A 121,896-nucleotide genomic window follows, 5' to 3' on the forward strand; every position below is an offset into this window, starting at 1 on the left:
GAGTTTAATTTTAAGCGACATTACAAAACCAAACATGAGAAAAGAAAATACCACGATATTTCACGAGAAGCAATTTTAAAATAACCAAAGGCTTTATATAGTTTCCTTGGAAAACTGGGGCATCCTCAAAAGTTTTTGCGGCCCCCAACCTCGCACCATCCTGTTATGAACAATTTCACATTTCGTTTTGAAAACACCAGTCTGTTTGAAATAATTGCAAAGCGTTTCCTTCAACATTTGGGTGAAATTATCGAATATATAAGATGTCGCGGTTTAGCAAGTTAGCATATTATATAGGTGGGAATAGGGAACAATCAATTTTACAATTAAGCGACATTATTTTCAGTAATAATGCTACAAAGTATACTATTTTCAGGCCAAACAAACAAGCGTATATAGCGTAAGCGTACAAGCGGACTGAGTGAACATTACGTTGTCGAGGGAAAATGGTTCTGGATGGACGGATCGGCAGTAGACGATACCTTCCAAAACTGGTAAGTCCTATTTCGCTATACGTATAAATAACCCACAATATCCACGTAAATTAAATGAGATATAGATCAACAATAAGTGAAAAAAAATCCTAAAAATGATTATCTTTACTTTCTTTGAATATCAAAGTTTTTTTCAATTTTATCAAGGAACACTGGTGAACCCAACAATAAACTGGGGGAGGACTGTGGCGTAATAAAAACTAGAATGACGAAGGCTGTAATAACAACTTCAGATAAATTTGACAAAATGGTAATGATGTTGTACAGATTCAATAGTACCAAGCGTGTCCACGTATAAAAGCTTATTTCATTTATAATGTAATTTTGAAAAAAAAAGAAGATATCTTATATAAATTATTATATAAAGGACGAATCCGGCCTGTGGAACTTTTAAACATATTCGGAAGAAAAATTTAGTTATTTTACAAGATATATTGTTCAGAAGCAATTCAAAAATTAAGCAAAAATTTTAATGTGGTTCCTATTTTATTGTTGCCCTTTTAGATTGAATGTCTGAATTAAATTCCATGTGTTTAGAATAAGGTTTAAAAAACGTGGCACATAAATATAATTTTTATTATTTATTTGAAGAATTGAATTTGTTCCGAGTTTCGGACAATATTCAGCTGATATTCAGTGACACAAGGGCAACATCTGCAATGGCAGAACAAAAATGTGCTGAATTTGGGTATCAATTAGCTCGTGTAACATCAGATGAGTATATAAAATGGCAGCTGAAAACAACAAAAAGTACGTGAATTAGGAGCAACGAGTGATGATTATATTACTAGAACACCATTCTAATATTCTATTCAGTGACAACGAAATAAAAATCTTGAAATGACGATTTTGCTCTATCTGTTATATGAAACCGGGAATAACATGTTAACATAAAACAATAAAATGTTGGGTTCCATAAATACAGGATGCAAATTTGGTGTAGAGCGCACAGAGCAAATCAATAATGCGCCTCCTAGTCGCACTTTCAGACAGACTGTACATTGGTTACTGGCGGTTTGTAAAAATGAATAGCTCCAAAGTCTATAGGGAATATAACATTTATGCAAAATTGCTGGCTCACAAGGTAGATACATAATTTTCCACAGTCATGTCAACCAGTGTTTTCCAACCTATGGGTCGCTTTTTTTTCAACAAAAACTTTCTATTAAATTTATTGTTTATATCATATTTGGTATTGATTTAGTCAATAGTAATTGTCAATGTGGGGAGTATCACAATTCACAACATATAAACTTTATTTAAAAATCTATTTATTAAGTAAGTATTCGTCTTCTTGATGTGGTTCACAGATCGCTTTTCATTTCAACTAATGCTGGACCAATTTCTGGTTAAAGATTGTTGTTGTTGCTAGAAGACTATTACTTTTATTTGTTTCAAAAAATTCTGTTGGTTTCTTGGGTTTAGTTTTTAACTTCGAAGTTTATTGTGATGACGTCAGCGAACTTAAAAATTTCGCACAGTGGCGTGGTTTTAAATTTGTGTGTAAATCGAGATTTATGTCAATTGACATTATGTTAATCGAGCCCATTAGGGCACCACGGAAACCCAGCATTATCAAAAAACAATTAAAGGAGGCTCATACGTTGTCAGAGTTCTGGGGACAAACATTAGGTTTTCTCGGAATTTGAACATGGAGTCGAACTGTTGTCCACTAGGAGTCGTTTTATAATTTTTTCATGTTAGTTGGCGTTTGGCGCGCAGTCCTTATAAACAAAAACACTCGATGATATATTTACTGAATATATTTACACTTTGTTTTCCAGTGGACATCGTCTGAAATGGTGAAGATGAGCATGATACATTGGTGCAATTTCGTAACATGCTATGTCTTGTGTTATTTGATCATACCGATTTTAAATGCGAAATGTTTGATATTTGTTTTAAGATTCGTGTTTGTTATATTTAAATCGCGAATATACTCTGAATAAACTGGTCTAAACAACGCTTCATTTCATATATTCAAATATATTTATCCATCCACGACTGTATATCATCCTTTGATAGTGTGCTTTGTAACTCTTGCATAAGTATGAATAACATTCGAAGTGAGTATCCTGGGAAAATAAATTTATATCAAAAAGAAAAGTTTTTGAAAGTCATTTTGTGATATTGAAAGCCATTTATTGGAAATAATAAATTCGCCTATATCTTTTCATTCTTAGTCAATCGATGTGAAAATACTCCTTATTTATTCTCCTTTGTGGAAAGTATACCTATTTTTTTAGCGGATAGTTTTCTCAGCGCTGCGGATAACTTCAAATGTCAGAAGAGTTACGCAAGCTGAATAACAATCGTGCGTAGTCTGAACAGCATGTTTACTCAACGTTATGTAACTGATAACCGAAATAAGTACAAGGACGATTCTTGTAATAATGATATTTATCTAAGAGCATCTGTAAACATTTCTTCATTTTTCAGCGTCTACTTGAAATATTTTCATACGCGTTTCTGATAAATGCTGCGACAAGACTTTAAGATAGAGAAACTTCTATCAGCAAATAAGGCGTACTTCCTCGCCGTGAGGCCTCACCAATTTCTGCAACCAATTAACGCTCTGCAAACCATGATGCAATGGATGCGTAAACGTGAATTGATGCAGTAACACAAAACAATTTCAGATGAACTCATCGCACAAGTTTAGGACAAGCAGGTTAAGTGCAACTGCGCACGCCAATGGCAGCAATGCTAACCGAAACAATATATCCTTACATGGGTCAACATTTAGCATCCAAGTATGTTGATTTGGACATTTCAAATTGAAACTAATGTTGCAATCGCAATAAAAATGTCGGAAAAAGCCCTATTTAATTCAACATTATTTTTGAATCGCCTCATCATATATACTATATAAATATATAGTTATATAGTATATATATATATAAGTTATATCTCGTCCATTCATAAAAAAGCTTCCATGAGCATCATATCATTTTATTGTACTAGATATATATATATTTGGCAAGAATGTATGCCTTGTATAAATTAAATGTACAAATAATGATGCAGCCTTGATTTTCGCTTTTCAGGTACGATATAAGTTTTATCGAAGCGTCAGCAAAATATGGCGGCAATGATGTGCTGCTTTGCAGAAATGTATTTAAATAAATTAAACCGCCAAGGGAAGTACATAAAGAGAGAAAAGAGCAAAGTTTATTCCGGAATAGAAGTTCTGCAAACAGAAGCTTTTTCTATGGGGGAATGAATTTTTCAGCCAAGATACCTTATACCTATATACCTTATACCTTATACCTATATACCTTATACCTATATACCTTATACCTATATACCTTATACCTATATACCTTATACCTATATACCTTATACCTATATACCTTATACCTATATACCTATATACCTTATACCTAAATACCTTGGTTTATCGATTGACAATGATTTTAATTAAATGTATTTTGCTGTTCCGGTTAGCGAGGAAAGGATGGATATTGCGCAGCGCATGAACAGCGGGTTTCATTCCAAGGCATCTGCAAAATATGTAAACGCCAATCAAGTACAATGTTTCTTGTAGCCCAAATGAAAAATTGTGATAAGTATGCCAAATTCTGTGGCAATTTTGAATGAAAAGCGGAGTAATTTTGACAGTGTCAAACGAATAATAAAACGGATAAAGGTGAGATAAGGTAAATATAAAGGAGCGAGGCAGATGAAGTAGAATAACAGAGTCTCTCTATATAAAGGGCGATTGAGCCGCTGTTGAAGTCAGAAGCAGATACTCGCCGTCACTAGCTATCTCTACCACTATTAATAAATAGTCAAATGAACGAGTTATGTATGTACATTGAAAATGCTTGTTATTCAAGTCAACTGTTACATACGATCCAATTAATAGCTAGACATCTTTGGAGTTGAACGTATGCTTTTATACTCGGGTTCACAAGACTTACAAAAATACAGGTTGAGGACAGCTTGCTGAATGCGACAAACTAGAAATAATTCAGAACTAGCATTAGCGTTTGACGGTTTGAACAACTACATTATTAATAAAATCAGAACGATCAAGGCTTCATATTACACCTGAGTTTTTCATACGCGTTTCTGATAAATGCTGCGACAAGTCGGTAAAACCCGAAACTCGACAGACTAGTCTTAATATAAGATGATTAGCCAAGTTTGTACACGTATTACAGCAAGTTGCGCCATAAGTATTAAAAAATATTCATCTTTTTCTTCTAAGTTTAAACTGAGAACATAGTATACATACGTATAGAAGTAACAGAAAAATGAAGAATTTTGCTTCGCTACTCTTGCTATTATGCGTTGTATCACTTGGACAAGCAGGTATGATATAAATTTCAAAATTATTATAGTAAAACTTTGTGTGATATTTATATCTGTGCCATATTTAAATACCAAAACAGTTTTATATTTCCTAAATGACAATTTCATCATGCCATGAGGTGATGATAGGATGAAGGTCTTAAAAAGTCAGTGACATCCATTTCAATTGCACTAATCCATCAATTTCAATTTTTTTAGTTCAGGTTATACAATCCAGTGATGGACAGTACCTGTATACTTATTACAGTGACGGTGGTGATCTCGTAAAATTTACAGAAGCAGATTTCAAATGTGCTACATACAACAAAGGACACGGGGTTTACATTAAAAGTTCTGCTATGCAGGAAGAATGCTTCGAACTAGTGGATAAATGGTATGATCCAAGTTTTTGATCAGAGGTCACACGATGGATCAATGTGCTTGGCTGCCTCCATGGCAGGGATATATGGATCCATTTGTCGTTTGTCCCAACCTCGAGTTTGGTGATAAATTTTAAACCTAACTGTGGGCGAAAAGTGTCCAATCTGAACATCCGCATTCCGGTTACAAGAATTTCGTTGAACTATATTACCGTGAAATTGAAATTATCATCATTAATGGCTAACTTTAGTTAAAAAATTGAAATATGTGGTGACTTGTGACGAAAATTTTCATACAAGAGTCATCTGAATATGAGTATTAATCATAATTACATTGTTCAGGGGAGGTCGCCAGGTTTGGCTTGGAATGTGGGACTACTACACCGAAAACTATTGGTACTACCTTGATGGAACAAAAGTAGATGACTACTATACGAATTGGTAAGTTCAAATTTAACATAGTGAACAAACCCCTATTAATTAAAAAAATGCTGTTACCATTAGTTGTCGAACAAAAACTTTACTCCCTCTTAACAAGGAATTCTGGCGAACCGAACAATCAGATGCATGAGGATTGTGGGACAATGTATACTAATGATGGAAAATGGAATGACGAAGATTGCGGTAATAAACTCGGATTCATTTGCCAAATGGGTGATCTTGCTTTTTTATACAATATGTTGTATAAAGTTTCGTAGGTTCATATTTTATAGATATGAGTTTATAATCCCGATGCCTAATTCAACAGTTCAAGGTAACTAACGTTTCACAGTTACGACACATTTCTGCAACGAAATGATAGACTTGGCGAATAGAGACTAATGAATATATTTTAATGTAAAATGCGTAAGAAATAGCTTGAAAAAATTTCCCGTTTTAACCCTGCTGAAACGCTTAAACTGAAAAAAAAACTTTTACTTTAGATGCATTGTGAACGATCAGCAACGATAAATGTAGCATGGATGTATCAACTTATGTATTCACTTTATTGTAGATAATTTTGCAATACGTAAATACAATTTTATCGTGTTTAGATGCGAATTTATTCCGAGTTTCGGACAATACTCAGTTGATATTCAGTGATGCACGAGCAACATCTGCGATAGCAGAACAAAACTGTGCTGAACTTGGATATCAACTAGTTCGTCTAACATCAGATGCGTTGTACGAAATGCTAGATGAAAACGAGAAAAGGTATATGAAGTATATGAATTAAGATTTTAATATTTTATCCAATGTTAAAAAATTGAAAAGTTTGGATTTTGAAATGATGCATTTTCCTTACCTGTTTTGTTACTCTTGTGACAAGTATGCCAAATAATTCAATTTTTAACGCGATTATATTTTCCAATACAGAAACAAAGCCATAAAATACTGGATCGGAGGCGCAAAAAAATGGTAACGTTAATCCTTATTTTGAGCACAACTGCGGATAGATTTTTTTGTTTTAACAGTTATTATGCATTTAAGAGACTCGAGTGGAGATTATCACATTGAAATGTTTATTATTTATTTCAAATTCCATGTGTTTTATTATTTGTGTATGTTAGTCCAACATTAAAATGCCATAAACCAGGGTGGTCCAAACTGCGGCACGCAGACATATTCCGTGCGGCACGCAGAACAATTTTAGCGTACACTACTGAAACAATGGCAGATATTGTATTATTGGCAGAACAATTTTGATTTATTTTTAAGCTATACCAACTGGGAATAGTTCGTTTCCTAATCCCAATGTCGGGATTGATATTTGTTGAATTCACGAAATTTCAATCTTGTATCTATAAACGTCAAGATGGTGCCTATATGGGAATGCCGTCCTGTGATCGTTAAAAGGAGAATGAATTGTCTTGTGCAGACAGAACCAAGCCGATGAGATGAGCTCGCGTCAAGTAACTCCTCATTTAAAGAGACGTGCCTTTATTTGTGCCTTTATTATATTCCAAACACACCTCTATTTTCAAGCGTTGGCCATGTGACAGCAGTGACGATGATGAACGGCAGAGCTGACTTAGTGCCGCGCATTCCATTTTTTCAGTAAACTGAGAGAAAACGTATTTCCTTACCCACAACAACGCTAAACCACAGTGTCTAGTGTGTTTTCAAGTAATATCCGTCAAGAAAGAAAATAATTTTAAGCCACATTATCACATCGAACACGGGTAAAGATACCGAAAATACCACGAAAAACTGATTAGAACGATAAACTCTCATACTTAAATATATTTAAAGTGAGTAAACTTGCGATGTTTTGATCAATTTGGGGTTTATCCCGACTGCGGATCGCGAGACCCTCTCAAAAGTTTTTGCGATTCTTCAATCTTGCAACTTTGGACCCCCCTGCTATTAAACTATTGTATTTAAGAAAAATTATTGCGATTTATCGTTATAGAGATTTTATAAATATGTCATTGTTGATAGAGCGGTTCGATTTAGATTTCATTCAAAAAAACGCAACACAGTAATTATGATTAGGGGTCAGAATTGGCTATCTAATTGACTCTCTGAATTATGTCACGAATAACAATTTAGAAATTAGGATTTATTTGTGAATGAAGTAAGATATGATGTTTTGCTTTCAGGACTTCAGGAAGAGTAGGCCCGAACGGTAACACATGTGCCTCTATGGGGTCTCGTGGCTTGGAAGCAGAAGACTGTAATGAGGAATTGTTTTACATTTGCGAAGGAGGTACGAAAAATCATTTAAAAATTTAGGAAGTGAAATTATGCAACGCAATTATATTTTCAAATACAGAAAAAAGCCACAAAATACTGGATCGGAGGCGCAAGAGAATGTCTTCGCAGTCTTATCACTTTTATAATATTCATGAAATTTAAAGCCATTATTTTACCGAACACAAAACACTTCAAACAAATTGCTATATGAAAAGAAACTTTAGTGACACCTATATTACTCCATTTGAGATTGGGATATATATATATTGTAATTTGTTTCAGTCCATTCCTACGGCGTAAAAATGAGTACGGATCAAAACGATTACATGGAATCAGACGAAATCATTATCGACTGCACAGCATCGGGAATTCCCCTCCCCAATGTCACGTGGCACAAAGGTCACCAACCTGTTGATGAAACCTCCGATCGGGAAGTATATCAGACTTCTGTCAAAGGCAAATCTACTTTGATCATCAAAAGTGCAAAATTGAGTGATACTGATCGATATAGATGTTTTGCTGAGAATGACGTTGACGGTTCCGTATTAAAGACAAAGAGAAAAATCGATATCCGAGGTAACGACCACACACTTAAATTATATACGATGACAGACAGATTTTAGGCTATGGTGTAATATTCTGTGTAGTCATTTCGTATTGTCATCACTAGAATTATTTATAAACTTGTCATAAAAGTAGAATGAACTTTTATTTGGATTCACTACTGAAACTTTTCATTGTGTTTCTCATTCAAAAAAGCTCAGTTCGTGTAGCCATTAAATTTCGTTACCAAGAATATAGAACATCGATATACGAATAAAAAATATTCCCTGTCGTAACTAAGCTAGGAATGTGTTACAATGTAATAACTTTATCTGTTATTTTTAGTTCATCCAGCGATCTTGACTAAAAGAATTGACAGCTTGCCAAGTAAAGAACGATCCAGCTTACATGCCCAAACACGGTAATGATTCTATTTGAGTATCTCAATACAAAACTGCAACAAATATCCTCGAATGTTGATAGACTAGCTAAACACACATGGTTACACTAACTGAATAGAGATAGAAGATCTTAGTGATCACATTCATTGGTGCTGCATGCCCAATTAGGTACTGCAGTAGTGTGTGTACTACGTTATAGAGATAGGCCATAATTTCATTCCAATTTTCCTTATTTTAGTTATATTACGAGTTCGGGGACTGTCTGTGTTAAACAAGTGAGTATACCCCTGCCCATATGTTACAGTCCCTTTACACAACTTGATGTAAGTAGGCGAACGAAATTAAATTAGTTGTCTCCATACACACACTTCTCGAGCGCCCCCAATTAAATACCGTTCGTGCAATATTACATATATTTGAAAACACAGGCTAGAACCGATGTCAGATACCACAATAAGTCAGTAAATTAGAAGAGCGTCTTCGAATAATTACGGGGATATAATGTTAAATTTCATGACAACAAAATCAATTAAATTTCAAAATAATTATTCTTTGTTCGCAGGAGCGAAGAAAACATCGGAGGTTTTCCTGCCAATTGTCCAGGTAAAAGCCGTTAATGATTAACTCATTCTTTGAATGACTCATTCTTTACTTTAAGGTATTATTGACACAGTGCAATCAATTTTTTGTTAGGCAAAATAACATTGCAAGATCCGGCTAATGCCGATTTTTAGCATTGTATACTTTAAGAACTGATTAGGCAGATAATCTCAAATGCATCATCATATTATTTTTTTACAGAATCTCAAAGCAATCCTCACTGGATGCTTCCAGCAATATTCGGCCTCAGCATCACTATAGTGCTTTTCATTTTTGTCCTAATCTTTCTGAGGTCTGTATATGAATAATCTCTTACGTAAATGTTGGTTCTTAGTTGGAATATTGGATTCTGCTACAGAAATTGGTTGGCTTCAGTCTTTTTACACAACATGATGTAAAGTAGACGAACAAAATTAGTTACCTCCATATTGGGACACATGCTTCTGCAGCGCCCAGAAATTTTCTGCAACAGGAATAGAAATTTTGATTATTTGAGAAATGTGTTTTGATATGCTATGAATAATATGGTATCTCAAATCGACATTATCCAACACGATAAGTTTAGTTAAGCAACTCCAACCTAAAATAAGCCATCTCAGCAATCGCTATTTACGAGCCTCATACACGTAATAAAGAGAGCGCTAATTCTTTGCATCAAAACGATTCTTAAATTTTTTTTTGGCTCGAGTCTTCATCAAATTGGATCAGTTTAACAAATAACGTGGTGGACTACAAGTGCAAGCAATACTATTATAGTCACTCTCCTAATTCTATTTGCACTTTTTTACAGCGGACAACGTCGTCAGAAATAGGAAGGACGATAATATGAGCATATTTAATAAATACCAAAATGCTTTATGTTAATTTCTTTGACTGATTTTAAATGCAGCAATGCTTGGTTTTTGTTCTGAGATTATAGTTCCATTATTTTAAATAGAAAATGAGTAATCGATAAAGAGGTGTGAAACAATGTCTAATATTTTATTTTTATCAAATTTATTTCTATATACATTTGAACTCGACCGTGCATGATATAATGGTAAGATGTGTGAAATTTCCCCAATACTAAGAATATATATTCGAAGTGAAAATATTATCGAAGTCTAAAATGAGTAGTAACATGTGATTATATTAGGAATTGTGTATTCAAAATCATATCTTGTAACTTGTGTTATTCAAATCATATGAACGTGCATCGACTGAATCAAATTAATTTTTGGTTACAAAGAAATAAAGATTCCAATCGAGGTTTTTTTTCATGCAGATATGCCTATAATAGGGATTAGTATTGAATTATCATTTATAAACATGATATGCGTCTACATGCTTGGTTTGTAAAATTACGTTGGACATGCGACATATATATATATATCACACATTATTCTAATCCGGATGTGGATATACTGTATTAATGGGTATCAGTCTACAGTGACTCTACACAATATAAGTTGATTTGTTACTGTGGATTGCGTAAGATGCTCAGCCCAAACTGACCAAGGTTTTACCCCAAAGTCTTGAATCTATTCTGTACTCAGATTCGCTTCCCGTGGACTTTCTGTCATGAAATTGACTTTGAAGACACCTTTATTGATTTTATAGTAGATTTCGAATGATATCTACAGTCTCGAAACAGCGTTTTACTAACTTGATAAAATGTAACAAAAAAAAACTATTCAATTTAGAAGCAACGATAGGAGCGTACATTAATTATATTTCTATCTGTTGGATTTGAGAAAGAAATTTATATTTGATAAAGTCTGGAAAAAAATATATTTCTAACAATGGGGTATGAAATAACTCTACCTCTGCGATATACTTAAGGTATAGTGCGAGGGTTGATCTGCTAGTTTGCATGTATCTGTTTCCCCTATCGGTTTGATAAACTGGCATATCTATCATACGCGTACATCTTTCGTGACAGCCCTTTGTCTTTTGACGTATGTATGGTACGCAAATACTTAGTTGGATCTTACTGTCATAATCACCGCGCGTGGTGCGCACATTGCCCTTACTCAAATTACCCTACGTGGATCACAGAAAGTATTTGCACATAATAACACTGGCAGTAGGTGAATAACACAATGATCAGTATTGCGGAAACTTTCCTGCTCATATGCCCTAAGAAATTAACACATGTACATGTAAGAAATCGTATAATCAGCTGGGCCAAGTTTTCGACTAAATCTCACACATGCGCCTGACAGCGGAAGGAGTCGGTAACGCGAACAAACTTTCGAGGTCTCAACAGTCTTTAGCGCATAATCATCTTTCGTTCGGGCCAACAAGTACGGAGATGACAACGTTGTCACTAAAATATATCGTGGCAACACGCACACCTTGTTGAACTTCAGCGACACCCAGACAAAAGTAAGAGTATACCAACCGCATATATCAGGGGTGGCCAACCGGTTAGAGGCCAAGGGCCTCATTTCGTACTTCATTACTTTATATCATAAGATAGGATTTACATATTTATCCCGGGGGAGAGGAAAACTGATAAGACGGCTTAACCATTTGTCGAACCACGGCCTCTCACCAGGTTACCATTCCATGTCGGGCATGGAATTAGTTAGTGATTAGTTTTCGGAAGCATGGACTTGATGGTGGAGGAAGCCGTAATCGACCAGCAGTTACTTGAACCACCCTACGGCGTCGAGAAGTCCAGCAATCCTCTTGCACATGACCATCCCCGCGTGAGATTCGAACCTGCGAACCCACGTATTCCAAAAAGGCTATGCCGATTTTGAAATAATTACGCCAGTTCATAAATGACTATGCATCGTATAAAAATTAAGGCTACGTCTCTTATAAATTTATAATTTATTGGCAGTGCCAACGAAAACAATAAATGCCATCATTACCTGGGTCAAGTTTTAGCATTCAATTTTTTGCTGATTTGAACCTTCCAAATTGAAACTAATGTTGCAATCGCAATAAAAAATGTCAGAAAAAGCTCTATTTAGTTCAACATTATTTTTGAATCGACTCACCATTTTAAATAAATATACCATGAAAAGTTATATCGCGCTCATTCATAAGAGAGCTTCATAAACATAAAGTTATTTTATTGTGATATTCGGCTAGAATGTCTGCCATATGTGAATCAAATGTACAAATTAATGATGCAACCTTGCATTTGAGACGGATGCCTACTTCAAATGTGCGAACAAAACGTCGCTATTCGTTCGAGTCGTACAACGTTCATTGTAAAAATAACCCCGAAGGGATGGCACGGTCACCTGTAACCTTGGAAACATTATAAATCAATTGAAATGTGAAAATTTTAAGTTGTTTTTGCAATACAATGAGATCGGTTATTGGTGAATGTTTGTTTCTTATGAAACACTTTCTAACACATTCAAAAGTAACCTTGAACAATCACAACTCGAAACTTTTTATTCTTTTCATGTGTGGTCGTTTTTATTCTTAGTTAATCAAATTTGCTCAAATAACAGTACCTGTTCGCACTTTTATATTTTTGCCAACATTTCTGTGGTCTTTTGTGAAAATGCATTCCTACGTTAACGCATTATTGCGTGGATTTAATTTATGCCAATTTTTTCTGTAGTTTACAAAGAATAGGATTTTGCAAAAATGTAATTTTGTGGAGAAAGACTTTTGTCATACTAAACTTTGAAGAATTCGTTTTTAAGAGGAATGTATTACCTACGGCTACGCAATACCAATTTAAACTTTCTAACATTAATAATGCTTTCGCTTATCAGTACTTAATCCATTTATTGAATTCAATACAACGCCTTATTGTGCAAAAAAAAATTGACTATATAGAATATAAGTATTTCTAAAATATGCGGACATTTATAAAATGTTGCACGATCATTTGCAACTTATTTCTATTAAAAATTAATTTGAACGGAATTTATCTCTCTTACTGACCGTTGGACTAAGGACGACCCCGGGCTGTCTGTTTGACTTATGTGTACTAATATTTGATGTATTCTTATCTCTTATTTATGTAATATTTTAGGTATGACATAAATATTATCGAAGCGTCAGCAAAATATAGCGGCAATAATGTCCTGCCTTGCAGAAATGCATTTAAATAAATAAATCGCCAAGGGAAGAACATAAAAAGAAAAAAGAGCAAGGGTTATTCCGGAATAGAAGTTATGCGAACAGCAGCTTTTTCTTGAGAGGAAAGTTTTTTTCAGCGAAGATAACTATAAACCTTGGTTTATCGAGTTACAATGATTCCAAATATTTATTAAACGTCTTTTGCTGTTCCGGCTAGTGAGGAGAGGATGAATATTGCGCTGCCGTATGAACAGCGGGTGTCATTCTGCGACATCTGCAAAAGATGTAAACACTAAGCAAGTACAATGTTTCTTGTAGCCCAAATGAAAAATGGTGATGATAAGTGTGTCAAGAAATGTGGCAATTTTGAATGGAATAAAGAGCAATTTTGACAGTCTCAAACAAATAATAAAACGGATAAAGGTGAGATAAGGTAAATATAAAGGAGCGAGGCAGATGAAGTAGAATAACAGAGTCTTTCTATATAAAAGGGCGATTGAGCCGCTGTTGAAGTCAGAAGCAGTAACTCGCCGTAACAAGATATCCCTGCGCTATTATAAATGATCAAATGAACGAGTGTTGTGTGTACATTGGAAATTCTTGTTGCTCAAGTTAACTGTTACATACGTTACAATTAATAAATAGTAATCTTTGGAGTTAAACATATGCTTTTATAATCGGGTTCACAAGACTCACAAAAATAGAAGTTTGCTGAATGCGACAAACTAGAAACAATCCAGAACTAGCATTAGAGTTTGTTCCAGACAAATGCCAGATGTATCCTCGCCATATATTAATATACTAGCGTTTGACGGTTTGAACAACTTCACCATTAATAAAATCAGGACGATCAGGACGCCAAGTTTGTCAATGTATGACAGTAAGATGCGCTATAAGTATATAAAAATATTCATCTTTTTCTGCCTCTAAGTTAACTGAGAACATAGAAATACATACGTATAGAAGTAACAAAAAAATGAAGAATTTTACTTCTCTACTCTTTCTCTTATGCGTTGTATCACTCGGACAAGCAGGTATGATATAAATTTTAAAATTATTAGTAAAACTTTGTGTAATATTCATATCTGTGCCGTATTTAAATAGCAAAATTGTTAACACTTTTTTTTTCCCCAGTAGTTCAATTTCGTCATGCGACGAGATGATGATAAGCCTGAAAGTTCTTAAGAGTCAGTGACATTCATTTTCAATTGCACTAAACCATCAATTTCAATTTTTTTAGTTCAGGTAATACAATCCAGTGATGGACAGTACCTGTATACTTACTACAGTGACGGTGGTGATCTTGTAAAGTTTACAGAAGCAGATTTCAAATGTGCTACATACAACAAAGGACACGGGGTTTACATTAAAAGTTCTGCTATGCAAGAAGAATGCTTCGAACTAGTGGATCAATGGTATGATCCAAGTTTTTGATCAAACGCCACACGATGGATCAATGAGCTTGGCTGTCTCTATGGCGGGGAGTATGGGCCCATTGGTCGTTTGTACCAACCTCGAGATAGGAGTTAGGTGATAAATTTGAAACCTAACTGTGAGCGAAAAGTTTCTTGAAATCTGACATTTGTATTTCCAGTCCATATCGTAAAATTGAAAGTAGAATATGCATAGCCAATTCAACTTTATTGACACTTAATAAAGCCATTCCCAACCTAACTGGGAGAGCGATCTTTGATAGAATGTAGAAATCTTCTATTGATTTACTCCTACGATTATTGCAATCTTGCATGCGAAAGGCCAGTGATACTGAACTGTGTTCTGAACTTTCTATTAAAAATACGCAAAGAGAAATATATATATAAATATAACAGATTTTTAAGCAAATGTAATTTAGCACTGTTCCAAAAATATTATTTTACAGTTCGCGTTAGTGTTATATTGTAAAAACTTATATTCTAGTCACGTTTTTTGTACAATAAGGCGTCGTATTATAATCAGTGAATTGATTGAGTAATGATAAGCAAAAGCATTATTAAGGTTCTAATATTTAAAATGGTATTGCGATGGTATACATTCCTCTTGGCAGTGGTTTTGACTTTCCCACACAATTATATTGTTGCAAAAACTTATTCCTCGAAAACTACAGAAAACAAATCGTCAAGGCAAAATCAAATATATACAATAATGCGTTTACGTTGAAATGCATTTTCGCAAAAGTTCATTTCTAGAATACTTCATGTTCGCAAAGCTACTATGGCACAGAACTGCACTTTTGCGAGCGAACGCAGAATTTTTACACAAAAGTCATCAGAACATGAATAATAAATATAATTAAATTTTTCAGGGGAGGTCGCCAGATTTGGCTTGGAATGTGGGACTACTACACCGAAAACTATTGGTACTACCTTGATGGAACAAAAGTAGATGACTACTATACGAATTGGTAAGTTCAAATTTAACATAGTGAACAAACCTTATTAATTAAAAGAATGATGTAACCATTAGTTATCGAACAAAAACTTTACTCTATTTTAACAAGGAATTCTGGCGAACCAAACGATAAATTGCAGGAGGATTGTGGGACAATGTATTCTTCTAGTGGAAAATGGAATGACGAAGATTGCGGTAACAAATATGGATTCATTTGCCAAAAAGGTAATCTTGCTTTTTTATACAATATGTTGTATAAAGTCTCGTAGGTTCATATTTTATAGATTATACTCCCGATGCTCAATTCCACAGTTCACGTTAACTAACTTTTCACAGTTACGACACATTTTTGCAACAAAATGATAGACTTGGCGAATAGAGACTTATGAATATATTTTAATGTAAAATGCGTAAGAAATAGCTTGAAAAATCTTCCCGTTTCGAACCGAAAAAAAACCTTTACTTCAGGTGCATTGTGAACGATCAGCAAAGATGAAGAATATAAACTAATAAATATGCTCGATATTATTGATAATTTTGCAACACGTAAATACAATTTTATCATGTTTAGATGCGAATTTATTCCGAGTTTCCGACAATACTCAGTTGATATTCAGTGATGCACGAGCAACATATGCGAAAGCAGAACAAAACTGTGCTGAACTTGGGTATCAGCTAGTTCGTCTAACATCAGATGCGTTGTACGAAATGCTAGATGAAAACGAGAAAAGGTATATGAAGTATATGAATTAAGATTCTAATATTTCATCCAATGCCAAAAAATTGAAAAGTTTGGATTTTGAAATGATGCATTTCCCTTACCTGTTTTGTTACTCTTGTGACAAGGATGCCAAATAATTCAATTTTTAACGCGATTATTTTTTCCAATACAGAAACAAAGCCACAAAATACTGGATCGGAGGCGCAAGAGAATGGTAACGTTAATCCTTATTTTGAGCACAACTGCGGATAGATTTTTTTTTAGGGGCTCGACAGGAGATTATCACATTGAAATGTTTCTTGAATATTTCAAATTCCATGTGTTATTAATTGTGTATATTAGTCCAACTTTGAAATGCTATAAACTATTGTATTTGAAGAAAATTATTGTGATTTATTGTCATAGAGATTTTATAAATATGTCATTGTTGACACCGGGGTTCGATTTAGATTCGAAATTGATTTCATTCAAAAAAACGCAACACAGTAATTATGATTAGGGGTCAGAATTGGCTATCTAATTGACTCTCTGAATTATGTCACGAATAACAATTTAGAAATTAGGATTTATTTGTGAATGAAGTAAAGTATGATGTTTTGCTTCTAGGACTTCAGGAAGAGTAGGCCCGAACGGTAACACATGTGCCTCTATGGGATCTCGTGGCTTGGAAGCAGAAGACTGTAATCAGGAATTGTTTTACATTTGCGAAGGAGGTACGAAAAATCATATACAAATTTAGGAAGTGAAATTATGCAACGCAATTATATTTTCAAATACGGAAAAAAAGCCACAAAATACTGGATCGGAGGCGCAAGAGAATGAAATGAAATTTAAACCCATTATTTTACCTAACTCAAAACACTTCAAACAAATTGCTATATAAAAAGGAACTTTAATGACACCTATATTACTTACTCCACTTGGGATTGGGATATATATATTTTGTTATTTGTTTCAGTCCATTCCTACGGCGTGAAAATCAGTACTGATCAAAACGATTACATGGAATCAGACGAAATCATTATCGACTGCACAGCATCGGGAATTCCCCTCCCCAATGTCACGTGGCACAAAGGTCACCAACCTGTTGATGAAACCTCCGATCGGGAAGTATATCAGACTTCAGTCAAAGGCAAATCTACTTTGATAATCAAAAGTGCAAAATTGAGTGATACTGATCGCTATAGATGTTTTGCTGAGAATGACGTTGACGGTTCCGTATTGAAGACAAAAAGAAAAGTCGATATCCGAGGTAACGACCACACACCTAAATTATATACGATGCCCCTATTGACAGACAGATTTTAGGCTACGGTGTATAATTCTGTGTAGTCATTTTGTATTGTCATCACTAGAGTTATTTATAAACTTGTCATAAAAGTAGAATGAAATTTTATTTGGCTTCATTACTGATACTTTTTATTGTGTTTCTCATTCAAAAAAGCTCAAATAATGAGCGCTTCGATATAATATGAGTTATCTTTTATAGGATTATGTATTTGTTATCATAAAATATAATATTGTCTCGTTGGTCTGTACCAAAGCTAAAATGCCAATATCGAATGATGTAGTCAACGACACACATGGCATCTTATTAAGGCTACCGTCCCTGAAGTTATATGTACAGTATCTTCGTGGACAGAGAGATGTTATAGGGTTCGATAAACTCCTGACGAACCTGCAAAGAATTTCACAAAGCAAAAGCTCTTGAACCGCTAGTTCTGAATACCGTGTAGCCATCGTTAACAAGCAAATAGAACATCGATATACGAATAAAAAAAATTCCCCGCCGGAACTAAGCTAGGAATGTGTTACCATGTAATAACTTTATCTGTTATTTTTAGTTCATCCAGCGATCTTGACTAAAAGAATTGACAGCTTGCCAAGTAAAGAACGATCCAGCTTACATGCCCAAACACGGTAATGATTCTATTTGAGTATCTCATTACAAAACTGCAACAAATATCCTCGAGTGTTGATAGATTAGCTAAACACACATGGTAACACTAACTACATAGAGATAAAAGATCTTAATGATCACATTCATTGGTGCTGCATTCCCAATAAGGTACTGCAGTAGTGTGTGTACTACGTTAGATAGGCCATAATTTCATTCCAATTTCCCCTATTTTATTTCCATTACGAGTTCGGGGACTGTCTGCGTTAAACAAGTGAGTGTACCCCTGCCCATATGTTACAGTCCCTTTACGCAACTTGATGTAAAGTAGGCGAACGAAATTAAATTAGTTATCTCCATACACACACTTCTCGAGCGCCCCCAATTATATACCGTTTGTGCAATATTACATACATTTGAAAACGCAGGCTAGAACCGAAGTCAGATACCACAATAAGTCAGTAAATTAGAAGAGCGTCTTCGAATAATTATGGGGATACAATTTCATAACAACAATATCAATTAAATTTCAAAATAATTATTCTTTGTTCGCAGGAGCGAAGATAACATCGGAGGTTTTCCTGTCAATTGTCCAGGTAAAAGCCGTTAAGGTTAACTCATTCTTTGAATGACTCATTCTTTACTTTAAGGTATTATTGACACGGTACAATCATTTTTTTATTAGGCAAAATAACATTGCAAGATTCGGCTAATGCCGATTTTTAGCATTGTATACTTTAAGAACTGATTAGGCAGGTAATCTCAAATGCATCATCATATTATTTTTTTACAGAATCTCAAAGCAATCCTCACTGGATGCTTCCAGCAATATTCGGCCTCAGCATCACTATAGTGCTTTTCATTTTTGTCCTAATCTTTCTGAGGTCTGTATATGAATAATCTCTTACGTAAATGTTGGTTCTTAGTTAGAATATTGGAGTCTGCTCAGAAATTGGTACTCCCCTAGTATGTGTATCAGGTTAGGGTTAGGCCATAACTTTATCCCAATTTTCTATATTTCAGTTATATTACGAGTTCGGAGACTGTCTGTGTTAGCCAAGTGTATATACCCCCTGTCCGTAGGTTTTAGCCCCTTTACACAACTTGATGTAAAGTAGACGAACAAAATTAGTTACCTCCATATTGGTACACATACTTCTGGAGCGCCCAGAAATTATCTTCGACAGGAATGAAAATTTTGATTATTTAAGAAATGTGTTTTAAGATGATATGATTAATATGGTATCTCAAATTTACATTAGCGAACGCGATAAGTTTAGTTACCTAACTCTAACTTAAAATAAGCCATCTCAGCAATCGCTATTTACAAGCCTTATTTACGTAATAAAAAGAGGGCTAATCCAGATTGTTCGCATCAAAACGATTCTTAAATTCTATTTTGGATTGAGTCTTCATCAAATTGGATCATTTTAATGACGTGGTGGACTACAAGTGCAAGCAATATCTATAAAACAACTACTGTCATAATGACTTCCCAAATCCTATATAATTTTTTTTACAGCGGACAACGTCGTCAGAAATAAGAAGGACGACAATATGAGCATTTTTAATAAATAGCAAAATGCTTTATGTTAATTTTTTCTACTGATTTTAAATGCAGCAATGTTTGGTTTTTGTTCTGAGATTATAGTTCCATTATTTTAATAAATGGAAAATAAGTGATCTATAATCTGGTGTGAAACAATGCCCAATATTGTATTTCTTCAAATTTATTTCCATACACATTTGGACTCGACCGTGCATGATATAATGGTAAGATGTGTAAAATTTCCTCAATATATACTGTAATATATTCGAAGTGAAAATATTATCGAAGTCTGAAATGAGTAATAACATGTGATGATTTTAGGAATTGTGTACTCAAAATCATATCTTGTAATTTGTGTTATTTAAAACATATGAAAATGCATCAACTGAATCAAATGAATTTTTGATTACAAAGAAATAAATATTCCAATCGAAGTTTCTTTTCCATGCAGAAATGCCTATGATAGGGATTAGTATTGAATTATCATTTATAAACATGGTATGCGGTAAGTCTGCATGCTTGGTTTGTAAAACTACGTTGGACATCCGACATAGATATATATATCACACATTATTCTAATCCGGATGTGAATATACTGTAGTAATGAGTATCAGTCTACACAATATTAGTTGATTTGTTGCTGTGGATTGCATAAGATGCCCAGCCTTAAGTGACAAAGGTTTTATCCCAAATTTTTTTTATTCCAAACCGGCTGAATCCCACCACTATGCCTTCACCTACTGTCAGATATGTCCGACGGTAGTAACACGCTTGCCATCGCCAGCGCAGGATTGACCATTAAACAATATAAGCACGTGCTTAGGGCACCAAGCAAAGAGGGGGCACCACAGAAATTTTAGAGCGGAATTTTATATAGTTTATCGGTGTTTATTAAAATATTACAAGTTCACCAGACAACTCAAACTTCAAAATGTTCGCTTATTTTTTGTCTTCAAGTATCATATTAAGCTTCTTTATTAAAAATGAAAACTAAAACTTTTTTTGAACACAAAATGGGCCTATGAGTCGTTTTCTTGAATTGTTTTATTTTCTTTCTAGTATTCTCCTTGTTGTTGCATTTTTTTTTTTCCACAATTAGACCAATGAACTATTTACACTATGTGGTAGTTCCACGATCGCATTTCGACGATCTAGTGGTCAGCGAAGACGGGAGTTTTTTGATAAGGTAGACCAGGGTGGTTCAAACCTTGTCATGCTGATACATTCTGTGTGGCTCACAGAACAATTTTAGCGTATATTTGTATCTTGAGTTTGAGTTTTTTTTAGCTATTCCAACTAGGGTTGCGATCCCGATATTCGAACCCTTTTTCTAACGCTTTGTGCCTTCATTTTAGTAAAAACAGTACTCGGTTTTTAAGCGTCGGCCATGTGACAGTAGTGACGAAACGCAGAGCCGACTCAACGTAACGCCGCGCAATCCAGTTTTTTAGCTGGGTCCCGAAATACCAACTTAGACGGACTTGGTTGGTATTTAACGATGTAACTAAGCTTGCTCACGCTGCAAGTTTTTAAATTACTCAATATAACAATACGTAATAAAATGAATTTCGCAATAAAAGTGACATAAGGAAAAACACGACGGAAACGTATTTCCTTGCTCATCACACATCACACAGTGTCTGGTTTGATTTCAAATAATATCTGTCACGAAGGAATATAATTTGAATCGACATTAAACGCAAGATGCGCAAAATACAACGCTAATTCTCGGGAATTAACTTTAAAATAACTGAAGGCTTTATATATCTTCTTTAAAAGAACGGCACCCATGCAACATAATAATAGTCTGATTAAAACGGTAAACCCTCGTTGTTTTTTGAATTTAAAGTAACTAAACTCGCGATATTTTGATCACTTTTGGGTTTTCTCCGACTTGCGGCCCGCGAAACCTCCTCAAAACTTTTTTCGGTTCTTCAACCTAGCAACCTTGAACCACCCTGAGGTAGACTACTAGGTACCGGTAAAATTTCAAAACTACAGTTGTGACTTGTATGCTTTGGTATTTCGATTCACGTTGAGACTGGAGGTATTAATCTTTATTTGTCACACTCCCTCAGGATTAGAGCTCAACCGATATATCGGCCCGATATTGCGTGTTTGCCGATATATCATATCGGCAATAAACGACCGAAATATGAATATATCGGCTGTAAATAACCGTTAAAAAAACTGAAAATGTTCGTAAAAGTTGTTTTATTTACTGTTGGTTGTGATTATTTTTGATGGATAATACACTTATGTGGTTTATTGTTTTTATAATTAAATTACACATGAGAGGGCACTAAAGTCTTCAGTGCTTAGGGCACCAAAAGAGCTTAATCCGCCCCTTGCCATCGCACTTATGATTATCGTACATGGGATATTTTACGTGTGAAAGGATTATGGACTACTCTCCGTCGCAGCGGGGTTCACGTTACTGCTGGTAGGCTACGTCTACTATCAAGTCCATGCATCGTCAACATATAACTGGCTAACTATTCCCTTTCACGACATGGGCTAGTAACCATGCAACTTTTACTAGTTAATTTGCTTTTACACACCAACATATTTTAGATATTATTCCCTAATCATATCCTTCGTTTCCTCTCCTTTCATGTAATAGAAGCGGAAATATGCACCATTGTAAATCGATTCTAGGAACGAATCTCCCAGTAATTGCATTTCGTTATTTGACAGTTTGTCTATTAAGCGAAAACGCAAATGAAACATCGGCAGTAAACAATTGCTGGATTGAGTTTTTTTGCTAGAAGATTATTTACTTTCGTTTATCTCAAAATCTCGAAGATTTCTGTGGGGTTATTGGGATTCGTTTTTTTGTTTGTTTGTGTGTGATGACGCCATCGAAAATTTCGCACCCTGTGGCGGTTACGTATACTAATGCTTGGCTTTAGCATTAGTGTCCATATATTTGAGCATTGCTATCTTGTTTGAATCATCATCCTGTCTCTGATCAAGAAGACAAATAACTTTACTCAAAGATGTATAGAAGAAAAAGATCCAACTCTGTATGAAAACAATATCCCCGTAGCATAATAAAATGGAGGCTTAAATTCATGTTATGTTTCAGATATTCGCGATATTTGATATGTTGTAGATATCAGATATGCAAAGCTGATCGAGTATGGGTGATCGGTATTCGGGTTCATACGGTTCATCAATTTATCAGAAATATATTAAGCAATAATTGGAATGTAGTATACATGAGTCACAGCAGTTTCCCATGGTCGGATTTGATATATTCCGGTTTATTTCATCTGATGATACTTTTATATATAGGATATTTCATGCAAACTGAATGCATTTTGTTTACTCTGTCATTGGTGCCGAGAACCTGTTCAAAACTTATTGTAATACGTGGAGTGAAAGAAAGAATGAATGAACAAGAAAGTCGAGTCGTTACAGTGATTTTCCTACTACTATACATTGATGCATGCCGAAGCTTCACTAGTTAGTCAATTTTATATTAAATTCGAATCGATAGCCAATATATATTGACTTTTCTAATATGAATATATTTAATTGATTTCATATTAGTTGATGGCAAGAGTCACATGGGATGTATCGAGTATATTTCCATTTTTATTTTGCTCCGCAGTTTTGATACAAAAAACTGACTATTACCCTCCAGGATTGTATCATAACTGAAGGAGTTCCCACATCTGGAGGGCGTTGATACAAATAAAAATTAAGGCGGTAATTTGTCACAATTGATCCCTTGTGAATGTGAATCCAAACAGAAATTGATACAACATGAAATATTGGTCGCCATTTTCGATCTCAAGATTTGCAATGCATCCGCAATGCATACCCGATTATATTTACGAAATTACTTTTCTCTGTGCAGGTAATGTAGCGGAACTGTCTCTCCAAAGAATTACGAACACGGAAGTCACTGCTATCACAAGTATAAACAGCAACCCTGTCACGTACACAATCTCGGGGAGTAGCATAGAATCGACTTCTGCAACCATTACCACGGTAATCTAGCTGACTTTGCGGCAAAATAAATATTCAAATATTTGAAACACGAATATAATGGAAATCCCGTGAACTGATAGGGGTTGAAACGAGTATTACAATGCAAATAAGATTTTCAGTACCATTATGGCGCGTCATCCTTTTTTTTCGATGAACAGTTGCTCACATATGTAAAATATTATTTCATTTTTTTCATTTCGGCCATCATGAAATCACAATATATATAAGATTTTTGAATGGATATAGACTTCTCAAAAGCTTTTCACTTTTTTCTCATATTTTACCATATTACTAAATACTGGAAAATACTTCAATAAATACAATAATATATGCTATGTTTAGGAATTTGGATACGATAGACAGGTTTACCGCCCAGAATCATACGGACCAAACGAGCAAGGAAGGTTTGTTGTCCATTGAATGCAGTAGAAATAAGTCGATAACTTTTTAGAATATGTTGTAATGACAAAATATTCCATTTATATTTTATTGTTTAGCGCATAATTTACTTGTAGTTTACATTAATTATTATCTATAAAAAAAAACGCTAATTGCTAAAAATGGTTGCAATATTGTCGGATTTGGCATGCCTCAAGTTTGTTCAATAATTTTCACATACATATTACTCCTATTCACGTTAAATAGTACATATTTTGCAGCGTGGGTGATTCTGAGTGGGCACAGCACGGGGAATTTCCATTTGTTGAAGTTGTATGGTTGCCTAATGAAAATAGATACCACGTAGAAGGATTCCACAAGGTGAGAAAAGTTGCATAAATATATCATTAAAAAGTAGTTTATATGTATACTTATTACACATCATATTTCTCCCTAATAGGTCTTCACAAGTTACAATTCAGTAACGGAGACTGGAAGCGTTGAAGTTATACCCTCCACTAACTTTGGAACGGGTACGAATGTATTGACCAATAATCAATGCACTTATTCGTATGTGGCGACTCAAACAAAATTTACAAGTCACGAAACAATCATCGTTATTCATTTTGCAGTTCAACCTTATGGCCTGGTATTTTTTTATTATAGTTTATTGCTGTTGAAAAGTTTATCAATTGCTATAGATTGCTGCAAGAACACTTTACGCACTATCTCTACGAGTAGCATATTAACATTCTTCCGTTTGGAAGATAGATATCCAAGTGCAGTTTTAAGCACCTTGTGGCGTCTGAAGCTGCCGCAAAACCATGGAAGGATTTCCAAATCATGGCCGCTATGGTAAAACCGTGGCGAATGACTTTTTAAAGAGGTGGGGTATCACGGCACCAAATTGAAAACCATGGCGGGTAGAATTGTGCTGCCACAAACCAAGGCATGTAGGCTGTAATGGCATGACTGCCCCTGATGGTGATGATGATACGATTTGTGTAAATTAGAACATTTTCCTTATGGATACAGTTTTGATTGATGTGGGGTTAAGTTTGAGGTTTGAGTAGATGTAATTTCGAATGATAAACTAAAACCTGGTACATGATTTTGCGCCGTTCGTTCGTGACAGGAGCCGCAATGAAGTGGTAATAACTGCGCCTCCAGACATCATTGAAATGCGATTATGATGTATGAAGAAGTTTCAGAACCATTGGTCTATCACCTTCTAAAATAATAGACTGTGCATTAAATAACCTTAGTGTTTTTGTTCAATTTCATTTTTAGACTGTTAGAGATATACCTTTGTTGACACAATCTACCAGAACTCAATCTGAGGTACGCGTTTTATCCGGGCAAAGATACACTTTATTTGGATCTGCGCTGTTTATGAAGTAAGTTTTCCCAACTTGTCGCACAGTACGCAATTTTATGTCGAGACGCCACAAAATGAAGCAGACCTTATGTACAACAGTTTTTTATCGACAATCCATCAACTACATAGGTTAATTAGTTAATTACAAGGTAAAACTAATCGAGGATGACAAACATTTTGTACTGTATGGTAATTTTACGAAGTGGTTATAAATGAATTAATTTTAATTGAATGAAAATAGCAAACATTTATTTTTTTAATATTGTTATGCGATATCTATTTTGAATATTTCAGAACACAGACTAATGAAATGACTCTACAAAATGTTGGCGACATCACAGATATACTTACGGAAAAATTTTGTGGTGAAATAGTCAGTAAGTTTCGTTTTAATTTATGTTCGACGACCTAATTATTTTGCATAATTTTTTTGTGGTTTGAATTTGAAAATTTCAGTCTGAATCAGAAAATCATCCTTCATATTGAATTTGTACAGTATGATTCTACGCTATTAAAACACAAGGCCAAAAGGCATGAAGTCAATTATCTGAAAATAAGAACATTTTTGCTTCACCACCAAATCTTTACTGTCACAAACAACAGAATAAATATGTAAACGTTAATTTGTATTAACTCCAAGGCTGTGTGATTACCAGTATTCTGGACAATCAATAAATAGCAAATAATTGCTCTTAGATTCGCTCAACCGCCTTCAGTTTAGAAAAATGGGAATAAACTTTAAACGTAAAAGCCAAAACCGTGGCAAATCAGTATAGCGTCATTGATTATTTTCACTTTCCTACATATCCTAAAAATCATATTTCAATGATAATCTAGATTCTAGAACCCGAATTTGACAAAAATATGCCGCGAAAATAACCATAAAAAGTGCGCCGAAGTGCATATGTAAAACCGTCCAAAGTAATAACTCGTGCTTAGAATTTCATCTCCTTTTGTCAAATGGCTGAGTGGATATATGAGCGGTCTCTAAAGATATATCTCTGAATATGCATACAATAAATGCATGGTTCCAATAAAAATTGAGTGTTTACAGTAAAATAAGGACATCAGCATGGGCCGAGTAGCCTGTCCCTGTTTATCCGGTTTCGTCCGACCCTGCATATCAAGTCTAAATGGATAAATCATAAACTGCTATTTTTTTCATATTTAGATAATTTCTGTTGCGATTCAGGGACAGAAGGTGTCAACTCTGACGGAGAACCGATTTGTACCTGTGCACCAGGTTTTTTTGGTGATTGTTGTGATATGAGTAAGAAAATTTTATGTCTTTGTTGTTATATTGATAAATAGGGTTCTTGGAACACTACTGATTACGTTAGTTGCTACGCATTCTGATACCATGTAATTGCCTCGCATTCTCTTGTGCTCATTTCCGAGTGAATCGAATCTATTTTATGAATGCTAACAAAAATTTCATTCGAAAATCACGAACAAAATATGATTTCTAATAAAATTTTGTATTTTTGTCGACAATGTATTTACAAAATGAAGACTGGACTGAACTGTATTTGAAAAATGAGACTGAAATGACATATGACGTATACGCTACAATTAGAGTGGAATAGATACGTTGAGTGTTTTTATCTATTTTTAGCATGTCAGCAAGGCAATATAATCACCTTGCAGCCAAATGGAGGAGAGATCTGCGACTGTGCATTGGGATGGGGTGAAGAACAATGCCGAATTGGTAAATAAATTATACTCGAACAATTGAGATGGCAATATCCTTTGTGAAAAAATAAGATATCAGCGAGGCTAAATAAGAAATTGCACTCGATTGTAGACCGTTAAAAATCCTTTCCGCTCCTTGTGCTGAATTTTTGGACACGAAAGCCTCTTTGGACCGTTTTGTTAAATTGTTGTTGTTATTATTTTTTTTACTTCTGCTTCTTGTGAAAAATCACTTTTATTTTTAACGGCTGGACCAATTGTTTAGATATCTCATTGCATGAAGATAGTTGTTTTCGCTAGACGGCTATTACTTTTATTTGTTTCAAAAAATTTTGTGGGCTTCATGGGATTCGTTTTTGTGTGATTACATCATCAAAATTAAAAATTGCCCGCACTTTGACGGTTCTGCGGTCGGTTTTCAGCGATCTGGTGTTCAGTCGGAGTGGGGAATTTTTTGGTATGGAAGACTAGGTGTACTGTAAAAGATTGATGAATTCAATGAACAAATTAATATTTACAAAATAAGAATTATTTATTTAATATTTATTTGCACTTGCAGAAAGTCATGCCGCGCATTTCATTTCTAAAATGAAATACAAGAAAGAATGCCAGGCTAAAGTCGCGGATCACTACGACTATCTATATTTAAATCTTGATTCTGGTCTGCACATAGCAAAAGTTGACAATGTGGCTGATAAATTTGTTACGGTAATGTATTGTAGCAAGTACATAAGGATAGTTACTGTGTATTTTAATATTTTCACCACTTATTGTTAGTAGTGCATGTTATTTGCCTGAAACAAGGTCGTTGTCCCAATTCATTTCCTTTATGATATATTTCTCTCACTCAGTGTAGCTTGTCTTTGCCGTTCTTTGTTAGTTAGAAATTTGGTTTCATCACATATACTTGCTTTAAGGTTTAAAGTGTAATTCGTTTTTGGATCAATTCGATTGTGCAACTTTACAATATAACAATTGGCATTCAATACATTGTGTGCTTATTGACCTCTGAAGGAGTCAAGATCGGAGTTACACTCTGTTAACGTGTGTTCAATAACACGGGAGTGTGGACACGCTGATAGGGTCGAATCTTAGTTGCCCTATATTTTGGTGATACCCGTTCGTGATCAATAAGCAATCAACTTCAATTCAGCAACTGGAATTTCGTCAATCAAAATGGAAAAGAAATTCATCACTAACCGAGTCAATGGACAATACGTCAGCATTTCAGGAATCAAGCAACCAACCAAACTGCAGTCTTTGGCGGTATGTCAATTTATTAAGCAGTCAAGAAGGCCAGAACAAGGTAGATTTTTGACTCAAAACGAGGAATCTGGACCAGGACCTCCTACGATCAGACAGCACTAACTCAACTTCAACTCTTCAAGTTTAACGCCCGAGTTCACGCTCGTGTATTTTTATTTTCCAAGCATCAACGCCCAAATTCTTTGAATTTGTGTCTCATTATCAACCTATATATTACAACTATATGTTTTGTGTGTCAACCGGATCAGGAGATATGGACTTCAGCAGATTAATCCGCCTCATTACAATTTAAAGTTACCAGGACAACTTCATATTATTACTGGACTTTCAAATGTGTTTATCGACAAAACAAGCTACGCCGGAAAATACATTGATATTATACGCAAGCCCATTTTTTACACCAAGAAGCAGCATTTAGCGACCTATTCTTTGACGAACGTACGAACGAACATCTACTTTATTCTTTCAAGTCGATCATCATCTATTTCAGCATCATTGGAAACCAAGTCGAAATCGAATACTCGTGGCCCGCGTTAAGGGGTCCTTTTTACTCCAATCACATCACACGAAAACTGCATTCACCTCTAGCTCATCTAAGTCAATGTGAACCGAACACGAGTTTCCGTCGCAAAGGCGCTTTCACAATTGTTTGGAATGTTGGAGATACGAAAGTTCGCAGGGCCCGCGACTTTCCGAAATTCAGCGCTACCGAACTCTTGCTACATTACAATTCATCGGACAATCTTTCCAGATTGAAAAATCCGAGAGTTGGACAAGTTTTCAAAGCTTAGAGGAATGTTTTCAACGAACGAAATTTTAACGTCAACATTATTCTTCAAATCAACTATTACGCTCATTATTTTACAAAACAGAAAGAAGTCGATTGTCCAAACGCAATGGCTTAGTTCTGGGTGTTATCGAAGATTTCGTGAAAATCTGTAGATTTCACCGCAAAAGATCCTTCAACCGGAGGTATCTCAATCAAATTGGTTTTCCTGTGTCGTTGCATTAGTTGGTCATCAGCGACTTTGATGCAGAATTAAATACACCAATACATGGCAAATTTTACGACATATTATTCAATCAGAAATCGTTATTAGCTAGTCTTACAAAATTTAAAAATTAGCAAACTAATTTTTTTCATTGTCGGGGGGAATTGTGTAGCAAGTACATAAGGATAGTTACTGTGTATTTTAATATTTTCACCACTTATTGTTAGTAGTGCATGTTATTTGCCTGAAACAAGGTCGTTGTCCCAATTCATTTCCTTTATGATATATTTCTCTCACTCAGTGTAGCTTGTCTTTGCCGTTCTTTGTTAGTTAGAAATTTGGTTTCATCACATATACTTGCTTTAAGGTTTAAAGTGTAATTCGTTTTTGGATCAATTCGATTGTGCAACTTTACAATATAACAATTGGCATTCAATACATTGTGTGCTTATTGACCTCTGAAGGAGTCAAGATCGGAGTTACACTCTGTTAACGTGTGTTCAATAACACGGGAGTGTGGACACGCTGATAGGGTCGAATCTCTGTTGCCCTATAGTATCAAATATGTTAATAAACCGCACAGTAGTATAGAACAAAGGTATAAAAATGTTAAAAGATCCAGATACAATTTCTGGCCTAAGGTTTGCTAAATAGAATTGTTGCAACTGAATTACCAACACGGTTAATTTATATTCAGGAAATCGACTATACTATTGGAAGTAGATCAACATTCGTTAATATTGGACAACTTATTAGGTGTGTATTAACTAAATAAAAACGGCTTACTTAAGAAAATGATCTTAAAATTTATTTAAAAATTCGAATAAAGCTTTTAAGTAACTCTAAAATTTCGATCTACAGTATTTTGTTTTATTTTTCAATGCATCGGCTATCGTCTCAAATGACACTCAGTACTGAAACTAGCATCTCATAAAAGCTTAATTTTAAATACAAATAAAACAGTAGGGCAAGACACAAACTTTTTATTTCAATACCAAGAATAAAACTTTCAGTTTCAAATTGACCGGGAAGTTTTCAGGCCTAATTTTATACATACCAGAACCGTAATTTTATGTATCATTCGATATGAACAGACTTATATTTTTATCAAGTCATGCATGCAAGTATAGTATAGTCTTTTCAAATACGTGATTATTGTTTTTGGCGTTGGATTGTTATTTGCAGTAATCCAGCTACACCTTATGAATCAATTGGGTCAATATATACAAATGATTTTCTTTTCGCATTGGAACTTCCGGAGAGAACAACACACGTTGGAACATGGACAGTATGGGTGAGTGCCTATATTATATAGATAATAGTTCCCTGACGCGTGGGTTGCGACGAAAAGTTGGGTCGTCTGAAAATTCTCTTCGGTCGCTGTTTTTTAACGAAAACATAAAAGTTATTGATACTATTAAGAGGAAATTTTATTTTTTATCATGGTTTGGTGAACGATGATAAAGGCGAAGTGGCTTGTAAGCTGCGTAATTCGGCATTTTTCGATATTGGTTATTCAATAATTTCTTTACTGAGTAAATAAAAACGAGAATATCGGTCGGAGACCTAAGACTTATCGATCGAAATTTAGGGGATGCTCCAAAACAGAAACTGCGGTCCGATTCATCCGCTCCTACTCCATAGAGACACCGTGTGTCCCATCACTAATTAATCAATACTTCGCTAATTATACGACATAATTCATTCAAAATCAATAGACTTCTGGTCCGAGATATGATGAGTGCACATCCAATTTGGAGCAGATTCAACCTCGCTTTTGTGAGATATCGCGCGCATCCAACAGACAAAAAAAACAGACAGACAAACAGACAAATTCCCTATAAACATACTTACCGATCTTAAGATCGATAAGTAATAACCGTCAAAAGATGAGGAGTTCCATTCGCTAAACTACACTAGAATCTGACGTGTTAATGGAGCACCTCATAGAAAGCGAGAATGACATTCACTGAATATCCTAATATATATGCATGCGATTTCTTTCGCGCCAACTCAGGGAACGAGTAAAACTCCTTCTTTTCGCATTTTCTCGAGAAATTGACATTCGCCGACTTTTTTTAACACACTGGAGCAAATTACACCCAAAAACTGTTTTGGATAGTGATAACCGAAAACTGAAGCTTAATGTGTCGCACTAAACCATTCCGCGATCGCTGTTTTGATATCTCGAATACAGGGTCATGTCTTTAGTATTTGCGTATGTTCGAGTAATAATTGAATTGATGTTTAACTCTGTGTAATGATGAGTCATAATCAAATGAGTTCGAATACGTAAATTCAATTTTATCTTGAATGTGATAAGCATTTTCATTTGTCATTTCCCAATGCAGTAGCCGTGGAATACAAATTTTGGTTTTACTCCATTGACTTTTACTTGACATACAGTTTGTAACTTTCTTAAGATACTTCATGAAGGAATTGATGCGAGTCTCACTGAATCAGAAATGTCCGGTAATTTCATAAGTGGGACCTGTGGCATTTGGTATCACGTCCTTCAAAGGTACAATGCAGCTAATTCGAATTCGGCGGCAACAGCTGATGTCTTCTTTGTTGTCGGACAAGCAGGGGTGAGTTTATATAATAATTATTTAGATATGACACAATGGGATTTCTTGAAAGTGGGAGTTTTAGTAATTGCATTGAAGCCATTCGATGAAGCAATTTAAAAAAAAAACGACATAGTTCTGAATAGAAAAGTAATAATCTATAAAGATCAACAAACAGCACAACGCAGATACAGCTGTCTTCACCCCCAATGTTTGGATAGTTAAAATGATGAAGGCCTACGGTAGGATGAGTGATTCATTATGTGTATCTTCTTTCCATTAGCGACGAAATTGTTTCAACACAATAAGAGAGCTTGGTTCATGGTTGCTAGGTTCTCTCATCCCATTACAAACAATGATATATACTCAAAGCTTTGGCACGGCAATCGAGTAACGAAATAACGCAAAACGATGTCGAATGGCGTTGGTTAAGAAAGAAATACTGCTATATCAGACAAGCAGGGAGAGTCCATGAAACAAGAAAAAGTTGTATGCCGCACTAAAAACAATCAAACCTGCGTCAGTTGAGGCTGAGCGTGCATTTTCAGATCTTGAATTTTTGCCAACAAAATTAGAAATCGTCTAAATGATGACAATCTGCATGATCTGAAGATTTTGTGTCAGTTGCATAAGAAATAAAAATGACCACTTATAATATTTTGTGTGTTAATATTATTAATCCATGGTGAAAATCCCGCCCCCGGGATTTCAAATCTGGTCCCGAAATAGAAACTCTAATCGGAACCATTACATTTGCACCCATGTGCCCTTTCGCCAACCTGTGTTTGAGGAGCGGATATTCGCACCGAAAATGGCATTTTGATTCGTGAAATATAATTTCTTCTAAAGTATTCGAAATTTCCGACAAGCCTGTCTCTGGTTGCCGAACTAGTACCAACCACAACTGATGACTATAAAAGTAAATGCACTGTTACCGGTGAACTTTCTGGATTGATCTTAGGATATACTCTTATTATAACGTAAGTTTTTGTTAGAAAATTTCATACCAGATTTCGACTTTATTATTCTTTTATCGTATTTTAAATAAGTAACAACAGGTGAGTATCAGATATGTAGTCCGATATTACTTTAGGCAGCTATCGTGAATGGGAACTGAGGCGTTTTCAATATTTTGAAAAAAATATTCTATGATTCATTTTGGTTAATTCAAATGTAATATTTCAGGGATGCCGGAGGCCAAATTGCAGAGGCTGAACTCCTCGATCTTGTTACTTGTTACGCTGATTATGCTTGTGACTCGCTACCAAAGGCTTTTGGTAAGTCTTATGATTCCACCATCAATTATGGAATCGATTGAGTAACATACGATTTTTCATGAATCGTAAAAATTAAGTCCATCACCAAAACGCTGGTCCCATTGTAAGGAAAGCTGATTTGATTGTTAAACCATACACGACTGCTTGTGAGCTCAAGTCATTGATTTAATGTTAGAAATTCAAGTGACTGTCAATAATTGTCAAGTAGAGCATTTCATTTTGCGAAGCGAAGTAAAGCCATTGCGAGCATACACTAAATATTAATAGTCTATTAACTTCATGATGGTGAAAATCATCATGCAAAACTTTGTTGTATAAATAGTTGTTGAGGCAAACAATCAACCAAGAAAAGCACAAGTTAACGACGCACAGTGAATAATCAAATCTTTCAAAAGTCGTAATGAGTGTAATTTATTACCAGTTTTAGTAAATATATATATAATTAATCTTTTAGAATGTCAAAATGGAGTGGTAACACTGGAAGGAAATACTCCTTCATGTACCTGCAACGAAGGATGGGTCGGGCCGACTTGTAAATATCGTAAGAGAAACATTTAATTTGAATATTTTTTATTTATTCTAATTTTGTTATTCAACAAATCCCGTAACAATTACATTATATTGGTTTTTGTTACGTGACTGTTGAAAATGTCTGCGAGCAATTTACACTCTGAATCGAAATCACAAGTTTAACGAGGTTAAATGATGACACCCGACTTAATACAACACTCCAATAAATCCTCCCGATACTCATCTCTTAATCTTCGATTTTGGCCTTATGTTTAAATAAATCTATATTTGAACATTGGATGTCGTTGCTTGATAACCAGTTTTAGTTCCTAGCGACTTCCTTTCCCCAAAATTGTGTGTTCAATTTTATTATTTTAAGTTTTTCATTCTACTTTTTTCGGGTTGAAAAAAATAAACATTGACTAATAAATTTTTTCATCAGCGCTTTACCAATAAAAACGTTCTAATTTTTCTCATTAACATTTTAGCAGCTTGCTGAAGTTCATGAAAGAAGCTCCAGATGGGAAGATTTGATTTATTAAATAGTCCATTAGTAGTGTGTTATTTTCTCGTCCTAATATGTAATGTGAATCTCATATTCTTTAGTAACAGCTCGGTAGTTCATGCAGGCAAACTCGGTTCCTACCAGAATTCCATCACAATGTACTGTGGTTGCTGTAGTCTTAGTTTTGTATGTAATGGGATGGTTTTTGTTGTTGCTGTAAACGTTTCGATACAAGGTTTAACTTTTTTCCGTTTCCTGATTACTGTTACACCCAATCACGGGTGTCGGTGCTTGATAAGCAGTATTGTTTTTTTTGCCACCGCCTCCCCCTGTAATGCTATTTTACATATTGTTTGTACAAATTGTATTCACATGATTGTGATAAAAAAAATACTGATAAAAATACTACCCAAAACAAACCAACCCAGTCCGATCAGTACCAGATCTCAGAGATATTCTGGTGAATACTGACAATTGTGAACACTTTATGTGTCCTTATTTCAATAAACTACTGACAAATTGGGATACAAAGTTATGAATGTTGTTTTAAGTTCATGGGAAACATTAACTGTAACAATATTTAACATATTGATATCGTGTTTTACATTAGTCGTTATGTACAGCAGTTCAACCGTAAACTACCTATAGTCTTGTGATAAGTATAAATTATTTGTATACATATTCAGAAATATAATAAAAGTTATAAAGTTTGCTTGTCATATCCTAACTAATTTGATTAGGGTTACCATATTTTTTGGACTTCAAAGCGAGACGCCTCCAAAGACACGACCCCTTAGCTGTGATCCTGTAACTTGACAGTTTCCGATTTTACTACATAGGCCCACATTTAAAGCCATCCCGGCTGTCTTCATTGACCATATTGTCATCGAGAGTTCATGCGCATAGTGTAGCGTTACACAGCAACAACAGCAACGAGAACATGATCGTGTATTATGCTGGATGGCCGAACGCAAAAGCGGTACTTTTAGCTGACTTGGCGGGACAAGACGCTAAAAAGCGGGACGTATGGTAAGCCTAAATTTGATGGAAAGGCCCCAACTTTTTTCCACATGAAGAAACCGTCTTATTGACTTTAATCTGGATTAAATAAGAAATTCCTACCTTTTATGACATCCATCTATTTGCCAGTTTTTGTATAAAATTGGAATTTAGAGTCTGAATATATAACAAACCTGTGATTTTTTGGAATTAGAAAATTGTGAAAAACTTCTGGTGCGTAAATAAGATTGCTTCAAGGTTGATATCGTTGAGGCATTTTAGCTGAAGTACCGAGATGCTTTATAGATGTGAGTGACTCAAAGAAGTTTTCTAGCCTCTGATAATTTTGCACGATTCGTATAGCGGTATTTCTCGAAAGCGGTATAACAGAAAGCTCAACACAGACGTCTCGCCTGCCCAACAAAATGAATTTCCGACGATAAACTTAGAATACCTGCTAAAGGGTTCGTGATGGAATGACATGGGTTATATCGAGTGGTACAATACAAAATATGGGAACGCCACCTGGAGAAGTGCGACAATACGACATGATCTGTGGTGGAATTTAGGGAGTTCGCTCAAAAACGTCATTATTTTAGACGTCAGACAACCGATGCAAATGGGTAAAGAGCAACGCAATTGGAAGTTATGTGTATAATATTTATGTAAAGCTTGTCATGTTAATGTAGCTTGCGTAGTAGGCTAACGAATAGACTTACATATATTTTATAAAACGAAGAAACCTTATGTCAATGAGTTCGATACGAAAGAGAATCTGTTTCTAAATGTTGAAAGTAAAAACACCAGAAAGGGAGATTTTGCAGTTAAAAAGTTATCCCGAGGATTTTCAAAAATATACAAATCCAGATTTTCAGAGAAGTAATTCTAACGACTCCGCTATCTTCTGGATCGCATTGCAGGTAGGCTAACGCGAACCGTTTACGTTAGCGTAGAACAGGGGTCACCAAACTACGGCCCGCGGGCCGGATCCGGCCCGCGACGTCATTTTATCCGGCCCGCGGCGTCATTTTATCCGGTCCGCAATAACACGCAAAAATGGCTAAATTTTTTTCCAAGGAAGATTTTCACGAGCATCGTCGTCCTTGTTTATTTCGTAACATTGGCCAATCGGCAAGATGCAGAAAAGTGACGTAATAACACTTTTGTCACCCTGACAGATTTTCAGTCGTGGTTGTAAACAAAACTTCGTTTTTGCGACTTTGAATGCTACCAGTACGTAACGTTTTCTGCGATACACTTGTACACTCGTGGCGCTTGCTTTCGACGAAACTGTTTGTTTTTCGTGCTAAAATAAACGTCGAATGTGCATTTTGTGCTAACAGTACTGTAATCCCTCGCGTACTGCTCCAATTTCAAAAGCCACACTAACTTTTGTACTGCTTTAATGCGGATATTCATGTAGGTATGCTACAAAAAAATTGAAGTTCATCCGATTTAAATAAAAACTAACGGAGATATCGGAATTTTGGTACCGCCCGACAGCCAATTTTTTCCATAATGATTGTATTACTTTTTTGATAAGAACTGTACTAAATATGGAAAAATAACACATATCAATCACTAATCTTTCGATGTGCGTCACATCTATGGTATATTGAGATAATTTCAGGATTTTATTCTGGCAACGGTCATTGACACCGCCGAAAGATCGTCGCAAATAAACGCTGGAGTTGTGCATGATAGTTTGACAGTGGTTCATTGTGGGTAATAATTAACGATGTTCTGATTGTACGAACTTCATAAAAATTGGTACGTATCAAGTTAGACAAGAAATACACACGTCCATATAAATTTTATTGGTGTCCATAGACAATATCAATAATTTGCACTACGTATAACTGGAGCGTAATTTTTAAAAGCGTCGAATGTTGGGAAATTTATGCGCTAATGAAAAAATTCAAATACCAGATAATAGTTGTTTATTTTATCTAAATTATGTCAAAATTTCATAGAATTTCAAGCTACAGCAGGCAGTCGTTTTTATGAGCGGTATTTCAACACGGCGTAACGGTACTTAGCAGACGTGATGCGTACATTTTTTACCGCGGATTTTGTAACATTTCTAATTCATGACAGCAACGTTTTGATAACAGCTAAACTCAGGATAGTTGTCTAGATATAGAAATCTTGTTAATTTTTTTCCTAGGATGTTCTCGATCTATATTCTGCGATATTCCCAACATTTGTGAATTTATTGTATTGCATTGACAAAAATATTCATCCGGCCCGTTTCAACACAATTTGAGTCATACCCGGCCCGCGGTCAAAAAAGTTTGGTGACCCCTGGCGTAGAACATCAAAAATCCAGGGCTTTTCCCCGTTAATATGTCATATCCGATATTTGTTTTTGATCCTAATTTTTCAAATATATGTATATATATATATATCATCTCGCTTAAACTTGCTTGTTATGATGTTCATGTTAGGCGTCCGTCCTCGACAGCTCACAGCTTTACTCTGTGTCTCGGATTACTGGACCGTGAATCATTCACCGACAACGGTTACGAAACAATTAGAATTTTAGCGTCGACTTTGACAGTTTTTACGTTCCGACAATTTTCAGGCATGCGGTTGTAAACATTGACTCACTTTTTCGTTTTTTGGTATTTTTCAAAATTTCATGCATCCAACAATAAATAACATACGAATATTTATGTTTCTTAATTTTTTAGCTAGCGACGCACTGAACTAACTAGGTAAATCGCGACACGCTTTTCATAAAACGTTTTCATTCATTATGCAAACTTTAATGCGATAGTGCTTGTTTTTAGAATCGATAAGATTGAAATGAAGAATCGCTGATCCACAACATACCCGCATTCCAACTTTGGACTCGTTATTGGACATAGCGACCGTTTTGTTATTATGTTGTTGTTGTTTTTGTTCTTCTTTGTAACGCTTTATCTTTGATTACTGGACCAATCGCATCAAAATTTTCAGTGCTCAAAGATTAAATTTTTTCGCTAGAAGGCTATTACTTTTATTTATGGAGTCGGACCTGCGAGTTTGCTTGTCACAAATTGCTTCGAGAATTGAGAAATTGTGCAGTGAAAAGCACAATCTCATTCAACTCAATGATGTCGTTTGTGTTGTTCTGTTGTAAATAAAACATTATTTATATTATTTGTTTCTTCATTCATTTTTCTCTTTTTTGCTCATCTAAAGGTGTTGTAGATCCGATGACGGAGCAATCCGTGCTTCACACCTCCTGTCATTTTGATATTATTAAAAAATGAGGTTGAAACTTTTTGATTTAACTGACAAATAAAATAACTCTTCCGGGTTGGTTAGGCACAGAAACTGATACGGCATAGCATGGGGGTCTGTCAAAAGTAAGATTCATAAATAGGGGTCTGCGGCCCAAAAAATTTGGAAACCCTGCCTTAGGACTAGGAGCAGAGGTGGGCAACTTCTCTAGTCGGCGGACCAGATGTGGGAAAATGAAGTCCTCGGTGACGCGGATTAGACTTTTTTTTACAAATACTAATTATTTATTTAGGCTAAAACCTACTAATATGCTAATTAGCAATGTTTCTCAATAGGATTACCATTTAGTCACTTCAAGATTTCGTTTGCGAATTCTTCTTCAAAAAAAAAACAATCATTTTCAGCTTAAACAGATTAAGCGATGGATACGGTTAAATAATTATGGCATAACGAGCTCACAAATATCGCAGTAAATTTTGGGATATGGGAATGTAATGTAACTTTAGACCAGTGGTACCCAACTATTTAGGGCTCGTGGACCACTTCCGGGGGCTTTTAGCACTCATGGCCTCCCTGTTTATCATTTCAGTAGTATTTATCGTGTTATTTTGATTGCTAGATTCTTAACCTCATTATGTTCAAACAATTCATGCTCAGCAAAGTGAAAACACCCTGTGAAATAACTTTATGAAGCTATGAAACTAGGGAGAACTAAGAGTTTTCTTGTAAAGGAAAAGGAAAATCAGTTCTGCGCCTATCTATCATTGTGACCCGCGTCCAACTGCTCCGTGTCCTCCTTGGAATGCCACGGGCCGCCGGTTGGGAACCACTGCTATAGACCTTCATTCAACACCAGTTGTGTTCGTGATATATGCTTGTTTATATGAATTGGACGCAGCCAAGGGAGTTGAGGGTCCCCCACTCTTTTGACATTTAAAAATAATCTGTATCATACATACCGCTTGCTTTTTAGCTCTTCAGGACCCACTTAAAACCCACGTTTCCAATTCGCTAGGTGATATGGTCTAACTTGACAATTAGAATTTCCAGAATCTCCCCCCCATTTGAAATTGTCTGGCTACGCCTCTTGTATGAATACCACTTGTACAGTATCTTCGCCAACAGGCATTTTAACGATGTCATCACTTGTTCTGAGAAGAAAATAGGCACGCGAAGGTACTATTTTCGGTTTGTCTTGACTGTAATTAATTCTAATATTTTTGAAGCTAATTTCTAATATAAGAGTATAGGAGTTGTATGAAAAAAAAATTCTGCGGCGATCATAATGGCCAATTTTATTCTGCATTTCGAAGGCATGATATATTAAAGAATCGCTCTATAGACGTACTTTGCTGTCGAAGTTATCAAAAGCATATAAGGAGCTCATTTTCATTCATCTCGTTTGGTACATTTGGTAAAAGGATTATAGATAGCAATCCAGGAAACTTCCAATTTTCTGTAAATCGTTCAAGAATAGAGCAAAATGGTATTGAAAAAGGCGTAGGAATTTACGTCTTACTGCAAATGCCGCAAAATTGCATTAAAAAAATGTTAAAAAGTAATCTATACCACATGTGAGAAATAGATTAAAAAGATCCCTTATTTTAAATGTTGTGTATATGAATCAATAAATTCATTTTACCATTCTATATCGTTTACCGTACTTTCCGTTATGTAGGAATGGAGTATGCCTATATTATTACGTAACAATAGAGTTACTTGCTGTGATTTTGTGAGCTGCAGTTGATTCATCTGCCGAGCCATCAATCACACTGAGTAAATTTACTGTTTTTAATAAATCGTTTACCTGTATTGGAGTCAAAGAGTACTAACATTAAAAATACATGTTTTCAATGCTGGGGATTTGGTCGCGAGTATTCATAAAACTCAGATTTGGGTAGCGTTCAAAAAAGTTTAAGAACCACTGATAGGATTTACCTACTTATCCCGGGGGAGAGAAAAGGCGTCGTAATCATATGTCGAACCACGGCCTTTCGTCGAGTTACCAGTCCGTGTCGGGTATGGGATTAGTTAGCCAGGTATTCCTTTTATGATACATGGACTTGATAGTAGAGGAAGCCGTAACCGCCTAACGGTTACGGGAACCAAACTACGGCGGCGAGTAGTCCAGCAATCCTCTCGCACATGATTAACCCTGCATGGAACTCGAGCCTGCGATGCTGCGAACCCACGGATGGTAATCTGAGGACTGCCAACGTTGTGTTAAATCATTCCGGGACACTTTAATTTCTAGAATTTGAAAATTGATGCAACAGAAGCTTGTGAAACACGGAGCACGCCAAAAGCAACAGTGCGCGTCGTGCATAGGGTTGAGATTTCGGAGCCAGTTTTTGAAATCCCGGTATAGGGACATCCGGGGCATAAGCCGTATAATCCCAGGATTTTTCGGGATTAAGAAAAGATTGAAACAACTTGCATGACAATAAAATCACGTATTTATTTCATGTAATATCGACGCAGAAATATTAGAGCATCTAGGGCAGTGGCTCCCAACCTTTTTTGTCTAGAATATGTGTGTAAGTAGTGATGAAATGAATATTTAATTGTTGATCATACTTTAATATTCCAGTCTTTTTCAAGTAATAACCTTTTTAATATTGTTAAAGCCATTGTGTAACCAGTGAACTGTATATTTAATTGTGGATCATACTTTAATATTCCAGTCTTTTTCAAGTAATAACCTTTTTAATATTGTTAAAGCCATTGTGTAACCAGTGAACTGTATATTTAATTGTGGATCATACTTTAATATTCCAGTCTTTTTCAAGTAATAACCTTTTTAATATTTCTAAAGCCATTGTGTAACAAGTGAACTGTATATTTATTTGTGAATCATATATTAATATTCCAGTCCTTTTTTAAGTATATATAAATACTTATGAATGTTGGTAGCATTTATACAATATTCAATGATTGTTACTATTTTATGGTCATATATTACTGGTATACTATGGTAATGGTACTATATTATGTCATGATGAGCTTATATATAGCATAAGATATACACAAGGGTCGGGAGCCTAGATGACATTAATCGGTCCTGCACACCGACCCGCACAAAACAATATTCAATCACTGTTATTACTGCTGAAATGTTTTCTTTATTGTATTATGTTTGTATATATTAGTTTTGTTTTTGTGGCAATAAATTTCTCTCTCTCGCGGCACACAATTTGGCTCTTAAAATATTCGAGGCACACCTATCACAAAACACGAACATTTTCTACCATAAAGAGTGCGATAGTAGAACGCGAACAACTGGTTAATAGTTACCGATATTACAACTGTTTTTTTACATTGATGTAAACGAGAGCGTCTTCGGAGCACCCCACATTATTTTAAAAGTTGCGCGGCCGCACGGGTAATACGTGGTCTTCAAACGCGCCGGCGACCACGCGCCTCGGTGTTGCTCGCACTTCTCCGTTCCACGTTACGCCCTTATTATTATCACATGTACTCTCACTTTTTCACAATCTAATATGTTTCTCACATTGCCAAAATCCTTCAATAGTGTTATTTTCAGCACTCGCGAGAGAAATGAAAGGGGCAAACAAACTGCATATATTTCATTACAACAAATAATTATTACCGCTAAAAACAATAAATAGATTTAAAGTTGTCATAAACAAATTTCACCGTTGGACGTAAATTCTCACGTTATGAATTTTGTGCGAGGCCAGAGCAGAATTTGAAGGCAAAGTTCATAGCATTTACTAGGTAGAAACGCTTATTCGACTTTTCAGACCACAGAAACTATCTGAAAAAGATAACCGTTTTTGTGTTCAAGATATGAAATAATCGTCAATTCCACCACGCTTCCGTGAAGTAATACAATTTACTAAATTTATGAAGGTTTTTTTAAGTTTCATTGTATCAGTGTTTGGTCTACCACGCGCCTTGCCAGATTATTGGCGTGATTACAGATCGCAGGGGAAGGGCAAATTACTATATTTTTATCGAATCGAATAATTTTAACGAATTGTCGAATATCGGGTTGAATTCGGGTTTTTATTCCGATTTTTATCTTTTGGATCGGCTTTGATCTTTCTTGTTACCGTTTGTAAATTGACTGTCCCAATTTTAAGCTAAAATATTACCATTTCTGACGCCGGAATGCGGATATTTATGAAGACTATAGTTGAACTACTTGATTTTATTTTTCTTACGTGGTTGTTTTATTTTCGCATTAAATGTGAAAACCCTGCAAAGTCATTGCGTGAATTCTGAATGCTATTTTGAGTTCAAATGATGATCAAATAAGTCGGCAATACTAGGATAGGATTTACATATTTACTTAGGAAAGCCGATAAGACGGCTTATCCATATGGCGAACCACGGCCTCTCGTCCGGTTACCATTCCAAGTCGGGTATGGGATTAGTTTTACTGTATTGTTTGTTTTCGGAAGCATGGACTTGGTGGTGGAGAAAGTGGTGGCGCCGCGCTAGTCTAATAATAATTCCTTGGTAACACTAATTCCAATTAGTCTGACTTACTCAAACTGTGAGCGTGGATGGCTTTTTTCAAAATAAAACAGTATAACCGGCCATTTGTGAGAATATCTATATGTGGATAACAAAGCCTCAAAATCCCGGAATTTTTAAGAAATAATTGCGGGATCGGGATGTCGTTCAATTCTATGATAATCGTAGCCCAGCCCGGGACACAGGACGCTTCACGTCAATTCCGGGACGGTTGGTAGCCCATTTGAGGTGTCGTGGAAAGCATATTGCCAGACCGCCAAGACACCGCTGATCTAATAGGACGCCAAAAAAAATCTTTGCGCAAAATTGAAACAGCCTTGGGTACCTTTTCATAGAAGGTGTTCACATCAGAGTTTTCGTTTTACGTAGGGCTGGGCATTTTCGAATACCTTGTGATTTCAGAATCGAATCGAATAATATATTTCGAATCGAATCGAATCTCGAATACTTGAAAATATATAATTGTAAGCGATTTTATTATAGTAATTGGTCCTCTCAACAAATGAATTACCGAAGACATAGAATAAATCACCCAAATAGATTACTGAGCGCTCACACAGAATAACAAACACGTTTTATCAATAACTCACTACAGAAAATAGTCATATGTCAGAATTTCGTTGAAAAAATACGACTTCAATGAAAAAAAAATTGAGGAATTCACCTCGACCATTAGCGGAAGGATAAAAACAAGATGGCGGCGATTCGAAATTTAGCTTTGAACCGATTCGAATAATTTACTATTCGATTCGATTCGAATATTCGATTCGAAATGCCCAGCCCTAGTTTTACGACACCTAAAGGGTAAAAGTGATAAGCCGAACACATCAAATTTATATACTAATTCATATAATGTTTGACACCACAATAAAATAGATCACAAAATTTTTGTGGCTACTAGACGAAGTTTTAAATGGCTAGCAATCTAGCATGGTACCTTATTGATCTAAAGATCAACATATGAGACTAAACAATGTTACAATTCGGAAATGAAAAACAATGTTTTGCATTTTAATTTAGAGGGGCAATTTGGTTTTCTGTTTTGTACATAAACCCCCAATACAACTTTAACCTTAGAAAATACAAGTTGAACAAAATGTATACCAGATTATATAATTCCACTAAAAAAAAAAGATCTCAATAAGTTTATGCATCCTTTGCGCCATGGAATATAATATACCATAAAAGAAATTAAAATAACCAATAAACTTAAATTTTTGCCATAGATCAGGGGCTTAATATCACCCAACAAAAAAACTAAAGCACTCTTTAAAACACTAAGAAAAATATAATTAATTGCACAAATAAGTTCACAGTGTTATGAATCCTATTTATCATCAAGGCCGTATATTTTGTGTCATTGCTGAAGGAGGGTGAATTTGCATTAAAACAAATAACGCCACATCTTGACTATTCCAATATGATGTGTGAGAAGTTATTGAGGCATATCCTAATCTACTTTCAGTAAATCCTTCCTGAAGTTCATAATCAAGACGAAGCTCTAATCCCAGGGAGCTGTTTGAAACAGTATCAGACTGAATATCTGGCTCAGTGATTCTAGTTTTCACATGACTATTCATTTTTTTTTCTTTTTGCAGTTCAGTAGAACAAGCAATGCTTACAGACTCCTCACAATCTGTTACTGGTACTGAATCTTTGATTTCGGACAAGTCTTCTTCACCTGGGGGAGACGAATTTAGCGAAAGGCCGTCAACACTTTTCAAGTTGGGAGATGATGAACCACGAGCCCTACCTAATATTGCTTTTCCAACTCGAAAAGCACCTCCAGAAATGGCTTTTAAATATGATGACCTTCTTTCTATGTCTGGAGAGGACACAGGTCCGTTCCCAGAGTTCAAAGACTCGTTATCATCTATTTCTGTGTCCTTTTCGAAAAATTCATTTTTTGAATCCTCTGGGTCTTCTGTATCTGACATATCTATTGAAGTACCATCAGTGTCAATGCTTGGTTCTCTCTCGGATAATTTCACCAATTCCTTGTTTGCTTCTGAACTGTATGGCTTAGCACGCATTTCAATATAAGGTGTTTTGTGTACTGCATTGTGCCAATGTACTTGTAATGGTGATATACTTGAATAGTGGCTGACAATAAGAGGCTCAAATCGATAAGCTACCGGATCTGAAGGATGATATATGTTAAATATACGGCGACACACATTTCTTGGAATAATATCGTCCTGTGTGCCTGATGCATTAGATGGCCTCTGTCCACGAAGAGAGAGGAAAACTGCAAGAGGTGAACCCACACAGAAGAAATTTTCAACGACGAATCCTAATCCCTTCTTAGGCTCTTTTTCACACAGAACATGAGATTCAATGTTTGCAATTTTTTCCTTGGCCTTCTTAAATTGAGTCAACTCGTTTTCGAAACTCTCCGTTGAGGAAAAATACATTAAATCAGGTTCGGACTTTTCAATATTAAAATTATTTTCATTTTGTTTTTTCAAATATTCTTCAAAAAGTGACTCCGGGGACCAACATGTCATAATATCGTGCATTATGACTGAGCCTAGTGAATGAGCAAATATTGAAATTTTTCCAGCAAAATCTGGATTACGCTCCATGAACATTCTGTGGAGACGAAGTAATTCCCTATGCAAACCATTGACAATTTCAGCCCTGTACAGTGGACTTGTATAATACAATATATCCATTGCATTATTGTTTAAAAATTGACGTAATCCTTGGCCTTTCTTTGGTGTTAAAATATCAACAATACCATCATCCAAAACAAGCTTCGATCTCCACTCAACAGGTAAAAATTCTACTCTACCAGTATAATGTGCAAAATGTTTTGCCGCTACTCTATCACAAGTCACTCGAAATGCATTTGTATTCCGAACAATTTTATGCCTATCTGATTTAGCCCCAATACCATGAACAACAAAAACCAAATGTTCAACTGGAGGTGTACAATCTTCATGTGCTGCCTCCTCACAATATCCCCTTTGTAATTTATTTCCACTAGTTGATGTTTTTGACGCTCCGAATTTTTGAACAATATTCCGCAATGCTCGATATGACACAGCATCACTGTGTATGTATATATCATTTACACTATACCAATCAACATGACAATTCTCAAGCTTAACACTATGCATTGCTGTGCTTCCCACTGCTTTTTTTACTTCATCTAATGAGCAATCTTTCCAACGTTCAATGTGATTTGCTTCAATTTTATCTGCCAGTATCTCATCCAAAGGGATATAACTTCCTCCATAGAACCATGTACCACGAAGAATATCAACAGCTTCTTCCACACCCTTCAAATTAAATGAAGACCAATAAACAGGATAGCATTTTCTATCAAGAACATCAACTTCATACATTCCCCCTCGAACACAAACTCGTTTGATTTCACTGTCAGATCTTGACACGCATCTCCATTCTGATTCAATGCTGATAGAATCATTCCCATTGAAAGGTTTCCACTTTTTTTTCTTCACACTTTGGTAAAACCACCTTACTTCTTCAATATTCAATCCTTCCACTTTTTCTACATATCTTGAACTACTCCGTTGAAGTTCTTTGAAGTCCTGTTTCGCATTAGGCAGCAATGCATTTGTGGAAGAAACTGCAGCATTGTCTAGTTCCACAATATCTTCAAATTCTTCATCAACAATTGTGGGTATTTTTACTCCAGGTAACTCATCATTGTTTATGCTCATGTTTATTTATTTTTATAACATATTTTCCTATATATTGTACCCTATATTATCCAAACTCTTGGGTGAGCAGGGCTAATTCTAAAAAAAAGTCACAAGATACAGAGATAGGATAGATTTACATATTTATTCCGGAAGGCACGGAAGCCAATGAGATGACTTTAAAATCATATGATATGGGGAACCACGGCCTCACATACGGTTACATTTGTCGGGTATGGGATTAGTTGGTACGACTACGGACCTATGGTAATGTAGGTTAGGGGGGTCTAGCGAAGTAAACGGCGTAACTGGGTAAATCAAGCCAAACAAAAATATGATGTGAAATGAACACTGTACGGCAACTGCTTGAATAACACATAACCCAAAAATGGGGAGTAAATTTCTATGTTTTAAGAAAAGTCTTTGTTGGGAAGTAATTCTTGACAGATGCGTTTTATCAGTAACAGTTACGAGTACTCCATACTCGCTTTTAGTAATATGTGTTAAAACAAGTAAAAAAGGCGCATGTTCACTAAACATTGCAAGTAGTCTAGTTCTATTTGACCTGGTACAACCATTTTTGCATATGTTATTCCAAACCCCAGAACCCCCACCAGGCTTGCCATCTAAAGATTACGTCACTACGACCTCCAATCACATCAAATTCAAAGAGCTTATCGAAATTGCATCTTCGCCAATACAAACAATAATAACATTTAGCAAATAGATTTTAAGAAATTACGGTCTGACGGTCATTCTAGGGGGTGGAGGCTAACTCGCCATGAGGGCTAACTCGCCATGGACCACTCGCCATGCGACGGCAGTTAACGGGTTAGCCTGCAACTGTGCGGAGGCTCTTCTTGTAATGGGAGATGAAAAGGTGGCTGTTTATAATAACAACTTCAATAATAAGGTTAAATATATTAAATTAAACGTGTTTGGTTACAATACCTACCGTACTGTGCAAATGGTAACAAAGTGACAAGAAAACGTGCTTATATGTCGGAAGGCATACCGGTACCGTACGCTACTCGACGCGCAAAGGACGTCTCAACTTATCATTTTCATCTAAGCATGCTAAATATATCATCATATTAATTGATTGTATGAGCACTAAATCAACAACGCTAAATATATCAAAAGTTCTATTTTGCTACCGGCAGTCTCATTTTAATCCAACAGCCGTTGATTGGGAGCAGAGAGGGAGAGAGAGAGCTAACTCGCAATGTCTATTTTCTTTATAATTGACGATCGACATCGCGAGAGAGAGAGAGGGCTAACTCGCCATGACTATTTTCTTTATAATTGACGATCGACATCGCGATACTAGGTACTGTACGGTACCGGTACCGTACTATAATGACTATGAGTCATACATACTTATACACATACTGCTGTACTGTCATATGCCATTCTGCCATTATAAAAATCTTATTTCCCGTACCGGTACGCAGTATTGACACCGCGCCGCTATCTTCAACAGATTACAAGAATACGGTACCGCTATGCCCACGAATAGCACTGTAACCTGACCCTACAAAGATTGGGCCGTGAATTCTAAAGTTGAGTGCTTTCCACAGTTCTACATCATCGCAATCAGTAAGTACAGAAGTTAGTAAACATCTGTTTCAACCAAAGTGACTATAAACAAAGGACATCACCACTTGGTGTCGATGAAGAACTGAAAATATGCAATTTTTCTGAACACCTATCACGTGTCCTTCGATATTCCCAATGTGAAGTGGGACAGCTACTTCAAAAATTCGTTTTCATCAACAATTAAAACAAAATTAAGGTCCTTCCAAATCAAACTTTTTTTAAAAATCTATAGTTCTCAACTATACATTACATGGTTTTGGATTGGTGGATACAAATATGTGTGAGTTTTGTAAACAAAATATTGAAACCTTATGGACCTTTCCCCGACCTTTGACCCCAGAAAAATTCTTCCTATACTTTACCATTGCAAAATTTTCGGGGCTATTTTAAGAGTGCTTTTGCGAGTTGGCGCCTGTAAAATGGGGTATGTGTTTCAAACCATCATTATGATTCATCACATACAACAATCTGTTATTTAAAAGTACCGGTAAAGAATTTTAGCCTAGTCTATCACAGCAATGACATTAAACAACATTTTTAATGTCATTGATCACAGCTATTTCTACACTAATTTTTTATTACTGAAATTAAATTAAAAATCCTAGGAAGACAGGGTGATTATTGAATTATCTTATTTATATTTAAGTTTCCGAAACACAACTGAAAACTAACGAATAGGCTTAAAAAACGCGAAAACGAGGTAATGTCTACAACCACGCTTGAAAATCTGTCTGAGTGAGAAAAGTGTCTGAGCGGATGCGAAAAGGGAACATTGTTACGTCACATTTTGCATCTTGCTGATTGGCCAATGTCACAATGTAAACAAGGAAGTCGAAGCTCGGAGAAAGGTCCATTGGACACGTTTAGTGGACATAACGATCGTTTCAAAATTTTGTTGTTATTGTTATTTGTCTCCATAATTTTAAAAAAATCGCCTTTTTCTTCGAATACTGGACCAATTGCCTTGAAATTTTCAGTGGTTAAAGATAAAATTTTTCTCCAGAAGGCTATAACTTTTTTTTTCGCTATGACGTCATCAAAATTATTGCCATTGGCTGGCGCTACGTGTCCATATATTTGAGCATAGCTCTCTTGTTACATTTGTTTTATTATTGTCCCATAACAAGTCAATTTTGGTCTGAGGTAGACCAATGGAACAGAGGATATAAATTTTTGCCTTAGTATAAAAGAATGTTTCATAGGGTTTGATGATATACCTAATTTGCAATTTGTCAACTGTGTATTATTGGCCCGGTTTTATACTATATATATATATGCCGAATTCAGAAGAACATACCGAGTTTTTATGTGTTTTTCAAATTTCTATGTGATATTCGTGATAGTGAAAAATATGCAGCATCGAAAAATGGCAAACTTCACATAGGCTACATGGAAAAAAATAGAATTTATTCAACGATTGCAATAATGTTATTATTCTAAACAGATAATTGTCATTATATTATTATACCTATTATATTAACTAATATTTAAGTATATGTATAGATTAGTCTAAGATGACATTGTGATTGAATTATAGATAGGATAAAATAGTATTTATTAATATTGTTTACTGCAATAATATTTTTTTATAAAAGTACAAATGAAGGGCAATCAAAAAATGATTTTGCATGATATTGTCATGTATTACTGTGAAGTATTATTTGTTGATTGATATTGCTTATTGCAATTTTATTGCAATATTGTTTTATTTTATAAAATGCAATAAAAAAAATAAATTAAAAAAACACCTATCACGTGTGTCCTATTTCCTAAAGACCTAAACATTGCATAATCATGCTCCCATACCACTTTATTGGACACTAGGCGGACCTATGAAGTATAGATCATTTTGTTATTTTGTTGTTGTTCTTTATGTTAGAATTTTTCCATCTACTGTTATGAAAAATATCGCCTTTCTCTTTAATTAACGTGTTTCCCCCACAATAAGACCTACCCGTAGTATGTGTACCACGTCAGGGTTAGGCCATAATTTTATTCCGATTTTTCTTATTCTAGTTCCATTACGAGGTCGGGGACTGTATGTGTTAGCCAAGTAAATATCTCCCTGCCCATAGCTAGTCACCTTCAGTCCCCTTAAAGTTTACACAACTTGATGTAAAATAGAAGAACAAAATTAGTTACCGCCGTATTGGTTTCACATACTTCTGGAGCGCAAAATTAGGACCTAGCCTGAATTTTAAAAAATTATTTTAATATAAACCCTCCCCTTAAAATAAGACCTAGTCAATAACGCGAATTTTTTTTCGACCTAGTCGATAACAAAACATTTCTATTACACGTTTCGAATGATTGGATAATCTATGTTTTGCAGTTATGTTGTTTCAGAAGCATGGACTTTATGGTGGGGGAAGCTGTAACCAAACAACGGTTAAGAGAACCATTTTGTGGCGACGCGGAGTCCAGCAATTGTTTCACACATAAATGCCCCTACATAGAGCAACGGAGGCCAGTGGAAAGGTTGCAAAACTCTAAATGCAGATCTAATATGTGACATAAAGAGACCATCTTGTGTGAGAAAAAGGGAGAAAGATTTAATATTTTTTTCAACCAAAAAATACAGTCATCAATGCGGTAAAAATGTTTGACAAGCATTTATAATTCTGTAATGGGCTTTTTGATAACGCAGTCCTCGTGGATGTTTCCCCAAGCATCGATTACCTTGTTTATTGCCGTAACTATGACCAATCATGTTGTTATTTGTCAGTTTTCAGTTGTGTTTCTAAAAAATAGTTGTCTCTCTCAGAGACCTTCAGTTTAGTTGCAATATTCAAAAATTGATGCCGCAAAAGCTGCGATAGACTAGCCTAAAATAGCTATCAGCGCGACGGTATGGATCATCGTGTTAAGCGTTAAGAATACGCTCGCCACCGCACCTCTGATTACTCTTCGTGGGTTCGCAGGTTCGAATCCCATGCGGGGATGGTCCTGTGCGAGAAGATTGCTGAACTCCTCGTCGCCGTAGGGTGGTTCACGTAACGGCTGGTCGGTTACGGCTTCATCCACCATCAAGTCCATGCTTCCGAAAAAATAAATATAACTAACTATTCCCATACCCGACATGAAATGGTAACCGGACGAGAGGCCGTGGTTCGCCATATGGATAAGCCGTCTTATCGGCTTTCCTCTCCCCCGGGATAAATATGTAAGTCCTATCCAGTACCTATAACTTGGTGAACATCATGTATGGGGATATCCAGATATTTTTTTGTGGTACATGAATGTACAAATTACACGGTACTTTTAGAACATTTGAAATGGAATTGTATAAATTGCTCGCTCTCTCGGCCGACAGAAAAAAATGAACTGTTTAGTCTTTTAAAAAAAACAGAGGTTAATTATAAACAGAACAATACCAGTGTCCTGTGAAGGCGAATTCACGGTACTGGCACCGCCACAATCGGTGGGTAAGAAACCTGGACAAAACAATCGAAAGAAAGCAAGAAAAAATAATATTGTCAAAATATAATTTTACTATTTTACTGCATTCAACTTGATTATATGTTATACAGTGTTTTCCATGCTTGTCTGGTTTAAATTATGCATTATGCATGCATTATCTGATGTTGGGTGTGTTAGTCGTTGGTATCACTAAACTTTTTCACGTTTTTATCTTTATATGCCATCGCGATTATATCGCTTTTCATAGTAGTTTTTTCCAAAGTTTCAGATAACTATTTGCGTTGTAATTGGTTGATATAGATATTTAGATAAGTGTTCTTCAACTTTTTATTGCGTGGTTTAGCCAGCCACCTTGAGATTTTTGGTTTCTTTGTATACCCCACAAATACCAAAGGTTAATTAATAACGTGAGGTAGGAAAAAAATTGTGAAGGTAAAGGTAAAGTGATAACTGAATGTTCAAATATATGGCCAAAAGATATTATGTGCCCTAATTTGACAAATAACGTAGGAATTGACGTTAATTTCGGAATTTGCGAATAACCTTGTCAAGCGTTTTCTGTGTTCCTCTCCGTCATTTTTTCCCGAATGTAAACTGCGTCTGTTTCAAAAACACAAAACCATGCTTTGCATTTTTATTAAAGTTGCGTCATTTTTAGTTATCTACTACTCATACGGTACCTACCTCTTTAGGAGGGTCCGCTTGAAAGCGCCAACTCTCCAAAACACTTTCAAAATAGGCATACGCAATCAAAATTTTGCAATGATAAAGTAGTTATTTCAAGCCTGTCTGTAAGCTACTATATCCCTTTATTTTTGTACTTTATTTTTGTGATAAATTATTGGTGATTTTTTTATGTATTTGAAAGCAAGATGTTTCCTACAGCTATTTACTTATTTAGCAATACACAATCTAGAATTCCAGACGCAGAGTTTGCTGCATTCAAATATTTAAAATCAACTTCATTTATGCTTATGATATGTGGGGTAAATTCTGGTGATTACCATAATTGGACGGAAGAGGTCGTCAGAAGTCTAATACATTTAATTTATCTACCTTAATTTTGTGTAAGTTGTCCACAGACCCCCCTAAAGCATTGCCCGATTTTGAATCGTGTTTTTTGTATTCTTGTATTAATATGTTCATTTTTATTTTGGTGGGTGGACGCGTACTTTTACGTTTTTTAACTTTATTTTAAGTTATGATCGCCTTCCAGGTATCTCTGCATTTTGTTTGTTTGTCCAGTTTTTGTGTTGTTTTGTTTTTATGTCAGACTACCGAAATAAATGATTGATTGAAGCATAGCCATTGAATCTCCAAGCCCTGTGATCAGAGTGAGTGTGTTAACTCTAAGCAAATTATGAGTGCAAAAGTGCTTCGCAGTCGAAAAAAAAAGTGCGAAAGTGCTTTTGCCGATTTTAACAAGTTAGGTGCCCTAGCCTTTCATATAACCCATTTAAAACGGCATAGATACTCGAAAAAGCGCTCCTCCGTTTACTATTATGATCTAAAGAGAAGCCTTTTCGTTAACCGAGTTCCCTTTAAGCGAATTCATGTTTAAATAAAACAAGCGAATTCATCGGCAACGACATGACATCTGCTAACACCTGCCGCGGACAAAACTTTCATGCAATGTATCACGGTGTCAGTTGCTTACTCGCGTAAACAGCAAAGACTTTCACATTTGTTACTCCTTCCATCTAACAGACACGAGGCAGGCTGGAAACCATATTAGTTGCAGGGTGGATCGTTTGTACAAATCCCGTGCAAAATAATCCCCCCCTCCCCAAATATAAATAGCAATCAACTAATTAGGTGCGCTGGAAATTCAACTTTTCGATTTATCCCTAAACCTAATCTGATAATTATTAATTTGTGATTTTGAACCACTTTGAAAGTCGCCACCCGCTGTTTTAAAAGATAGGTTGACCTACTTTCCTTTCAAACTTTTTTCTCCGAAATATTACACAAGATCACTTTGAAAATCCTCCCGTTTCGTGAACTAGCGTGACCTAATTTCTCATTTACATTTATATTATACTATTTCAGAGCTTACCCAAAGACAAGTAATTTTTAAATGTCGACATGCCATGGTTTGCGTGCGAGTTAGTTTAAATCGGGCAGAAAACATCATATATTGGCAAAATGTTCAGTAATGTCATGTACTTTCAGCATTCATAAATAGCACTCTTTGTAATGCTGCTGACCTAGTATCAAATACTCGCATCACAACGCCACTTGCGAGGTTCCCATATATTTCAATTACACTAATAGGAACGATGACACCAAAGAGTTTTCTTTTGCGAAGGTACACTAAATATAACGAGGGTGATTCTTGAGAAAAACATGATATAAAAAATAAACGAATGATATGATAGTGGATCCCAAATAATTTTGAGAGTGTCTCGAAATACCAATCCATTTGATAAATAATTTTTATTCGACCACATGAACGCCGATATCCTGAAAATTAATGTTGAAAGAGTATTACGCATTCTCAGATATCGGACATCCAGTCGCGATATTCAATCGTTCATATGCACAAATCTCACATTAATAGTAATTGCTACCCAAGTTTGTAAAGTTTAGAAACCAACAAACAGAAAAAAACTTATCCTAAAACACAATTAAAATTCAGTCGGCAATAAATTCGTCGCCAGGACGATGCCATACAAAACAAAAAAGATTTGGTCGCGAGATGACTGCCGTTGTTTTTGAAGCAGAATGTAAAAAAAATTATAATTAATAAACGGGAGTTACGACGCCCTTTACACATCGTGTGTATTAAACTTCCCTGGTAAGTACTTTAGTAAGTACTATTATTATTGTACCTATACACCTGTTGGAGTATTTCGGACAATTTCGAATTTAAAATAAATGAAAACCCGACATATAATAAAGACGCAAAAGTAAAATGAACATTTATTGAAAAATTTATTATTTAAGAAAGACAACATGATCGTACAATTCCGCCAAAACCTCGATGTTCGCAAGTCAGATGATAAATAAATACTTACCTGTATTCGATCAATTAACTTTAGCGTATCGTTGTTTTGCCATCAAACAGCCGGGTCCGTCCTGTGATATGCTCACAAATATTCTCGATATTAATATCATACCCTCGCGTATGTACTTTCTATTAGCTCTTTAGTGATCCCTTCCATCCTTGGCCAAGTCATGTTTCGAATATGTGAACATTTTATTCGACCATACAGAGCCGGCGGGATGTTAAAATTGTAAACAAGAGAGAGGTAAAATCAATCGCGAATTTCGTTATAACGGCTCGTTTACGAATTGTTGCGCCTGTTATCGTCGAAAATGATTACATTTGTTGTATTTTGAGGCATATTAAAGCAGTAATAATTAGGGCATGACATCATCAAAATCGTCAAGTGAGATCTTGAATTGCAAATTCCGTAAATAAAATTGTGAATTATTCGGAACGATTTCAGCTTTAATGACCGTCGGGGTATTGTTTTGTTGAAAATTATTATTAATGTGAGAGCGCCAAAAACATACAGTTCATACCGATGCGACTGCAATTTATATGGTCGCAATTGGTGTGGCGCGTTTATTAATAGTGTAAAATAAATTAAACGAATATCAATTATAACCAAGCCTGTCAGAGTGTTTATTTTCTGTGGGCAGGAATCGTAAAATACCATCTTGAGACAAATTCATTTCTATTATAAAATCTTAATTTTCAGTTATTATCGTTATACAAATAACGTGTGGCAACTTTTTAATTTATCGTCGACCAAAAAACCGCCCCACACTCGTCTAAACGTGTGTCGAGCTGGAACGACAGGAACAGATTCATCGACGACCTTAATTAGGGAAAATATGTATTTTATTGGGAATGCAAAATAAATGTAACAAAACGCATTTTTTTGTGATATAACTTTGTATTTTCGGAAACGGGTTGCCGTGAAAGGTAAAATTTGATCTAAATTAATCGCAAAAATGTTTTATTTTAAATGTAACAAAACACATTTTGCGATATAACCTTGTATTTTCGAAAACGGGTGTCCTGAAAAGTAAAATATGATCTAAATTAATCGCAAAAATGTTTTATTTCAAATGTAACAAAACACATTTTCGCGATATAACCTTGTATTTTCGGAAACGGGTATCGTGAAAAGTAAAATATGATCTAAATCAATTGCAAAAATGTTTTATTTTAACTGTAACAAAACACATTTTTCGAGATACAACTGTATTTTCGGAAACCGGGTGTCATGGAGAGTAATATATGATCTGAATTAACCGTAAATAATGTTTCATTCCAAATGTATCATAACGCATTTTTTGCGATATAACTTTGTATTTTCGAAAACGGGGCGTCACGAAAATTATTAATCTAATGTTTTATCTATCGTCTAACTCTAACTAACGTCAGGAACACATCATTTTCGGAGAGAACTCTAGCCCGCGAAACGTCATTTAATTTAAAATAGAGAATGTTTCACGCATTTCAAAACGGAAAATCACCAGTTAGATTCAGATTCAGATATTTTATTACCGTCGTGCATGAAATATTGTAGCGACACAAGTAATAAGAAAAAAAAATGCTAACAAAAAGATCAATTGAAATAGAAAGGCACACAATATTTCCGCAATTGACGCGGGGCCGCGAAAGACTACCAGAGTCATCGCGTCAGCGACACCGTGTTTGCTGAGTTCAACAGCAGATGACGTCAAATAAAATCAACTAATTATTCTTTAACAAAAATGGGAATACAATTTGGCAAAATAATATCGAGAGAGTCAAGAGATTACTGATTATAGTAACTAACTGTAGTAATTACTGATTATATAGTTAAAGTCAGTTTAGCTTATTAACGTAATGCTCAGATGAGCACAGAGAAAACAACATGACATTGCAAATTTCAGATAACAGAAGGGGAATTCCCAACAACTGCCAAGGGGAAAATATATTAGCAGTTCTGGGTACATCAATAATATTCGGGCGAGAGAGAAAACCATTTCGAAGTTATAGTAATAAAGAATAATTGATAATTATTAATACATAATGGAGGAAATTAATCATCAAATATGCTTTTGTTTTAGGTATAAGATTTATATATACCGGTACCGAGTTGCAGTGCTACAGCAAGAAATAACCGAATGCTCAGGATATTCAAAATTATACATCAACGAATAGTGATATTGACAATGCCGTTCGCATTGCAGCATTGTTTTTATATTTTGGAAACAGTGCAAAAAGAAACAAATGAAGACAATATAGGTGTTTTGCAGTATTCATCTTTTCACGAATCTGAAGCAGATAGTCCAAACCAAGGCCAAATTACTGAGAGATATAAGCATCAAGGTAAAGATTTTTTAATGCTTGTTTAAATGGATAATAATTTTTAGAACGAATAGAATCAGGAAGCGTATTCCATAGTTTCACACCCACAAATTTTATAGTGTTTTGTGTAAGATTAGAAGAATAACGGGTTACATAATAAGAGCTGTTGGTAGCGGATCGAGTTGCATATGAATGTATAGCACTTTGTTTAAAAAAATAATTAGTGAATGCAATAGGCAGTTCATTATTCTGATGCTGATGCATAAATTTTAGTACTTCAATTTTATAGATATCTGCCATTTTAATTATTTGCATTTTATGATAATGGGAGTCTAATTTTGATCGAGGTCCGGCATTAGTAAGTGCACGAATTGCCCTGTTTTGCATTATTTCGATGCGATGTAATGAAGTTTTGTTAGCTGATCCCCAAGCTACGATGCCATATTGAATATGGGACTGACACAAGGCATAATAAACTAAGCGTAATGTTGACATTGAAGCATACCGTCTAAGTCTATAAAGCATCCCTATAGACTTGGATAATTTAACAACAATGTTGGATATTTGAATATCCCATTGCATTTTACTGTCAAGGTGGATGCCTAAATATTTGTAAGAATTGACATTCTCAAGAACAGTGCCCCCAATTTCAAGTTTTAAAGTAACCTTGGTTTTTCGTTTTATTGGTGATATTAGCATGGTCTTTGATTTGTCAACATTAAGAGTTAGTTTGTTAAGTTTCATCCAATTAGCTACTTTATTTATTTCAGTGTTTACTCTCGATTGAAGAATATCAGAAGACTTGTCACTATCAAGAAGATTTGTGTCGTCAGCGAAGAGTTTGGAAAAAAGTGTGGTGCTTCGAGAAAGGTCATTGATGAAGATAAGAAACAAAGTCGGTCCTAAGCAAGATCCCTGTGGGACGCCGTGGGTCACAGGTAACGCCGGAGAACAATATTTACCCATTTGAACATATTGAGATCTATTCGTCAGGTAACTATCGAGGAGTTTATTTGCCACTCCTCGAATACCATAGTGCCATAGCTTGTGGATTAAAATTTTATGATTAACGGTATCAAAAGCTTTTTTGAGATCTAAGAATGTTGCGCTAACATATTCCTTCTTTTCCAGTTTATCATAGATATGGGATATTGTATCTAAAATTGCATGCGAAGTCGAATGTTTACTTTGAAAACCAAATTGAGATTTATTTATTACCTCATGCTTTATAAAGAAGTTCATTAGCCTTTTATGGATTAAGCGCTCAAATATTTTATCAATAGAAGATAGAATGGATATAGGTCTATAGTTTGACAACTGTTTTTTATTGCCAGATTTAAAGATCGGAACCACTCTGGCTATCTTCAGTGAAGATGGGAATATACCAAATTGAAGGGAATTATTGAAAAACTCTGTTAGACATGGAGATATGATGTCCACAGCATACTTGAGGAAATGACAGGGAATGTTGTCTACCCCCACTGCCTTACCCGCCTTAAGACTCAAAATTTCAGTCGCCAATTCGATTACTGTAGCTGGACTCAGAAATATGGATTGATTTATTCGTTTGCCAAGATACATTTTAAAACCGACCATATCATTAGAGAATTTACCAGAGAGGCTGGACCCAACAGTTGAAAAGTACTTGTTGAATTCTTGTACTATGAAATGACTATCCCTAATGATGCAGCCGTTATCAAGATGAATTTCATCAACATTATGCCTCAATTTATTCTTTCTGGAGGTAATCTGATTAACGATTCGCCATGTAGACTTTGGGTTGCCTTTGTTTTGAGCGATCAGGTTTTGATAATACAATTGCTTTGCATTGTCAATTGTATGAGTCAGTAAGTTACGATACTTTTTAAAAAATGAGCATTGAGAACTATTGCCCTTCAGGTAGTGGGTTTTGAACATCTTACGCCTGTAGCGAATACTAAGAAACTGGTGAATTTGCAAATTCCATAAATAAAATTGTGAATTGCTCGGTAACATTTTAGCTATAATTATCGCCGGGGTATTGTTTTGTTGAAAACACGTTGAAACTTGAAGGAATTAGTTACAATTAGCGCCTGACCTCTATTAGGACTCGAAAAAAAAGCACTCGAGCCCAATCTGTTTAGCATTAAGTCGCATACGTAAAATATCCTGTAAAATAAGTGCTGTTCATTAACGTCATCTCGTCTTATGACCACGCAGAAATGCCTTTATAGCCGAATTATTCAATCACTATTTCAAATCAACATTCAGGATTGGCACGATTTCAGATTTGCGAAGTTTATCATCATTGAAATACATGAGAAAGTTAATTATCGTCTTAATAAATATCTGCATCACGGTATGGACAATAATATTACCATTCGCATAAAATTAGGACGGTAAATTTACAAATCTTGATAGATAATATTAAAGCCAACGCAAATGTTAATTTGAGTCCTCAATGTCTTCAACAGCTGTTGCCGATGTGAACGAACGGGTAAACCCGAAATATAAAACTTCGGTGTCCGCCGACCCACAAGAATTCATATTTGTAAAAAAGAGAGGGCGGGAATATAGATTACCCAAAACCTGGATATCGCCGCCAAAACGATCGGTGACAAGAACAATTGGTGATTACAACGGAATTAACCAGTAAAAAGGCTTTTTTGCCGATTTTTTAATGTTTCCACTACGTTTATTCGGTACTTCTTAAAAGTATTCGATTCAAAAAAATATTGAATTTTGCCCACCCGTCCACGCATATCAATGAGAAATAGTTGTGTAAATATCGCAAAATTCCGGAAAATGCCACGTCCTTTCAACAGTGTGATTACAATAGAATGGCACTTAATGGTATTTTGTGAATTTGTTGATTTTGCAAATCTGTGACATGCTGCTAAAAGTTTCGTCTGATTTGAAAATCGTGCAGTTTGGTCACAATTCATTCAAAGTGACTATAACACGTTACTAACACTTTTATAGTCATTTTGAGTTCATGATATCATTGATAGTCACATGACCAGTCTTGTTCAAAGAAACGCCCCGGGAGCGTTTTTTGCCGGAGAAGCGGAATCGGTGTGCTTTTATAATAATCATATTATAAACAAGAATTTTGCCGTTAATGCAAAAGCTTTATCTCCTATGTCTGCATCTCATAGGTTAGAATTCCGGTAAATATGGCGCGGCGGTGTGGCTCAACGGGCTAAGCGTTAGGAATACGCTCGCCACCGCACCTCTAACTACTCTGCGTGGGTTCGCAGGTTCGAATCCCATGCAGGGATGGTTATGTGCGAGAGGATTGCTGGACTCCTCGCCGTCGTTGGGTGGTTCACGTAACCGCTGGTCGGTTACGGCTTCCTCCACCACCAAGTCCGTGCTTCCGAAAACAAACAATACAGTAAAACTAATCCCATACCCGACTTGGAATGGTAACCGGACGAGAGGCCGTGGTTCGCCATATGGATAAGCCGTCTTATCGGCTTTCCTCTCCCCCGGGATAAATATGTAAATCCTATCCTATATCGTTATGATATGCAGAATTGAGTTACAAAAGTACTAGTATGTTACTTATTTGTCAACTTAATACTCGAAAATATTTGTTAACTTTGAATTTTTATTCCATTCAAAATCGGAAAAAAAGTGATATTTCTCTTCAAAATCGTGAAAAAAGTGCTATTTCGCAGTCCCTAAAAAAAGTTGCGAAAGTGCTTCACAATTTTCGCAAAAAAGTGCGCTAATAGTGAACACTGGATCAGACACATTTTTTTTTTCAAAATACGAAACACAATAAAAATAAATTAGACTACAACAGAGGTCATGGCTATGATTGAAGTTAAAAGAAAGAATTTTTCAGGTGTCAAGGGTCGAGGAAACGTCCATTACGGCATGAGCGTGCCATGCTCACTGGTGGTAACCTGGGGAAAGACAGAAAGAGGAGCAGTGAAAATCATACCGGTGCGGTGTTCGATATTGGGTTCTCGTGTAGATTCGTACCTAACATACTTCTAGTGGGCGTAGCATACCATTTTTTTGACCATGTCAATCATAACCCCCACCTGACTAGTGACTACGCCATCCAAAAATTACGTCACAATCACGTCATAGAGCTTGTCAAATACACGTACGATCGCCGTTTGAGGATGCCGAAATATAATTTCTGGGAACACCGAACCTAAATAATTGTGAAGTTTTTTATGCCAGTATGCGGATCTTCAGTAAAAATAGTTGAGTAGCCCTGCTCTAGGTTATATCGTTATCTAACATATTACTGTATTACGGTCTGGTACAGTATAGTTTAGTACCACATGCACTTCTAGTTGGCCTAGCTCAACAATTTTTGCATATGTCTGTATGTTAATCCTAACCCCCACCTGACTACGTCACCAAAAAATTACGTCATTTGGACGTCACAGTGGCGTAATAAGACCCACCAAAGTATGAGGATGAATAAGACCCACCAAAGTTACAAAGTATTAGGATGGGCGTGGTCGTCCAAAACGCGCAGACGATCACCCGAAATCGAGCAAGCTAGTTCTCTCGTTTTTTTGTCACAACGATCACCATAGTAGAGAGATCGTCGGCGTTAGCGAGTTCGCTATCGGCGGCGCAGATGCCATTTCGGGCGATTGTAATTATACTTTGGCAAGCCATATCACGTGATGGTGACGTCCTAGTGGGTAATTTTTGGATGGCATAGTCAGGTGGCTATGCTACACCCACTGGAAGTACTTGTGGTACTATACTATACCTCAGGGGTCACCAACCTTTTAGAAGCCAGGGGCTACTTTTTGGGTACAGATTAAGCTGCGGGCTACCAGTTCAATTTACACTTCTAAAATAATCAGTTGCTCGATTGAGCTTCAATTATTGATATAATTACTGGTATTTAGTGAAGTATAGACACTAATAAACTTTAGGATTCTTCAGGAAATCAAACGATTATCACAACGTTGCAAATAAATTTCTATCAATAAGACTTGTATTTCAAAACTGAGTGTTTTTAAATTGATTTCCAACACTCTGCACAAGTCTAAGATGAAATGAACTTAACAGTTGTACTATCAAATGTTGCAGAGTATTATACTCCGACGAGTAACTTGACACTGTAACTCTGAGCGAGTCTTGCAGATTTTCATCAGTGAGGCGTGTTCCAGGTGGAGTGAATCGCGGCGCTATGGACAATCGTGTTAAGCGTTAGGTTCGCAGGTTAGAATCCCATGCGGGGATAGTTATGTGCGAAACGATTGCTGGACTCCTCGCCGCCGTAGTGTGGTTCACGTAACCGCTGTTCGGTTAAGGCTTCCTTCGCCATCAAGTCCAGGCTTCCGGAAACAAATAACTAGCTATACCCGACATCGAATGGTAACCGGCAAGAAGCCGTGGTTGTCATATGATTGATCCGTCCTAACGGCTATCTTCTCCCCCGGGAGAAATATGTAAATCTCCTCCTATCCTGAGTTTATGTCAAAAATGTTGATTCGAAAGGATAGGTTGAAACAAACGATGGTCTCGTAAAATAGGATTACTGTATGATTTGAATCGCAAGCTTTTTCTGTCCGTACTGTGCTGTGAAAGATTACGTGACAAGATGTGAAATATCTTTCCGCTTTGCCGTCGCTAAAATCGCCCCACTAATGAGACACACGCAGGCTGTTTTCATGGTGGTATAAATATATCCACCTCCCAGTCATCGTGAAAATAATGGATTTTTCTTTGGAATCAATAATTGTATTATTACTGCTCCGCTAACCAACGGACAAGAAAAAGCGCGGGTTCGTGGAAAGTGATCTCAGTGTGATGTCATAATTGGAAGAGTGTTAATTGACCCGTCACATTACTGAGGTCAAATAATAATAAGGTTGATGGTTACAATAATAAATATAGTGTCATTTCTAGTTCCCATATAAGTGTGATTTATACTAAAATAGCAGGACAAAATTTAATTGATGTAGCTTACTTATAAGAGCCGTTATTAAGCTTAGTTTGGAACAGACCTGCGGGCGACTCATATGGTCTTCGCGGGCGACTTGGTGCCCGCGGGCAACGCGTTGGTGACCCCTGCTATACCTGAACTGACTAATGTCAGCGATCTCTCTCCTATCGGGAGCGTTGCAACGAGAAAACGAGAGAAATGGCTTTTCGATTTCGGGTTCTCGTCTGCGCCTCTTGGATGACAGTTTGCATAGTTTGAAGGGCTCTATTACGTCACTGTGACGTCGTAGTGACATAATTTTCAGATGGTGTGGTCAGGTGAGGGTTAGGATTGAGACGTGAAAAAATTGTTATGCTAGGCCCACTAGAAGTATGTTAGGTATGAAACTACATGAGACCCATAATAGGTTTTGTGGAAATGCTTTTTATTAAATTTTTTTTATTTTTTTTGGAAACTTCATCGTTTTTGGCTGAATCCAGAATTTCAAAAAAAACCTTACAATAGTGAGTAATTTGATACATTACTCCATCATATTTCACCAAAACCTGTAGGGTCACATTTTGGCCAGAACAGCCATAAACCACTTATAACACTATCGCCCTTGAGTGGTGCATACCATATATGTACACACCCTTTAAACTTGACCATTCCCGCGTTTTATAGTATGTGGTATCATCACTCAATGGTGTTGTACATTCATCCAAATTCTTAATTTTTTTTATTACTATATTCATATGCAGTTTGTTTCATGTTGTGTTGTGTCTCTATTTATAGATGTTGTTTTGTCTAACAAACTCCTTTGTACAAACAGTTTTGTACACTCCACCCTTATCCCTGTTACCACACCCACCCACCCTCCTTGCACAACTGCCTGTATGAAGGACCATATTGTACATATTTGATTGTCTGACCATATTTTTGAATAATAACATATAGAGAAAGCATTTAGGCACTTTCTGATTTTTCAGACTAACCGACTTTTCACCCCAGACTGCCAGACCACCAACGTTACGCACCATTTTATCTCATCTTATTGTTGAAAAAAAAATTTTTTTCAAATAAATATTCATTTCTAAATAATGGCCAGTTTGGTTTGAAATGGTCACTGCACAACACATGCAATAGTTGATTTTATCATGGATGATACGGTATAATAGGCGCAATGTAATTTTGGACCTGAATAATAGAGTTATCAATACAGTAGTTCATAACATTTTTATTATTCCTCATATATACTCTGCTTACTGCAATCTGAATCTCTCAATTCTTTATTTATTCATATATCAGTATATACACTTCAATTCTATAAGGAAGATGACTAAGCACCGTAAATTAAAACATGCCTATAAAGCAATACTCGAAAGCAACAAAATACGAACCTCACAACAACAAGACCCAAAAGGAATAGCAACTAAAGGAAAAATTTCACAGGCAAGCCTTGAATTTACGGACACAGGATTAACTCTGGGATTTCCATCTATGTTCTTATCAATTTTCGGTTCAAAATCTGTGCAATCATTATACACTTTTAATCTGAATCCTACAACTGCAGAAGTTGCTCGTCGCAAATTTCAACATCTTTCTGCTATATTTTTTACAAGATGCTCATACCAGGCCCAAGGTGGTGCCATTACTCCCATTCTTTCCACAAAGAAGGTGAATAATCTTTATGATGCTGGAACTCTACCATGTTACGGCCCAAAAGGACTTTATAAATCTATACGAAAGTTATACTCATATCTTCTTTCTCCTTTAATAAGAGAACGTTTTTTTGCAAGGGTACCGATTTATGAAAAAGAATCAGAATTTACTGATGACAATATTTATGTTAAAAAAATATTCCTGAATCCTGAATTTGCTGGTGAAGATACAGATGTTCATTTTCGCCATCCTACTTCATGTTATATTTGTCAAATCAAGAATTTTCCTATGGTCGTCAACGTTGAGGAATACAACAGGGTACGGCAATCTGTAACAGATATAGACAATTTAGTAAATGTTGAACTAGAGAAAGTATCTAAGCCAATGAAACCTTACACACCCATAATTATCCTGATTGACTGTCCAACCCCAGAACATTTTAAAAGTTTATCTGAAAATCTTGAATTGGAAAATTATTTCGCAACGACTGGAAGCATGACTCCATCGTTAGTCGCACATATAACTCCTGAAAATATTCTCACATCTCAAGAATATCAAAACTGGATCAAAAAGTTTGGTCAATCTTGTAATCATATAATTCTTAGTGAAAAAAACAAGCCTTATTATGACGGTACTAAGTGTGAGCAGATTTTAACTTTCAATAAAATTTCAAGTCAGATGTTTCCTTCTGTACAACAGAAGTACTTTGCCCGCCAGAAGCAAGATAATATTGAAATGCTGGAGGCAAGATATGGATTAAGATTTACTATGCAATATGGAAATGGGAACTTTAAATTTGATGATGTTATTTGTGAAGAAAAATTCAAGGAAATTTCTACTGAAGTTGAGGAGGTATTCAAGCCTGAGAATGATGTCATCCGAAAAGTTCAGCAGGAAATTGGCATTTTGAGGGATATTGGTGACGAACACTACTTTCCTCGTATTGTGGTGTTAGGTTCTGGGTCAATGAAAGATCATGAGAAACGTTGTCAACCGGCATTTTTATTTATGATCAATAAGGATTGTTCCATCATCCTCGACTCTGGTGTGCACACACTTATGCAACTTTATGTCAATTTTGGTGACAAAACGGAAGATGTTTTATCAACTATCAAGCTCATATTTATTTCCCACAAGCATTTGGATCATGTTTCAGGATTTTTCACCTTGTTGGATAAAATAGTGAGAGTCAGGCAAAAACGGAACATATCAGAAAAAGTGATTTGTCTAACCCCGCTTCATTTGGGATTATTTTTCGAGGAATATTCAAGAGAATATGAACCAAATATCTATGAAAATACAGAATTTTTTGCTGTAGAAGATGTCTGGAACAAATCCAAATTGGATTTGAATTTTTTAATAAATGTACAAAAAACTGTTGGTGTGAAACACCTAATGCCAATACCAGTTAATCATAGTATTCAAACCTATGGTATTAGTATTGTTACTCAATGTGGAAAGAAGATTTTGTATACATCTGACACTTTGCCAATGGCAAGGCATGTTATTCAACAAGGAAAGAACGTAGACCTTTTAATCCATGACTGCTTATATGTACACGATGATTGGGAAATGGATGCAAGAATTCGCAAACACAGTTATTTGAGTGGAGTAATAGATACTGCTGAAGCTACTAATGCCAAATTCACTTTATTGACCCACTTTAGTCCTATTTTGCCAATGCTTCCTGTCTTGAATCTTCCTTCTGAATACAAAGACAAGATGGCGTGCGCTTTTGATAATCTTTCAATCAGCTTACATGATCTTCCCAAGCTTACAAAACTTGAACCAGCATTGCGTGCTGTATACAGGGAATCTCTAGAAAAATTTGAAGAACGACTGGTCATGCAACGATTTAAGCGCAACAGATTTAAAGAAGAAGTCCAAAACCTGGTTGATATTATTTAAATATCCAATTGATCACTTTGATCAGACCAAAATGAGCTGTGAATACAGACTGCATAATATTAGTCAATGTGAACAACATTGAGAATGTGTACTATAGTTAGACTTACCATAATTTCTTGGGCATAATCCGGGACAAACTCAAATAAATGAAATAACTGGACGAAAGGCCGAAGGTATAGGCTAATCAAAGTAGCCTTTCTAAACCACTTTAGTTAGCGCCTATATGTGAGGAGAACCTATTCACCGTACTGTTTGTTAGCCTACTACATTACTCTACAGAATCTCAAGTTCTAGATTACTTTCAGCATAATATGAGTCAAACCAAAACCAAATGAAAGTTATTATGCCTTCTCCAACTCCAAGCATACCTAAAATGACTTCTAAAGCAGCAATTGCTGTAGTTTCATTGAAGTAAATAGAATAATGAGGCAATAAATGTCACTCATTATCCCCTAACTAAAGGATTTCTCAAGCTATGCGCGATATTTTACTCAACCTAATAAGCTAAAAGAATTAAGATATTAAAATAAGCCTCGAGTTAAAGCAAAGTTATGCCTTTTGGGACAGAATTATTTCATAATTATGCATCAGGTTGGAGTTAATTTTGAAAATTTCACTAAAGTAAAATTCCGGGACATTTTGCTAACCGGGACACGGAGACACGTTTAAACCGCGACTGTCCCTGCCAAACCGGGACATATGGTAGGTCTAACTATAGTACAATGTTAGAATCGGCATTTGATCTAATAATTCTGCTTCAATATCAACCATTTGCTCATTTCCAACTAATTATCAGTGTTCAGAAATAATTGCAGTTACAACATTGCTTTCAAACTTTGATAGAAGTGGTGCAGTGATACATCATGTTATGATCTTTCACAGGGCATTTAAATCTCAGATCAGTTCATTGGCATGCCTGGGCTGTTGAGAGGATTGGAAGCACCTTTCTCTGGCTCTCATTGCCAATGCATTATCATGTTCCTTTGTTAATGTTTTTATATTTCAACATTGTTCCTACAATGTCTCTGTGATCATTGTGCTGCACGATGCTTCATTAGTTTCGAGCATGTTATACTGTACTGCCTGCCAATACAACTTTATTAAAATAAAAATGTTTCAGGAAGCTGTTGATCTCAGCCAGATTATTCTTGTTGATGGAAAATTCATCAGTTTTGTGGTAATTTGCGTTTGAATGCAATTTTAAGTAATTTGCGGAACACTATATTTCATTTAATAAAGCGCTATTTTCCAACTCATTTGTGATGATACATAGATTGTTGCTTGTCGGCCGAATAAATTATTTCCATGCGATTCAGCGGTGGCGGAGGAACGAAAGCCTACCTATGTCATTTTGGAACTCGTTATTCTATCCTCACTATGCAATAAAAGCAGGATTCGACATTTGTTCATCTTTTTTTAGAACAGAGGTGACGAGCCCGTGAGCGCATGCGGCCCGCCAGAGAACTTCGTGCGGCCCGCGAAGGCCATTTAGTGTATGGTTGGCTTGAAGTCTGCAACCTACGGCCCGCGAAGTAATGTAACCGCGACGCTTCACTGAATTATAGTAACAAAACATATGTTTTGACGATTATATTCTTCACGTAACAGAATTTATTGTGAGACACGTGTAGACTAAATTATATATATTATAACCTAACAAGTATATAATTCACAATTACAGTACTCATAATTAGACAAATGGCAACAAAACGCAGACAAGTGGATGCTAAGTGCAAAGGGTTCAATGGCGCCGAAAATATTCAAATGAAATTTTTTGAGATGCAATGCAATCGAGAGATGTATCACTGCTTGATTTTTGTCATAAAAAGTATCATCCGATCGTATCATCCGACTTTCTAAAAATATGTGCGGCCCGCCAATGACTTGGAACCCCTAATTTTGGCCCGGGACCGACAAAAGGTTGCCGACCCCTGTACTAAATCTTTAGAGACTGCGCAGCGAAAACGGGAGCGCCAGTATTTTAATATTACTGGTAACGCTATTTTTAATACATCTTTTTTTGTTGAATCATCGATATCTTTAACATTGGATCAAAATGACCATTGTCTTAGCATAAGTTACGCTCCCTCATCGGCAAACGCATGAAGATTAACGGAGAATTCGTTTATAATTTGGATTTAGGAAAATTTGAAAAAAAAAAAAAAAAACACGTTCTGAAATCACAAATCAGTAATTATCCAGTTGCGGTTCGGGTTCGAAATGATTTGAATTTCCGGCACAATCTGCATTCCTAGTCCTAAAACCGTAACTGGATTATTTCTATTTTTTCTCTTTTGAAGGGAGGTGGTGGTGTTTATATGGCGGGGTCATACGGTTCGTACGAAAGATCCCGGATATATATACCGGATAGGATTTACATATTTATCCCGAGGGAGAGAAACGCCGATAAGGCGGCTTAACCATATGGCGAACCACGGCCCCTCGTCCGGTTACCATTCCATGTCGGGTATGGGATTAGTTAGTTATTTGTTTTTCGGAAGCATGTCTTATCTGAAGCTTTATTAACTAGAATTTTGCATATATATTAATGTCATAAAGGGTTCGATCAGACGTAGATTGAAATACGTTTGAGGATGCAGTCAAAATTACCAAAAAAAGGGGATAGAGGGGATTTGAAGGAATCTGAAAATGTCTATGAAACTATCGCCGCAATTACGTAGGCCGCTTGTGGAAAGAGCCCACTTTTTGACGGATAAGGTTTTATATGAAAATAATCTTCGGTAGTAGCATTGCGATAGAGCGGAGTCAGTGTTGTAAGAACATATCAAATTTGTATAATTCGTAACAACGTAAAAATACGAAACAAAACGAAATATAATCAGGCATTTTAAACACTTTTTTATGGCCGTGGATTGTCGTGATATTTCATAGTAATGTTCTCATTTTGTCGACGCAGCCGCAGGTTATATTAAGCGCACAAATTCAAATTAATAAAGCAAGACATTATGAATAGACTCGCATTGATCAATTGAATACTTTGCGTAGCAGCAAAATCATTACCCGATAACATAACATAACCAAGATATCAATGTTGGAGAAATCCCTAATTCTGCAATAAAATATCGAAGACTACAATTTATTTTATTGATTGTACAGTCATACCCCAGTAGTCGACCAAAAAAATTCGAATAAAAAATAATGCGGTATTCGAACAGAAATTCAGATCTCGAACACCCGAGCCGAGCAGAGCTCGTAGCAGAGTGAGATGACGCTAACCGAAACTGAACTTAATCGATACAGCTCAAGACTGACAGACGAAAATCTTAGTACGCAGTTTAGACGTTCCAAATCGTCAGTTCGTCCTAATATAAAGCGCTAAAAATGTCACTGAACAAAATATTCATTAAATGTTTATTTTTATTTTATGCTGCAATATATTCTTAATAACTTCATCTGTATGGATGGAGTTGTTTGTTTTTGCTAATGAAAATTAACAGATATATATATATCATATTATGAATAAAAAGTTGTGTGGGCCGCTTACTGATAAAATTGCCCGCGATAGCAAATAGGTTCGTCACCCCTGAAATAGAAGATTATCCGCTAGTGTTGCACACAACTCTAACTCAGAATTTTGCACAGTCGGAATAGTTTACAATTTATGCAAAAATATGTATTAAATGAATGAACAATATCAATAATACAGAATTCAAAGTAATATTCCTCCCGCAAACAACAAAAGTCCCCTGGAGTGGACTGAATTCCACCCGGGTCGGAAAACGCTGAAGCAGTATGTGTATATTAGAATTGAACTCCACCCATGATCAAATTCCTGCAAGTTCTGTATGAACTTACCTTCACCCATAAGTATACAAGTTATCCAAATAATTTCTATTTTTGAACACCTGAGATCCAATCTATTTCGTTTCGATCATTTTTATATTTTGAAATTCAAATTCTATATGTGGCGAATTCGGTTAGTTAAAAGAATGGTATACCGGTGCCATAGTTTCGCTTTGATAACGAAAAAAAAACATGTAAATATTGTATATACCGTAGTAAACAAACACGAGAATGTACCGTATTGATATATTGACATCGAACCTGTTATTTTTATACTTATTGAATTGAATTGGGTGGCAACTGACTCTGATGACCCCTAAAGGTCGTATCGTTGTCTCCCAGTCATACACCTAAGCATCTGTTTTTTTTTCATTTATTTATATTTATATATGTTTGCATATATTGTTTATGGTTTGACGAATAAAATAAACTCTCTCTCTCTCTGAAATCTAAAACGAAACCGACATGAAGACATCCATCCTTTCTCCGAGATAGGCTACATCCCAAATGAAACGTATGTTATTTGCACTGAACCCTAATCGAGTTATTCTGTCGTTTATGAAGAATATAATTGGACGGTGCTATAGGAGTGTTCGCGCACAGGAAATATCGACACAGCACGTGGCCCTGTATGCCCCCGGTCCGCCTAGTTTTGCAAGTCCAAAATGCGCATTTTAAACTAAAACATACACTCATAACTTGATGTTTGATTTATTCAAGCCATGTCGCATTTGGCTACTGAACATTGATGTCGTTTTCTTATTATCAGCTACATTCTGACTCAGAATTTACAGTTTTACAAATATGAAAGCATTTAAAGTGTTATTTCGAAAATCAGCACATAGTTGGAAAACTTGTGCAACGCGCTGGCGTCGCACGTGTTAAAATAGTTTTCGAATTTTACGTAAAACCTCCCTGAAGTACCTGCCCAGGTAATTTTAAAAGTGCATTCGTGAGTAGGCTACATTGTATTCAATATAATCGGTACGCCAGTGTAGAAAGTTGAAGAATCGCTCGTTTGGAATTTACTTCGTATTTATAGAGTGCTACGTCGTAGCCGAAACCATTGTTTTTGCGAATATCACAAAACGGGGCACGCTCGCACAAGATATATATATACCTTTATTCTCTGGCATATAACGACTAGTGGTTTGATGTATATATATAACATTATTTGGGTCGTTTTATAAGGAATATATAGCCTATACGTTGAATGTAAATCCCGGCGCTATAAATATCGACGCGGAAAGCTGAATATTGACTTAACGCATGGACTAGCTTGAACGCCTTCGTCACAGTTCATGGCTCCAAATAAAGACAGGATTTTGAGATCGTGGTAGGTTGGCATTTATCTCTTATGATATTGGGAATTTCAACAGTCGAGTGCCACATTCGTTTTATGTTATAGAGTTGTTCGGACGTAAACTATACCATGAGAATTGTTCTTGTTATATTGATATGCTGCTTTGTTGTGGGCTCAATGGGAGTTGATATAGGTGAGTTTGTTTACTTCTATATCACTTTAAAAATGAAACTGGCATTACATTATATGTATACGTATATATTTATGATCTAACATTATTTATTGACTATTTATCCGACGTAGATAGTATACACAGTGAATAGGAGAAGCCAGTAAAGAGTGCAAGTGCTCCAAATGACCACTAATTCAAAAATTGCTATTTTGATCTGTTCTGTGAATCATATTTTTTTGTAATAGTTAGTTACATTTGAGCAATATGAAATAAATTGAATTCAACTGGCGAAAAGTTATCTAGAATTAGTTTTTTGATATCCAATTAAACTATATGTATAAGAAATTCAAATGACCTGACAGTGGCGAGTCCATCCATTGTTTGTAATACAGATAAAAAGACGAGGAAATTCAATTTGGTGTTACCCCCTAGCTGCAACACTGAAGAAGGAAAAAGATCGCCCCTTTGCACACAAGAAGGATTACAGCAGCTGTTGGATGAACATTTTGGAGATTCCGACTCAGAAGGGAGAATTAGAGTCCGACGGCAACATGATGAAATTTGAAGACTTTACACGTCTATCAGCTCGCCTAACTTTACAATAGTATTCTAAATAGTATTTACCATGCATAATAATGTTCTTTTTAGAGCTCTTTTTCGGTCATTGTTTGTTTAATCCTATTCGTACATTTTGGTGGCACCGTGGTGAAAAAATATGAAATTATTTAGGTCCTAATGGCCGTTTCTCCTACTTAACGTTGTCGTTACGCCCTTTCGAAATCTTTTGATACGTAAATTCCGAACACTGCGCTAACTGACCCATGCAATTTCCATAATATATACACAATTTAAGTTATTCTTAGTCTTATTTGCATTGTTTGAACTTTTGAGTTGATTGTCTTCCATAATATTGTAGGTTAATCAAAAATTGTTCAGTTCTCACTGTTTAGCGCAAGTAGAATTTTGATTCCGTGACCGTGTTTAACTTGACACGGTAAATCTATCTTCGAAATAATTCGAAGGCAATTTTCTGGAAGACGGATAAATATGTAAAATTCATCTTGTATTCAGAAATTTCAAAATAATACAATTACAATTGGACTATATATATAATTATAAAACATACAGTTTAGTTCTTTTTATTCTTTATACATCTATGAATAAAAATGATTGCATTGGAATTTGGATTTAAGTTGGGTTGCGCGAGACTAACTTCCTATCTTTTCTCTATGCCTTTATGCTAGTGGATCCGTATGCGTATACTGCAAGGATACTGTAGCTGGAATAAACATGACTATTCTATTCAATTAAAGAGTCCAGCTGCACACTAACACAAATGTATTTCAGTAACGTTTCGCCCGACCAGAGTCAGACTTCCTCAGACAAGCAGTTTACAACAATGGCAAGAAATAAATTTGCTAAATGAATTTGAAGTATTGATGGGAAGATTAGAACCACAAATATCAGTGGAGCTCATTTCAGATGTAACTGAAAAAAAAAAGTTTTATTATTGCATTTACGAAAATGATGGGTAACTAAATGTAATTGAAATTATGGGCACTTAGAGAACCACGAGGAAGTAAACCAACATTTAAACATAAATCAAGGCTTAGTCTGGTGAGGACCAATTTCAAAATTAAAAAAGGTTTAAAGTTATTGCTGAATTTTGATCTTAAATAGCGTTAAAATATAATATTAATTCATAATAATAATAATAAATGAATAAATTAACCATCTAGCATATTTCGAGTAGGACAAAAAATAAAAAATTAGAAAAATATCGCAAGCACATAACTCCAAGGTTTCGAATTATAATTAAAATTAAACTTGGGACACTTGAAAATAATAGTAAAATAAAACGCCAATCAAGGGGCGAGTAATAATATAAACTTAAGAAAAAGAGTGATTGTTAAATTTAAATATTATATGACGATGAAATGAAAATTATTATTAAATAATAATTCTTAGATGAGTCTACAGTCTATTTCTCCCGTGAATTGAGTCCTTGTGGTTCCAATGTTCCGAATTTGTTGATGTAGTATGCTTCTACTGTTTGGCGATAGCCCTGGTCTCTGAATAGTTTTTTTATTCCAGTTACTGAAAAGTCACTTATTGAATTTCCCAGTTTGTTGAAGTGTTCTCCCACTACTAAATCATATTTCCTTTTCGTAATACTTCTCAGATGTTCTGTTATACGATATCTTAACGACCTTCCGGTCTCGCCGATATACTGCATCCCACATTTCTTACAGTTTATTAGATAAATAACATTTTTTGATTTACAACTTATTCTTTCGTTAATGTTTATATGGACTCCCGTCACGTTCCCGATACTTATTTTTGTTTCTTCGGAATATTTACAGGTGGTGCATGCTTTTCTATTACATTTATAAAAACCAGATTGTACTTTCTGTGATATTACTGGTTGTAGTTTAGCTCTAACCAGTCTATCGCGTAATGTAGGGCATTTTCTATATGCAATTTTCGGAGGTTGAGGGAAAATCTCTTTTAGTCGTGCATTGTTGTCAAGAATATATTGGTAGTCCGAAAATATTTTTCTAAAGTGCGGTTGGTTTGGGTGGTAGTTGTTAATAAATGGCAATAGTTGCTGACCTTGTTTTGTACTTTTCGGTGTTAAAAGGTAATCTCTGTTCATTTCTGTTACCAATGTTATTGTTTTGTCAATAGAAGTCTCTTCGTAATTTCGTTGCATGAGATAGCGTTTCATAATTCCTGCATGCTTGTCAAAAAATTCGACATTTGAGCACGATCTTCTTATTCTTATGAAGAGTCCCTTTGGAATGTTTGCAGTAATATGTTTGGGGTGGCATGAGGAGGGTAAAAGACATTGGTGAGAGTCCGTGTCTTTAGTGTAAATTTCCGTTTCCAATTTGTTGTCCATGATATGGACTTTTACGTCTAAAAATGTAATGTTTTCCGTTGAGTATTCGAATGTGAACTTGATAGAAGGGTGTATTGAATTCGCATGGTTTATAAAAGATATAAGCTCGGTTTCGCCGTGTGTCCAGATCAGAAAACAGTCATCGATGTATCTATAGTAGTATTGTGGCCTAATCTTGGCTGTTTCTAGAATCTCAGACTCTAAGTCTGCCATAAATATGTTTGCATATTTGGGAGCCATCTTAGTTCCCATCGCTGTCCCATTGATTTGGAGATAATGCTTTCCGTCAAATACAAAATTATTATTATCAAGAACCATATTAACTTAAAATTAATTATAACTTATATTATAATTATAATTCATATTAACTGCAAATTAATCAAACATTTTTTTGCCTTTGCGAATGAAAGTGTTGTCTAAGTTATTATCGGCACATGAGGAATTATTATAAATGATAAGAAAAAGAATTTAGCAAACTATCGTAGACTCAATTTATTTGATTCGTTTGTTGTATACTGAGTTCTTCTATAGCAGGGGTCGGCAACCCACGGAGTAAAATAATCCGGCCCGCGACGCTTCACTGAACTATACCGACAAAACGGCTGTTTTCGCGATTATATTCTTTACGTAACAGAATTTATTGTGAGACACGTGTGGACTTTACTTTATTATAACCAAACAATTTGTGATGAGATTACAATGTAATTATAATTAGATGTCAAATGTCATTGGCCTTCTTGATTTTTATTTCCGGCAAGAAATATTGTGGAAAATTCATTCCATATTCAATGAATTGTAGAACTGCTGATGTGCGGCGGTACATGTTTCATCACTAAAAGGACATTGTGAGTACCAAAGATTCTACCAGCTTGAATTACACAGATCCTCCGCAGATAATTACTGTGTTTAAAAATTGATAATTGAACAGAAAAAGGAGTGAAGAGTGAATTAACAAGTGTTTAAACTTTCTTTCTTATTCATGCATTGTCACTTCTATTAAAGTTTCCCCAACCAAAGCGAAGATTTGGGACCCAATTTGAGCAACGTGTCTAAAATGACGTCACTCAGCCAATAGAAAGAGGCGGGATACGAAGTTACCAATTATCTCGTTGGAATTACATTCAACCAACAAGTTGAATTGCAAAAACTTTTTATTATTTAGGTGAATGGGAACGTTTAGGGTCCATTTAGAATTTTATAATTCTCTCCGGGAAAGGAAAGTTGATGGATGTGATTTTAATCACCGGCATCTGATGCGGTGTTGGGTATGACAACACTTCGCCCTTCACACACGTGTGGGTTGCGAAGGCGTCTGATACCGAATTCCGCACCAGTAAAGTCTATGGCATACGATTGTATTAATCTTGGTTCGAATGTTTAATGTATTTTGTTCATAAACATATTTTATTTATTCCATTCAATAGAAAAAATAAATTGTATGAATACTAGGGCTGGGAATGGTTAACCGGTTAAACGATTTCATATGGTTAACGGTTATGATTTTACTTTAACCGTTGACTGACATCTCAGGTACAAATCATCTTTATACCGTACAATTTCGTCAAATATGATTACGTCATCGCAAATTTATCTCTTGCGGCGTTCAATTCAAAAAAATATTACTACCTGTGTAGGTGAGGACTCAATAAATGTGAAAAATAATGGAAGCACCAAGGTTGCTGATAATGAAAATTTACAATGATGAATTCACAATCAGTTTTCGGTCGATTTCGAAATATATTGTTCACGATTTCATTGCAATATCGGATATTCAATGTCATACAACAAGTGTGCAGTTGATGCCGTTTTTCTTTATGATATATATCTCGAAGCAGAATTTGCACATAGAACACTCAAAATTTGTCACATAAATGACGTTTAACAACGGAATCGGGTTTTCTAAAATATTTCCACATGCCCGAACCACGCTGCCTATCTTTTGCAGCAGAGGAATCATGAAACTATCTCGATTCGTGAAAAATTTTGAGCGATACCGAGATAACAACACGCGAAATTGCTTTATAACCATTGTGACGTAACAAGCTAAAATTATAATTATTACGTCAAACGTCACGCGGCGGTTAACCGGTTAATTTTACCCGGTTAACGGTCAAAGTGTTTTCCCTAAAATTCCCAGCCCTAATAGATACACGGTTTTCATTACAGTTATCTTTTGCAATGTATGAACACGTTGCACCTGCGTTCTGTCTTAAAAGTTTTATTTATTGGACACGAAATGGACATAACGATCGTTTCAAAATTTTGTTGTTATTGTTATTTGTCTCCGTCTCCATTTTTAAAAAATCGCTTTTCTCTTTGAATACTGGACCAATTGCTTTGAAATTTTCAGTGGTTGAAGATAAAATTTTTCTCCAGAAGGCTATTACTTTTTTTTTCGCCATGACGTCATCAAAATTATTGCCATTGGGTGGCGCTACGTGTCCATATATTTGAGCATAGCTCTCTTGTTGATTACTTGGATTTCGAGACGAATAAATAATAATCCAAGAAACTGCTAAACTATTCCCAATACCCGTCTCGCGCGGCCATGCTTGAAACGATAGAATAGTTTTACCTGGAAGGAGAAAGCCGATGAGACGGCTTGATCATATGGCGTACCACGGCGTCTTAGTCCGGTTACCAGTCCAAGTCGGGTATGAGATTGATTAACTAGTTATTAGCTTCAAATGACGTAAACGCGAATCACCCTAATAAGGGTATGGAATTCTTTTCTGTTTGAAATGGAAAAATTTTCATTGATAAAATGCATGAACTTGGACGGGAATGACTCTGCGAGTGAGAGGATTCCGCCAATCCTTTCGCGTATATTTACCTCCTATTTGTGGATGATAAAATAACCAAATTGGGATCCCCTCGACTTTTCCACCAAGAAAAATTGTGTGTACACTTAGGATAGGATTTATATATTTATCCTGGGGGAGAGGAAAACCGATAAGACGGCTTAATCATATGGCGAACCACGGCTTATCGTCCGGTTACCAGTCCAGGTTGGGTATGGGATTAGTTAGCCAGTTATTTGTTTTCGGAAGCATGGACTTGATGGTGGAGGAAGCCGTAAGCGACCAGCGGTTACGTGAACCACCCTACGGCGGCGAGGAGTCCAGCAATCCTCTCGCACATGATCATCCCCGCATGGGATTCGAACCTGCAAACCCACGTGGCGAGCGTATTTCTAACGCTTAGCACGACGCGCCACACCGCCGAGCACACTTCTTCTCGCAAATTTGCATGTTATCGTTTCGGCCGGAGGATAAACTTCACTGGGGCCATGAACCAAACCTGCGGATTTACAAAGGGAACTCTGGTGCAAAGGCAACCGCCGCCGAGCCAAAAATTGTCGAATAACTTGTTAAAATATCACCAAAATCACACTCAGTCAATGAAGTAAAAAAATATAATTTTATTCTTATTGCAAAGTTTTGTGATATAACATTTTATATAAATCAACATAAAAAAACACCTGAAGAAATTGAAAAATTACTATTGGCCCCTGGTTTCAGAGTCTTACTCCTTTAGTTTTGAAATTGTCATTGGAAAGTAGGATTTTAAATTAGCATGAAAACAGTGTAGAATGAATTAAAATGAATATTATACATAAAGACTTATATGTCTATTGTTAAGCGCAATTACAGACTACAAGGCACTAATATACAAATTTCAGAATAAATAGATTTAAAAGGTTTAAGCAATGTTTTTTTTTTTGCCGAAAAACAAGTCTTTGTGATAAAATCAGTTAGACTTATATCAGGGTTATTGTACGCTCCTAAATAATGCATTTTTTCAAAAATAAAAAAGTACTTCAAAAACCTAACTGTTTTTAACACAAATACTTGTTTTACAGCAAAATACTTATGCGGCGAAATATCCTGCGGCGAATTTTTTCAGAACCATTTTAACCAGCAGTCCACCACCATCATTTTATCATCTATTGAAAACGTCTTTATAGCACCTCAGACGTTTTCAAAGGGGCAAGTTCTGACAATGGTGACATATTCAAGGCACAGTTTCTTGACTTTCATACTTGTAACATTTATCATTTTCGTTTGATAACAGCAGCAATTCTTCGTCTTACACTTTCAACCGATTCCTCAGATTTGGCTGATGATGGAGCTTTCGGAATTTGTCGTGTCGAAGTTGGACTACTATGGTTTGAAAACGAAATATCTCTGACAGAAATGTCACCGTTTGAAACATTTTGCATTTCATAAGATCCTCTCTTTGCAGGGATGTGCTTTGAAAGAAGATTTGGCAATGCTGACGTCTTCGTATTGTTCATAAAGTCACCTGTCATATCTAGATTTTTTACTGTATTTGGTGATAACCCAGATCTTTGTGTCAAATCCCGCAATGGCATCCCATTTACCGCAGAAACAGGAGTTCGTAGCTTCGGTGATACAGACTGTTTGAAACGAGAAGTATAGTTTTTTCTGTTATACCTATAAGTACTAACTGATTTGACTTACTCAAGTGATCATTTGCAACAACTGAAATGAGTGATCCAAATGAAATGACTCGACAAACCACCAAAAAAACTCGGAAGATAGTTTTATATTTGAGTGAGTTTTTTGAGTATATCAGTCAGTCAGGTGATTTACCACAACGATTGAAGTGGCATTTAAAAAACTTGAAATAGACAGTCTTGATTCCAAGGTAGATGTTGACAGTGCATGTCCAAATAGCTAAGTTTTGAGTCTTAATGTGACTGATATTTATCAATTTCACTGTTATTTATGAAATGACTTGGCTTGAATAAAGATGAGGTTTAGGGATTTTTACTCAATAATGCCAATAACCACTATGAAGCCACCATATCCACAAATTAACTATCTATACCCTATATCACTTTTTCACAGACACCATATAAAATAAAATCAGAACAATAAAAATAGAAACAAAATATATCAGCAAGAAATGGTAAGTCACATATGTATCTATAGATAAATGGCTAAATCATGCTAAAGTATAAAACTATAGAGCAATTATTAACTGGTTTACACCAATGAATGTGTGAATAGTTGAATTCTATTGTGGTGATACAGAACTGCAATATTGAAATAGATAATAGAGTCACTCACAAAAAGTACTACTTACATTCGATGAAACATTTTTCAGTTGTTCACGAAGAGTACTCAAAGCTTCCGTTAATTCAAACCTTTCTTCACATTCTCTTCGTACGGTTTCTTGTAGTACTGATACCTTGTAAAAAAAAGTTTGTTCAAAATTTCTACACCCAAATGAGAATACCAGAGTCAAACCTAGATTACATATTCAATAAATTGTTAATAAATTAAATACATTACATCTTTAACACAGATACCTCTTCTTTCAGAGAAAAAATTTCTTTTTGAATTGACGATTTTTCGTTGTTAACATCTTCAATTTTTCTTTTCAATTCTTTTGTTTCCATTCTTAAACTAATTGTTATTCCTTCATGTTCTCCTGTCAATGAAGTAATTTTTTCTTCCAACTGCGCGATAATCATTTTTAGGTTGGTTTTCTCTAAAAAAATAAATCAGGTTGCCAAAAATCATCTTTAATTGTACATTACATTCACAGATTTAAATATGGTGAACTGGGAATGTTACAATTTATTGTGACATACATCAGAATTGCAGTGCAGTATATGTGTAATAAGAAAGCAACAGGTTAGGTTATCTATGGAGTAAGGAAGGATAATGAGGTAGCTTAATCATATGATAAACCCCAGCTTTTTGTCCAGTTGCCAGTCCATGAAAAGTTTGTGAATAGTTACTCGACTTTGTTTAAGATGCATATGGACTTGATGGTGGAGTGGGTCGTAATGGTTACATTAATCGTCCTAATACAGAAAAAAGTTTAGCAATCTTCTTGCGCAAAATTATATCTGATGTGATTCTAACATACAAACCTGTGCAAGGTAATAAGATTTGTGATAATGAGCCTGTTTTGGAAGATAGCAACAGGTGGCATTAAATATTACCATAATAACTTAATAGTGTGAAGATAGCAATATATGCACAATTATTTAATATCATCATGTCTGCGAACAATGTTACCTTTGTCTTGTTCTGCTATTGCCTGTGTGCGATCACTTAGTAATGAGTCGATACGTTGTTCCAAAATACGAGATTCATTTTCTTGATATCGAAGGTCTCTGTTTTTATCGGATTCACTCTAATAATGTAGTTAACAAATAATTTGAGTTCATTGAAATACGGAAACAATTCGATAATTCGAACTGCATACAAACTTTTTATCGCCCTAGACACTAGCCAGCATGGAAATATAGTTATTTATATGACATCATAATGTAAAAAGATGCCACAATACCTCTTGAAGGTACATACGTCACGACCAAATTCCCACCCTTCGGTATAGTATCGGCTATAGATCTCTATTCGGATTATGTCACAGAAATTTTGGTACTCCTGAAGTATGGGAACCAAGATGGTGGACACCGGAACGTAGTAGCCTATGTGTACCAGATTAGGGTTAGGCCATAATTTCAGGTACAAATACTGTGGGAGTCAATTGGCTAGTCTCCGAACTTGTAATAGAACTAAATAAGGAAAAGTAGAATAAAATTATGGCCTAACCTAACTGTAACCTGGTACACATACTACGTTCCGGTGTCCGCCATCTTGGTTCACATACTTTGGGAGAAGCAAAATTTTAAATAATAAAGACAAATGGCCAAGGTATGAATAAAAATGATTGTAGGTTACCTGTTCATGTATCTCTTTAAATTTTTGAGAATAATTTCTTATTTCTTCTTCATGCTTTTCACGTAATAATCCTATTTCAATCGCATGATTTTCTTGTAAATGAAGTTCTAATTCTTTCATTTCATTTTCATGAGATGATTTCATTATTTGAATTCTTCGTTCCATCTAAAAAAATACAAGTAGATTTAGCAAGAGTTAGTCAAAAGGCATTGTAAAACCAAATTAAAGTGATAATCTTCCAGGACAGCAACTATTAATTTGTGTTATCGGCACTATTCTAGGATAAACTTCCATCCTTGACTACTGGAAATTTCGGTACTCCCATAGTGTGTTTACCAGGTTAGGGTTAGGCCATAATTTTATCCCAATTTTCCCTATTTTAGTTCTATTACGAGTTTGGGGACTGTATATGTTAGCCAAGTGAATATAGCCTACCCCCTGCCCAAAGGTTCCAGTCTCTTTACACAACTTGATGTAAAGTAGGCGAACAAAATTAGTTTAACTCCATATTGGTACACATACTTCTGGAGCGCTAATATTTCACAAGATCCAAACAAAAGCAATTTTATTTTTTCAACAATACCAGCAACAAGCATTTCCAAAATAAGTATGTAGATCTTTGAATCCAAACACAACAAAAGTATACGAGCACATGCAAAACTTACTTCTTGTGGATTTCCGTGAGCTTCATTCAACTTTTCTCTAAAACTATCTCGTAATTGCATAATTTGGTTTTGATGTGACATTACCATTTGCTCTCTAGAATAAAAACAATATCTGTTAATTTTATGCCAGGTTTCCATGTAGCTGGTTTTTCAATGGCTGCCACTTGTTCCATATCCCATGTCAATCACCACGTACAGAGTAGATACTCTGCAATCCTCTTCAGGTGTTAATGATCACCTAATGAAGCAGTTCCTATTCCTAAACTGTGTGTCACATGTTACAAAATATTAATACATTTGTTGCAATATCATTTTTCATTTGTCCGCATTTAAAACTATCGTAGTTATAAAAAGTTAAACATATTTCAATTTAATTTTGAGAGAGAAGTACTACTATCAGACATTCAGATCGTTTATGTGGACAAAAACAAGCTAAATTATTTCATCCATTAAATATGGATGTGCAACAAAATTTAACGTTAATAAAGTTTAATTTTCGTTCTGGTGTGTCATTAGCTTGAAATGTTTTTGAATCTAGAACTTGAGTTGTGTCATTGTCTTCATATATATGATAGGTCCCTATTAGACACATTTTTAAGCTTATTCAATATTTTGTTTGCTTTACTGAACTGAACAAAGCTGTCAAAATGTACCAATATAGATCTTCTATTAGACTCAACTTTTAGTTTAGGCTCGATTTTGGGTTCCCCCGTAGTGTGTGTACCAGGTTGGGGTTAGGCCATAATTTCATTCCAATTTTCCTTATTTTAGTTCCATTGTGAGCTCGGGGACTGTTGTGTTAGCCAAGTGAATATAACCCCTATCAATTGGTTTCAGTCCCTTTACACAACTTGATGTAAAATAGGCAATCATAATTAGTTACCTCAATATTGGTACACACACTTCTGGAGCGCCCGATTCAGAGCAAAATAAAACCAACCTTTCGCTTTTCAAAGAATCTAATTCTCGTTTCGCATCTTGCAGAGCATCACATAACTGTCGACTTTCCCCAGAACTTGCATTCATTTGAGATTGCAATTCATCTTGTTGTTTTTTCAGATTTTCTTCGATTGATTTCCAACGATTTCTTTCCTTATTTAAAGCAATTAATTCTTGCTCTAGATGTCTGATTTCTTGATTCATTCTGAAACATATCATATTTAATCTGTGCGAAAAGTTTTTTCCAACAACTTCATCTAGATGTGTAATTCAATACATCATAAATATGTTCCTGATTGAATATTGTGTCAATCTAGTTTTACTGGTGGGTAATATATAGTTTCATTAACATTTAACATTTTTTTAGTGGACATGCATTACTTTTTTGAAGATAAATCTCCTTCACTTCTGAGTGAGTGCATTTTCAAACATCTGATGATTTCAGAATCAAATCTCAATTACTTTTAAGTATTGACTGTTTTATTGTAATGGGTTCTTCAGAACATGAATTAGTGAAAACACGTAATCTATCACCAGACAGTTTGCTGAGTGTTCACACACAGTAACTCACTCAGAAGAAAAAGTCATATTCATGTTAGAATTCTTTTTTAAAATCTGACCTAGACAAAAAAAATGAGGTATTTATCTCGACGTGCGGGCGAATGAATGAAAAAAAGCAAGATGGTGGCGATTCGAAATTCTAATCTAAACCGATTTGAATAATTTACTATTCTATTCAAAATGCCCAGCCCTACACACGACCTTGCTTGGTCTTAAAAAACTGTCAATTCAATATAACGAAGTTGATATGCGCCAGTCAAATCTTCAATTCCAATATGCATTTATAATAGTAATACAATCATGTATCAAATCCGGGGAAAAGAGAACACACAGTTTCACTAGAAAGGGGAGCAACATAAATCAATCTTGGATTTCAAGCAGCGACACACAAGGTTCTAACATTTAATTAAGATTTAAACGATTAGAAAATTTCATTTTCAGAGTGTGGTAGGTGTTAGGTTTGAAACATATTTGTTCGTTCTATTCTTTTCTACCTTTGTGTTGTCATTTCAGCACTCTTTTCTGTTTTGTGAAGTTTCTGCATCAGAGACTGAACTTCTTGTTGCTTTTTGCTAAAATAAATAAATAATAATAATGATAAATATAATAACAAAATATATAATAAATATATACAATATAAATATTAAATTAATAATTGAGGTGGCATTCGACCTTTGACTTTCGTCATTTGACCTTCGTGTTTATACATTTTAGCATTGCTAAGCTGTTATGCTATATCACATCAAAAACTAATTGAATCTTTCTTTTTTCAATACTAGCTGGTATTTAATCCTGGTTTATTATGTCGGGTGAAATTTGATTCAATAATTAAGTATTATTCTGTTTTAATTGAGAACATAATACCAACACGAGAATGTCCATAGCGTCACTGGCTCACTGCGACATCATAAACCGAATACTAAGTTGGTTTTACAGAAAGTGAAATGAAAAAAGTTCTCTTATCCGACTTTAACAATTCATATTGAACCCATTTCATACGATTGGTGATAGGGATTAAGTAATAATGGGACTAATGGCAAGCATATTTTCATTAACACCAATAGTCTCGGTCGTGTACTACCTTTCCCACAGAAAACTTAAAAAAAACTATGGACTGTTCCAAGATTCATATATTTCGTATCATTTTGCTAGGGGAAAATCATTGGGACGAATACTAGTTCAATACAATTAGTACCCGGGCTGGTCAATTGCTTCTGGTTAGAAAGCCCACATAATGTATGTACATGCAAAATTAGACAGAATTTTAGTGCATTTAATTACTTACTTAAAAGCTTCTTTCATCTGAGTTGAATCAGATTTAACAATACCAAGCTGTGATTGAAGTGTAGCTACATCTTGTATTAGCTCTGAATAGAGAAAATAGGTATTACTTAGAATAAGGTAACTATTGAAATAACTATTAAAAAACAATACAGGCAATTAGGGTAACGTTTTCAATAACTGACAATAAAAAAATTTGGGACCTCCAGAAGTATGCGCACCAAGATGGCGCATGACCTGAAATCAGGTTGTGTACCAGGTTAGAGTTCAGGTTATGCGACATCTTGGTGCACATACTTCAGGAGTACCAAAATTTGATACACAGATGGTACATTGTATTCAGAGTCAATTAAATTCTGAATCATTCGTTACTGCCATAATGTGTTTGCTATTTACAGCATATATCCCAAAGTAGATATTTATATTAGTGAATCAAGTGGGTGACAATGCAGAAGAATTTCTATATTTCTTGCTATGACATGGTGATGCATGGAAACACTACTAATAAAGCTTCCCCTGGAACCTGGGAAAGTGGTTTAATTTTAGTATAGTTGAACTGATTGCCAGACAAAAATGATTGCTGTCTGGTTGGCTATCCTCTCCCTTAGAGCAAAAATATATGAAAACAAACATAACTTAATAGTTTTGCACAAAATTTTGAAAATTCACATTGAACAAACAATGTCAGCCAACTGTTTATTTATGAAGACTGAATAAAGCACAAGAACGAAAAATTCTCAGTTACCTGTATTTTTATTTTGTGCAGTTAAAAATTGATTTTGTAATTTTTCATTTTCGTCAGTAAGATCATTAGAAATTGATTTTTTAGCTTTATTTAACTCTTCCAACTCGTTTTGCAATAATTTTATTGTATTTTGTAAAAGATCTTCATTTTTAATCTTATTTGAAAGTTCTTCTTTCAGTGTTAAACATTGTCTTTCCAATCCATCACTTTCTGCATTAAAAAAAAAAGTGTTGCATACTTTGAATATCAATTTTAAACGCAGATTCAATTTATTTTTTCTCAATTAATATTACTTAGAGTTAACTGAGTATAGTGACAGCATCGAATTCAATCAAATGAAATTTAAAAAACCTGCATTTTAAAATTTTTGTAAATTTATTGGACAAATTTGAAAAAAATAAATCATAGATTTATACACAAAAAAGGCTACAGCAAGGCATGAGACACTACCATTCATAGGAATAATAAATATTATTTTTGAGTCCGCTTGGCAATAAAATAGTCATCAAAAATCTCATTGATACTTACTCGAAAGAAAATTAGTTTTGAACGTTTCAATATCTTTATTAACTTTTGAAATATATGAAGAAAATTCTGAATTCATAGGTTGTACACTTTGTTTGAAATTTGTCAAATCACTTCTGAAGACTTTTGCTTCATCCATTAGTGATTTGATACAAACTTGAACTTTCTCTTTATGGTTCCTGAACGATATTGATTAGTCAAGTCAAGTCAAGGTTATTTTTTCCAACCAGTAAAAAAGTCAGTTTTAGACAAAATACAAAGAAAAAAGATAATCACACACATCAAGCAGCGACACCCAAGGATCTAATGTCTAATTAAAAAGATCGGGAAGTTTAGTTTTGTAACTACTGTTTATTATATATGTAGGCCTATGTGTAAAACAATTTTTATCACATAGACAGCACACATGTTGATTCACGCTATGATTAAAATGAGATCGATCACAAATTCAAAAATAAATCCTATGTAAACTAAAATATTTTCATCAAAAATGACATATCAAAGTTAAAAATGTATTAAGAACATATAATAGGCCGCGAGGGTAACTTCATTGGCTTCAACTGTTTTAGTATTGTAGGTGAAAGATCTTTGGTTTACCAAAAACCATGTCCACTCCTTCAATCAGTGAGTAATAAATTGGGTAGCCTAAGCAATGTCAAATTGGATAGATTAGAGATTTTGGTACACCCATAGTATATGTACCAGGTTAGGGTTAGGCCATAATTTCATTCCATTTTTCCCTAAGCTCTCCGGTTGAACTGAGAATATTTTAGTTTTATTACGAGTTCAAGGACTGTCTGCGTTAGCCAAGTGAATATCATGCAACTGATGTAAAGTAGGCGAACAAAATTACCGTAGTTACCTCCATATTGGTACATACACTCCTGGAGCGCCCAGATTTTTTACAAAAAAAGCTATACATCTATGGCTGCTTTTACAGAGCCTCGTTCTCAGTGAAAGGCATGGAAAATGTAATAAAATACTAATATTTATAAAAAATATATGAAGTGTTTTAGATTTTACCTATAAGATGTTCTCAGTCGATTTTCTTGATTTACTAATGAAATTTTGTCTTTTTCTAACTCTTCTATTTTAGACGTTTGTTCCTCAATTACATGAGTCATTTTGTCAATCCTAAAAAACAAATAATTCAATCAAGAAATGTACATTGAAACATATTATTCACATATTTAAATCACAAATATATTTTCAATGTACTTTCTTAACAAGCTTGATTTACTTAATTGAGCACACTTTCATAAATGCAGCAAACTAATTTTTTAAGAGTCAGAGAAGACAAATGCACATTAACTACTCTAATAGATGTATACAAATTTATTCTGATGTGGGATTTCTTTTCGATTGCTCACTCAAAACGTAGCAAGCTGTTCATTGTCAATTGTTCAGGGTGATAACAGTATATATGCAAAATTCAACTACATATCATGAATTCATAGACATTTCTAGTGTTAGTTATTATTACTTACGTCAAATCTTTTTCTGTAATAACTGACTGCAAAGAATGAAAGCTGTCATTCACTTTTTTCAATTCAACTCTAAGTTTTTTTTCATTTTCTCGACTTGCTTTATATTGCACAAGTTCTTTCTCGAGTTTTTCAACTTTTTCTTCTAATTTTTTGATTTCATGATGGATGAGATAACTTACTCCACAAAATTGACAAACCGTCTCATCAGTTTTCATCTCCTGTGTGTCAATAAAAAAGGTGTGAATATATGGTCTATACCAGCGATTCCCAAACTATGGTCGCGACCCACTGGTGGGCCGCAAAAGGATTCTTAGTGGGTCGTGAAAAGATGTAGAAAGCTTTGATTGAAATTTACTGGTTATTACGGTCGGTGGCGAATACGTAAATCTTCGAAAAAACGTTTCCTCGAAAGTTTCTTTTATACGATCTTCTCAAAAAAACAAAAATTTGCTACACAAAGAATTACCATGTGGCTTTCTTACGCATAGCAATTTTGTAAACTGTACAGCACTTCTTACCCTGTTTCCCCGAAACTTAGACAGGATTTAAATTTATTTTCTTTTGAAGAATAACACTATGTTCTTTTTGAAGAGGTCTTTTGTGTTCATTTATCAACAATAAAATTACATTGTAGAAAATCGTGAGATTTTTAATAAACATTATATAAAAACCGACATCGATTGTTTTTATTTGTATTTCCTATACAAAAATCAAGTGACAGGTATCATAATTGTGAATGTAACATCACACAATCTTGAATAGTGGTGTAATCTTCACCTCACCTCAGGTCATTGAATCTCTCCCACACATTTTAAATTTATTTCAAAGGTTCAAGCAAATTTCGAAATAAACTGCAACTTTCGATTTTTTTACGTCCAAAACTATCTAAAATTGAAATAAATGTCGAGTCTATTATGGAAAGTAGCAAGAAACAAGCTCATCCTCTCACTAGCTTCACTGAAAATTTAATTTGAGAAAATAAACTTGTTTCCTCTATCAATGTTTATTTATTAAAGTTAAATGGGTCGCCATAAGCTGTGGTAATAAATCATGTAAATAGTGGGTCCCACTTTTGTTTGGGATATACTGTATTTCAAACATTGGAAACACACTAGTCATCATATGATTTGATGACCACTTGATTACTCAGCACTGGGTCGGTCTCCGCCACAATCAAATAAATGCATCTGAAACAAGTACACGGCATGGACTGGTAACTGGACAAAAGGCCATGTCTGTATAATTGATCCTGCCAGTTAGTAATCCTTTCCCCTGGATAAATGTGAAAATCCCAACATGAAATAACTGCATTAATGAGCCATTTTATCCACTCCCCCCAAAATAAATATGAAAATCCTATTTCTGCTATATAACCAAACAGACAAACCTGAATTTCCTGAGGAAGTGGATGTTGTGGAGTATGACGCTCAACGATTGGAGACAATGACCTCCTGCTCGGTTTCATCTCTGTATCAATGATAGACATCTGTATCAAGTAGCTCAATGAATAATATGACAATGTTACAGTTTCATGCGACTGACCAATCAGAGATTTGATCCAGTGATATTATAGATACTGTACATATAACTAATCTATTAATATTTTATGACATAACATTTCTAGATAAACGATGAATAAATATAAGAATGCTGAATCATTGATAACACACATAGCATTCTATTGCAATTGCAAGCACAAAAGTGAGGAAATAATTGTAAAAATCTGAGAAAATGTAAAAGGCTCAAATTCTGCAATTAGAGCTCAATACCATCAAAGTCTCTCAGTACAGAAAAACAGTACAAACAATAGAAAGGGAAGAGTGACACAATGTACTAATATAGTGGCAAGTTTCACCTTGACCTCACCTGATTTAAAAACATTCAAACCAAAATGTCTCAATGCAGTATTGACTAAAAATAATTTCGAGATGTCATGACTAATTAAAAATTGAAGAAATTGAACAGTGTAGATTTTATGATTCCAGGACTAGCCAGTTAGCAAATCAAATGGCCATTGCAACCAAAATTTCTAATTTGAATAGCCTATATCCGTATATGGTTGCATACTATCCCACTTTAGAATAAGAATTCGAACATTTTCAAGTTGTGTGATATCACTTTTTTGTGTATAACTTTTTGAAGAAAAGAAATCAAAGTAGATTAAAATATCTAATGTGATACATTTATGATTTTAGTATCGGTAATCCGGTACCGTACGTAACGTTAGAGCCTATGCACGGTATTTCTATTTTTACTGTTTAAATCAATCAATCCATCCGTTTATTTCGATATTTCATTTAAAAACTCATACTGACTGATGTACTAAACTCCGAATATGCAATAAAGTCTACTATTATACTAAGGAAATGAAATCCATGATGAAATGAAGATTTTTAATTCCGTAAATTCAGCTGATTTACGCATGAATGCTCTTGTTATGAAATACTGTTGTTGTCAAGGTAATCGTTACGCCGCATGACCGTTTGAAAGTGCTGGTAGGAGTTATATTCCTGTAATTATTTGGAAGTGAATAATCGGATCAGAATCTCTAGCGCGGCAATCAGCCACGACAGCGAGTCCATCACAAGCTTTCAATCTACAAGACAAGGGTCCTCCTAACGTTAAATACAACGTGCCACTGTGACAGGTCTAAGTCATAGTCAAGTTTAATTTTTACACCCAGTAAGAAGTAGTACAAAAGTAAACAAGAGAGCTATGCTCAAATATATGGACACGTAGAGTCACATAATTTTGATGACGTCATAGCAAAAAAAAAAGTAATAGCCTTCTGGAGAAAATTTTTATCTTCAACAACTGAAAATTTCAAAGCAATTTGTCCAGTATTCGAAGAGAAAAGCGACTTTTTAAAAACGTGTCAAAGAACAAGAACAACAACAACAAGAGAGCAATGCTCAAATATATGGACACGCAGAACAATTCCCCAAAAATCATATGCGGTGACCAACGACTAACATACCGGCGGTGACTTACCAGTACCTGTATCGGGATGCCGTGACGGTACAGGGACTGTCATAGATATTTTAGGTCCTGTGACAATTGAAACATCAGGTACCGAACCACAGTCAAACATTTCACATAAAAACGTTACTAAATAACATGCGTCAACTTAACACCAGCCGAATCGGGGTACAATTTTTGGTACAGTTACTGTCATAGCCGTTTAGGGCTGATGGACAATTCGACTACACCAGGGCTGGGCAATTATTTTTGCTATCGGGCCACATTGGAAATTCAAAATGCAGTGGCGGGCCGGACTAAGTGAAGCCAATTGTGCGTTTTTAATGCATTTCATTACACATTTAAATAAAAAAAAGTACAATTGTACTCCGTTGTTTTTATTTAAAGCACAGTTATTAAAACTAGTTTAAAACATAAATATCGCGATTTCGAGACACTACATAGGATCAGAAAAACGCTTGCAAAACAATGCCGAATTTTATCATTAATGCTAAAGAGTGAGTAACTATGCGGAATTAAGACCATGCCTTCGATGACCAAACATTCGTGATTCATATAACTTTGTTGTCACCATAGCATTTTTAACGTAAACAGGGGTCGCTGAAAATTTTAATGCATTGGAAGGCGTTGCGAGCTTAAAAGTTTGGAATGCACTGCTCTAGAATACAACGTCTATCTGCGTATATATATAAAATGTGAAATAAACTGCCGGAATATACTTAATTTTGATACCTATTTTTGCGATACGGGTATATTTAAAATGCATTGATATGGGCACATTTAAATGTCTTGCTTTGTTGTTTTACACTTAACCCGCGATTGCATTGACAAAATATAATCATTCCTACTCTTAAATATCACCGCATGCCGCGGATATAAAAATATGAGATGAAGTGTCGGATTACTTTTATTCGTGTTTTGCGATTTTGTGAAATCAACAAAGGGATTTGTTCTTGCAACAATGACTTGGCTCTATTTTACAGATTTCACAATAGAAAAATCCCTACGTCTGCGATAAAGCCACACTGAGTAAAATTCAATTTAGTACCATGAAAATCGGTTGAATTTACTTCGTGTCATGGGCACCAGAAAATTTTCAGTTTCCAATTTCTACAATTAATCTGTCGCAAGCCTTCCAAATCAATCTTGTTTCTGTCCAGTTTTTAGTATTTTATCAGTTCCGTATGCAAGACATATATATATATATTTATATGTTGAAGGTAATTTGTGATTTGAGTAGAATAATCACCGACGTAAAGGTGTTTACGGTCCAAATAACATCTCGAGCTGACGAAAACAATCGGTCATTTAAAAAAAAAATAAGTCGAATGGTATTGCCGACTTTTTCATTTTCCTAAAAAATTCTTTTGTTTACAGTTAAAGTATATTTTATATGTAAATAAAAAAGAAAGTGTACATCTAGAAACCTGCTCGCGGGCCGGATGAAACGTTGCCGCGGGCCGGATGTGGCCCGCGGGCCGCAACTTGCCCAGGCCTGGACTACACGGACAACTCACCAGGCCTAGGGTGGTGTAGCCAGTCTGCGGACAATTTCATTCAAACCGCTATAAAACAAAAACCAATATATCTAACCCGTTAATTTTTTCACCGTGGGTGCATTGGCGGCATTTATTCCACACGCTAAACCTCGTATTAACTTTCTGCGACAAAGGGTTAAAGCTATACAAATCCCCAAAGTACGGCACTCGAAAGACGTATTTGCGACCGAACGACCAGTGTGCGACCACGGATTTCAAGCCTTGATCATCGTTTCTGCTGCGTCGAGAATATCGCATACGCAGCCATACAGCAATCAAACAGACAAAACACGGTGGTCGCAAATTGGTTGACAAAGATATTATAGGATATATTTCAAGAACACGGTTATTTCGAACAAAACTCGTTAAATTATAAACAAAGCACCACATCACAGCAATCAAACAGACGAAAACACGGTGGCCGCAAATTGGTTGACAAAGATATTATCGACGTATCGGAAATGCACACCCCCTATTCCCCCTCCTTCAAATGTAGAAACGCGAAACTTTCAAATATAGTTAAAAGAAACACAACTCTACCCACCTGACAAGTTTCATCTTTTTATTTCTCATATTTGTATGGATTTTCAAGCTTTTGACAGCTACGAGTTAGTTCAGTGTCACCGCGCTGTGTTACGGTACCAGAACTTCTCTATCTTTAGAAGGTCCTGTCTTGTGACAGCGTGAATTGAAATTGCAAGATGGTCCGTTGGACACAAAATGGCGTCCGATATCCATAGAACGTTTAGTGACGTCATAGCAAACAAAAACAAATCTTACAGAGCTAACAGAAATATTTGAAATAAATAAAAGTAATAGCCTTCTGGAGAAAAATTTCATCTTCAACCACTGAAAATTTCAAAGCAATTAGTCCAGTAATCAAATAGAAAAGCGACTTTTTAAAAACGTGTCAAGGAACAAGAACAAGAACAAGAACAACAACAACAACAACATAATATTGAAACGATCGTTATGTCCACTACGTGTCCAACAACAACAACATAATATTGAAACGATCGTTATGTCCACTACGTGTCCAAAAAATAAATAAATAAAATTCAACGCATACTTTTTCCCGGTGGAGGGAAGTCGCGGTGAACCAAATCTGGGTATGGAGCAGAGGCACTCAAAGTTCAATATCTAGTTCATCTCCAAATTTATAAGGTCGGAAATTACGTTTTCAGAACACTGTTGGGTATGGCCAAGGCAGCTGAATCACCGACAGCTTCCACTAGCAAATATAGCTGACAAGGAAGATCTCTTAAATGAGGCCCCATAGTCTACTCTATAATGACTATACAAAAGCAAATTATATCATATACCTTTACGTTTGAACGTGATATTCGCACAAACTTCTATGGGAAAATCGTATAAACGATCGATACGGGATATTGCTCTAGAGAGAACTTTAATAAAATCGTGTTAGCATATTTATGAATCATTATGCAATTTCGATTATGCTAATGAGAGTGAAATTGTCCTTTTTAATAACAAAGGGGTTTTATTTGCATATATAAACGAACGCTTAGAGCACAACCGGTAATCTCAGAATTGCATCTTGGCGAAAACGTATTTTTTATCTGTGTTAAAAATACGAACGAATTGTATAAAATAAACAAAGTTGGCTTGAATCCACTGCGAAGAATAGATGCTTTTTATGGACTCTTGTCATTTTAGTCCTTTTTGCTGAGTTTACTTACCTATTCTGAAAATAGATAACTTGACTTTCTGTTAACTAAAACGGATTTAGTTTTTGTTTTGTTAGCAATGTGCTTTTGCATTAAATCATAATAATGCCAGATACATTTGCCATTGTTTCAAGTCTCTTGAGCTTGCTTTTTATATTGACGGTTTGTGTTGGACAGGAATACAGCTCGACTGGAAGACAGACAGTTTCACTTCCAGTGGGTAAGTTTTTTAAAATTGTTTTTAGAAGAATTGAACTATCAACTCCTACTTTGATGAAAATTGTTTAGTGAGGTGGTATGTTCTCTGTAAAACTTGCTGAAATGAATCCACGAATAATTATATAAATAGTCAATTTACACTTTTGTGCACAATACATCACTGTAAAGTCATTGAAATCATTTCTTTAAACTATCCAGGAACTATATTTCCAAAAAGCATACCCGAAGTCGAATCAGTTTTCAAGTTTGTTCTCCGAAATTATAACTCTCGAGCTCTGTCAACAGGAAATGTTTTCGGTTTCAATTCTCCCGTTCTGCGATTTCAAGCCTACCTACAAAACGCACAGCCCAACGACAGCTACGGTTTGGTGAAAGAATGTAAGATATGTTACTACCTATGTATTTACAATTTGTGGGAAGATATTAATATATATTTCAAATAGGAATTTCATTTTGTAATATATTATTTATATATATAGAACATTCGTCGTGTCCAGGGCAGTGCCGACAAGCCTATGTAAATGAGCAGACGATAAAATATCATCGTCTTACGAAATTTTTATTTTTTGGTCGGTTTCCATGAAACTTGGGGTTACATTCCGCACGGCACTTTCGATCGAATACACTTTTTTACTCGTGACGTCAGGCTGCTGAAACTAATGGGAATGAATCGTGGCCACATGAATCAAGTCTTGGACGTGATGTCCATTAGTGGTTAATACCCACCGAACAAAACGACACAATAATATTTTTCTCAGAATTTTATAATATCGATATACAAATAATAAAATCTATATGAGACTGCATTTCTGCTATAGAGATTGTAATAGACATAGATTCGGATGGTATTGCAAGGAGCTTTGCGGGACATTAACGAATATTTAAGTTCATTTATTTCTTTTTGAAGTTTGCAATCACATCACGCAAGAAGCGTTTGCGGTACTTGGAAGATTTGAACAGAACACTAAAAATGTTGCCAAACGTTATTCAGAATCATTCAATATTCCATGGATCTCGACCGGGTATGTTATCAATACGATTTTTACGGCTTTTCGAGTGATTTTATTTCGAAATATTTATGATTTGTTTTATTTGTTACTGAACTATTTTGCACCTTTTTTTTTAAACAAACATGTATAACCGATAACCGATGTATACACCAGCGTACAGATAATCATCTTTTACAGCGTATTTTTCAGATGATAATATTGTTATGAATATGTTGCTTTTAAAAATTAACATTTTACAGAACGACACTGCCAGATCAATCCGAATATATAACGTCGTTGTACCCTCCACTTTCTCCAGCTTTACTTTCCCTGACAAACAAGTGGAATTGCAAGCATATCACTTATTTCTATGACATAACAGAAAGTAAGTTTCTTCGTGCTCGTTTTATATTACTCTTCCACGACAAATTGAACATTCCCGAATCTGGTTCACTGACGAATTCACGTAAATCGGTGACGGTGAAATTGTCTTTAGAATGTTGGTTGTATACACCTGGCTTGAGGTAGTACAAAACGGAAAATAAATATTCAATTTTAGGTTTGATCAAAATTTAACTTCAGTCTAAGTTCGAATGTTTTTCTAGTTCATTTAGGCCTGAACCAGCTACTCGATTATTCACTGGAATATAAGTTCAGTGTGAAAGTGCGAAATATGAAAGGAAATCAAAATATTTTGCCGCATTTGAGAGAAATTGCTACTTCTGAAGAACACGTCATTGTATTTGACGTCACAAAAAAATTATCGATAGCAATTTTAAATCAGGTAAACAAAAATTAGTGATTATGACTACCATAAATACCTAGTTCAAAATACAAAAAATATATAATCAATACAATTGCATCATTCGGACGTCACAATGCTAAGATAACCTCTGCATTCATACTGTGACTACGATTTCTACTTTGAAGTATATTGTTTTTTGACAAGAACCCTCTTCTATACGAGAGTTAGGACATAAATAATAATCACCTAACTGTAAACTCATAAAGCTAACATTTCTCGTATTGATATTTTAGCTAGATTCTATTGGAATGCTGACTCCAGAATATCAATACATATTCACGGATTTGGTGAGTGCAATTCGACAAATAGTAAAATGAATTCGTAATTTGAGTGTTTTCATGTAGGATTAAAGCGATGATATTCTGAGATTGTTTCACAGCAACAGTGCTTGCATTTAATAGTTGCTCATTTATTTAGGGTGGTTTACGTGACCTCTGGTCGGTTACGGCTTCCTCTATCATCCAGTCCATGCTTCCAAAAAACAAATAACTGGCTAACTTTTCCTATACCCGACTTGGACTGATAACCGAACGAGAGGCCGTGGTTCGTCATATGATTAAGCCGTCTTATCGGCTTTCCTTCCCCCTGAGATAAATATGTAAATCCTATTCTATCCTATTTTTCCATTCCAATATTTTAAAATTCAATTTTCATTATTTAAAATCAAATAAAACTTAATTCGACTGAATATAACACTGTTATCTTTACAGGCATTAGCTGAGGAAGATTTGATACGATACACAACAGCTGGAGCAAATATAACATTATTTTCAATAACCAATAAACAAACTCGGGAATTTCAAACCTTTCTTATAAATTATAAGAAAACCACAGGTCTTAGTTCAATTACTGTGAGTATCCGCTATCACTTATACATATCTTCACTCTTGTACTGGACAGTTGAGACTAGTCAATTCTCTATCAGGAAACGTGTCACTGTCACTGCATATAAAAATACCAACAAAACATTCGCAGTTTGTTACATGGAATTTTAGCTTTACTCATTATTGGACACAAAATGGACCTATAGATCGTTTTGTTATTACATTGTCGTTGATCATCATGTTGTTAGTATTCCTTTTTTTCTTCTCGTTGTGAAAAATTCCTTTTCTGATTAACTACTGAACCAATTGCTTGTGAACTTTCACTTTCACTATTTTTCGCTAGAAGGATATTAATTTTATTTATTTCGAAAATTTCTGTGGGCCTCGTGAGATTCGTTTATTGTGTGCGATGACGTCATCAAAAATTGCGCACCTTGTGGCGGTTACGTTAGTCGTGAAATTTGTGCTTCTGGCTTTCGTGTTCATATATTTGAGCATTGCCCCCTAGTTCTTATAATTGTTGAATTTTTGAAATATTTGTTCTTTATTTTCCTCAGTACGAAGGTGCTCTGATTTACGACGCTTTCAAGCTTTTGTATATTGGAATGAAGTCGATGTTAAACGACGGATATCCTGCACAAAATTTTGTCAAAGGCAATCTGAATAAACGTCGCTGCCGAGAATTACCTTCAAAGGCATTCCAAACTGGAATGGACATAAACCAAGCACTCAAAAAGGTATTAGTATGAACAAAATGGCATGTGTAGCGGCTTATACATTTTTACATGCCGCAGAATCTATAGGATCATCCGCAGTTGATGGTAAAATTTTTATATCGTGACAATGGAATGAGACAAATTAAAAGATATAAGTATCACTCATAAGCTATGACATTGGCACTATTCGAAATTATTCGTTAATTTCACTATATAGTTTCTTACATACTTTTTCTAGAAATTTCCTGATGTAATTGCGCTTACACGAATGTACAAAGTTGAAAGCAATCTGTGGGGTAAGAGTAATGCGTGTCACGTGAAAGTAAACACGAAATTACCATTTTAAACCATGTACTGTAGGAACTTCTCTGAATGATTGAAATTTTGCAATAAATATATTATTACGTCGATAACCTCGGATTAAAGTCGCCAGTTTTACAGTTGTCTAATGCTGAGCATGGCTCGTGCATGTTGGTGACACAATAAACTGGAAAGAACAGTTGCAATCTACGCAAAAATTCTCATCAATACATGCATCAGATTACTCTTTTCTTTAAGTTAGTTATTGTTACAAATGCTATACACTATGGAATTAAATTTTATCCATTGTTATTTAGACGAAATTTCAAGGTGTCACCGGTCAAGTACAATTCGACAAATACGGACAGAGAGTAAATTATACGATACGAATATTATCAGTAGAAAGAACTGGGATTCAATCGACTGGATACTGGAAACACGACATAACATCAAATAAAACTCTTGGTTTTATTTATCTTAACAGAACCTTGGATCATGACAAAATATTGCAGAAGTACATGAACCAAACTATAATTGTAACAACGATTTTGGTTAGTCCAAATTACATAATCCATATTCATATTCCAACTGACCTTGTAGATAAGGTGAAACTTAATTACCGAAAACACTGTTCCTGTCCGCCTAAACGTGCCATCTCTCGTTGTCTAAGGTTTATTTCCTATGACTTCTACGGTAAATCAATATTTAGGGCATGCATGTTCACCTTGGCTAATATCGATCACGTAATTTTGGCAAAACTGGTTATATCGACAAGTTTGGCCTCCAAACGATGATAAATTACTAGGCACCACAGTTGATAAAACTTCAATCACATCACAGCAATTCGTTGCTTGAGACAACCATGTGTCATCGTATTCAATGTCTTTTTCGTGTGTAATATATCTTTAACAACCGATGCTCAAATCGCCTTGTCCCATCATCCTCTTTCTAATATGCGTTAATTTGTAGGAGGAACCATACGTTTCACTTAAAAAAGAATGGAAATCATTCCAAGGAAACGAAAAATATGAAGGATTTTGCGTCGATTTATTAAACGAAATTAGCAAGATCGTCCCGATGCAATACAAACTACGACCTGTGTTAGATGGACAATATGGAAGTAAAAACGAAGAAACTGGAATTTGGAATGGAATGATTGGGGAAGTAAAGTATAACGTGAGTAATTTAATTTTCTCCATGTTTCGAAATGTGCCAAGGACTAGATTTTACGTGGCGTTTATAATTGACTATGCAATTAACTTATTACTTATCGATTTTAATCGGTAAGTATGTTGATAGGTATTTGTCGGTCTATCTGTTTGTCTGTCTGATAGATGCACGCGATACCTCACGAAAGCGTAATTGAATCTGCTCCAGATTTTGCATGTGCATTCATCATATCTCGGACCAGAAGCTTATTGATTTTGGATGAATTATGTCGTATACTTAGCGAGTTATTAATTAATTAGTGATTGGACACAAGGTGTCACTCTGGAGTAAGAGCGCTGTTTTGGGGGATCCCTAACTTTCGATCGATAAGTCTTCGGTCTCTGACCGATATTCTCGTTTATTAATTAATTAATAACAAGAGAGCTATACTCAAATACATGGAAATGAACATCGAGTAACTAACCACGTTGTCACGCTGGAATAAAAAGTGTTCCCCTTTAATTAAAATAAAGGGCAAAATATTGGGTACCATGAGACTTTGAAAAAATAAAAGTAATAGCCCCCTAGCGACTTCAAACATTTCAAGAACTGAAAATTTAAAATCGAAAATAAAAATAAAAAAATTTTCGAAAACAACAAGACCATCTTAACAAATAATTTAGCGAAAAGACCTATAGGTCCACTTCGTGTCCATAAAATTAATACGTTGATTAGATAAACGCATTGTCGAAGATTTTCTATTAAATCAATCATATAACTGATAATATATCATCTTCTAATTTCTATTTTCATTTTTAACAGGTGGCTCATATGGCAGTAGCACCTCTCACAATTACTTCTGCGAGAGAAGCAGTTGTTGATTTTACAAAACCATTCATGTCACTAGGAATCAGTATCATGATAAAGAAACCAGAGAAAGAAAAACCTCATATTTTCAGGTAAATGATCAGATATTTGATTGTAGCGGTTTAAATTGTATAAAGCATTTATGCATAAATCATTATTATGCATTATAAAGCATTTTGTTAGTAACTAGTCAAAAATGTTCATCACTGTACTCTCAAGGCTGCGAGAAGCCAATAACGGAAATTTCGAAACTTTTGTATCAGTTAAATTAGAACAGTTAAATTAGATGTGAGAACCTTGGGTGTCGCTGCTCGATAACCAGTTTTTGTTTTTTCGCGGTTTCTCTTCCCCAGTAAAACTGTAAATATCATTTTCTTATAGTTTGTGTACAATTTTAGATATTTTACTGGTTGGAAAATATAAACTTGACTTGATTTATTTGAATGAATATTCTCTTAATCGTTATACTTTCTTATACATTTACATAATATACGTGTTTAATATAATAATATTTCACCTTGGAATACGATATTATTCTACTAAATTTTGTTACTTTTATTCATAGTTTTCTTGAACCGCTTGCGCCTGAAATTTGGATTTGCATTGTGTTTGCATACATCGGAGTTAGCGTTGTAATATTCATCATCTCAAGATTTAGTCCGTATGAATGGCACAGAGGTAAGGTTTAACATGAATCTGTGCGTAACAGGCGGGCCACAACCCGGCCCGCTGCCACTTAGCGTGGCCTTGTACACACTCAGATATTTTCCCATCGAGCAAATAATCCGACAGTTTATGTTTAAAAGTCGCTCACAAGGGTAAAAATACGTAATATTTCTCCCCCTTGTTGCTGCGTTGAATCTTTCGCCATTTGCGCGGTGTCTTTATTCCTGAAAGGCTATAAGCAATAGCATTCTCTTTTCCCTTGTCTATATGGCCCACTGACAAAATGTTGAACGCCCCTACTTTAATTTAATCATAGTCCAAAGCTATTATCAAACAGATTATTACTAGCAATAATGAAATATTACTCCAAAATGAAGTATGGTTTTGATTCGATGGAGAGTCATTTTTATTTTTTCTATTTTCAGCAAGTGTTTTGAGAACTAACGACGAAGAGGAAATCGAAAAGTCGGCTGATTTTGGAATTTTCAATAGTTTCTGGTTTTCTCTTGGTGCCATCATGCAACAAGGAGCTGACATTTCCCCGAAGTCTTTTTCTGGTAATCATATATACTTTTATAATGTCAAACTTAATGTCACTTTAATATTTCATAATGGGTGTTTTCTTTATATTTATGAGTATCACCACCCGTCGCCTGCTACAAACATCATACTTGGTTTGAAACAACAACAAAAAAAAGTTTATCATTTGCATTGCACTTATGCATTGCATTTGACTGTCGAATGAACAAATATCGTTTTAGATTCACAATTGGGAGACTATAATAAATAATAATGAAAATATTTTAGGTCGTCTTGTTGGAGGTGTTTGGTGGTTTTTCACATTGATTATTGTGTCGTCATACACTGCTAATTTGGCAGCTTTTCTAACTGTTGAACGAATGGGAACAACGATCAAAGGTGCTGAAGATTTAGCGTCACAAACAGAAATTCAATACGGTACTCTGGCCTCTGGCTCCACAGCTAGTTTTTTTAAGGTATTTCAAGAATTTGACATTCTGTGGTTATCAAATCATTTCCAATTTTGGAATAATTTTTACAGCAATTTACGTTTCTTCATTATGATGTTACTCTAATGAAAATATTTTGCTTTTACTCGATAGGAGATTAAAAAAGAGACTTTCCCATGGAAGTCGTTTCTTTGTAATAGAATATTTTTACTTTGATATTAAAATAGCCTACTAGACTAGTATTCTGTGGAATGCAATTAAAGCTATTTCTTGCAAACGCCAGAAAATATAAAATTTATTAATATTCATATTTCTGACAATAAGCCATTGTCTTCAACTCCCTCTTATTATATAATAAGTATATATATGTATAAATTTTCAATCCGACTATTTTCTTCGCAATTTTTTTATAAGCCAAATACATATGTTTATATTTCAAATTTCAGTAGAATTTTTCAATATATTCGACTTTGATTAGGTTCTCTACTTTTTACAGAACACTCCAATTGCCCTGTATGAAAAAATGTGGAATTATATGAAAAACAAGGAACCTTCTGTATTTGTGAAAAACAATAAAGAAGGAATCGATCGAGTTAGGAACAGTGATGTAAGTATTAGTAAATAAAATCTAGAGATCTAGATTGTCGTTTCCACCTTTATCACCAAATGTATTGTGTACGTAAGCTGGAAACTGGAGTCAAAAGAGTCCATATTTTTACTGCCGGTTTACTGTTATACACACGATTTTCCTTTCAGGGTAAATATGCATTTTTGATGGAGTCAACTCAAAACGACTACATGGCACAACGAAAGCCTTGCAATACAATGAAAGTTGGATCGAATATCGATAACAAAGGATATGGCATTGCGTTACCGAAAGGATCGCCGATATAGTTAGTCAAATATCACTATTTTAATATATATATATATATATTATTATATCTATCATTTGGCATCTCATCAATTATGAGGAAATAATGTCAGCAATAGATTTAAGGGGTTTGGTAGATGGTGATTTAAATGGTTTTTAATAAAAGAAAACCACGCGGGATTTTCTTGGGCCAAGTAAATGAATTCTTACAATTTTTGCAGTTCTTCATTAGAAATTAACTGTATAAGCAGACACCAATATCAGTCACTGCGTTTGGGAAGGACCGGAATTGGCTCGGCATGGACCTTTCCCCGACCTTTAACCCCCGAAAAATTCTTCCTATACTTTACCATTGCAAAATTTTCGGGGCTATTTTAAGAGTGCTTTTGCGAGTTGGCGCCTGTAAAATGGGTTATGTGTTTAAAATCATCATTATGATTCATCGCATACAACAATATGTTAAACGAGGTAATGTTTACGACCACGCTTGAAAATCTGTCCGAGTGAGAAAAGTGTCTGAGCGGATGCGAAAAGCGAGCGTTGTTACGTCAATTTTTGCATCTTGCTGATTGGCTAATGTCACGAAGTAAACAAGGAAGTCGATGCTCGGGGAAAGGTCCATTGCTTTACAATTTATTATATTCTGTGTAAGGGGGTGGGGACTGTTGTAATTATTAATACGTTTACGTGTGAACATTCTCTTTGTTACCTCTAAAACATTTTTTCAGTGATTCCATAAATTTGGCAATCCTAATTTTGCAAGAGAGAGGGAACCTTCAAAAATTGAAAAAATTCTGGTGGTATGACAAAAGTCAATGTACAGACGCGGCACAGTCAAAATCGGTGGGTGGTTTTTGTGGTTCCATTACATTTGAACCCACGTACATTTGAACCCATGACAATTGAACCTGTATGCTATTGCACCTATGGAATAGCACCCGCATATAGATTGAACCCGTGGATATACGCATGGGTTCAAATGTACATGGGTTCAAATGTACGGTCACCGGTTCTTGAATATATATATATTGAAAGTACATGTATCATTTTTAATGTTGATTCAAAGTAATATATGGCAACTTGAATTGTAGGATAAGACCTCTGAACTGGGCCTGGCGAATGTTGCTGGAGTGTTTTATGTACTTTTGGGTGGAATTGTTTTTGCTTTATTTGTTGCATTGTTGGAATATGCCTACAAAGTTGCAAAACTGACTGCGAACAAAAAGAACAAGTTGAAAGCAAGTATGTATAATTAGAATTGAATCCTTTTCGTATTTATCATACTTAATATTTTTCACGTCGATTATTTTCCGCTCAATTCATTCGTTCGTAATTAGTGAAGAATAAATTCATAATCTAGCGAACCAACGAAATTAATTCAAACCCTTGTATTTTAAGAATGTAATAATTGTATGCATCTACTAACACGTTCTGCATCTTCCAAATCGTTCGCGTCCGAAAGATCCACGTCATGAAGAAAATAGAAAAGAAAGAAACAACTTTAATCAGGAACACATTGATATGTTATTCGTGGCAAATGTTATTTATGCAGTAAACATGGTGTTCAATATATATATATATATGTGTGCCGTTTGCTGATTCAGCAGTATATTGTTGTTTGTTTAAAATTTAAACTCTAAATAGACAATGTCGCACAAAGCCTCTTCTGCTGATTGTTACTGATCAATAACATCACTGTAATCGCTGTTACTGTTATTTACATTACACTTCGTGTCAATAATAAATTCACCAATCATTTCATTCGACGATTGGTGCATTGGGTTCAGAGTTAGAAACACGCTTAATTACCCTGTGCGAGAAACATCCAAGGTGTGCGAGTCTCCTCGCTGCCGTGTGGTAATTTAACGCAAGCGCTGGTCGGTCTACGCATCTGTAACGAATACATGGTAAACCGTCACCCACACCCGACATGAAGCGGTAATCAACCGAGAGGCCATGGACAGATAATTAAGCCTTCTTGTAGGATTCTCGCCCCAGGGATAAATATGAGATCCTATTTCTAAGATTTCAATCTGGAAAAGGTTTTCCTTAGCGGTGCCGCTCAAGCTAACAATTTAGAGTAGCGGCCTGAAATATATACACAAGAAGAAGCTCATAGGTACTGAGAGAAACGAGTTCGCTGAAAATATCGTCGAACAAGCAATACGGAGTCGTTTGGACGATACGGAATAAAAAATATTCCTTTTATTGCAGCTTTCTCGGGTCTTCTCCCCTAGGACCCAAAGAAATTTATAAAAAAAAAATATTACATAGACTTTTACCCCCTCGAGTACTGAAAGTTTAAATTGTCTATTTTGTATTTCATCTCCATTTTGCAACGAGTCGAAATAGCAGACGACGCCATAACCTTTTTGGGCCAATAACAAGCCTACAACTCCACGTTTCAATGCGGAGTAGCCAAAATAAAAGTATGACACAAATATATATAATATAACTAACTCTGTATTACTACAAATTCGGTAAAAAAATTCATAGAAAAATAATTTATAAATATAAAATACTATGTTGTACCGTTTGGGTAAAATAGGTAACAAAAAGTGCAATTGTAGGGTTCAATGAAAACGGAACACATCAAGAATTAACTTTCTTGTCAGGGTGATATCTATTGTATATCAGAAGGCATTGGCTCAATCTATAACTGTCAACTGAGTTTATACGAAATAATACTGCTATTAAATGTTATTATATGAATAATTTTAAAAAACTTCCCAAAACAGGACAGAAATTTTTCTTACATTTTCACTCCTAGCTGTGCTCTGTATTAGCAGTCGGTGATAAGTTTCACATACGGGCCTATTTGTTTAGTTCTCAGCCTCAGTTAAAATCCTTAGATCAGTGGTCTAATATTTTCAGTGCCATGGACAATTTCGATGATTTGCCTGAAAGTTGGATTCCTTTTAACAAAACCAGTCGAAATAATATTGTTATAAACGAAACTGAACACAAAAAATACTCTGGAGGTGAATAATATAAAATTTTTCCTGTCAGAAACTTTTTCCTTTATGGATAATCGTAAACAATGTCAATAAGTTACAAGTGGATTAATATTTGTTCTTAAGAATAAGATTTAGTTTCCCTAAATACTGGTTTATAGAGTTGTCCTAGAATTTCCGCCTATTGCAAGGTAAACCACCAGGGCCTACATTCTTTTTGCTATTTTGTTTTTTCACCTCTACATGCAAAGCTCACAGGCCCTGGATTGATAACCACTTCCCTAAATCGAAACCCTGAAGTTCGTCATTTCAACGGGAGAGTTGATGTATTCAAAGGTTTGGACGAAAATATGGGATATCCTAGAGGAGGGTCGGAGGTCTGAACTATTAGATTTCTTAATAATGCTTGATGTGCTTGTATACTGTATCGTTCCTCATCGTCGTTTGTTGCGTAAATCATCTCTAGAGCAAAATTTGACCATATTCCTCGGACAGCTGCTGGATTTACACGACCGAGGTGCATTGATACAGATTGCTTTGTGAGTGTTCGGACGCTAAGTTCTTTCTGCATTAACAAGTAAATATTATTAGCATTAACTAGAAAGAGATTTGGAAATATTACGAGAATTATCGAGCTTCTTGATGTACCATAGATAGAAGTTTGTGAAGTCATTGCTTGGTTAGTGATTACAACACCATTAACAGCAATATAGATTTGCTCATCTGGAATAGCGATGGCCGTGCGGTTAGAACAGCATTGAAGATAACTATGTTGACGCTGCAAGCTAACTGTTTTTATCAGATATACTTGTTTTATATCAAACTCTCTCGCGACGATTTTTCATGCGGCGAAATTTCCAGACATGTCCAATAACATGTTGCTTCAAGTTGAATGCACAAAATTCCACCACCACAAATTAGTTTTGGTTATTTACCTTCACAGAATTATGACAAAGTGCAAACAAGTGAGAAGTTCCGTCAACCAATCCTTTCCTCCATTTAGGATCAGATTCGATTCCAATAAACCATTCGTCATCATATTCAGTGAAATATTCAGATAGTTCATCATTACTTTCAGCTGGTCCCAAACTAACTTGATCATACATGAGCTTGACTGCATATCTGATAATTATAACAAAATATTGAATCATTAGTTCTCAATTCAAAGTTCACGAGTTGGTGAATACAGAAGAGTTGGTGGGCACAAGGTTTCAACTCGAGATCTTTAACTTACAATACTGACAAAGTCAGGTATAATTCAGTATTTATAAGTACTTACTCTTTTATATTGCTTTTACGAGACGAATAAACATACATACATACAATGCACTAACAAAGAAGGAGGCTCTAAGTCTAGACCAAAGGTCGGGAACCCATGGCTCATGAGCCATATATGGCTCCTTTGGTGACGGCATACGGCTCCCAGAGAAATCTAGTATTTTAAGGCTAAGATTTCTCTTGTTGCGAGATTTCAAACTCTTTCATAGCTAAATTTGGCAGCAAAAAGATTGCCAATACGTTTGAGATGCGCGCCCAGCACATGTCTATGTTATCTAAGAGAATTACCAGAAATTGTGACAAAACTAGGAGATTCTGGAACATATTCTGTGACAACACAAAGCGATCGAGTTGGCAGCAATAGAATAAAGCCTTTCGTCCGTTTGTACTTACTAGTTACAGTATTTGTCATATTTAAATCGAACTAGCAAATAGGTGCTCCCGAAGTATGCGAACCAAGATGGCGGACATCGGAATGTAACATGGGTAACAGGTTAGGGTTAGGCCATAACTTTTTTCCAATTTTCCTTATTTTAGTCCTATTATCAGTTCGAAGACTAGCCAAGAGCCTCCCGTAGTATTTATACCTAAAATTATGGCCTAACCCTAACCTAGTACACATATTACATTCCGATGTCCGCCATCTTGGTTCGCATACTTCGGGAGCCCCAGCAAATATATTTTTTAAAATACTACAGAGATGCCTAAACGAAAGAAGGATGACGAGTACCGTAGATTTCAAATTGTACTGCACGTGAGCATGCCGTTCAAGGCACGCAGCGACAACATGCAGTATCAGAAGTCACATTAAATGTATATTGCCTTTGTATGTATTGACTTTTGAGTAATAATTTCGGGCCTGATTAAATGACGAAATGCTATGGCTCGCACGAAAATGCAGTTGAAAATATGTACCTATTATGGCTCTCTTGACGAAAAAGGTTCCCGACCCCTGCTCTATCCAACCAATGACCATTATGTAACATGTTACTATGTTTTAGAGAAACTGCGGCTTACAGCAAGCCTAATTTTTTTACAACCTAGCTGAGATGCTGTTCACAAATTCAAACTCGGGATTTTCAACTTTTGACACTGACATAGTTAGAAAAAATGCTCTAACAACAGTAATTGGCTTCAGGTAAGTAACAACCAATATGCACAGAGTCAAGATATTCACCCTATGGCGCCCTATATAGTTAAGCGGCATGCACTAAACACTAGAGGAGATCATGGAGACCCAGTTAATTTTTATGATAATAAAAAAAAAGACGGTAGGCAGATACTTTATATATTATTTTTACATCAATTAAGAACACACACACAGCATTCACCGACCTGTAAGCTGTGATAACAATATCATGAAGATCTTTTCTAGCTTTTAACCAATCCAGTGCAGGAGACCAAGGAATTTTATCGTAATAAACTTGTTGCATATGTTCTGTACCGAGCAGAGAAGAGTTTTTACCAGGAACACCTGCAATAAACAAGCTTTTGTTGAAAATTTTGAAATTGATTCTCCCCAAGACTCAGAAGAACTAGAAGACTCAGTTACCAACACATACAAATTTAAATTTCTGACCAGAGCTCTGGTAGTTTTTCAAAATACTCAAATATCAATGAAAAGAATGATCATTTCGACTCTACATCCTTAAACACATAAAATGAACTATAAAAAACTAAATTTCATCTCACCCATCATATTGACAATGGCATCACAAGAAGTAATCAACTTCGCCAACGAAGATACAATAGCAGGAGTGACAGAGATTTCACTTCCATACTTTTCTACTGATGATTTCAAACAATGTTCCAACCATTTTGAATCTAAAATTCTCATTGGATCTGTGATATCGTCAGAGGAGATTGGTATTTCATTCCACTTCGATGGAATTAGTTTAAAAAATAGTTTATTATTGTCGTTCTGTATAGTTTTTTCATCATATAACTGTACATATGATTCACTCAATCCACTATCCATGTTATGCCCAAAAGCTGAACCGCTCATAACCACAGGTGTGTTTTCTGAATAAAAAAATTTAGGTTATATGAAATGTAAAGGATAACGTATCTCTATAAACCAGTATTGACAATTATGATCATATATGCCTGACATGGGCACACTACAGCCTGCGGGCCAAATCCGGCCCGTTGGGTAGTTCATTTTGGCACACCTGATGCTGCCCCAACCCTACTAAAACCAAATTTTGATGTTTTAGCTGAAAAATTGCTCAAGGAATTTGTTGAGACTGCGATTAAATTTAGTTTCCCGCATTTACTTTTGTAAGACTGTTAATATTGTTCATAAAATGCAACTTTTTACGTCACACTCACATGGCCCGCCAGTCCAGGTGGCAAAATTTTTGGCCCCTGGTACAAAACCTTGCCCACACCTGATATATGCTGTGAAATAATGACCATTACTATACTACTATTCCAGGACCCAAGAATTAGAGCAGTTTTATTAACATATCGTAGATAAATGATTGATACTATTCAGATACAGATATAGCAGATATATGCAGAGGTGGTTATGTGCGAGAGGATTGCTGGACTCCTCGCCGTCGTTGGGTGGTTCACGTAACCGCTGGTCGGTTACGGCTTCCTCCACCACAAAGTCCATGCTTCCGAAAACAAACAATATAACTAATCCCATACTCGACTTGGAATGGTAACCGGACGAGAGGCCGTGGTACGCCATATGGATAAGCCGTCTTATCGGCTTTCCTTTCACCCTGGATAAATATGTGAATCCTATCCTATCCTCCTATCTTAGCACAGATGTTTCACCAAATTAACAGAAAAACTGAAAACCAGTCCTAAACAAAAGTTAGGGCATTTGGACATGAAATATCACATTGATGTTTGATGTAACAATGCTACTGCTAGCACTATAATTTTTCAAGTCTTGCAAAAACATTGCATTGAAATGAAGAACAGAAAAGATTGGAATAGGAATAAAAATAGTTCAGTAGATTTACTGGTGAATATAAATACACATTATGCTTTAAAGAAATAAGCTAGAAGTTGATAAAAGTCAAACTCACTCATTTTCTTCTTGTCTGCATCAATAGCAGGAAGTCCGTAACCAGAATCAGATAAAATACTGTCAATGTCCCATTCATCATTATCACTGGATTTGTTATTTTGAATTCTATAATAAAAAGTTCAAGATAATTCAGAGCAAAATAGTACCGGTAAATGCTATCTACTCAAAGCAAGACAGATTTTTGTTTAGTTAAGTAGTTTATTTCACAATTTCAATTTCAAAGTCTCAAAAACGTAACTGCAAATTCCAACATGTTCCACACTCACACAAGGCCACATAATGAACCGCAAGAACACTTGGATGTATTCAATGATTGTAATCATTTTAATTATTTTAATCATTGATTATTATCGATGATCAGTAACTAATTAATTTAGTTGAATGAAATAACTTTTCTCTAAGATTTTATAGGCCTGAAAGTGAAGCTATTCCCGCAGTTTCTGCAACAGAATTGTGATCTACTACTGAATTTGAAACAAATTGGAAAGACTTTGAAGAAAACAAACTATTTAAATGAGTGAACATGTATATTTTCATACTTTTTACTAGATCCTTGCCTTCCTCCGATTCCACTTTTTCTTTGTTTCATTTCCATTGTTTTTCCATTTTTCAAATTCTTTTTGCTTCCTCTTGTTCTACTTAATGGGCGTTCATCATCGGACGTTAAGATGGATGTAAAACTGACCAAAGAATCTGACCTTATAGAGTGGACAACCACTGATCGAGCATCTCCTACATCACTTTCAACAACAGAATTTGGGTGGGAAAAATTATTCAACGTTGCTGGTTTTTTCAAATTTTGGACGCTTAATTCATGAGGTTTATTAGATATAAGCAAAATGTCTTTTTCAGAGTTGTTTTGGTTTTCAGATGGTTTATTTTTGTTGTTTTCAGTTGCACCCGTTTTCTTGTTATTTGAAATGATGTGTTGTACTATAATCCAAGAGAGACTTTTTAGAAAGTCAGCTCTGAGTTGTTTCATTGTATCTGGGTGGTCAATAATTCCACGCAACGAGTTTTTAGCGTCGGAATGACTGTCGATAAACGCTGAATCAACTGGTGTGACTGAACTGGTTCCAACGTACTGGTTGGTTCTGAAAACCAATAATTTATCAACTTAGCAGTGTGTGCAAAAAGTATATTTTTATTTTGGAAAATTTATTATTTGATATATATATGCTATAACGCTATAATTATGTTATTTCATATTTCTGTTAAGAACAACCAAACGTAGGTTGGTTGAATTATTGAATTATTTATAGTCTGAATTAATATTAACCAACAATTTTTTCCATCATGATTTAAATAGGTTTGGCGTTCTCAATGAACATAACGGTGTTTGAATCTAAGACTTTCACTTAAATTGCATCATAGTTAGAAAAAACGTCAAAATTACAAACAAGAAATGACGATCGAAAATAATGAAATTTACATTTTATATCACAAACTAAAGCTGCATATATCAAAGTTATACATAGCCAATGTATTTTCAATGACACAATATTCATCAATCATTCATACCTCAAGCATCGTAAATCCAGCTCAGTTTTTTCAAACGCAATATCAAAAGCATCATCAAGTCTTGTAGCTTCCAGTGCATGACAAGAGGTTTCTTGCAATTCCAATCCCTTCATGGAAAAAGAAACGTAACCACAGCCAGATTCGAGTACCTGCAATTGAATGCAAAAAAATAAACTATTTAGTGTTCTGCATAACAACAAAAAAAAATGGGACTGTGGGATCTGAGCTTGCTAGTTATTGATATTAGCCAGATAGGATTCAGAGTTGTATTTTCGAAGTTCTCGGTATTGAGAGTCAGGCCCAAAATCTGAATTCTCCATAGTCTGAAGCCAAAATTTTCTTTCAAACTTCCCAATGATGATAACTGAGGGCTTAAATACAATAATTTTTCGCTATCCAAATGAGTTTCTTATGGCATGTGTCATAATTTCCACCGACCAGTTAAAACATAGCAAACAAGAAGTCAGAATTGTTTTTCAAATAATATTTTATTATTGCTGAAATTAATAATCTGTAATTTGTCTTGACCTGTTATAGTCCATAATTTATTAATTATAATAAATTCTTTCGGCATGAATATTACATAAGAAACAATTGAGCATGTGAACTTAAATGACATATCAATAACTGTACTAAGAATATAGCCACACAGCGGATTGAATAATTCATGAATGGCTTTTCGATAAAAAGGTTATCAATACTCATGAATACAATTTCAGTCTTGAACTTTATATAATACAGATATGTAGCCTATGAAATGAAATGAATAGACTCACAAAATCTGAATTCGATGGAATAAACAATACCATACTAAACAGGTGAAATAGGTGACTCAAAACAATATAAATAAGTTAAATAACTAATTGATAACAAAGTTCCTTATTACCGGTATATAAAACTGAATTTGGAATGATAAACCTGTCTACAAGAAAATGATGACAAATATCAACAACAGCATTATGGTTACAGTGTGATCTCAACTGGTTAGCATCATAGATAAAAAATGTCAAACTTAAGCACTTATGGGCCAAGCCCATCGACGCCCCAAAAGTGTGTGTACCAATATGAAGATAACTAATTTTGTTCGCCAACTTTACATCAAGTTGTGTAAACGGACGAAAGTCTATGGGCAGGAGGTATATTCACTTGTAACAACACAAACAGTAATAGAACTAAAATAAGGAAAATTGGTATAACATTATGGCCTAACCCTAACCTGGTACATACACTACGGGAGTACCAGCCTATCATCCCACCCAGGGAGTGAGTAATTGGGAAGTTTTCCAAACTCCACAGCTCTTTTTTCTAAGTAGCTGCTTATACAGAGCCTTGCTCAGAGCATGTGTAATAAACACCTTTTATAGGAATAATATATAAACACTGCAAGCTTTTAAATTGTTCTTATTATGCTAATGACACACAGATATCAAGATGTAGCCCACCCCCGACCATAGCAATGTTGTAAAATGTATCTAATCTATCCAATATCAAAGAAACCTTACAAATGAGTATGTGTTGGCAACATTATGAAACATGATACTATACAATGTTATATACTTTGATCTATGCTACGATACTACAGGTGGGGTGGTATGCAAGAATGTAAGTATGTAATGGTATACATGGAACAATGAATACATTTGTATGAAACACCCAAGAACAAGTAACAGGTGTTTCTTAAATTTATTGTCTATACTGGACACAAAGTGGCTGTGCTAATTGTTCCATTAAATCAGGGGTGTGCAACCTGCGCCCCAGGGGCCAAATGCGGCCCACAAAGAAAAATTGTGTGGCCCGCAAAACGAGTTTACAAGATAGTTTAATCTGTTACTCGGTACTATGTCTGAGTAAAAAATTGCACAGCCCTGCAATTAAATCGTAAATTTTCCATATTACATATATCACAATTTCATACTTACATCACGCATACGATACATACTAATACATCCTTGAACACCTTCCGAATAAAAATTCAAATAGACGAATCAACAGAATTATTATTCGTTTAATGGAAGGAACATTATTATACACTATCCAATACCTGTATCCATAATGTTCTGTCTTGAGATCTTGCAATATAAAAGGAAGGTAGAGAGGAAGAAGAAGCTTGTGCTGATACTATTCCTAGTCCAACTTCTGATGAAAACCATTTACAAACAGGTTCAACCATTTGCTGATAATAGATCGTGTCGGGACAAATGTTCGCCTGAGCTGACCCTGAATAAAGCATAGAACAAGTAAAAATTAGTTGAATACTCAAAAAAAACAATACTTTTTTATTAAGTATAATATTATTAAATATTTAAATTGGGAACTAGATGGCTTGATAAACAAATTTTATTAGACCCATTGTTGAACATTTTAAATGATGTAGCCTGTAGGAATGGTGAAAATCTAGCATATAATCTTTCAACGTACATGTAGATTCAGTTGAATTTTTAACTTAACAAAACACTCTGTTGACCGGTGAAAATTGTTTGTGTCACCGTGAAAACAGCAAAACAAGTGAAGAATCTGGGAAGCAAACTAAACCCCAAAATAAGCTTAAAACTGACTGAATGTGTTATGAAACATACCAAAAGAAAATGAAACACCAAGGAATTACAATAAACACGACTATATGATATGAGTGTTGGCCATTGTTCAGGTGTGTAATTAATCAAATTTGTTAAGTTTACAAACAAACAACCTTATATATACAACCAGTGGGAAAATTCATGCTTGGCATTATATACTATTGAGTGCTTATCAGGATAATTTCAATATATAAAGTATGTGCCAGTGTTTCTTATGAGCGCCCACTCTTTTGCGAAAACTGTGGGGCCCTACGGAATTTCCATTTTTCGTGTTTAATTAATAAAGAGGGCAAAATCGCCGTTTTTTCGTTTTAAAGAAACAAATTTCAAGTTGCCAAATAGTACTTGTGACTATGTACCGAAACCTTCACATAAATACAAATAAAATACACTGATAAATCCATACCTGGTTGAGAAGCCCAAAATTTGCTTGGTCTTGGGAATCCAATGGTAAATAAAGGCAGAGTGAATAGTGGTAAAAGAGGAGCAGATAACACAGAAGCAATTCCAATTATTGCTAATGTGAAAGGAAAAAATATAATGTTGAGGCAAATGAGTGGAATCGTCATTGACCTGAAACAATGAAAACATAGATTTTAAAACAGTGGGTTCGAGTCTCGTCTGAAACATTCTGAAAAGTAACAAATGATCAGTGAGTAATGAAATTAACTATGATTAACACCTAGAATACAATAGTAAGAATAGATTATTAAGTTAATTTCATTTCTACATAATTTTGTGAACAGGTGGGTCATGAGCGTAGTCAGTGGGTGAGGCTGGGTGAGGGTCGAAACTCCCCTTTTAAATTAAAAAAAAAATGTTTGTAACAAGCAAAGTAATTTTTTGTAGATTGAAACACATTTTAGACCCCTTATTAAGAAAAATCAACTAATTGAAACACGCAACCAAGTCAGGGATGGCCAAAACCGAATAATCCAATATACTAAATGCATTCTTGAATTATATTTTTTTAATATGAAATTCCAAATATATCCTAAAGTAGGTAATGTTCATCAAAGAACATTATAGAGGTCATATTTTGAAAATATTCTTAGTTTTCAAATACTTAATGAAGGTGTTTTGATTATACTTTAAGATGATAAACTTCTTAAAACAGCAATTTTTTTTAAATAAAACTATTTTAACTTATTCTTGAAATCAAAAATTTATACTAGTACAATTTAATAGCTAAAAATTGAAATTTTTTCGAAAAAAATTTTCGAATATCGATAATTGTGTATGAGTTGTAAAGAATGATAAATTGCTTCGAACCTTCTTTGTTTTTTATCAGTCCACGAAGTCACCATGAGAGTGAGAGCAAACCATAAATTATCCAGAAATTGGAAAAACCTATCTCTACATATATCCAATATAATCAGTTGCGTTCCCATAAAAAGTGTTCCCCATGTTGTTGAGTTCAAGTCAGAGATTAAATTTAGAATAGAAAGAATGGCAAATGAAAACAAAGCATTCCCAGGACGTTGCCACACCTGTCAAAAGAAATCAACACTGTAGTCTATTTATTGATAGTAACTATGTGATAACAATGAGATAAACCACAAAATTAAACATGACGTCAGCCAAACAGAATCGTAATACGAAGTACTTCTCAGTTGCTATTATGATAATATTAAACTCAAAACAAACCAGAAATAACTTCAGTATTTATGAAGTTTGAGAATTCCAATATATGTTTTAGATATTACATTTAAATCTGGTTTGGTATATACTAGCAAAATTATTTCAGCAATTCAATGGGCTCTCTATGAAATACCAGCAATCATGGTCCTAAAGCTAGTTAGGCTACACATACAAGCAATGCTTCTAAATTCGGTTTAATATGCCTAACTATTTAATAAACAAGGCTAGATTTCAATAACTCTTTAATTTAAAGAGTTATTTTACTCTTAAGAGACTGAATAAACGACAATTAGATCTAGACCATATTACTTTGTCTTCAGTGCACAACATTGTCAAAATATTCTACTATTTGTCTATTACAATATACTATTATTAAATACTATGTTAGCATGAAAAAGTGTAAATTACAAGACCATACTACATTGACCCATAACAAACATTATATAGTTTGAATTATAGTAGTACTTACAAATCTCATTCCATGTATACATCCCAATGCTACTTCAAAAGAAGGAAATGATGTTGTTGAAGTTGAAAATATGAAGAATGACAAATAAATAGAAGATGATATAGGAAAAATTATATAAAGAAATATTCCATGAATTATTCCCAGCACAGATAGAAGTTTTTTCCTGAAAACGAACAGAAAAAAATATAAAGACAAGTCGCCATTAACTTAAAAATACCCATACTATATATACCTGGCACTCCAGAAGTGAGTGTACCAACATGTAGATAACTAATTTTGTTCGCCTATTTTACATCAAGTTGTGTTAAGGGACAGAAGCCTATGGGCAGGGGGTATATTCACTTGGCTAACCCGGACAATCCCCGAACTCGTAAAATAACTGAATTAAGAAGAATCGGAATAAAATTATGGCCTAACCTTAACCTGGTACACACACTACAGTAGTACCCCATACATAACAGATTTTTCAATACCGATGCTTATCCACTTGTGCTTATGCTAGACTTGTGCTTGGAGGAAGGTCTTATAATAGCCGACCATGAATCCACTGTAATCTAACAATATGTATGGGGCTACTATTATTTATAAGGGTTGTTCTCTGTCTAGTTTGGCATCGCCTAACCAATTTATTATACCATGAGTGAAGTGGGGGGCATGGGATTTGAACCCTAGATGCGTTATCTACTATGCCAATACACTTGAGTCTAATGCTTAACCTGCTAGGCCATCGTCCACAATTTCAATAGAACAATCATTCTATAAAAACAATTGCAAAATATGAGAAGTCAATTCAATATTATATTGTTAAATTTGAAAAAAAAAAAACGGCATTAAAATACCTAGGTAGAATGGAACGAACCTTTTCTGAAATTTCGACTGAGATAGCGTGGAAACAGGATAAAAACAGTTCCGAAAAATCCCAAAGCAAAAATAAACTCTTTGAAACTCTCTAAATATCAGAGTTACAACAAATATTCCAATAAAAACATATTCCAATGTTGACTTTACACGAGTATTTCCAAATACAGAGGACCCATAATAATGGGCTAAGAATGTTCCAGTAAACACAAGAGTGAACATGACTGAATGAGTAACAATTTGTTTCCAAGAAACTTGTAATCCATTAGAGTTTGCATCAGTAATATGATCTTCATTAAACCTGACAATGTAACGAATGAATAATAACAGTTACCACATATTTCATTATAAAATTTTAGACATCTCTCACTTTGGAAAAAGGGCAGGACAAGCTAACACTGCTTTGCAAGAACCCTCTCTCACAAAGAATCAATGAATTTTGTAAATCCTAAATAACATCGAAATGATGGATAGAAAATTGATAAAAATTTAAAACATTCTAAAAATAGCAATGAGAAATGTCAAATAATCACAATTCTAGTGCAAAATTGTATAACCACTGAAAACGAAGGAGTTTGTTATTGAAACTCAATTCAGACTTTGTATTTGAGATCCTGTCTAACATATTAGTCAGAAACACAGAGTGATCATCGACACTTAGCCACAACATGTTGTACCCAACTTGGAAACCATGAAGAAACAATATACTCACTCTTCTATTTTCGTTTTCCTGCCACAAAAATCTTTTATAAATCTAAAGTGTGAAACTGCATTGAAACAGAGTGAGGTAATGTCGGTGCTGAATAAATAACCAAATGCTACGCTACAGCTGATGATAATTTGAGCTGAAGTTGCAAATGACAAGCCAATAAGAACAGAAGATGAAATAATCGTCATAAAAAGCAACCTGAAATATATGAATTGAAATAAGAAATTCTACTAAGAAAATTGAGATTAAATGACTGCAAGAAGAAAAAATTAATAACGACTTGAGAAGCCCAGATGAGTAGAAACCCTGTTGTAGAATGAGAGTGGCATGTCATGTACTCAAACCTAGCTCTCATAACCAAAGTTCGAGCAAGATAAATCAACTTTGGACAAATTTGGATTTCAATCCAACATGAGGTTACATCAACGAGGTTCAAATTAAGACTTGATTCATACTATAAAATTAACATTTTGATACCAACCATCAAAATTTGCAATGTTTCTGTTAGGCTGAATGTCAACTAAAGTGGGAAATTAGTGCAAATCCATAATTCTGGACAATTGAAAAAAAAACACATGTTACAAAGTATGCTGATGTTCACAGAATTATAATAATTTTACCTCCAATCAGTGGACATGCATGATCCACCTAGGCCAAACGTTAAAAATTGCTCCATAAACCATAAAGATAATGCATCGAAAGGTGGAATAATACCAAGTAACCAGAGTGCTGGTAATGTGCAAAATACGATATGAAGTACATTGTTGACAATAGTGAGAACAGCAGAGTCCACTCTGAAAATACAAGTATATACTTGTAGTAGATATAATCTTCTACAACCAAGAGCAATTAAAAGAGATTAACAGCACTTTAGTGTGTCAAAGGAATCAACTTGTTAAATATTAGCATAGTAATGGCAATCTCAAAATTGTTATTACTAAATCAATAAATTTGAAAAAAGTATCACATGACTCATAAATTTCGAAATAGGATTAATATAGAAAACATAATCTCTTTCCGCAAATTATCATCATTTATTCGCGGTTCAGAAAAGCTATATCTTATTTTGTCTGAAGAAGTTAGAATGTTATCTAATGGAAGCTAATATATGGATACAAAGTGGGATCCCAGGGAACTAATACCTGTGATTTATAGTTTTAGTTTGATCGTTTTGTTTGGCATTTCATTAAAAAATTAAAAAACACATAAAAAAATAATATAATATTTATTGAAAATAAAAATTTTAACGTTTCGCTGATTAGTTTTTATTCATGTTCGTCAAACGCAAAATCATGAGCCCCTTCCACTACCCAAAAGTACAGGGAGTACTGATAGAAGAAATGCGAGCAATTTATTTCCTCATAATTAGTTATTAATTTGAAAAACATACTCACAGAATATCTACTAAGAAGACTATCAAAAATAATGACACAGTGAGAGATCTCCAAAGATTTTGAGTTTCATAAAAATCCACTGAACGATATGCAGCAGTTTCAGGTATAGGATTTCCAAGAAGTAAAGGATACTGGGCGACGCAAATAACAATCCAACAAAATATGAACAAGAAAATACTACTGACGGTGTTGTAACCATATAGAGTGGTGAACGTGGTATAAGGTAGCGAATACCACATACCCAAACCATTGACAAAAATTGATAATAAAGATGCGGTGACGATGGACGAATAAAACCTAAAAACAAAATAAAATAATATTAAATATGGTAGAAAAATCAATTAATCTGTTTCACTCAAATCAAGGTAAAGGATGGCTTATTACTTGAGTAAAAACATTTACACTCCAGTTAAATTTTGAGCATTATTACTATTCAGAATAATTTTGTATGAGAAACAATTTTCAGTAGGTTAAACTGATCAGAATTAACAGGTGTAATATGATTGCATTTGTACTGCTATTTAGTTCTTCATTACTTCCTGAATTAGAACGAAAATGGATTCCATAACACTAGAGTGGTGGATAATATGAATAACAAAATTTTTCAGGTCATTACAACAATAGTTTGCAACACGGAGAAGTTTCAGTTAGAAATTGGGCTTGTGCTAGTATTGTAGGAAATGTCTATGAGCTATTTTCAACTATTTGTTGATAAATAAGATACGAATATAATATATAAATTATTGCAATTCATATTTCACTGCTAAGTGCAATACGAGCTGCTTTTTCATAAGAAATTATTTGATTATGCTAAGAACAATAAGAAATATTTAAAAAAAAATAAAAGATATTAATAATAATAACCAAAAATTCAACATGAAATTTGAATAAATACCCTAAATAGTAAAAGAACAAAACAATATACCTACCTCTTTGGAGGAACCAAAAATAAGAAAGTATTTGATGACAAGCATGATTCGAATATAATTTCATCTTCTTCTGCAAGTAACCTTCTCAACTTCTTGGAGGATACTGTCAAAAAAGAAATAAGAGCCCATGTAAAATTCTCAAAATGAAAAACCATAAAATAGAATGACTATATTCTTAACAGAGATTTTTCTGATACTAAATAAACGTTGTGAAAAATCCTAATGCAGCATTAAAATTTTTCATAAACTATAAGAAAGAATAACTCACCACTAGCAGCTGAAGATAAACTAAATTTATCAGAATCTTCGATCTCACTACTCCCTCTCGAAATTACTTTACTTCCAACTTGTAGCAAAAGAGTGATAATCCCAACAACTAATCCATTTCCTATACAAGCATGAAAAGGAGCTAATCCACCGACTTCCACACCAAGTGTGAATGCTCCGCCAATAAAAAATGGCATCAACCAGAGTAGAATTTGACAAATATAAATATACCACGGTACTGCATACCCAAGTTTTAGATTCAGTCCACCGAAAAACGTCTGTGGGAGTCTTTTATATACAAACTCTTTTTTGTAATGATTCAACAGTGGAATATCTGATCCTGCCATTGTTGGATTATCCAATGGAAGATATCCCTTTATATCATATCGATCATAAAGATTTCATTGTCCGAAAAAAATGCATATTGGTAATGTGACGATGATAGATTATATTTATCCACATAAAAAACTTAATCATATCTGTACAAAAAAGATGTCAGGATAGAAAAAATTCGTATGATTATGTACACTAAATAAACAAGGCTATGCAACTTCTTACATTTGGAATGAAAAGACTTGTTAATTTAGTAATCGGGCAATTGTTGGGCGCTGGCGACACGTCGTGCAAATAATATTAGATATTTTTATTTACCCCAGTTTCATGTTTTGATTAGACCTAGCTTGCTCTTGATTTCATTGATTGCGAATTTGACGTAAAATACTCTTGCAGTCAGGCCATTACATTTCTGAAAGTTCAGTAATATTTATATTTACAGAATTATGACGAAGCTGCTTCTCAAAAAAGGCAGAAATTGCTATTGGGTTTTAGCATTATATCAGTAGGCTATATGGCAAAATACAGAAGTAAATTAGTCACCCATGCAATAAAACAGAACAATACATACTGACATAGGTATTAATTAATCCCTATGTCCAATCTGTCTGTCTCTGGTCCTTCAAAAAAGTTAACTTACAGACTTTTACAAGTTCTATTTCAAAAACAGTTCTTTTTTGAATCAAACTAACAACACTGCAACAGGCAGACAGGTCCCTCATTTCAGAAAATATAACTGTATTCAGCAGCACAAGTATTATGTCTGAATGTGGGCGGCATTACCATGACACTCTTCACATAAATTAAAGAAAAAACAAGAACGGGTTTGCCCAGTCGCTGAATACTGGAATATCACATTCCACTGGTCCAAGAACTGAAGAACGGGTTCTCCGTGAACTGGTCACTGTTTCTACGTTTTACCTGCCTCCTTAGACTTTTCAGTTACCATGTTTCACATGACCTATCCAAATACTGAAATAAGTTTGATATACCAATGTTAATTCTCATTCGCCTCGATTGTCATAATGATCGGACAGCCAAATTATGGTTGCTATGACCAATGAGAACATGAACCACAACAAACAGTAAATTTCCGAACATGAAATAGGCTACGCCTTCCATCAGACACTTTTCTGGTACTTTGAAGATTGTTTTATATTCACAAATAAAGACTTCCAGGTGGTTTGCCTGCGCGCTCAACACCGAAAGTTTGAATAATGTACGATCGACTTCGAAACACGCATTCCTTTGTCGTTTAAAATCCGGTGCCGATGCTGTGGGCAAGAGCAACGACTAACATACAAGAGTATTTCTTCAAAATGATTACGTTATCGCAAATTTATCTCCTCTGGCGTTTGATTCAAATGAATAGCACTAACTGTATCGATAAGGACCCAATAAATTTGAAAAATAATTGAAGTACGCTGATTATGAAAATTTGACAATGATGAATTCAGAATCGTTTCAAAAAAGTAAAAAATAACAAAATAAATAAATACGG

The 121,896-nt window shown here is 35.1% G+C and overlaps 7 protein-coding genes and 2 long non-coding RNA genes across 10 annotated transcripts; 6 read left to right on the plus strand and 3 right to left on the minus strand.

Moving 5' to 3' along the window:
- The first annotated feature begins 4,693 nt into the window (after positions 1–4,693).
- LOC120326750 (uncharacterized) lies at positions 4,694–20,397 on the plus strand. 2 transcript variants are annotated; one of them, XM_078112093.1, is made up of 12 exons: positions 4,694–4,811; positions 14,666–14,840; positions 15,728–15,826; positions 15,923–16,038; positions 16,385–16,544; positions 16,707–16,748; positions 17,141–17,247; positions 17,493–17,786; positions 18,379–18,454; positions 18,987–19,027; positions 19,225–19,315; positions 19,954–20,397. In XM_078112093.1, exons 1-12 carry the CDS (start codon positions 4,754–4,756, stop codon positions 19,973–19,975), a joined length of 1,281 nt encoding a protein of 426 aa, XP_077968219.1. In that variant the 5' UTR covers positions 4,694–4,753; the 3' UTR covers positions 19,976–20,397. The 2 variants fall into 2 exon arrangements, with proteins under 2 accessions (XP_077968219.1, XP_039249026.2); XM_039393092.2 differs by lacking the exon at positions 4,694–4,811 and adding an exon at positions 14,372–14,459.
- Positions 9,352–10,492, plus strand: LOC144421938 (uncharacterized). The gene is made up of 3 exons (XR_013475060.1): positions 9,352–9,393; positions 9,592–9,682; positions 10,181–10,492. It is a non-coding gene; the product is annotated as an uncharacterized LOC144421938 (long non-coding RNA).
- An 11,650-nt stretch (positions 20,398–32,047) lies between the features above and the next one.
- On the plus strand, positions 32,048–35,180 carry LOC120327116 (uncharacterized). Its single transcript, XM_039393514.2, has 5 exons — positions 32,048–32,273; positions 33,102–33,232; positions 33,438–33,529; positions 33,984–34,070; positions 34,528–35,180. Exons 1-5 carry the CDS (start codon positions 32,151–32,153, stop codon positions 34,536–34,538), a joined length of 444 nt encoding a protein of 147 aa, XP_039249448.1. The 5' UTR covers positions 32,048–32,150; the 3' UTR covers positions 34,539–35,180.
- Positions 35,181–44,059: 8,879 nt separating this feature from the next.
- Positions 44,060–47,065, minus strand: LOC120326450 (phospholipase DDHD1-like). Its single transcript, XM_039392745.2, has one exon. It carries the CDS (start codon positions 46,961–46,963, stop codon positions 44,612–44,614), a length of 2,352 nt encoding a protein of 783 aa, XP_039248679.2. The 5' UTR covers positions 46,964–47,065; the 3' UTR covers positions 44,060–44,611.
- Positions 47,066–64,407: 17,342 nt separating this feature from the next.
- Positions 64,408–67,988, plus strand: LOC120326409 (zinc phosphodiesterase ELAC protein 2-like). Its single transcript, XM_078111746.1, has one exon. It carries the CDS (start codon positions 64,498–64,500, stop codon positions 66,730–66,732), a length of 2,235 nt encoding a protein of 744 aa, XP_077967872.1. The 5' UTR covers positions 64,408–64,497; the 3' UTR covers positions 66,733–67,988.
- A 3,861-nt stretch (positions 67,989–71,849) lies between these two features.
- On the plus strand, positions 71,850–73,192 carry LOC144422071 (uncharacterized). The gene is made up of 2 exons (XR_013475138.1): positions 71,850–72,032; positions 72,404–73,192. It is a non-coding gene; the product is annotated as an uncharacterized LOC144422071 (long non-coding RNA).
- A 5,128-nt stretch (positions 73,193–78,320) lies between these two features.
- LOC120326273 (uncharacterized) lies at positions 78,321–89,457 on the minus strand. Its single transcript, XM_039392534.2, has 14 exons — positions 89,229–89,457; positions 87,842–88,059; positions 87,378–87,488; positions 86,358–86,533; positions 85,830–86,039; positions 85,089–85,170; positions 84,298–84,375; positions 83,244–83,447; positions 82,304–82,397; positions 81,639–81,803; positions 80,970–81,087; positions 80,252–80,433; positions 80,026–80,130; positions 78,321–79,333 (listed from the first exon to the last, which is right to left on the minus strand). The coding sequence occupies exons 1-14, from the start codon at positions 89,325–89,327 to the stop codon at positions 78,968–78,970; spliced, it is 2,208 nt and encodes a 735-aa protein (XP_039248468.2). The 5' UTR covers positions 89,328–89,457; the 3' UTR covers positions 78,321–78,967.
- A 4,469-nt stretch (positions 89,458–93,926) lies between these two features.
- LOC120326272 (glutamate receptor 3-like) lies at positions 93,927–104,175 on the plus strand. Its single transcript, XM_039392533.2, has 19 exons — positions 93,927–94,266; positions 94,464–94,643; positions 95,173–95,287; positions 95,515–95,639; positions 95,860–96,038; positions 96,293–96,346; positions 96,770–96,910; positions 97,441–97,620; positions 98,217–98,450; positions 98,869–99,075; positions 99,871–100,007; positions 100,481–100,593; positions 101,007–101,138; positions 101,389–101,576; positions 102,046–102,156; positions 102,306–102,442; positions 103,149–103,263; positions 103,512–103,662; positions 103,819–104,175. The coding sequence occupies exons 1-19, from the start codon at positions 94,152–94,154 to the stop codon at positions 103,893–103,895; spliced, it is 2,691 nt and encodes an 896-aa protein (XP_039248467.2). The 5' UTR covers positions 93,927–94,151; the 3' UTR covers positions 103,896–104,175.
- A 726-nt stretch (positions 104,176–104,901) lies between these two features.
- LOC120326232 (pecanex-like protein 4) lies at positions 104,902–121,673 on the minus strand. Its single transcript, XM_039392489.2, has 17 exons — positions 120,064–121,673; positions 119,796–119,898; positions 118,867–119,163; positions 118,093–118,266; positions 117,476–117,670; positions 116,765–117,064; positions 115,906–116,068; positions 115,068–115,285; positions 114,202–114,368; positions 113,261–113,436; positions 111,220–111,368; positions 110,238–110,792; positions 109,697–109,803; positions 108,345–108,674; positions 107,988–108,126; positions 106,310–106,496; positions 104,902–105,939 (listed from the first exon to the last, which is right to left on the minus strand). The coding sequence occupies exons 1-17, from the start codon at positions 120,407–120,409 to the stop codon at positions 105,679–105,681; spliced, it is 3,867 nt and encodes a 1,288-aa protein (XP_039248423.2). The 5' UTR covers positions 120,410–121,673; the 3' UTR covers positions 104,902–105,678.
- Positions 121,674–121,896: the final 223 nt, after the last annotated feature.

Source organism: Styela clava, chromosome 4, assembly GCF_964204865.1.
Source record: "Styela clava chromosome 4, kaStyClav1.hap1.2, whole genome shotgun sequence".
NCBI classification, from domain to species: domain Eukaryota; kingdom Metazoa; phylum Chordata; class Ascidiacea; order Stolidobranchia; family Styelidae; genus Styela; species Styela clava.

Coding starts and splice junctions, on each gene's coding strand:
- LOC120326409 (XM_078111746.1), top strand. CDS start 64,498: ATGACTAAGCACCGTAAATTAAAACATGCCTATAAAGCAATACTCGAA.
- LOC120326272 (XM_039392533.2), top strand. CDS start 94,152: ATGCCAGATACATTTGCCATTGTTTCAAGTCTCTTGAGCTTGCTTTTT. Junction 98,451..98,868: donor TAATTGTAACAACGATTTTG/GTTAGTCCAAAT, acceptor GTTAATTTGTAG/GAGGAACCATACGTTTCACT. Junction 103,264..103,511: donor ACGCGGCACAGTCAAAATCG/GTGGGTGGTTTT, acceptor CTTGAATTGTAG/GATAAGACCTCTGAACTGGG.
- LOC120326232 (XM_039392489.2), bottom strand. CDS start 120,409: ATGGCAGGATCAGATATTCCACTGTTGAATCATTACAAAAAAGAGTTT. Junction 117,065..117,475: donor AGGAAAACGAAAATAGAAGA/GTGAGTATATTG, acceptor TTACATTGTCAG/GTTTAATGAAGATCATATTA. Junction 109,804..110,237: donor AGGCAAGGATCTAGTAAAAA/GTATGAAAATAT, acceptor TTTTTATTATAG/AATTCAAAATAACAAATCCA.
- LOC120327116 (XM_039393514.2), top strand. CDS start 32,151: ATGTCCGGTAATTTCATAAGTGGGACCTGTGGCATTTGGTATCACGTC. Junction 32,274..33,101: donor TTGTTGTCGGACAAGCAGGG/GTGAGTTTATAT, acceptor TTTCTTCTAAAG/TATTCGAAATTTCCGACAAG. Junction 33,530..33,983: donor CTCGCTACCAAAGGCTTTTG/GTAAGTCTTATG, acceptor TTAATCTTTTAG/AATGTCAAAATGGAGTGGTA.
- LOC120326273 (XM_039392534.2), bottom strand. CDS start 89,327: ATGTCTATCATTGATACAGAGATGAAACCGAGCAGGAGGTCATTGTCT. Junction 85,171..85,829: donor TGCACAAAATAAAAATACAG/GTAACTGAGAAT, acceptor TTCTCTATTCAG/AGCTAATACAAGATGTAGCT. Junction 79,334..80,025: donor TGAAAAATGTTTCATCGAAT/GTAAGTAGTACT, acceptor CGTTTCAAACAG/TCTGTATCACCGAAGCTACG.
- LOC120326750 (XM_078112093.1), top strand. CDS start 4,754: ATGAAGAATTTTGCTTCGCTACTCTTGCTATTATGCGTTGTATCACTT. Junction 14,841..15,727: donor TTCGAACTAGTGGATCAATG/GTATGATCCAAG, acceptor TAAATTTTTCAG/GGGAGGTCGCCAGATTTGGC. Junction 17,248..17,492: donor GTTTTACATTTGCGAAGGAG/GTACGAAAAATC, acceptor TATTTGTTTCAG/TCCATTCCTACGGCGTGAAA.
- LOC120326450 (XM_039392745.2), bottom strand. CDS start 46,963: ATGAGCATAAACAATGATGAGTTACCTGGAGTAAAAATACCCACAATT.